Source organism: Trachurus japonicus, chromosome 19 (genome assembly GCF_045865225.1).
Source record: "Trachurus japonicus isolate A0001 chromosome 19, Traja_1.0".
Classification (NCBI taxonomy): Eukaryota; Metazoa; Chordata; class Actinopteri; order Carangiformes; family Carangidae; genus Trachurus; species Trachurus japonicus.
In genome coordinates this window covers 10,107,205-10,237,219 of record NC_140925.1, presented here as the reverse complement: position 1 = coordinate 10,237,219, position 130,015 = coordinate 10,107,205, and the positions used below count along the sequence as shown (strand labels likewise).

The 130,015-nt window shown below is 41.8% G+C and overlaps 6 protein-coding genes and 2 pseudogenes across 14 annotated transcripts; 3 read left to right on the top strand and 5 right to left on the bottom strand.

Moving 5' to 3' along the window:
• Positions 1 to 12,015: 12,015 nt before the first annotated feature.
• On the top strand, positions 12,016 to 51,395 carry LOC146967425 (leucine zipper putative tumor suppressor 2 homolog). 2 transcript variants are annotated; one of them, XM_085761509.1, is made up of 7 exons: positions 12,016 to 12,270; positions 29,110 to 29,240; positions 43,649 to 44,206; positions 45,013 to 45,639; positions 46,500 to 46,622; positions 47,834 to 47,980; positions 50,422 to 51,394. In XM_085761509.1, exons 3-7 carry the CDS (start codon positions 43,676 to 43,678, stop codon positions 51,145 to 51,147), a joined length of 2,154 nt encoding a protein of 717 aa, XP_085617635.1. In that variant the 5' UTR covers positions 12,016 to 12,270; positions 29,110 to 29,240; positions 43,649 to 43,675; the 3' UTR covers positions 51,148 to 51,394. The 2 variants fall into 2 exon arrangements, with proteins under 2 accessions (XP_085617635.1, XP_085617636.1); XM_085761510.1 differs by lacking the exons at positions 12,016 to 12,270; positions 29,110 to 29,240 and adding an exon at positions 32,846 to 33,098 and having other exon boundaries at positions 50,422 to 51,395.
• Positions 51,396 to 54,523: 3,128 nt separating this feature from the next.
• LOC146967424 (PDZ domain-containing protein 7-like) lies at positions 54,524 to 67,017 on the bottom strand. Its single transcript, XM_085761508.1, has 18 exons — positions 66,885 to 67,017; positions 66,336 to 66,428; positions 65,993 to 66,238; positions 65,162 to 65,299; positions 64,168 to 64,342; positions 63,874 to 64,050; positions 62,877 to 63,024; positions 61,503 to 61,563; positions 61,233 to 61,407; positions 60,182 to 60,396; positions 59,931 to 60,095; positions 59,341 to 59,456; positions 58,599 to 58,690; positions 58,223 to 58,314; positions 57,973 to 58,044; positions 56,590 to 57,228; positions 55,739 to 55,839; positions 54,524 to 54,714 (listed from the first exon to the last, which is right to left on the bottom strand). The coding sequence occupies exons 3-18, from the start codon at positions 66,153 to 66,155 to the stop codon at positions 54,571 to 54,573; spliced, it is 2,673 nt and encodes an 890-aa protein (XP_085617634.1). The 5' UTR covers positions 66,156 to 66,238; positions 66,336 to 66,428; positions 66,885 to 67,017; the 3' UTR covers positions 54,524 to 54,570.
• Positions 67,018 to 67,301: 284 nt separating this feature from the next.
• LOC146967423 (peroxiredoxin-like 2A) lies at positions 67,302 to 70,939 on the bottom strand (annotated as a pseudogene). Its single transcript, XR_015034365.1, has 6 exons — positions 70,864 to 70,939; positions 69,399 to 69,572; positions 68,925 to 69,016; positions 67,996 to 68,136; positions 67,703 to 67,873; positions 67,302 to 67,543 (listed from the first exon to the last, which is right to left on the bottom strand). The product of XR_015034365.1 is annotated as a peroxiredoxin-like 2A (transcript).
• Positions 70,940 to 71,421: 482 nt separating this feature from the next.
• Positions 71,422 to 73,957, bottom strand: LOC146967422 (peroxiredoxin-like 2A; annotated as a pseudogene). Its single transcript, XR_015034364.1, has 5 exons — positions 73,561 to 73,957; positions 73,390 to 73,481; positions 72,584 to 72,724; positions 72,208 to 72,372; positions 71,422 to 71,562 (listed from the first exon to the last, which is right to left on the bottom strand). The product of XR_015034364.1 is annotated as a peroxiredoxin-like 2A (transcript).
• A 564-nt stretch (positions 73,958 to 74,521) lies between these two features.
• Positions 74,522 to 80,925, bottom strand: dydc2 (DPY30 domain containing 2). 5 transcript variants are annotated; one of them, XM_085761512.1, is made up of 10 exons: positions 80,854 to 80,925; positions 80,580 to 80,745; positions 78,469 to 78,621; positions 77,164 to 77,265; positions 76,484 to 76,657; positions 75,846 to 76,271; positions 75,568 to 75,729; positions 75,134 to 75,277; positions 74,809 to 74,944; positions 74,523 to 74,676 (listed from the first exon to the last, which is right to left on the bottom strand). In XM_085761512.1, the coding sequence occupies exons 3-9, from the start codon at positions 78,613 to 78,615 to the stop codon at positions 74,855 to 74,857; spliced, it is 1,245 nt and encodes a 414-aa protein (XP_085617638.1). In that variant the 5' UTR covers positions 78,616 to 78,621; positions 80,580 to 80,745; positions 80,854 to 80,925; the 3' UTR covers positions 74,523 to 74,676; positions 74,809 to 74,854. The 5 variants fall into 5 exon arrangements, 4 of the variants coding, with proteins under 4 accessions (XP_085617640.1, XP_085617638.1, XP_085617637.1 ...); XM_085761514.1 differs by lacking the exons at positions 80,580 to 80,745; positions 80,854 to 80,925 and adding an exon at positions 78,941 to 79,226 and having other exon boundaries at positions 74,522 to 74,676; positions 74,817 to 74,944; XR_015034391.1 differs by lacking the exons at positions 80,580 to 80,745; positions 80,854 to 80,925 and adding an exon at positions 78,941 to 79,226 and having other exon boundaries at positions 74,800 to 74,944.
• On the top strand, positions 80,877 to 104,251 carry scn4aa (sodium channel, voltage-gated, type IV, alpha, a). 2 transcript variants are annotated; one of them, XM_085761507.1, is made up of 27 exons: positions 80,877 to 81,037; positions 88,039 to 88,342; positions 88,635 to 88,753; positions 88,882 to 88,971; positions 89,059 to 89,187; positions 89,485 to 89,576; positions 89,861 to 90,136; positions 90,222 to 90,285; positions 90,388 to 90,529; positions 90,660 to 90,857; positions 91,210 to 91,380; positions 91,471 to 91,600; positions 92,143 to 92,381; positions 92,486 to 92,659; positions 92,765 to 93,121; positions 95,703 to 96,203; positions 97,280 to 97,321; positions 97,471 to 97,603; positions 97,705 to 97,859; positions 97,975 to 98,148; positions 98,257 to 98,379; positions 98,648 to 98,929; positions 99,012 to 99,065; positions 99,933 to 100,070; positions 100,186 to 100,290; positions 100,587 to 100,857; positions 100,953 to 104,251. In XM_085761507.1, the coding sequence occupies exons 2-27, from the start codon at positions 88,088 to 88,090 to the stop codon at positions 102,254 to 102,256; spliced, it is 5,718 nt and encodes a 1,905-aa protein (XP_085617633.1). In that variant the 5' UTR covers positions 80,877 to 81,037; positions 88,039 to 88,087; the 3' UTR covers positions 102,257 to 104,251. The 2 variants fall into 2 exon arrangements, with proteins under 2 accessions (XP_085617633.1, XP_085617632.1); XM_085761506.1 differs by lacking the exons at positions 80,877 to 81,037; positions 88,039 to 88,342 and having other exon boundaries at positions 88,712 to 88,971.
• A 3,532-nt stretch (positions 104,252 to 107,783) lies between these two features.
• On the top strand, positions 107,784 to 111,394 carry cd79b (CD79b molecule, immunoglobulin-associated beta). The gene is made up of 5 exons (XM_085761333.1): positions 107,784 to 107,924; positions 109,327 to 109,635; positions 109,732 to 109,850; positions 110,610 to 110,663; positions 111,225 to 111,394. Exons 1-5 carry the CDS (start codon positions 107,873 to 107,875, stop codon positions 111,336 to 111,338), a joined length of 648 nt encoding a protein of 215 aa, XP_085617459.1. The 5' UTR covers positions 107,784 to 107,872; the 3' UTR covers positions 111,339 to 111,394.
• Positions 111,395 to 114,045: 2,651 nt separating this feature from the next.
• Positions 114,046 to 123,258, bottom strand: LOC146967418 (cerebellar degeneration-related protein 2-like). The gene is made up of 6 exons (XM_085761266.1): positions 122,930 to 123,258; positions 121,925 to 122,037; positions 120,154 to 120,302; positions 119,098 to 119,265; positions 115,914 to 116,121; positions 114,046 to 114,663 (listed from the first exon to the last, which is right to left on the bottom strand). The coding sequence occupies exons 1-6, from the start codon at positions 123,009 to 123,011 to the stop codon at positions 114,055 to 114,057; spliced, it is 1,329 nt and encodes a 442-aa protein (XP_085617392.1). The 5' UTR covers positions 123,012 to 123,258; the 3' UTR covers positions 114,046 to 114,054.
• Between the last annotated feature and the right edge of the window lie 6,757 nt (positions 123,259 to 130,015).

Here is a 130,015-nt window from a genome sequence, read left to right as displayed (position 1 = left end):
GTTATCCATCAATATGGTTGATGTGAAAGCCGTGTTCTTCCCATGGATGTATTATGGTCCTTCCTTGTTAGTAGTATATTGTTAGTTGTATCAGGCAGTATAATAAGACCGATAGAGGTTCTTCATATCGCACATGGTTCAAAGTTGGACAGAAATAAAACTCATTCCTGTATAATGTAGGTGACGTGAACACAACCTACGCTGCACGTCATTCCTCGTTTGCATAGTGGACAGTGTCTCCGCCTGTCACACAGAGTGAAGCCTCGAGTAATGAATCATTACTCTAAAAAGGTGTTGAAGCCTCAACAAAGCCTCCATTGTCCATCACTTGTCAGTGTGGCTGGGCATGTCCTGACTTGATCAGACGCATTTCTACCTGTGACCAGTAGATGGTGTTTCACCTGTAGGGCTTTCTCTCAGGTATCTTCCTAAGCTTTTATAAATGAAGGTGAAGTCAGGTCAACACCATTATTGTTACCTCTGTACGTCCACGGTACATGTTAGGTTACATACCATTATACTGTATGGAGCTGTAAGTGAAGTCAGTTTACTCATCATGTTAAAGGGATAGTTCAATATTTTGGCAAATTGGCCCATTGCCATAATCCCTATAGTCATAGCAGTAAATTCGTTACCTTTAATTGTCGATGTAAGCTATTTTTAGAATGGCGGAGCAGAGCCGTGAGCTGCTCAGAGCTACGCTATGGAGGCTAATGGGATTTCTTGGTTTCCCTCATCAAACTCATCAAATACACAATCCAACAACTCCAAAACACTTTGGTGGACAAGTTGTGACCTGCACATTCACCATGCTATGAGATAATAACACAACGTTACCAGACAGAGTTGTTTTAGAGGGAAATACAGAGACTAACTGTCCCTGAACATCAGCGGTTTTGCATGAATTTACCTCATAACGGTCCGTTATTATCTCATACGGTGAATGTGCAGGTCACAACTTGTCCACCAGAGCGTTTTGGAGTTGTTGGATCGTGTATTTGATGAGTTTGATGAGGGAAACCAAGAAATCCCATTAGCCTTATAGCATAGCTCTGAGCAGCTCGCCACTCTCTACCGTTCTAAAAATAGCTTACACCGACAAATAAAGGTAATGAACCTACAGTACTGCTATGAAGCGATTATGGCAATGGGCCAATTTGCCAAAATGTGGAACTATCCCTTTAAAAGACAGGTGATAGGTTCTATAGGTTTTAATGCACCTGCCTATTGCCTCAAGTGTCACGCTGCACAATCCATTATTTAGACTGAGCGACTTTTAGTTTATACAAAGTGTGTTTCAAAACATCCCCACATGAATATTTCATGGGTAAAATCAATTGCCCCGGGCTCACTGGTGTAGGGTTACATGTAGAATCAGCAGCTTTCAGGAGTGAGACAGTCTGTGCTGTAGTGTAGTGTCGACTAGTGCAGGATATATTGATGGTCCAAGTGTATTTGTTGTATTTCATCGCTGCAAAGTCATATAAATTTCAAATTTATGACATAACGGGAACAGTTCACTGTCAGGCCATAAAAGTGTCTGTGTGTTTTATAACTGGGGATCTGATGAGTTTGAACCTCGACATCCAAAGTGAGTAAATTTTGTTCAAATGTCCCACAGAGTCACTCTTATTTAAAAACAAAATTAAAGATATTTGCATTTTGGGAAGCTCATTAAACCACATTAAACTTTAACTAAAGATCGACTCTAATGTGCACATAATGTGATTGTATTATTAGATTATGAAATACAGCCTAATATTGTTCCACCGTAGTTCACACAGAGTCTGTCTGCCTCTGAGAGCTTCACTGGCTCCATCTCTGACAGACCTGGCGCCGGACTCACCCTGCAGCACCATGTGCAGGGTGAGTCCACCCCCAAGCTCCTTAGACGGCTGAAACTGTCAAATATAGTTGTAAGCTGTGGGAAAAGACTCTTTGGGTGTTTCATGAATTCAACATCGCTGCAGACGAGATGGATGGAACGAAAACAAATGTGACGATCTCTAGGTTTTTTGTTCCAAACTTCCCTTGTGTCTCCCTGTTAATGTTTCCCTTAATGTTTCCCTGTCAATGTTTTACTACCTCTTGATTCTCCATAATGACTCCAGGCTGTGTGCTGGATGGGTCTGGGTGTCCTCTGCGCTGTGTGGGTGTGGGATGTGGCTGCTGAGGCCTCTGAATGGGGCTCTTTGTCTTTTAAGGCAGTGCTACGCTCAGATGATAGCGGCCCTGTCGCCTGCCAGCTCCTCAAGAAGACGGGAGAAAAACTCCCGAACAACTGAATTTGACACAAATGCAGATGCATGCACAGTTTGCACAGAGCTTCATCCAAGAAAGCTTTAAAAGATAACAGTGCACGCTCTCTATTTCTTTTCAGAGTAAACAGCTGGTGAGTATTTATAGAAATGTGTGTGCAGGTCAGGGAACAGAACTGGACATCTGATTGTTCTCTTTTGTTTTGAGTGGCTTGTACTGATTACAGCTTTGCATGCCTATTCAAATAGTTGCCATCTGGAGAAAGTTGGGGGTTGTAGATGAAACAACTTGAGTTACGCAGCTCTTAATCATGAAGGAAACAAATTGTGCAGAGACCAAAAGAATTCCACTTCATCAAAACGCTATAGGATATTAGAGGATGTGGATCAAACGAGGCCAAGGAAAGATGTTTGAGCTGTAGATAAACTCTGTTCTCATGAAATATTTCAGATGTCAAAATAAAGTATTAGATCTGGAACCTCTCCATAAACTGAGTCAACAAACAAGACAAAAAAAAAAAAATCCAGGCACAATAACAATCTATGAAAATTGAACCCGAGGTTCCAGCTGCTCCCGGCTCTGCTGTTGCTGTTGCTTCTGCTGATGATGATGGGATGCAACTGATTCCTGACATGCATGCATAGCTCTCCGCCCCATTAGCCGCCCTTCATTAAACCAACTATTTGACCAAGTCAGGACGTAATTTCAAGACCTTCAATCAGAGTAAATCAGCCGGGGGCCCCAGCTCTACGAAGGCTCTTCACTCAACGTCCAAGATGGGATCATATTCCATTTGAGTTTCAGCTGACCTTGGTTATGATAGTGTGTTGTGTGGATAAGAGTTTAGGTCAGTCAGGGGGAAATCAGCCACAATGAGGCTGCCAGTGGAAAGCATCTTTATTTTTGCAGTTACTTATTTTGTTGCTGAGAGTGAGACAAGTAGATTGAGATAGGAGGACTTGCATGGTTGTGCATTAAATATGAAGATAAAACATGGATATAGCTGGCTTATCTCAGCATAAAGACCAGAAAGAGGTAGCCCATATGTTAGTTGTAGTGATTCAAGAGCGCAAAGAAACATCGTGCTGTAATTGTAAACACTGAAGACTTGATATAAAGTAACAGGCAAAATGTTATAATAAGAAGAAGTAGAAGAAGGGAAAAAATCAAAGCTTTGTTTTTTTCCAGATCCTGAGAAAAATGTGTGGCCGCTTTGGGCTTCCATAGTTGAGTGACAAAGGAAGTAAAGCTTTATTTATAGAGCACCTTTCAAAGCCAGGGTTAAAATGTGCTGTGTGAATCTATGGCCACTAAGGACTTCCATACTAATTGGGTGCTTGCTCTGGTTTCATATTTGAACAGGTGCAAGACTGCTAATTATCATTTCATATAAGCAAATAAAGAATATACTCAACCTAGGAATTGTGTTCTTTGAATCTTTGATGCAACAACAGAGTTTCTACTTTTTATTGCAGACTTGAGAGACATAATATACTGTATACACACTAAGGAAAACCTCTCCTTTATTAAGTAGTGAACTATTCATTCCTATGATTCTATTCTTGGGTCCAGTAACCTACATTCATAAATCAGTCTTGTCATGGTCAAATGCAGGTGAAATAATGGATTTCTGTTTGTCAGCCGCTGTCTCCAAAATCAAGAATGGACTGTCAAACTCAGGTTTCAAGCCAAGAGGAGGTTTAAAAGCATTTTCAGACTAATCTAAACATTCTGGTTCACATTATTTTTTGTTCTGCTTTTTAAACCCCAAATTTCACAGCCTAAAGACACAGTGAGAGTATGATTTGACCCAGACTGACATTAAAATAGAAAGTGTGACAGAACATGCTGAGTGTATGCAGGGACACACTGGGTATGTGGAGCAAGTTCAACAGTACAAACTGTGTCTGTCATGTCACAGTTTCTCTTTTTGAAGCAGGCACAGTAACTTTTCTTGTGCTTTTGAAAAAACCTGCTCAGTATTTCCATGCAGTTCTTGCAATGGATACAGTGAGTCAGAAATGTTCAAGTTATTTCTCTGTGCATCTGCAGCCTGAGCATGACGAGGACTCGTGACGCTCGCGGACACACCAGGGGCGGTTAGCTGATTCAAGATGCCCCCGCCATCGCCTCGGTGTCAGGGCATGAGGGAGTGGGAGGGGTGACAGAAAGAAAGAGATGGGGGCAGTTTACTCTGCCTCGCTTGCTCACGTGCACTTTGCACGTTTGACCCACATTACCCAACAGTATGCCCTCCACTGTGTATATTAATAGCTATGTGCACATTCTCCCCCTCTCTGCCAGACAAGGAGAAAACTCATGTTTGAGCTCATTATGTGAAAGTTAAGTCTGAGGTTATTCTGCATTGTTCTTACAGCCAACAAACGCCATGAAAAGATGAGGCTGCAGCTGAAAATAGCCCAAATAAAGCCTGAATAAAGCTGTATGTTACATTGTTTAGCGCTGATTAACAAAGATTAGCAAGCTCAAGCTTTGACCCCCCCCCCCTCCAATTATGACTTCATCCCCAATGAAAGAAGCACAACGAACAGATTAGGGTGGGGGCTTAAAAATCTTTCTTATCAGTATCATAATATACAGTGTTTTCCACATTCATGCCAGGAAGATGGTTGTCGTAAAATTACAGACACCCCTAAAGTGGACTATACTATTTCATTGTCTGGCCATCAGTAACGCTCCCTGATTTTCAACCAAGAAACTCTGAGCTAACCCTGATCTCACAATCCAAGATGGCCGCTTGGTGTGTCAACAAACAGTGATGTCTTGTTTCTGTTAAAGCAGAAGTAAGTGATATATTTGTGTTAATATAAGTCTTAAATAGTTATATCTTCCGACAGCAATCACTTACATGGAGTGTTTGGGCCGAAACACAACAAAACATTTATCGTATCCTACAGTTTTTATCCAATGAGGGGAGAGAACGGCATGCAGGGCTGTGTGTGCAGCCAAGGGACGCCGTGAATGTGGCGACGTAGGGACGAGGACTGTTATGGTGCGTTCAAGGAAACTCGTAACTCGTGTTTTTCCGACCTATGAAGTCATACCAGTTCAATCTGGTACGAGTTCACCGGTCGGAAGTTACGAGTGGCCGTTATAGTGACTTTCACAGGTAAAACAGGTCGGAAAAACACGAGTGGGTTGCCTGAAACGCTACAAAGTCGTAAGTTGTGACTTGAAGCTGTAATTTACGGTTTCAAAAGCCTGCCTGGAACGCAGCATTAGCCAAAACGACCGGATCGCTTACTTCTGCTTTAAGATGAGGAACAACGCACACCGTAATTGTAGAGGTGCTGGCGATGGATAAAGTTGAGAAAAAAGTTGACAAAGGCCGAACCGGCAGAAACGTTGTCAAATAAAACTCTCTGCAACTGGAGCTGAGTGTGCGGCATTCTTGTTTTACTTTTCTCATGTCTTGTTTCTGTGTCATTAACTTGTAACAACTACCTGTCGACATATTATTATATTGCTTTTCAGGCTAACAACAATAGATAACAAAACCGGTTGCTTTACCAACTCGTAACTGGAACATGTTCGACTCAGATGTCACATCATTCAGGGTTGAATCCAAATTTTACCTTTTTGCATGGCTGACAATGGTCTTAGCTGTTTTAGGCGAAGCGTTTAGTGAAACATCTTGAGGTGGACCAGCATGCATTGCTGCAGCCTATCTGCCTCAGATCAGTTCCAGCAAATTCTCCTCCTGCTTCTCCTCGCTCTTGCCAAGGATACGGTGTAGGCTCCTGTCTCAAATGCTGGACTGTCATGTGGCATTAGCGCCGGGCCTTTAGTCGACCATCCACCCGCCGATGACAGAGCTGCACTGTAAACACCTACCATCCCTGTGTGCTCGACTGGCCGTGTTTTGCCTTTTGAACATGACAGGGAAAGCTTTTTGAGAGACACCAGCGTGCCCGGGGCTTATGTAACGCTGCGATCTGGCCAAAGAGAATGCTCAGGGGCTTAATCTGCCCTGGCACCATGGGCGTGGAGGCTGTTCAAGAGCCCTGAAGGGACTGGGGAGGGCGAACTGTCTTACTTAGCAGTTCTGGCTTTTATTCATGCTCGAAAACTCTAAAAAGGTCAAATGAGGGGGCAGGTGGGGTGACAATGAGGGAATAATTACAGTGGTAAAAGATGAGAGTGTTGGGTTGTGGTTGGGAAAGTGGATTCTGAGGTGGAGGGAATAGATGACGAAACAGTTAAATGGGGTTTTAAGAGGCAGCCTTCTCTGTTTTTTAATGAGTGGAGGGGCCTCATTCCTTTGGAGCAAGTGGTCAGAATTAGCGTCCTACACCGAGGACAAGTGAGGCTCCTGGTGCTGCTCCAACACCTCACACCAGACTTTCATTCAATTCCCTCCGAGAGCGAGAAAGAAAGATAGAAAAAGAAAGAGAGTGAGATGGAGACGGCTTTGCCCACACAGCCAACCAGACATACTCCGCACAGCCGAGCCAAAGAAAATGCCCTTTCATTCTCAAATTAGCCGTTTGCATGGCCACCTTCAAAGGAGACCCCTCGCTGCCTAATCTGCTCTGACTGTGTGCACACACTGAGCGTCTGCCTCCAGAGCCAGTGGTCGCTCAACTGCAGCAGTTAATTGAAGCATCATCAGCGCAAGCATGGTCAGTTAAGCTGATTACCTCATAGTGCAATATCCTCCAACGAGATTTTGAAATAAGGCCAAACACATGTCACATATGAATCCTGAGTGTGATCGTTTTAGGAGCAGTAGCTGTGTTACCGTGTGCAGCATTTTCTTTCTTTCTTTCTTTTTGAATATCTCTAATGGTTGCACATTTTAATCAACCCCCTTAATTGCAAAAGGACAGCATTTAAAGTGAGTGCACCATTCAATAAGTGGCAGAAGAATTCCCTTGGCACGTACTTGACACTGAGATTAGGTGGTTGAGGGAGTCTCTGGCGCCTCGCAGCTCCGGCCAATCACGACAAAAGAAGCTGAATTCCTGCAGAAAACACACTTTGCCCGTCGCTCATGCAACAACATCTGCCTGTTGAAGATTAGTGCAGGGACATGTGCAGATGGTTGCTGATTGCTTTGTTATTACGACACATATGGAAATATGATTCATAATCGACTTTTCCTTGATTAGGAATAATAACACTGACTCTGCGTCTTCCATGGAAATACAGTTTCGACACCAGCTGCTGTCTGCTGCTTTCTACTGCTGTTTCAGGCATCCTCGCTCTCCTCCTACAATCGGCACAATCAAACCATTTTAAAGATAGAAATGTTATCTTTTGTGCCACATTTCAAAGCGTAAAATTGCATATTAGCCTTTGATGAATTCAAATGAAGCAAAATTTAGATGTCCACTTTGTGGTGATTTCAGATAGATTATGCACCTGCTTTCAGATATTCTGAGAACAGCTTTAGCATGAGGTGACAATAGAGAACCTGTCCCCGGTTTATTATAAATCAAATGACAGTAATTTTAATAAAGTCTGGAGAAACATGACTGTTGACAATCAGCCTCTTGTGAACAGTCTAGTGTTGTGACGTTCACGAACGAACCGATTCTATCGAACGGCTCGTTAACATGAACGATGGGAACCGAGTCACAGCTGGGAACCGTTCTTTTTTTTTTTAACATCTCTGTGTGTTCATAACAGTCAATTGAAGCTGCTCCATTGGCTACGTAAGTGGCGTGCAAACTCAGATATTAGTGGGATATCTAATTTTGTATTATTTTGTTCCAAATCTCACCCCATTATTTCCAAGATAAAATGAGTTACCATCAGGCTGGCTTCTTAAAACTTAATAAATATTTTTAAAAATCAGTCAAATGAGCCAGTTTTTTGAACGGCTCTTTGAAAGGAACGTCTCACCAAGATCCGGCTCCCCTCAAAGAGCCATAAATCCCATCTCTAGAACAGTCTCACATCCTCCACATTAAGGTGTTAACTCTTTGTTTTACATCATATTAGATTTGCTCCTTTGTTTTAGCATCAGAAGTGTGATCTGTTGCTGCCTTAACATTTTAGTTTCCAGCCTAATTAGCAACCAGTCACCCACGGCCTTCTTCTCTAATGGTATCATGATGTTTTGTGATTTCACCCATCTCCAATTATATAAATTCTGGTGAATTACAATCTACTCTTGTGTGTTTATTTATTTAATTTTTTAGACATTATTTACATGAAGACTCTCCTCCCAAGATAAACGCCAGCATAATTAGTTTTTCTCGCAGCCCTAAAGTGACCATGATTACTCCCAAACCAAGTGGTTTTTGTGCCTAAACCCAGTCAAACCTCAACAATGTAGCTTTGTAATGGTTGGAGGACTAATTTGGTGCACACACAATTTCCCCACACATTTAGGGATTATTATATTTCGGGTGACTTCTCTTTTACGTCTACAAAGACAGAGGTTTGGATGATCTGTCTCAACTATTTCATTTCATTTCTTTATTTATTGAATTGGGACAGTGCACATTCATCAACACTGACGCATTAAGTACCAGTGTAAATGTGCCGGACTTAGCACAACTGCTAAATTTCAGCCGCAGTCCCTATTGATAGGGTGATAAGAGACTGCACGACTATATTTTACTGTATCTATCTGAAAATGCGGGGGAAAAAACTGAAAAACAAGGACAAAAAGATTGTTGATTGAATGTGTGTTGTCTTCTTCCATCTTTTCTAACACCTGCGCACTTGTGATTATGATGTTGCCATGTCCCAGTGGCATGGCATGTTAATACACCAGGCTAAACCCTCAAAACAAAGACCCACAGTGTAATAATTCAGAATTATCCACGCCCACACTGTTAGCTGTTTTATAGACTAGCTACATACATATGTAATTTTTCTTCTGCTGCTCATATTAACAACCTTTTCCTGTTACTGCTGAGTCACAGAGCTCGGAGGCAGGTCAGCGAGCACAGAGCACATTACACATGGTGTTTTTTTTCCTCTCCTGAGCCTCCGACACCGGTGAGAGCTGCAGGTAAAACAGGCAATGTGTCTGGATGTCTGGATGTCTGGATGTCAGCAGGTCACCGATTCCCTGCCATTTGTGCAGTTTTACTTCTGCTAAACTCTTCTCCTTCTGTCTGAGCTTTGCTTTCAGGTAGATCTGTGCTATAGCATGTTTCTTTGCAGGGATATTGTTTTATTGCTCCCTTTTTTTTAAAACCATGAACTGAACATGACTCAAATATCTCAAGGGAAGAAACATGTGAGGTCCATGCTCAGACTCAGGCATTCAGTGAGCGCTCCACTGAAAATACTGTTCATCATGTAGATCGAATGCAAAGTGGGAATATTAAGCACGTACATGAATAACATTACGGTGCACCTGGGAAAACTTCAGAAATGTCTTTTCCTGGCTTCCTCTGCTGCACAAACTGTAGCTCTACGCCTCATGTATCACGATGGAAACGAGCTGCAGTTTCACCTTCAGGAAACCGACGCTCAGATAGTCGAGAACCGGGGGCCATTTCTGAGTGAAATGAGTTGCAGCGTCACTGACCAATTACTTTTCACCAATTATCTCCATCCGGCATGTTTTCTGTATAAAATGAGCTCACAGTGGATGAGGAGGGGGAGGTCATTATCCGCCAACACAACATAATTGCAGATGGGGCTGGCTGCTGTGGGCAATGATAGGCATCTTGGGCATGCACACCCAGGCCCAGCCAGGAGCAGGGAACAGTGGGAACACAATGTTCCTCCACAGTGGAGCGGCGGTGGCGGCGGCGGAGAGCAAACTCCGAGGTTTGGTTTGGGAAGTCGTTATCGGCAGACACGCCGCATTCAAGCCACACACAATTATCAATTACTGAAACAACTCTTCTCAAATTCTCTAGTGGGCAGATAAGTGCGGGACAATTTTCCTCCATTCCCATCGGGGCCCTATTGCCGGAGCCCCACCGGCTTCACAAAGCCGCCCAGTTCACTAAATCCAATTTCCCTGTAAGTGGAGCTCAGCTCTTTGAAAATGAAGGAAAACTTGTGTGCTCCATACACACAGAGTAAATAAGCCAGTCCCTTGCAAACACGCAGCAGTGTGTGGCTACGTGTGGGTGTGCGTTTGGGTCCAATGGAAATATGCAAAGTTCATGGCTGCTTTCCTTACATGAAGGGAGTAGGCTATAAATAGTTCACAGGTCAAATAGGGATTCATTTAAATGAAATTTGTGATTTATTTTTGTCCTCCAGGAAACCATGAAAGTCTCATCCTCAGGAGATCAAATCATATCATAATCATATTACGGTATAATACAGTAATAATTATTATTATTAAAGATCCTATGCAATTCATGCAGCTCAGCTCTCCATATCTTTATGTTTCATTGCTGTTTTATTGATGGTGTGTGAATGTCTGTATCTTACCCACTCTGAACCAGTCAGGTCTCTCCATGTGACTATGTATAGCCTTGTTTTACTCGTCTGGAGCGGAGGGATTTGTCTCAAACAGTGTCGGGGTTAGTCAGGTATGACCTTGTTCTACATATTTAGAATACAGAACAGAGAACTGGTTGTACTGGAACAAGCTGGGGAATCTAGGGTACATTATCGTTATCACAAACCATTGTACTGTAGTACTCTGTTTACGACTTAGCCACACCTTTATAGGCTGTTTATTCAGGCATTACTGGTTGCTCCTCAAATATTATGATGTGTCTGGCACATAGGCACAATGATGTGTTGCAATAGTTTTAATTTTGATGAGTATCCCTGTGCTATTTTTGTCTCAATATAAAATGACTATAAAAATATATAGTGAATAGTGAGGAGAACATTCACTTATTATATAGCTATAACTTGATTATTGACCTAGTTGTGTCCTGGCCTCAGGACAGATAGTGGCATGCATTGTCCCTCCCAAATAAACTAATAATAAGTGTGCTATTACTGCTATTAGTAAGGTAAAGTAGAGTAATGTGTGTGTGTGTGTGTGTGTGTGTGTGTGTGTGTGTGACGGGGGTCACTGTGGAAGTAGTGCAAGAGTGGAACCATACAAGTGGGAATTCAAAATAAAAGCATAAAATTTGGCACATTTTACATCCTTTCATACTCAGTTACCAGTTTATTATTAGGTACACCTGGCTAAAAAAAATGTTATTATACAGAGCCCTGATGATAAATTTCATTATATCCAAGATAAATCAGAATCACAAGGAAAAATATAAAAAAAAAATCTGTATTTGTCCCCATATTAGAACAACTCATGCTTCATTTGCAGCGTTAACTGCTTATTAAAGCCCTGCATATATAACACAATAATATTAATGACTAACACTTATACAATAGCATTGCAAGGATAAACAATGGGACTCACTGATTATGCAAATGTAAAAATATTTCACCTTACAGGGTTAATTGAGAAAATTTGTAATAATGAGAAAAGTTAAATAAATGTTTTGACTGGCATTGGTAGCCTATTTATTAGTTTTAAAATATACCTTTTTTTTTTTATTAACTACTGTTGTCATGGTGTATTTTATAATTTTGTATCCTGAATTTTTTGTTCCTATGAGCATTAATGATTCTGATTTTGAAAGTCATCATTACTATTATTACCCTTACTATTATGATAAATAAACATTATAAGATACTAAAAAGTCTCAGTTTTGACTCTCTTTTTTTTTGTTTTGTTTTGTTACCAAGACTAAATTTTATTTTCCTAAGCCTAGTGTGTCTTATTTTGAAAGTCCTCACCGGATGCAGCCGTTGCTTTCGCAGCCAGCTTTAACCTGAGCTCCGTAAAACACGAGCGGCGCCTGTCCGGGACCTCACACACATACACACACACAGCAACAAACAAAACGGCGCTTTCTAGGACATAGAGGTGGAGACGACAAGCGAGAAAAAGAAACAACAAGTTTTTACGAGCAAATACGTCGGTAAAGTTACGAGTTTGTGGATAAAGAGACGACATTTAAAAGGACGAAACATCCAGAGTTTATTTACAAGACAGCAGCAAGAAGCAGCTCTCTCCTTCGACGGTCCGCTCCACCGTACATGGTAGGTTTTCTACTGGGTTTTATTCACCGTAACCTCAATTTATCAAGTCCTAAGTGTGTAAATGTGTCTCATAAACGTTGTGGCAGTGGAAATACACGCGTGTCACTGTTGGTGCCTTTGTAACTTTTACGGAAATTAGTTTGAAAGTCTATAACGTCTGCTAATGAAGTTGCTCCTCAGCACAGGTGTGTCAGGTAAAAAAAAAAAAGAAAACACACTCACAATCTTGAAAATCTAGGAGGAAATGATGAAGTGCAGCACTTTGTTTTGATATTCCTACCAGGAAAACAAATTAACAATGTAAAATGCCGCCTAGAGGCCTCTGAAATCTCTGTTAAAAAAAACAAAAACACACCAAAAAAAAAACCCCAACAACTCCCCAGTTTTATCAACGTGTGCATCAGAGCTGACAGGTTGAGTGGGTTTAGACATAACAAAGTGCCTCTTACAGTAAATCTAGACCCATTTCCTGCTCAAACTTCAGCTTTAGTCCTTTTCATTTAAATCAACAATTTCCTTATCACGGACCCCCTCATGTTCCTCCATCTCCTCTAAACACAACTCTCACTGCTTTTTAATCTTATCTCGAATAGAAACTTGGATAATGAAAGCTCATGTGGTGCTCGAGGTTTGTGTTTGTGTGTGTATGTGTGTCAGACTCACTGCTCTCCATGTTAAATCTGCAGGACATTAGCTTTCAGAAGAAGTTGCAGGTCTCTATATTATACTGTAGGTCTCTTTATTGCCACTTGCAAGGGCTCACAAAAATAACAAGCAGCAGCCAGCAGCAGGAAAACATTGCACATTATCCCACTGTCTATTGGGACAGTTGTAGATTTTTACATCTGAATGACAACACAATGCATTTTCTGGCTTGCATTGAAAGAGGAAAAAGTGGTTCATGTTTCCAAGTATTGCTTGACCTGCCCCTGGGGTGCAGCAATAACATATGTGAATTCTTAAAATGAATAGCATTCCCCCCTCGGACACTGTCTGCAGCCACTGGCTCGACATAAAGGCTTTTTCTTTTCCTCCACTGTTTTATTGCTTTGCCAGACACAGACACTGTGGGATCAGAGCTCCACTGTTGTGAGTGTGTATTACTAGACAGAAACAGGAGTATAATTCAGTGTTTTGCACACGGGATATGTCTGTTTAGAGGCTCTGTTTTAGTGGATACGTGCACAGCAGTGGAGTATTTAAGTAATGAGGTTAAAAAAGCACCTTGTCTGCGTTTTATGCGTCTGCCTCGTGTGTAAACAGAGGGCAAATACTTGGAATAAGTTGGAAACACGACAAAGAAGAACAAACAGACTAGTAAAATAGTAAGCACTCATGCCTTCAACCCCCCTTTAACTCTGCAGGATGTTATATTCAAATTTCTCCAGCCTAAATAAACACACAGAGGTCAAGTGCCTGCCTCAGCAGCTCAGGGAGGGGTGGACTGTGCTGGAGCCTTGACAGTGAGGGATGGGGAGGGGGAGGTGGGGGTGGGGGGGCACACAGTTTATTTGCATTTGATAATTCCTCAAATGTTTTCAGAGGAACTGCTTTGTCAGCATATAAGAGCACGTCTTCATCTATGTAGCAAGACACCCCTCCCCCCATGAGTTGTCTGTGTTTACTGTTGAGGTTGGATGACATTTTATCATCTGAATCCCATTAGTTAGGCTAACAATATTTATTTTTTGTTGATGTATTCAGTGCTGCAGCTGAATAAATCTTGGTTGGTTTTCATTAGGGCTGGATTTAACTTGACACCTTTAGATAAGTCAATTATGATACCTGGTTGTTGGACCTTTTTAGTACTTTAAAGCAGAAGTAAGTGGTCCGGTCGTTTTCGCTAATGCTGCGTTCCAGGCAGGCTTTTGAAATCGTAAATTACAGCTTCAAGTCACAACTTACGACTTTGTAGCGTTTCAGGCAACCCACTCGTGTTTTTCCGACCTGTTTTACCAGTGAAAGTCACTATAACGGCCACTCGTAACTTCCGACCGGTGAACTCGTACCAGATTGAACTGGTACCACTTCACAGGTCGGGAAAACACGAGTTTCCTTGAACGCACCATAACAGTCCTCGTCCCTACGTCACCACATTCACGGCGTCCCTTGGCTGCACACACAGCCCTGCATGCCGTTCTCTCTCCTCATTGGATAAAAACTGTAGGATACGATAAATGTTTTCTCTTCGGCTCAGAGCAGAGCAGAGTGACTGAGAGACCTGTGTTTCAGTCCAAACACTCTATGTAAGTGATTGCTGTCGGAAGATATAACTATTTAAGACTTATATTAACACAAATATATCACTTACTTCTGCTTTAACTTTAATGTTACCCTTTTTGAATTTGGTTACACATTTGGTTACACAAGTTGATCGGCATACACTCTTTTATTGTTTACTAGGATGCCCACTAGCCGAACACTCATCGGAGCCACAAGTCCACCCATGAACCAGTGATAAATAAATGGCATTTTAAAAATAGATTAAACAGCTAAAATATAGTCTAATCTGAAATGTATTTAGAATAAAACAGTCAAATTCGACGATTGCCATCCCTATAGTCTTAGGGGTAGGTTCAACAACTCTAAAACGCTCTCGTGGACAAGTTATGACCTGCACATTCATCACGCTATGAAATAATAACGTAACATTACGAGACAGAGTTGTGTTCGAGGCGAATGCGTAGCTGAAACTACAACATGCAAGTAGTTCAGAGTATCTGCTTCATATACGTTATTATTTCATAGCATGGCGAATGACTCATAACTTTGGCGTTGTTGGATTGTGCATCTGATGAGTTTTGAGGGAAAGGCGTCTCTGCCCCGCCGATCTAAAACCAGCTTGCACTGACAATTAAAGGTAACGAACCTACTCCTAAAACTATAGGGATAAGGGCAATAGGTGAATCTGCCGAAATGTTGAAATATCCCTTTAACAGGACCACAACGGCTCTAGAGATTGACGTTCATTATGTTATCTATATGTGTACCTAATAATAAACTGGCGACAGCATTGTTTTGTGCTTTTGGAGTTTGTTTGTATCCGATGTTGCACCGTCAGACCTTATGTAAAACATGTGGCTTATATTTCATTGCTGCATGCTGCACATGCTTCTCTGGCACTTGACGTCAAAAAACAATTTGCCCTTTAGCAACGTTTGACCTTTTTCATGTTATAATTATGTTGTTGAAGTGAAACTTATGCAAGAGCAGGTCTGTGATGTATGGAGAGCCTTCAGGTAAAATATAGTTAATGTAGCTTTGAGCAGTTGGGGGGGAGAGAGAGAGTGGCACTGTGACAAAAGAAAAATAAACACGAGTGTGAGCACAGAGTCATGTTTGTTTATGTATCTCTCTGGAGCAGGTTTCTGGTCGGACTGGACGAATGGTGTATTTTCTGTAAGTGATACCTCTCCCGCCTGCTGCTGCTGTGAATTTTGCCCTTGAGCTGTTTTAAACTGAAGGTCAAGTCAACTCTCTCTCTTCTTCTTCTGAGTGTTAAGCCCGTGCAAACCGTCTCCTTGAAGCACAAATAAGAAGACGACGACGGGGAAACTTTAGAAGACAAGACAACAATGGGAACGCAGTGGGAGGTGTTTAGCTGTCAGGCAACATGAAGACTGTGTTGTGTTTGGTTTCTCCTTAGGGCCCGTCATGTCAGATGAAATGGCGATTTATAGTGTTTTGTGGCTTTCTTTTGTTTATGTAGCGTCCCATTATGTTAGATTTACTCTCCTGTCACCGGCTGATTACTGTACTTAGTAATTTTGCTCAGTTTCCCACACCACACAGTGTTTAAAAGTGCCTGAAATAATGTTTTTCTGACTCTCTGTGGTTTTTCTAACAATGCGCCATGAAGCTAAGTAGGCAGCAGTCTTATACAGTTTGGTATCGAGATGACAAAAATGTCTTGAAAGGAAGACTAGCTGTACATCAATATATCTGCATGGGGGAGGGTTGGAGGGGGGTCATGTTGTAGTTGGCAGGCTGCTGCTTCTTAAGGATCGACTGCAGTGTCAAAACACACCGTAGGAAACTCAGGCAACGTGCTGAATCCACAACACATGCAGCATGTTGACAAAACAAAAGTGAGCGCAGTCGTCGGCAGCAGCCAGCCAGCCCTCCCCTCTTCCTCCCTCGGAGCAACAACGCATTTTAATTTAGTTTCTGCTGGATACATGAAAGGAGGGCTTCGCTGTGACGGGGTCACTGCGATAAGATCTGATTAAGTCAGTCACACTAAAAACAAATCCCACCCTCCTGCAGTGATAAACCTCAGTGTTTCTGAGATTCGTGCAGCTCTCTGACCCGGGGCTGCTGCTGCGAACACGTGTCCGTTAATAAAACTGGGAGCAGTTCATCCTCATCTAAGCTTGCCAACACAAATTTGCAAATAAATGCATTTGTTTTAGGTAAAAATGCAAACTTAATAATAAATGTACACTGTTTGATTTCAAATCTCTTACGACTAATCTGTTTATTTTGTACACTGAGAAAGAAATATGATGAAAAGTTTTATACGTTTCTTCTCATCCTGAATTGATTTCAGAAACCTAGAGAAACACTTCGTGGTACCCTGGGAACCTTTTCTTGTACGCAAACATACTAATATTTACCTTCAGTGTTTCCCACCACAAGATGTAACAAACGCACACAGACGGTACACAACACCTTTTTTGGTCCTTATAAAAGTCAGTCCCATTGAATATTTTGAAACCTGCACAGTTTACGTGGTCATTGTTCAGCGTTATTCTTATTCTCTGACATCTGCTAGCGCACTACCACTTGGATTTTTGTTTTAACCCTTGATTAGTTAATTGTTGCATAAAATGTTTAATTAAAATTGAAAGCAGATAAAAGCAGCAAATCTTCGCATTGGAGAAGAAGAAAGCAGATATTTTACTCTCTTGACTTGATGTATTTTTAGCTTTACATGGAGCATCAACAAAACTTGGCTCCATGGCACCACTGGTGGTCAAACACTTCAAATGGTATCTATATTTTAATCTAGTTGCGTAATATTCCCAGACAGATCCCAGACATCTATTTAGTCTTGTATCATAATATGATATTGAAATATTTCCCAGCTGTAATCCAGATTTCCCACTGGGCTTATGACCTTACCTCCTCCCCAGGATTGGTTTGGTATTCTTAGCCAGCCTCAGAGTTACGCACGCAGCTGGACTGCACAGCTGGACGAGGGCACCGAGGTGCAGGGGCTGAGGTTTCATAGGCCTCGTAGAGCCGGGGCCGGAGCCTGGGAAAGGGTCAGGACTCGTTATTTCCTTCCCTCTCTGGTTAATCTGGGGCCGAGTGCCGGAGCAGGTTAACGCCTGTGATCATGAGTATTTGCATTTAGAGGATTTAGCGACAGATTTACGACACACACGGGCTTCTCACTTGGCTTTCTGTGGTGAAACCTCATGTAATTTCTGCTTTGTCCTGATTTTCCGTTGCAGACCACAGAGGTCATTAATCTGTAGACATCTTTTTCTTCCCAAATTGACGTATTTGTCACCTACTTTCTAGCGCTTTCACTAATAGCCCCATTTCAATGCAAATGGTCCATGCACCATTCATATTTTAAAACCAGTTTCCTAAATACTCGCCCACATTCTTGTGCTTTTTCCAAAACTTTTGCTTAAAGTTCTTTGAATTTTTTCACGCAATGGTAAAATACACAAAAGTACAGATGTAAATAATAAATTCACTGATGGATGAACTTTTATTTATTGTTTCTGGGACCTGACATTGGTGATGTTGACTTGCAACACTCTCTTTCCAAAATAATCGCAAATTCATGTTTCAAATTACTTTGCTCTTGCAGATAAAACATTTGGTGGTGCTGACTCTCATTAATAAACCATTATAGTTGAGGGTGGTGCTGCAGGATGATGTAATTAAAAGAGCTATAAAAGCTGTGAGAGCATGAGGGAATGTGATGAATTGGTTTGTTTCCACTTGTTTATCTTCAGTGTGGACTGATGTGCACGAAAACACTTGTAATTCATAAACAGTAACTGTTGATCTCTGCAGCAGCGTTACTTTTTGGTGCAGCCTGTCGCCACAGATATCTCACTGCATTTAGAAAGCTAATGGAGGTTTTTGTGTCTGAACATGACACAAAGTGATGATGATGCTGCCGGTGCTGTGCAGCGTTCAGCCCCTGAATACTGATGATGATGATGATGACTGTGAAATAACGAAGGCACTCTCGTCGTCCCTGCTGCCAATATGCTGTGTTGTGAAACAAGAGATCAGACCTCCGGCTGTGTCGTTCCTCTAGTCTAAATCACTGCTCCACCGCTGCTGTAACCACATTTATTCTCTTAATCTCTTCCAAATGTTTGCCCACTCAGACTTGACCCATGTCGCTGCGCCCCCCCCCCCCCCTCCCCGCTGCCACCACTTCATGAATGGATCCAGAGGAGCCGCCGCAGTGGTGATTAGATTTACAGTTCTGTAAACAGCCCTGATAAGATGCCAGGATTCACTTAGTGGCCGGGGAAATGGTGTCCTGGGTGGGGTGGTGTAGGATGGGGTGGGGCAGGGTGGGGGGGTGGGGGGGCTGTCATTGAATTACTCATAGTGCCTCGGCTCTCGAAGGGAATTCGTCTCAGCAGTGTCTGTGAATCAGTTGTCTGGTTCAGTCGGTCTACTAACTCTCCGACGGACTGACCTGATGTGACCTTTGTGATCCGGTGACTTTGTCACCATCAGGTCTTTTTTTTTTTTTTTTACTTGTACCAAACCTTAGTTTGTGAACAAATAAGTGCAGAGAGCTTCAGCTGTAGTTTGTTTAGTAGTATTTCCCGGTGTTATTGTGATAATATATGGAAAGGGTGAATTTTCCAAGTATGAAAATTACGTAGAAGATGTAATATCGTTGAAATTCCACATAGTTTTCTTAAAAAAATTCAGGTTGTTCTTAATGTTTTGTAAAAGGATAGCTGTATGGGCAAACTATATACAGGTGACAGTGGAGGGCTGTATCTTGGGTTAGGGACAAAACATCTGTTACATCTCTTAATTCAACCACAAGTAATGCACTTTATCATTTAGGCAAGTTGTGACATTAATGTTGCATAAAATGACAAAATCCAAACTTTGATCTGAAGTGTTTCAGATTAATAATTTCTTTATTTGCCCGCAGATGCCTTCTTTGTCCTTGCTTTAATTTCGATGACATATAGGTATGTGACAATGTACAGCCTTGCAATGATCTAGTTTTGGTTAATAATCAGCTACACAGATAACAATAGTATTTGCTCGAAGCTACTGGCATAAATATTTGTGTAGGAAACAAAGATGCTGAACATGGTTAATAATGTACCTGTTGGAATAGTTATTGTGACCTTAGCGTTGAGCTGCAGCCTCACAGAGCCACCAGCATGGCTGCAGCTGCAGCAGCTCCTGTTTATCTTTTAAATTAGTAAAATATCCTCCAGATTGGGAAGAGAAACACAGTGTAATTTTGTCGGATTACACAGACTCAGACGACGTCACAGTCACTTGGACGTGGACACAAATTTTGTTGCCTTGGCCCGGCTCCCATGAAGTGTTGAGTTTACACCGAAAATCGAGTCGTGTCAGGAGAATATTTTTTTACAGAGCATGTACTGTACATGCAGTGGGTTGCATCATCTGTTGTCACTTGTTAGATGATTGCTTGCTCTAAAAAAAGCATGAAAAACAACATACCCTGTTCCCATGAGCAGCTGTGATTGGCAGCGGTAGTTAGTGTGATCATGACATTCACAGCTGCTGCAGGGAGGCTCATATGTGCTGATGTACAGTGCAGGCCTGACTCCTACTTACTTCTCTCCTCCTTTTTGCCCCCACACATCCTCCATTACCTTGTTGCTCTCACGCTTTCTTTCTCCTCCACTCATTTTCCCACTCACTCGCTCTTCAGCTGTGTCACATAATTGCCAATAATGTGAAATTATAAACACCCAAGTTCTCCTCCACTCTTCAGTTGCAGCTTCTATTTTATTTGTTTCCTCATTTTTTGTTCACTTTCGCCCATCAAGGTCACTTTTTTTCCTTTTTTTTCCTTTGACAGGTGTTTCTAAATGGTGAAATACCAAACATGCCTTTTTTCATTTCATCTTGAAACCCATAACCCACGATAATATTTCAGCCTCTGTTCTTTCTGAAGTTTTACCGCTGGGATATCAATCGTGTTTTGTCAGTTTTGTCTACGTTGCCTGGAAAAGTAATATTGCTTCAGCTCCTCTGCGTCTCCAGCCCCCCCACCCCCCCGACCCCCCCTCTTCTTCATCTTGGTTTAGTTTTCTTGCAGTTGGAGGTACAGTATGTAGATGGACTTATGTAAGTGGGACGACCCCTCCCTGAGGTTTGGTTGTTTGGATATTTTTAAATAGATTTCTCCTCGCTCTCTGTGTGATTTCTGGCCTGATTATTCTCCTGCTGAGGGGCCACAGGATGGACGACACACAAACACACTCTCCATTAAACACGCATAGGCTACTGATTAAACGCATGACGTCTTAAACATGCAAGTAATAAACAATGAGTGTGCACAAGACTCATCTCTGCCACAGCCTCTTGCTGTGGGGAAGCTGGTGGGTATGGTTGAGAGGTGAAGAGGTGGTGGCGGGGAAGAAAGAGTGATCGAGCGAGCTACGTGGGTGGTGGGATGCACGGTCGGGCAGCAGCCGCGTCACAGCGTTGTTGCATAAGGGCTTACGCAGGCAGCGGGGAAGTGGATCTGAAGTAATGAGCGCGGAGAGCCGTCGGTCCAGGCTGCAAACTGACAGGACGAGGGATGTCAAGTGTTCAGAAAACAATGTGCGGCTCATTCATCCGTCCTCATAGAGCACAGGCCGGGCAGTTTTTCATCATGTACTCATTTATTAGTCATTATTTTAAGTGACGGATAAACATTTGAAAAATATATGCTATATTATAATTTACATAAACTTACACAACCTGGGGAACAAACCAGTTGTTTTTGTTTTCTACGATTTACAAATGTATGCACTGTCCCGTTTTTATAGCCACGCATATAATACATGATTTTCGCTGGACGTCTTCTTACTAAAGGGCCACTTACTCATGTTTTTTGACATTATTGATGTAGAAGATCAGCTAGTGTTTGTTTGTGTTATGAAAGACAAACATTTTTGGCTTTCTATCATTAATATATCTGTGTAACTAATATATAATGATTTACACTTTGAAAAATGTCCATGGATACTTAGCATGCATGTGTCTTTGTAGCAAATAGGAATCATACCGATCATTTGATATAACTTCATGTTATTGTTTGTCCCAATCAGAACCGAAAAACAACTAATCTCAAACTATTCCCTCCTTAACCTCAAAAATGGACTCATGTTTTGACATTTGAAGTTGTTGCCTTGGATTCAGTGAAACTGATGAGATGTGCAGTTTTCTGATTTTATGGACCACCAGGCATAAAATTAGCAAATTAGCAAATTATCAGCAGGTTAATTGGCAAATTGTAAAATACTGTTTAGGTGCATCCTTAGTCCAAGTGAATGATTCAGAGTACACTATTATTTTAAAAACAAAACAAATGTAAAACTTCCTCTACAACTGAAGCTTTTGTTTTAGAATTGATTAAGCATGTCAGTCAGTCTAATAGCCACACATCACTTACATTTCAGTTCATCATCACAGTCATAAAAACTGTGCTAGATAACCTCTTATTTTTGAATACTGCTCGTTCAGCCACCACCTCTTCACTTATATATTACAGCCGGTCCTTCTTCCCTCGTCTCCTCCTCATCCTCAGTCCTTCACCACCACCACTCAACTCGACACAGTGAGATTCCTCGGTAGGTTTCTGCAGCGTAGGAGGATGTTTGAGGTTTTGGCCTGGATGATCCTAAACGAGGATGTCTGAGAAAACACAGAGATTTTCTGCTGTTTGAGAAGGAATGTGATGCTTTCCATGTGGTCCGTCCTCCTGAACGAGGCAGACGTGCCAGTTCTCCCAGTGGATTCACTTCCCACTCTTGCTTGTTTTATCCCTCTTAAGTAAACATCTGTGTGTAAGTAAGCAGTTGTCAAATGAAAATGTTTGAGCATTGTCTCGCACACATCCACAGTACAGTAATGTCAACAACACCACGTCTGGTTGTATGTCCTCCCTCCTTCATGCTGCACCACTTCCTTATTCTTCTGAACGGTCTTTGTTCAGGGTGTGCGCCGGGTCCCAACGTCTCTCATTGACTTTATTAACTCGCCTGAAACCTTTCGGCACACGGCCGAACATTACAATAATAAACCTAAAGTGCTGTGGGGTGGTGGTGTTTGGATAGGGAAGAGGAGGGCCGCCACCCTGTTCCTTAATGTGTGTGTGTGAAAGCCTTGTAAATACAGAACCTCATTTATCCTCATTATTTCTCCTCTATTACACTGCCCTTCCCAATAGGTATCTAAATTTATTTCCTGCACTCCCTCCTATTTAATGTGAGCTCCCTAACTGCTGCACAGTTCGGCTGTAAACCTGCTGCTGCATGCCGCGGTGCTGTAACACGCACAACTGCACAGGCTAATATTGAATGTTTACAAAAGTAATGAGGCTGTAATTCATGATATCCTGGTCTCTTTCAGCCACAGTGTTCTTGCCTGGCATGGTTTTTTAAAATTCACTGCAGCTTGTGTTTTGATAAACTTTTAGTTAATATTTAAAGTGATTGTAAAGCAATGTTATTATCTCACTAGCTTCATTTCTCTTAGTCCATCTGTCCTTTGTTGGAGCATCTGAAATGTACATGGTGTGGCCTGTGGCACATTGAGTATGAGATCATGTAGTAAGACAGTTTACAGTGAACTTAAGAGCAGTGATTGATCAGCACTGGCTGATTATTATTCGCACAGTAGGTGTCCCTATCAGTGTTTCCCCCAGAAAATTTGTTAGTTAAGGTGGTGTCTGACCTGTCGACGGGGGGGAATCGATCGTCCGGGGGGGGGGGAACGCACCGCGCCGCGCCGTATTAAGTTTCGCTTTCAACACGCGCTGCTGTTATGCATGCACGCTTCTCTGTGGTGTGTATGTGTGTGAGACAGTGTTGGGCAAGCTACTTGGAAAATGTAGTGAGCTAAGCTACAAGTTACTCTACATGAAATTAAGCTTTACTACACTGAAGCTACCCACCAGAGAAATGTAGCAAGCTACGCTACAATAAAATGACAAAAGTAGCTTAGCTACATCAAAGCTATTTTTTTTAGAAGTTAAATAAAGTTTTTCATTTATATCGGCCCATTGTGAGTGCTGAAAGATCTATGCAAGTACATTCCAAAAAAACCCAAGTGTCTTTTCAAACAGTGGTTCCTAACCTTTCTTGGTCAGATTTTTTTTAAATTCATCAATTAGGCTACTAGACATTTCAAGCGACCTCATTTGAATCTCAGGCGACCCCACGTGGGGTCCCGACCCCAAGGTTGGGAAACACTGTTTTAAAAGACGTCGGCCACGGACGGAGTGGGCGACATGCTGGGACGAGGAGCTTTCGTTTTAACTGCTGCAGCCGTCTCTCCCTCTCGTACTCAGCATACTGTTCAGGGTGTTTGGTTTGATTCATTAAAAGGCGCGTTGCTACAGGAACGGTCCCCTCACTCAAGGGCCTTTCACACCGAACGCGGCAGGCGGCGGAAGGCGGCAGCAAACCCATTCATTGTGTACGTGCTACCGCGGCGCACCGGCGAACGGCTCTGCGCCGAGCTGAGCGGCACGCGAGGTGGGCGCATGCCGCGGCGGCGCGCTGCGCCCGAATTAAAAAATGTTTAATCTGGGCGCAGCGCGCTGTGACGACATCTCGGCGCGTCCAATAGGAGAGGATGTAGTGGAGTCTGAAAAAAAATCAGCCGCTCGCAGAGAGAAAACAAACGACCAGACGTTCAGTTAAAGTGACGGGATGCATGAAGTGAGTTGTCATCCTCCTGAGGATCAGACCAACTCTCTCTAACAGGCTGTCAAACTGCTCCCTGCTCAGCCTGACGCTAAAGTTCACCTGGAAGCGGTCGTTTTGTAGCTCCTGGCGAACATATCTTTGCATATACCCCCCCAAATCCTGTCTTGTTTGTTCGGTTGCTCAGCAACTCGCGCCATATGTGTACGCGCTGCCGCCCTGCTCTGCGCCTGTCTGCGCTGTACCTCGCGGTGGGCGCAGCGCATACCGCGTTCGGTGTGAAAGGCCCTTCAGCCTCTCAGTGACCGTGTCTCCGCTGCAGACAGGACGCACCGGGCTCTTGGAGCGACATGCAACGGTGCGCGCGGTCGCTGTGCAGCGATAAAGTTGTCCAGCTACGGCTCTGATTCACGAACTTGATTATCCCTCCTCCTCTGTCACCTGCTGTGTGCTGCGCTCCGCTGCAGCAGATGGGCATCAGCAGTACATTACGTCACATGGAAGCGGTGCGTTTAAGGTCTAGAAATGCCTGGGGAAATGTAGCTTCTGTGGACGCTACCGCGCTACTGATCAATTAAGTTACTAACGCCGCTACTTGTAGTAACGTCGCTACTGCCCAACACTGGTGTGAGAGGATGCGGCCATCGTCCGACGGGGGGCGGCGGCGGCGGCGAATATCGCTACATTTTTTTTTTTTTAAGACGTTAGTTTAGGCGGCAGCTCTTTGTTGTTAAGGCGGCCGCCTTAACAGGAAAGCGCTGCGGGAAACCCTGCCTATTCTAATTTGCCTTCACTTTATCCTTATCTGATCTTTAAAGTCTAATTTAACAGAAGAAAAGCAGGAAATGGGCATTGACATTGAGATCTTTGATGAGCATTAAAGGGGAACTATGCAAGTCCGGTCGCTTTTCCGCTGTTTTGCCAATCCTCCTCCCAGCCATGTCTATTTGTTTACAACAAAGAAGGTGAGAAATCAAGTTAATCATATACTATGTGTTACAAAGTGTATATTTGTGTAGTCTTATCCGGCCGAGACGCGAGCTGGGACACCGGGTCGGAGACTCTGATCTTACAACCTTGGTTTCAGCCAAGAGACGCTACGTGGAAGGCAGAGAGCCTCCATTCTCCCTGTAACAAGTTACAAGTTGTTTAATTAACAATCATAATTCCTCCGAAGCTGTTTAATTATGGAAAAAGTTCCTCTTTAAAGTCTAATTTAACTGAAACATCACTGCCATTTCATGCTTTCCTTCAGTTAAAGTCACGTTGAGATCTTTGATGAGCATTAAGTTGTAAAAACGGGCTGAGCAAACAGTCCGTTGGTGTCAGATGAAGGACGCCTCCACTCCCGGCCTTTAGGTGGTGAACAAACCTGTGGGGATAACGTATACTATTAAATGATTAGGCAGCATAACCGCACACGGAGCTTTTTAGTCTTGCTCTCAAATGTGATTTATGAATTGACTTTTCTCCAGCAGCCGCTAGAGACAGCTCAGTGGTCATGTGGTCACTGCCCCTGTTTTGTGAACGATGGATACAAGTGCAACGACCGACGTGCACAACTTGACCCAGCTCTGTCTGCAGGTTCCTATTAACACGCTTTGAATTGTGCTTTACACATTTATTATTTACTGAGCTGAGGCAGAAAACGAGTATTTTTCGTTTTAAAGGCTAAATACTTCCCTTCGGAGTTGGTGGGCGGCAAAACAGAGCTAAAAGAATGAGAAATATCGGATTTTAATTAATCAGGTCGACACAAACATAACTTCCAATAAAGTCTGTTTGCTAACAAGTTCATTATAATAACTTTTATATTGTTGCAATATGTCCGTGTTGTACTTTATAGATGGCTGCTGGAGAGATGAATGTGGAGATAACATGAGGCCTCCTGAACTAACTGCTATGTTCCTGTTTGATCGACTAGGAGATTGTTTGGTCTCCAGCAGATTAAACTTTAATCTGTACTCTCTATTTTTCATCTGTCATCTGTCCATCATCAGTGTCGTGTAGATGGAAGAAGATATAAACTGTCTGGGACATAGGGAAGGCAAATTGATTTGTATATCACGCAGAGGTCATTCCACGTGAGGTAAAAAATACATGAAAACTGAATAGATGGTGCAAAAACACAAGTTAAAATGGATAATATCTCGTTAAAGTTCAATATTAAAAGATTGTACTGAGTATTTTTAAAGCCAAAATTTGAGGACTTGAACAGACGCTATGATCTGTACACGTTCTCCTTCGAGCTGTCACAAGTTCTTAACTGATTTAGTTTTATTTGTTGGATCAGGAGAGAAAATTATTGTGATGTGCCACTGCGATGGATAAACGCTAATTATGATTATGGCGTCCACTCAAAGTGAGAGAAGGTGAAGGGAAGGTGGAGAAAGACGTTGTAAAGTAGCACTTAATATGACACTTTTGTCACCTGTCTATTTAATCAGCGGAGCCTCTGTCCACCGCTGCAGGTGTTTACATGCACGTTATCTGCTTTGAACTGTCATCAAAGCCGTTCACGTCTGCTTCAAAGTGAATTCAGGAGAAGGGTTAAGTTGTTTGAATCCACTTAAAAACCACTGCTGCTTTCTTCCAAATGAAGTGTCCTCACTCTCTGATGGAGGTGAACAAGTAAATCCTCGTCCTTCCCCACTCCCACTTCATTGACAGCTGATTGATTTGCGGGTCAGTTAACAGGTCACTCTGAGCTTTAGTGACATTGACGGCCGTCTTCTTTTGAAGGTGTCATTCAGTCCAGCGGATGAATAATAAAATGTAATGAAGTGGTAATCACAGAGCGCCGCCCTCTACTACTGATCAGTCAGTTTCTTTCTCCCTCGGTACTGTTTGGTCTTCTTTAATGAGGATTATCCCCGTCACTGTGTAGACGAGCAGGTGAGAGGAGCAGCCCTCTTAAGCAAACACCTGTTTTGCGATCTGTGGGTTAGGGTTGATTGTCGGCCTTTAAAAACAAACGGCTGTTAATTTATTTTTTTATTTTTTTACCTGACAGGGCTCATTGTGTGTACTGTACTGTACTCTCCGTCTTGGCGCCATCGCACCGCAACATTACGCAGCCGGCCATCTGGATCCATCTGCATCAACATATCCTCGGCACTTCATCCATCTGTCTGTAACATACTAACGCAGTATGTTGAGAAACAGATGGAGGAGCTGGAGGTGTGCTTAGCTTAGCTTTTAAGTAAAGCCTGTACAGTTGCAGTCGGTTCCCTGCAGGCGGTTGTCGGGGGGGACGTTAAATTTAGCAAACATCCCTGATCCTGCTGATAAAACAGGATGCACGTTAACCAGTTAGCTGCTACTGTAGCTCTGTCTGAGTTTCAGTTCCACCACAGCTCACAGCACAGTTTTTATAGGAATAATTTAAACACTATAGGAGCACCACCTTGAGCTTATGTGTCTACAACAACCAGTCTTAAACGGATAGTTAAACATTTTGGCAAATTGGCCCATTGCCATAATCCCTATAGTTTTAGGAGTAGGTTCGTTACCTTTAATTGTCGGTGCAAGCTGTTTTTAGAACAGCGGAGCAGAGCAGCGAGCTGCTCAGAGCTACGCTACGGAGGGCCGGAGGCTAATGGGATTTTTTGGTTTCCCTCATCAAACTCATCAAATACAACAACTCCAAAACGCTCTCATGGACAAGTTGTGACCTGCACATTCACCACACTATGACATAATAATGTAACATTACGAGCCGAAGTTGCTTTTGAGGAAAATACAGAGACTGCTTGCTGAAAAACTGCCCCCGATGGGAATGCACATCAGCGGTTTTGCATGAATTTACCTCAAAAACAACTCTGTCTCATAACGTTCTGTTATTATCTCATAGCGTGGTGAATGTGCAGGTCACAACTTGTCCATGAGAGCATTTTGGAGTTGTTGGATTGTGTATTTGATGAGTTTGATGAGGGAAACCAAGAAATCCGGTATCTCTCCATAGCGTAGCTCTGAGCAGCTCGCGGCTCTGCTCCGCCGTTCTAAAAATAACTTGCACCGACAACTAAAGGTAACGAACCTACTGCTAAAACTATAGGGATTATGGCAATGGGCCAATTTGCCAAAATGTTGAACTATCCCTTTAGCAGAGAAATATAGCTCAGAGAGAAGATACTGAGTTCTGCAGAATACAAGTTTGAGGAAGCAATACTCACCCAGCACCGTTGTTATTACTTCTTCTTCTGTCGGTGTCAGTTGCTCACCCCACCTGGCATGATGTTGTGCCAAATATAATATAATCAGAACGAAGCGCACTGTGTTTGCAGGTATAACGTTCAGTCTGCAGCAGCAGGACTGTCTGCTCATCTCACCTCTGGCACTTTTCATTGGGTTTTTTTTTTCTCATGCTCTTTTACGCCAAACTCAAGTGTTGCTTTACCACAAATGCACTGTTTTGCAATGAATTTTCTTCTTTCCAGACGGCGGCATTGTGTGTCTCAGCAGTGTTTTTATGTAGAGGTTGATCCAAAATCTGTCAGTTTTATCAGCTCACAAGAAACTTTTAACTTTCTCACGTAAAATGACTCATGTGACCTTTTGTAAATAACAAAAACGTGTTGGGAAAACCCACAGACTTTGTGGTTATTCACAAACACAAAGGGGTCAACAACAGTAATGTTTTTACATTTCCCATGATGTGGTGGGGTTGTTTTGTGAATGGAGGTGCTGCTGCTCGTTTTGGGTCCGGTCTTCTTCTCTCTTGTTGACATGGAAAATCCCCCCGGTCTCAACCTTCCCTTCGTGTGAAGCTTTTCAGCCGGCATGACTCAGATTTTCCTCTTTTTCGCTGACTTCCATAAACACACTTGTCACATTTCAGGTTTTCCAGCTCTCTACAGTGGTAGTAGTCTCTCTTTGCTTCCCCCTCTGCTGATTCAACAACATGCATTCTTTTGCTTTTCATCCCCTTCAGTCAGGGAGAAGAGGGAGACGAGGGGAGAATGAAGATCTGCTCAGCGGTGTGAGTCCCTGGGATGCTCGACGGGCCCGTACCCCATGCGTTTGTAAGGCCTCCAGAAGCTAAAGACAGGGCGTCATTGACAGGTAAGTGAAGCCTCGTGGATAAAATGTGGTTTGAATTTGATCAAGAGGGAGCTCTGAGTCTGAACCCTCCTGGCTGTTGTCTGATATATATGAAACAGAACCTACCATCTGTTCCTCTCTGACCTTGAAGCTTGATTTTACGCAAACGTTCTTGGATTACTGCAGGAATTTTCACACGAAACCTTGCTGCTTTGAGTTTGAGAGCAGATTTTTTTTTTTTCTTTCTCGAGAGCCATTCCTGGTTGAGACCTTCCTCATGTTTTGAAGTGACTGCTGCGTACTACATACAACAGTGCCACACACATAGCACACAGCAGCACACACTTTGCATCCCACTATGTGTGGATGTTAACACATCACCGCTGTGTGGGAGTTAGCAACAGATCTTAATCATGGATAGGGTTTTGCTGTAATTCCAGAGCTGGAGGCGTAACCCTAATCTCTTTGGCACATTATACAGAAAATCAGTGTAGCTAAGTCGGGTCCCTGCCAACTCGATACAGCCAGCCCATTTCTGTGGATTTATGATGGGACTTACAGTACTAGGAGTAGTTATTTCAATCCGCAGAGGTCTCTCTCTCTCTCTCTCTTCCTCCCTGCTCCTCATTTGTGTCTCAAACTAATGAGCCCTCCTCCTGCCGAGCACAAGGTTTTTTATTTCGGAGGTGTTCGCAGATTGCTTTGTGCCACGGTGGAATTTATTTTGGAAGTGAGCGGGTCCAAATGGCCGGCTGCTGGAGGCCAGTTTTAGCAGCAGCAAGCGTCCGGTGGGAGTGATGTCCCCACGCAAGAGACGGCACGGACACTGATGGATGGCCTAGCTTTCTGTCAGCTCCCCGGTCCCAGACGCGAACCGTTGTTATGAAAATATAGAGGGAATCGGGCTGACGGACCGTGGAGGGTCGGCAGCTCGGGCCTGTGATGGATGACCACCTGCTGGGCATCCGCTATAGATACAGATAAACTAGGAGTTGTGGCCTCTAAGGAGCCACTTTCAATGTTGACCAGAAATTGGCCCACACACACACACACACACACACACACACACACACACACACACACAGAGCTCTGCTAAATGTTTTGGTGCATTTCTGTAGGATAATAAACTTTATACGACTAGGGAGGATAAACTGGAAACCACCAGGCAGATGTACCCAACATTACTGCAAAGCCACACTGGAACTATTTGTTTAAACTGGTGTTTTACTTTAATTTCCTTCATGGTTTTTTCCTTGGCTCTTCTTGCAGACAGAAGAGGAAGCCACAGAATTTCAGTCAGTTCAGTTTCTGCAGAGTTCATCAATTAAATTTAACACTTCATAAGACTTATATGATACCGCAGAATGAAATGTAATCTGCTTTTTCCACAGTCATACTGATAAGAGAATAATGAAAATACAGTGGGGACAGGACAATAAAGTTTATCATTTTTATTATATATATGAAATTACTGACAGTTTTCTCAGCACTTCCCAGCTACTGTCTATAATTAGAGCTGCAAAATGAATTGTAATCGAAAGCATAATATAATGCATAGTATAAGTGTAATCTCCAAATTGCAAGAGCTGCAATTTTCTAGAGTTTTGTTGGTTTGGTACAAGACCCAGCAAATAATCACATTTTATGTTAATTTAGAGAAAATGAAAAGGCAAAAATGAACCATTCACACTGAAATTGCCTATTGGATATCGCACTTATTGCATATCGTGCAGTTTTAATCAGTCGGTAAATGTGACCTGAACCCAGTCTAGTGGCAAATGGATCTAAACCTTTTGTAAATGTCTTCAAAGGCTTTTTTTCTAACGCTTTTAAGGCTTTTTAAGAGCTGCACATGCCCTGATTTTACTTAACTTTACTCTCGCTTGGGTCTGTAAATCACTTCTCTCTAAAGGGGCTGACTCATGTTACCCCCTCCCCTACTGCCTATAAAGAGCTGGTGTTAATGGTGCCATTCACAGGGGTGATTTGCAGCCTGTCTCTTTATCCCAGCGCTGGTGGCCTCGGGCGAGCTGATGGATGGCATCGGTCGTCCACTCTTGGACACCCGGCTGGGGGTTTCCTGTTGCGTTGCTCCGGCTGCAGCGGGTCGGGCCGAGCCTTCACGCCACTTGTGGCACATTCAAGTGTTCTCCAGACCTCCCATGAGGACGCGACCGAGGAGGAGGATGACCTTGAACTCCCTCGCCGGCCTCGACTGAAGGACAAACTCGGTGCCTACCACTGTGGCCCAGTTATAGCAGAGCAGGGAGAGAGAGAGGCAGAGGGACAGATCTGTGTTTCTGTGTGTGTGTGTGTGTGTGTGTGTGTGGCGGCAGGGCATAGCCTACTTCTCGTACCCCACTTTACCCCTGTCTTCATCTGGGAGCTGAGCAGCTGAGCTCCGGCTGCTGCTGCTCCCTCCATCTCGTTCCTGTTGTTCCTTTATTTTTCTCTTTCACATGGGCCAGATGGTGGATTACAGTTACAGGTCAAGGCAGAGGATGAATGCAGCCGCTGTCACAGGAGGATACTCTAAACGTATGGAGACCGACTGGCTCCTTTTTTAAAAGCTGCACTAATCAATATTTTTTTTAATCAACAATAGATCAAGATTCCTGCATGAGATCCTACAGAGAGCTGTCTCTGTGTCTCTCAGCTCATTGTTTTTGTTTCTTTACTGTCTACAGTAGCTTTTAGCTTCTTCACTGAAAATCCTCTTATACCAAAAACAGAGCTAACAGGACAGTTAATATTGGACTTGCTGATCTTTTTGATAGGTTTAATCAGAGTGACACCTTGCTTTAATTAATCATTTGCTCCCTAATTAACTTGAACTCTTATTTTAAGCTTTGGTGTGTCTGTTATTAGGTCAGATTAACCGATGAGGAGCAGGACTAGATAATAAAGAGCTTGTTTTTATACTCCGTGTCTTATTATAGCATTTTACATGATGAAATTCTGGTGCAATTTCCCACTAGTTTCACAAAAGCAACTGATGAAAAGTCAGTGATAATGCACAAAATGTAACAAACTTTATGCTGAAACATTTACGAAGCGAAAATACTGAATATTCAGTTTTCCCCTTTTCAGATAAGAGGATTATGCTCTAGTCTTGTGTACATTACTGTAAATATCATTGCATTATAAATGGATAAATCAAACAGATTTAAGATTACTTTATTGAATCCTGATGTAATTTCCCATCAGTTTTACACTTTCCTACTTATTTCTTACACTTTTCACTCACTTTTTTTTAATCTTTTAAAAATTGAGGCTTCCTTCAAGCTTTTTAGAAACAAAGCGGATCTGTTGCAAGTGGAAATCCAGCCTTTTTTTTTTCTAAGTGAGGTGATATCCTCTTGCTGTTCCTGGGCACGGAGACTAAAACGGTCTTTAACTGACAGCTTTGCCTTTTCCCTGGCTTTCCGTTTCTTTCTCCCCTCTCTTTCTCTTTTCAGCCTGACAAAGGCAGCAGAGGACTTTGCAGAGTACTTTTCTTTGGTCAAAGGAAATGGAAGAGGAGGAGTGAAGCAGGGAGAGAGGAGGTGTATCTGTCAGAGAAAGGCTGGACTGAGAGGAGGAGGAGAGGGGGGAGGAAAAATGGAAAGGAGGGGGCACAAGAAAGAGGAGAGGGAAGGGAAGGGGAGGGGACTGTGCTCCCATTCACATTGGCGGCATTTGGCTTGAGAATGAGTTCCTTTTTTTTTTTTTTTTTTCTTGGGTTGGAGAAGTTTTCCTCTGGAGGGTTGGTCAGAGACAGAGCCAGGAGCTCAGGAGCAGAGTGAGAGCTGGAGTCGACTTAAAGAGTCTGAGAGGCTGGAGGAGCTGAGGCTGGATGAGAAAGGAGGAGCAGGGCAGCGATGCAGGGAACAAACTGGGGTAAGACGCTCGGAGGAAGGGAGGAAGGGAGAGGAGGGAGGGGGAGTAGGAACGTTGGAGAAAGGGGAAGTCGACTTTATTACTTCAATCAAGGTGACAGGGACGTTGGGTGATAGCAGCGTTTGACTTGTGAAAGAAACATTAGTGTTATAAAGAGGTGTAAGAAGTGATCCTGTGCTGCTTTGCTGCATGTTAATAAGAAATAAAAAATCACAAGAGATGGAATCTGCTTTAATTATTACAAGAGTATTAATGTATGTCTGAAATTGACAAGCTGAAGTCGATGTCCATTAATCACGCTCATGGTACTGCTCATTAACACAAAACAAAGACAAACTGAGGATGTTAATCTAAAAGTGTGTGTGTGTCAGTGTGTGTGTGGGCCTCTGCTCTCTGTCGGTGCTGTATAATCATTGACAGTGTTCAGTGCATCATGCAAATGAACCTGCAGCTCCTCATGAGAAATGAAGTTTAGTGAACTGATTTATTTGTGCACGTGCTGCTGCTTCTACAGCATCTCTCCTATGGGGGCTTCTACAGTATATAATGGACTTTATAAGGAATAAAGTGGTATTTTTTCAATTTATTCTGCCTGTTATTGAAATGGGAAAGCCATTGCAATGAGAAATGTCTGCCAAAAGGGAAGCAGTATCAATGAAATATGCAAAATATAGAACAAAATGGACATAATTTATGCTGAAACATATAAGTTTTACAAGTTTTTTTTTTTTTTTTAGGAGCAAAAATATGCAAATATTCTGTTCCAGCTTTTTCAAATGTGCGGATTAGGTGTGTTTTTCTGCTTCATGTCTGTGTACGTCAAATATCTTTGTGTTTTGGCGTGTTGTTTGGGCGAATCAAGAGGTTTTTTTCTCATGCACTTGCCTCTGTTTTGAGTCATTTAACAGTTAGGGGACAGTGACCATTAACATTTGACCTGGTAACTGTGGTCTAAGTATGTGTGTGTGTCAGGGCCGCGAGGTGTCTGCCTCTGGAAAGGTAGGTTGTCTACAAAACTAAAATAGCGTTGTCACACTTTCCCTCTATGTTCCAGTTTCTACAGAGAGAACGGGCGAAGAATAAGGAGATGGGAGGGAGTGAGGGAGGGAGGGGGGCGTTATAGAAAGAGAGTGGGATTCAGTTCAGTTTGGGCAGAGAGAGAGAGAGATGGAGAGTGGAGGAGGGGATCTCCACTCATTTGTTTGTTCCCTCATGCAGACGCTGCTTCCCTGCTGAAAACCGAGACGCTTCACTTTTATTCTGCCTCTTCTTCGCTTCTTCCTCCCGTCGTCGTTGCGGCGTTGCTCTCGGTCGAGGGGCCAGTGTAACACAGCTTCCTTTTTACTCTCTTTAACCCAGAGTCCACACTTCACCTGGTGTGTGTGTGGGGGGGTATTTTTAGGCTCTCACCTCCGAGGCTGTGGATGTGTGTTTATGGCGTGGTGGTGGTACTAACAAAGAAGGATTTAGTGCAGGCTCTCTCAGTCTGTCTCAAAGCAGATTTGTGTGACGTTGCAGTCCTGCAGGGCCGAGTTGGGCCAGTAAACTTTGTATACTGTATCTTTTGTAATATGGCCTCCCATAAAAAAAGCTTTTATACAGTTTGTTTCTTTAATTGCCAATCTGAGATGCAGCCAGAGGGAAAGGTTTGCCCCCGCATGCCAATGAATGCCATCGAAGTCTGTCTAGACTCCACCGCCGTATGTGGAATGAATACACCGCTGTGATTGGCCGTGACCCGACTGTCAGTTGTTTGAGGCCGGGACATCTGAGTGGGCTGATCCATCCATCCCCAGCCTCTGTTTCACATTTCATACCCCAGCGTCATCGAGCTCTGATGATCTGGTCGACTGCAATCTAAGCAAGAAGTTCTTTCTGAATGTATTGATTTGCGGGATATAGATTTCACATCGCTTTTACAGAGGAAATATGACCTCACAGACTAAAAGGAAGGTGGAGGTCTGATGGATGTGTCCATTTCAGGACTGGTTTAAATCAGTTAAAAGTATCAGGATGTGGAAATCGGAGCTGTGTGTTTATGTCAGACGCCTCAGCTACTACTTTTGTTACTTAATGGTTGAAAACTTGACCTAAATTGACTTTTAAAGAGGAACTATGCAGGATTTTTTGCTTAACTATGCTACATTTTTTTACCTTAACTAAACAGCTTTGGAGTAATTGTGATGGTTTAATAAATGACTTGTATCTTGTTCCGGGGAGAATGGAGGCTTTCTGCCTTCAACGTAGCGTCTCTCAGCTGAAAAACAACTTTGCAGCACCTCGACCTTGCAACACATATGCGTCCCGTAATCTCTTGTTTATGACAAGATTAAACTACACAAGGGTTACACGACGTAACATAGTATATGCTGCATAACGTTATCTACCGCTCTCTAGATTTCTCGCCGGCTTCGTTGTAAACAAATGCACATGGCCAAGAGGAGGGTTAGCAAAAGCGACCAGACTTGCATAGTTCCCCTTTAATGTTCGAAAACTTGACCTAAATTGACTTTCAAGTGGAGGACAGACAATATTATCATTAGGTAAAGTTTAAAAAATGACCACAAGTGTGTTTCTTGTAACTCATTTGGTTTGGATCCATAAAGCTGTCCCTGCAGGAAGCTTGGACATGGTGTGAGGAATATTACTATAAACTTCCTGCTTGGTGCTGCTGTGGTGTGTTTAAAGTTGAGACCTCGCTGAAGCCGGTGGCTGTAGCCGGGGCCCGTCGTCCACTCGGTGACCACCAGTGCTCATTGTGCTCATGTTTAGACTGGACTCCCATTAGCTGCACATTCCTCCAGCTGGAGGAGTGACCGAGTGTCTGAGGGGCAGAGACATGAAAACCCTCGAGGGCTTTCCCAGACAAAAACAGTCAGCTGACCCTGAAGGCATCATGAGGGAGAGTGGGCTGTGCGGTGGTGTGTTTTTGTCAATGTGCTGCTGTTGTTGCACTATTTCAGTGCTGAGGTGATGAGTTAATCGCTTAAAAGTAGAATACATGACTCTTTTCTGCGTTTAAAAAACCACTGGAGCTGTGTTATACATTACGTTGAGTTATTGTTTGCATCAACATTCAAACAGAGAGGAATCTGTGAATTTAATCAAGGTAATGCCCTGTTTAACTTAGGCCGCCTGTCAATAGCATCACATCCACTGTTCGTGCATTAGCGTCGTGGTTGCCAGGCAGAAAATGTCAAAACTTAACACTTTCTTTTCATTCATCCTCCATGTTTTTAATAGTGTGAACCTACACATCACTTCTTAAAACCCACTTTTAACCCTCCTGTCTTTTCTTATCTTTTCATATCTCATCTTATCTCTTTTTATCATCTATACCCCTCTTTTATTTATTTTATCCAATTAATTGCATCCTGCATTTTAAATAAGTCCTCCTGGTCTCAATTTGTTGTTGGATTCTCGCATTGCCTGCGTTGTTATATTGCTTTGGCAGTCCATCTCTTATGGTTTTATGGCATTCGTGACTTATCTCTTATGTTGTTTTGTGAAGCACCTTGTAAACTTGTGTTTTTTAAGTGGTAAAGTCATTATTGTTATTATTACACATGACCAAAACACGCAAGGAAATTAAAGATAGTTGGAAACATTTATGGGTCTTTGCACTGGGCGTTTTTCACCACTGATGGACTAAACAATCAAGCAAATGATCAACAGATGAATTAGTGATGGAAATCGCCACACTGCATTTTATTTACACCCCCTTTTCACGCCTCTGCATGGTTGTCATGGATCCACCCGTCAGTCATTAGCTGTTAATGTCCATTTATCTTCCATTAGGAGAGCTGGGAGCGCATGGTAGAGAGCTATAGAGCCACTGAAGGCTTTAAGTTGCTAAGGAGGGGTCCCGGCCTTCCTGTCGGCCCTATGACCCCCTCCTCTCTTTGTCCCTCCTTCCCTCTCCAAGTGTTTGAGGCCGTGGTCACTATGACAACAAAGGGGAAACTAGGACCGTATAGGAACATGATGGGGGGGGCTTTAGAAACAGTTCGAGACCCCCGTGCTTCCCTCAGCAGAGTTTCTGCATAGTTTCAGTCGTCTTGAGTCCAGAGGGATTAAAGCTTATTCACTTATCTGGAGAGAGTTGGTAACAGATGGACCCCCCCACTTAACCACCACCTCACCGCCACAAATACTGATCTGTGTTGAGAAATCCTTCACACAGGTGTAATCTGCAATTTGTGTAGACTAGTCAGTTAGGATGTTGGTTAGTTGCTACTTAACAAGTTGGTTTGATTGATGAACTTAAAGGGGAGCTATGGAAGTCCGGCCACTAACCCTCCTCCCGGCCATGTGCATTGGTTTACTACGAAGCCAGCGAGAAAGCAATCAATAGAGCGGTGCATAACGTTATTATCATAATCAATGTTAGGACATGTTATGTAGTATATTTGTGTAGCTTAATCTGTCATAAACGAGAGATTACGAGTTACGAGGTGCGTTTGTGTCGCGGTGCCGCAGAGACGAGAGCTGGGACACCAGCGCTGATCAGGAGACGCTAGGTGGAAGGCAGAGAGCCTCCACTTTTATTTATTTAACCATCACTATTACTCCAAAACTGTTAAATTAAGGTAAAAAATGTAGCATAGTTCAGCTAAAAATCCTGTGTAGTTCCTCTTTAATTTAATTGCAGTGACTTAAGAAAGTGAAAGAAGATGTTCAATCTGTTTCTCTGCATCAGCCAAGACGATAAAAACACTTCAATAAACCATGACGCACTGAGAAAGAGCTTGTTTTAAGTTAAGATCCTCTTGTGTAAATGTTAATCTTAATTTTTATTTATGGACGACTGTTTGGAAGATTAAATTAATATCCAACACAATTGTTTATGACCCATCTTTGCTGATATGAATTACACAAGAGGATGCTGTTCACTCTTGAATTATGTCAAAGGATGAAATAACTTAATCTGCACAGTGTTTCCTCCAGGATTTTTTTAAAGAGTGGCGGCGAGAGTGGTCTGATCAACGGGGGGGGGGGTGTGCACGCGCGCGGGACCAGATTTTCTGACGGGGGGGGGCTTTCGGCATCCAATCCTCCGCGGCATGCAGCGATCATTTCGGCGTTTGGTCTATTTTGTGCACGAGCCGCGAGCCACCGTGTCAATCTTGGCAGGAAGTCACACAAAGAAACACGAGAGAATCCGGTCAATTTTCAAAACAAAACACCGCGAATGACAAACACGTGAGGCCAATGTGTGTACGTTTGTAGCCTATTTAATAATCGAAACAGAGCGCGACAGATGAACACACACAGAGCTGAGATGAGAAGCGCTTGTCCCCCGGCCGCCACAGAGTCGTTAATTAATGGTATAACACTGGATGCGCTGGTTGATAAGTTTCGTTTTTAATGAGGAGGAAATAAAGAACTCAGCTGTGATTGAAAAGCATGAGTCGAAAGTTGTAACTGTGTAGTGGAAAGGGCTGCAAAGTAGCTACCTAATGGTAACTGGTTGTGGAAACCCTGCTTAACATTGTTTTAACATTAAAAAATTTAAATAAAAAAAAAATCATCATTCTGAAGGTGTGGCGGCTTTTATTTTGCCGTGGCGGTGCGCCACGATCAATTACATGTAGCGGAAACCCTGCTGCAACTGTTTTGATGACTGAACAATCATTTTATCATATTTTGAGAGGAAAGGTCAAATATTTGCCTTTTTCTGGGCTCAAAGATTTTTTTAATTAATTAATTTTTAATTATTTATTGTTTTATAACAGGGATAATGTAACACTAATCAACAGTATTTAAAAGAAACTGAAGAAATTGGAGGAATTGGTGTTTTTTCTTTTCTTTTCATCATACATGGTAGTGAACTGTGTGTTTTTGAGAGTTGTTAAGAAGATGGCATTTGATGAGGTTGCCTCAGTCCGTGGGAACTGAATAGTGAAGATACAGATGCTAAAACATCTGCTGAACATAACAACAGCAGGTGAGTTCACTTACCAATCAGAATCTGTTAAAGTTTGACCCGGTCTCTTTTTCTGACAGCTGCAGTTTGTAACAAACTCCAGATGTTGGCAGAGCCGGTGTCATTGCGTGCCATTCAGACAGGATTATGTGTAATAATAAATATGGTCATGGACTAATTAGCTTTTTTTTAATGCGTAGAGAAATCACATAAGAGTAATCCTCCTGGCTCTGGACCGTTAAGTCTCCCTCTCTCCCTCCCTCCCTCCCTCCCTCCACAACAACAACACATGTTGCTCCTGCTGCCATTAACTTCAGTTTTCCCCTTCAGTCCGACGCTGATGCAGAGACTGAAGTATGCAGCATGAATCTTTTATAGTCACACTGACACACATTTAAACTCCACTTAAAACTGCATTAACTGAGAAAATCAATGGAGCGTTCCCAGCCTCTCCCATGAGGAAGTGAGCAAATGGATTTTAGATGATCATTTTGTTTGACTCCCTGGTCCATGGTCACGTAATGCATCGATGTTGTTGAGCTCTTCTTAAAAGCTGCACCACCACCACCACCACCACCACCTCTGTCACAGAATAAAGCACCATGAGGAAAAAGTATACAGCTACTGGAAATCTGGTTTAGAGCTGGTGCAATAGAGAGATCACAGAGGAGGGGCGCTTGTTAATTACTTGGAAAGTTTCACAGCTTTTACGAATCATAACAACATATTGCAGTGCCAGATTTGTCTCGCTCAGAGTCTTAAGCAGCTAGGGCTCAGCCAGAGTTTGAGGGTGCTAATTAACGTGTGGTAATCACAGTTAAATCGCAGTAGTATCCTTGTACGCTCTCAGCAAACTTGGCAGGTTTGAAAATGACTTGGCATGGCCCTGTCCTGGCTGCCAAGGCTACAAATGTGTCTCTGGCCAGCCCTGCCTGCTGTCAGCCCTTCTTTCACCTTATTAGCCTTCATCTTCTTCTTTTTCTTCTTCTCGCTGCCAAACATGGACGATCTGATCTTCTCCACCTTTCTCCTCATGGTTTTCACATCTTCAGCGATCAATAAAAGGCTGAGACTGTTACAGAGCGAGCAGGTGAAGCGTGAGGGGAAAATTTGTAAATATTTGTAAAGTGCTGTTCAACAGAGCAAATCATTTTTAACACAGCTTTTCCAGACATCATAGTTTTATTTTGGATGCTTGCATTAATTTACTTTGCACACAGAGAGGGAATTATTTCACAAAAACCAAAAACTACCAGGGTCAGGAAGCCGTCAGATCTGGAGGAGCTTGAGAGATTTCGCAAAGAAGAATGGGCTGGGATTGGATTTCACAGGAGCCATGTCAGAGACTTGTTTACAACTAAAACAAAGAACTGGAGGCTGTTATCCAGCAAAAAGGATAAGGAACTGACAATTAGCATCAGGGGGGCTAATAATTTTGACCCTGTTAGTTTTTGGTTGTTTCAGTTCCTGTGTGCGAAGTAAATCAATGCAAGCATCCACAATAAAGCTGTGTAAAAATGATTTGCTCTCTTTAACACCACTTGGGAAATACAGTATGCAAAAAAGTGAAATTTGCATAGAGGAGCTAATAATTTTGTCCTCAACTATCAACTCTCAAATGACAATATGATTGATGAGACATGGGAAATCAACAATGATCTAAGCCAAGGCATGAAAAAGTTTGGGCACCCCTGATCAAACTTTTTGTTATGTGACGAGCTCAGCAAGTGGAAGGTGAGATGATCTCCAAAAGGCATAAAGTTACAGATGAAACATTCCCTTTACATTTTAAAGAATATAATTTTTCTGTTTTCATCTTTTACATTTTCATAATGGCAGAAAAGGAAAAGAGTCCTCAGCAAAGGTTTAGCCACATAGCCTGCATAGTTAGTACCTAGTAGCCCCCCCTTTGGAAACTATCACAGTGTGTAAATAGTAAATAACTTTGGTCAAAGTTATCTGAGAGCTCAAGTCTTTATGTTCATGTGAACAGTTAGTTCACATGAACATAAATTTTGACTAAGGGTGCCCAAACTTTTGCATTGTGCTGTATTTGTAATGTCTCATCATTATACAAACAGTGAAACTAGACCACACCCATCTTCAAACTAGGCCACACACCTGCAAAGTTTTATTACTGTGACTGTCATGGTTGTGCCAAGGTACCATGTGTACCTCAGTACCATGTTTTACCAGGACACACCTACACAAACCACAAACACAAGCACAAGCGACTCTCAAGGTGTGAACACTTTAACACAAGTTAAATTGGCTGAAAGGGAAATGAAAGGACAAATTTACCATCACACCGACAATAAAGATGCTTTGACAGTGACTCTAAGTAAAGTCAATGCCAGATTGTAATTGTATTGTTGTTTTGCACTCCTGATAATGCCAAGAAAAAAGTTTTGTCAGAAGTCAAAACACAAATAATCGGCTGAAACTTCTCTATTATTGATTCAGCTGCTTCCACTAATGTATTATTATAATTATCAGACAGAAAACAGACTTGTACTTGGCTCGGTTTCTCTAATGCACTCATTGATATTCTTCTTCTTCTTCATCCTGTATAAGACCTCTGCTGCATTTATAAGAGGAGTCAAGTTTGATAGATTAGTTTTTAAGCCTTAAGGGGTTGCGGCCCATACTTGGTTGTCTTGTTTTCCAACAAACTGCAAATATGTAAATGACGTAATGAGGAGCTGCAGTCTTCCCATACTTCACATCACTTTCATTCAGATCTTTCTCGACCTGCCAGACGAGCCTGAAACTCCAGAGGACACACCCGCCTGTTGGATGGATATCCTCATAACTGTGACTCAGCATGATGCCGTTTCCAGAGCACAACTGGCTCTGCTGTTGTTGGTGTTGGTGTGGTTGTCAGTCGGTGCACCATGACTTCATCATCATGCGTCCTCTGGGCCCATTGTTCTCACAACACAACACTTCACTGTTCACCGTCCACGGGACCTTGATCCTGATATCATAGATAGTTTGTACTTGCCAGTTATAGTGTCAATATTTACCATCTGTCTGGCAAAGAGTGCGTGAGTAAAAAAAAAAAGAAAAGTAAGTAGGTCACTTCTTGTGCCTCCTTCGTTGTTGATATTTTATTATATTATTAAGACAATTTTGTGAACTGTAAAGATTTACAATCCCCTTCAGCTAAAGTATCACAGCAAGTTCAACCTGTCTCCCCTTCTCTGTGTTTCCCCCGTTGAGGTATTGTCCACAGTTATGAACCATTAGTTGTTCCCGTGGCTGATAAGATGTGTGGCGACAGTAGCCTTTGTTGCTGTCAGGGAAAATACCAGCATGTTAGAAGCCATTTTACATCTCAAATGAAAAGAGACCCTTTTCTTCTGCTGTCTCATGCCTCGCGAGCCGAATGCCTCAAGCCCTGTTTGTGCTGCTTGAATGGGTTTAATGAATGGCCCGTTCTGGGTCTCTGTGTGTGGGCCACCACGGTCTTGAGGGATATTTGTATGCTTCAGTTTACTGTATATCATTTCAATTTAGTTTCTGTCATCATCACTGACTGTTAGTTTTTTTTTTTTGACAAATGAGGAAGTCCTTGAAGCCGTCCCTGCTGTGGAGATTTAAAAGCTGGGAACTGGATTTATTGGTGTCTTAAAGGCAAACATACAACCAGAAGTTTAGACTCACTGAGAGATTTGTCCTTAAGGCCCTCAGACTTGATTGTGGCCGATCTCAGATGAATTGTGGTTGTAAGACTTAGCGACTTGTTGCACTTATCTTCGAAGACTTGAGACTGCAAGTTTTTCAATTTGACTTGGACTTGTCTGGATTGACTTGGATGACAAGGCTGATACAAGATTTAAGACTGAACTTTAACAACTTGAGACTTGTTGCAAAAACTTGAAACTTTGCTGCCGCTGTTTTGATGACTTGTGACTTGACTTGACAAAAAATAAAAGACTTGAGATTCGACTTGGACGTTAAGGACTCAGGACTTGACTTGAGTGTTGTTCATTTCATGTTTTCTATATAAAATAATAAGCGCAGGCCGAGAACTGCGCTGTCATGATTGTATCACTATCCTGTCAATCAGTCGTGCAAATGTTTGATTCCATGTATTTTACTGAATATCAGTAATTACAATGCAAATCCAATTTTTAAACAGGTTGGATACATTGACCAATGATGTTAACTGACAGGTACTACTGTAATATCATGTCTCTTCATAATTGCAGTAATAATGTGACTTGACTTTGATTTGACCAAGAAAAAATGACTTGAGGCTTGCACATGTGTGACTTGGTCCCATCTCTGCTTAAAATGACTTGATACTTGACTTGTTATTGTGACACCTGACCCAGACTTGTTCTTAAGGGACTTGCTGTGATCATTTTTGATTCATAAGTTGGATCTTGCTGAATCTAGACTTCAGACTTTACTCTTCTTGTTATCACAAGACTTAAGAGTTGACTTGAACTTGGTCTTGAATTTGAGCCCTTATCAAAGCAAAACCTGGAGACACGACTCGATTTGTTTGTTTTCTGCCTTGAGACTTTAATTGTTAGTCCTAGAATTTGATTTAAGACGTGAAGTCGACTCACCCTGCATGTATTAACACGTTTTTGTTGTTATTTTTTTCTTTCAGAGCGAGTGACCCCCCTGAGCTGCCACCATGGCCCTGGTTCAGGCTCTGCCCATCTCTGCTGAGCCCCACAACCCCGGCCTCAGTGGAGCCCGTAGACGCCACGCATCCGGCCCTTCATCGTCTCCCATCAACCCGCCACCACATCCAACCTCCACTCTGGATCCTATGGGCTCCGTCAGCAGCCTCATCGCCAACCGCCCCGGCCCCTATCAGGACCATCGCTCCGGCGTTGAGCTGGGAGCGAGGATCCGAAGGCCCACACCGGGCGCTTCCTGCCTGGGCGGCAGCGAGTCGCCCCAGGACGCCTTGCTGCACAGCATCCCACCGCCGCTGAAGAAACAGAGCTCCACGAATTCCTGCAGGCCACACGAGAAGGAGAGCGGGAGCGGGAACTACACCTATCTGAACGAGGACTACGTAGGCGACTGGAACGAGAACCATGTTGCTCCGGGAAGTCCGACGAGTGACACGGACGAGATGAAAGACGGATCAGGGCTGAACGGGAACATGGGAGGACCTCCTCCAAAACTGATCCCAGTGTCGGGAAAACTTGAGAAGGTATTTTTACATAGGAAAATACACGTGCATCTCAATAAACATCGTGGAAACGTTTATTTATGTCGGTAATTCAACTCAAAAAGTGAAACTAATACATTATATAGATCCATTACACACAGAGTGAAACATGTCATGTCTTTATTCATTTAATTTCTTTTAATTGTAATAATTATGTGTCTATGTGTCTCACATTTAATGAAGTAAACAAAAAGAAGTCAAACTCTCATAGCCACGATGTCAAACTGGACTTTTTAATACAAAGGTTCAGACGCAACCGACGTTTCCTCAGGGTGGAAGACAATGCAAGTTGACGAGGTAGAAGAAGGCATAGGTGAGTAATTGCCAAAGTGGGTGTGTCCACATTCATTCATGTTTCTTTCTGGGAGGTCCATCAAACACTCCCCGAAACGTCCAGAAAACTCCAATTTGACATCGTGGCTATGAGTGTGCAACTTCTCTTTCTTTAAGTCAGTTTTGCTTCTGTCGTCAGCACCTCACCAACGCTGGTGTGCACTCCCTCCCTGTGTCTTACATTTAATGAAGTATCTCAAAAAAATTTGAATATCACAAAAGACCGATTTAGTATTAAGCATTTTAATATGGAAATGTTGGCCTTCTGAAAAGTCTGTCCATCCCTATGCTCTCTCTGCTTGGTTGGGGCTATTTGACTTTTCCATGCTATTCTAGTTTATTGAGATGCACCTGTATATTTCCTGTCAAAGCGTCTCTGACCTCTGTTTTTGGCCACATTACCTGTCGTACCGTCTTCTCATCCATGGTCCTTCCCCTCGTTTTCTTTCCTCTAGAACATGGAGAAAACGGTGCTGCGGCCCACTGCCTTCAAACCGGTCATACCGAAGAGCCGCACCTCCATGCAGTACCTCTCCCCTCGCCATTGTGCCAACGCACCCGAAAGCCAAAACAACCTGAACCTGCTCAGCCCCACGCACAGAGACGTGTCGCCCTCCTGCTCTGAGAAGCGCAGCTCGTACGGCGGCGCCCGCAACAGCAGTATCGGTGGCAGCAGCGGTGGCGGCGGCGGTGGCGGTAACAACCAGTCCTGCTCCCTGTCCGACTCTGGACGTAACTCCCTCTCCAGCCTGCCGCCGTACAGCGCAGCCAGCTACAGCTTGGCGTCGGGCGAGGCCTCGGTCGGCCACCTGGAGCCCCTGAAGAGCGCCGTGCCGGTCGCTGCACACGGACACTCCAACTCGGACAGCGGGCGCTCGTCCTCCAGTAAGAGCACGGGCTCCGGGTCGATCAGCGGCCGGGGGCAGCCTCTGTCCGACAGCGGGTCGAGCGGCCGCTCCCCCGGCCCCGTGGAGGGTTACGAAGGCGTGGTGAGGGACCTGGAGGACAAACTGAGGGAGAGAGACCTGGAGCTGCAGCAGCTCCGAGACAATCTGGACGAGAACGAAGCCGCAATCTGTCAGGTGGGAAGAGAAACGAAATACAACACACTGTTTACGTGAAATTTACAAACAAAGAACAAGAAGTTATCATGGGTGTTACAATTAAAATCACGACATATTTTCCCACATACATAATGGTATAACAGGGCTCCAGACTGCCCGGAAATGGAGGCATTTTGCCCCTAAAACTTGAGACAGTGCAAGTAAATTTTTCATCTACTTGCTCATGTGCAACCAGTAAATTTCCATGTTTTTCTATCAACACATGAACCCATGAAACGTGGAAGGGGCGACCCAAAGAATCTGTTATCGGTCATCACAGGTGGCAGGCCAATATGTGTGAGGACCATGAAAGAAAAAGAATGTAAATATTTGATTTGCAAGTTGATTTATGGTGTGCTCCCTTAAATCTTTTGCTTGCGCTCCTAAAATTTTAAGTTAGGGGCCACTAGTAAAAAAAAAAGTTAGTCCAGACTCTGGAGCCCTGAATGATGTCATACTACTCAAAGTGCATATACATACTGAAAGTTCAGTACATTTCTCCAACTCAAGTCTTAAAACAAAGATAAGTCTCTCCATATAATAGATTACTTTCACGATCCCGAGCTGCTGGTCCAGTGTTTTTCTTTTCTTTTTTCTTTCCTACTACTGGACAAAAGTATCTTCAATAAGTTTTAATCCTTGTGTAGGACTGTTTCTAGTATTTTACCAAGATATAAAGTAACAAAAGAGTAATCTAACTCTACACCCATTATTTTGTGTATCTCGGGAGCCACATTGGATTGGATTTTTGAACAGGCCCAAAAGACATGGAAATGATTATGGATGTTTGTTTTCTGTTGTAAATTCTCATCTCTGTCGCCTTCGTCTCGTCTTTGCAGGTTTATGAGGAGAAGCAGAAGCGCTTTGAGCTGGAGCTGGAGGAGCTGAGGCAGAGCTGCGCCACCAGGATGCAGGTGGCGTCTCAGAAGGCCCAGAGAGCCCAGCAGGTGCTTCAGCTGCAGGTGAGAAACTTCCTCCTCTCACACACAATCAGTAGATAATCAATCAGTTACTGACAAAACAGTCTCACCATAAAATCCACGAGCAGCTGGAAGGAAGTTCTGCAATCCTTAAAAAAACAAAGATAAATATTTGAACATCTGCATTCCCAAGAACGACTGGGCAAACTTGATGTGCTGTGTGATCCAAACAGCTGGTGATGTGGTGGTTGTTGTTTTACAGCTGAGAATCTTATCTTTATCCAAAGTTATCTGTAAAATTGTTTTGTTTTTAGTTTTTTTAACTTTATTTGTCAATCAATAGCAAAACCAACAGAAAAAAACAGGTACAAAGGAGGTAAACACTACTTTCTTACATAGATTCTTAAAACCTTCCTCCCTTTAATAAAGTATATAGTTAGGGATCTGAGAATGGCATCTTTTCTTAATGTCTTCTTAGAATTGATTTGTTTTAACTTGGTTTTAACGCAGGCTAACTTTTATGTGTATGATTGCTATTGTTTTATTGTTCATCACTTGTGTCTTATTACCTTTTGATCGTTTTTTGATTAATATTGTTTTTAATTGTCTGATGTTGTTTTGTTTAAAGCACCTTACAAAAAGTGCATCTTTTTGTATGAAATGCACTATATAAATAATATTATTATTATTATTATTATTATTATTATTATTATAAAGGTTGTCCATCTAACAGCATTTAGCTCTGCTTTAATCCATAGGCTGTAGGTCATTTGTGTAAAATAGGTTTTATTTTGCTGTGTAAACTTTAAACCAAGTAAAGAACAACTGGAAACAGGCTGACATACAGTATGTTTCTCCACATGCAATATTCCTGCCTGTACAATTTACTAATAATATTTGATAATATTTTGATTTTGATGCCACTTTGGCTTTTTTTTCTCAAATTGTGTGACTTTTATAAACTATATTTTAAAATTTTATGAAATTATGAGTTGATTCAATTTGACTAATCTGTGTTGACTTGACATTGAGAAGCTTCTGTTCATGTTATATCACAACCAACATAAAAATAGAAGCTAGCTGGTGGCTAAAATTAGAAATACATTGATTGTTCTCTCTCTTTATCTCTCTCTCTCTTTCTCTGTCTGGATACAAATTCAAATACGGTCTGATGCTGATCTGATATCGGCGCTCTGTCTGTCTTCCCAAATTTAAACTCCTCTGACCTTCCTGTTTGGCGACGACATCTGCAGGTGTATCAGCTGCAGCAGGAGAAGAAGAAGCTGCAGGAGGACTTTGCTCAGCTCCTGAAGGAGAGGGAGCAGCTGGAGGAGCGCTGCACCTCCTACGAGCACGAGAAGATCCAGCTGGGACCTCGGCTGGAGGAGACCAAGTGGGAGGTGAGCTGCTTTCCTCAAAACGTGACCCAGACAGAGGACGATGAGGAGGTTTGGGCTGTGAAGTTAAAGTTCAACACTGTTTTATGTTATCAATATTGATTTTGACTCTTTCTTGTTACTCTCTACTAAAGAACTACTGTTTCACTAGTATCAATCTAACTATGGTGGTCCATAATATAGAGTTTACAGAGTATACAGTATTTACACATAGAGGGTTGAAGATGATGAATGAATTAAATTTGGGGTTTACAAGACACAAAGAAAACAAACTGGGACCAGAGTACGCTGTCAGCACATCAATCAGATCATCTTTGGAGGAAGGAAAGAAGAGAAAACAACACCACGCTTCAAAGGAGTTGATCAAAGATTTATTAAACAAACTATCCTGTCTTCTTGTCCATGCATTGGAAATAAAATTAGCCGTCTTAAACACATTGTAATTAAACACCCATTTCAGTTTTTGCTCATCAGAGCATCAAAATGTTTCACTAGTATCAATCTAACTGTGGCAACTGGTCCATAATAGACAGTATTTATACACAGTATTCACAGATAGAGGGTTAAGGATGATTGATTGCTTTTGTGCACTTCATCTCATCTGTTCAGGATGTGACAAAATGCAGCTTTAATGAATCCTTTGACTGATGTTTTGAGACCCTTATCACAGTCTGACAGGAAACGTTCATTGAAATAATCATTTAATAATATCAGATGTGTTGCTTTTTTGTTTTTTTTAACAACTTTATTCATCATTTTTCGATATCAAAAACATTGACATCATTGGTTAAGTATTTAGTACAGAAGAAGTTGTGAACCCCACCCCCCAGCCAGGTGGCATCCCCACAACAAACACAGCCACACAGATACATGAACCAAACAGGCAACAGGAAACCAAAAGAAGAAAACAAATATAAACAAATACAAAAAAAGACGCAAACCAATTATGGTCATAACCTCTGGCATAAGAAAAACAAAAGAGTCCCAACAATTGACACTCTGGTCATGTAAGAAAGTTGTGTTGCTTTTTGAAAATAATCAAAGAATATTTTCGACTCGTCTGAAGATGTTTGGCTATCGATGATGGTTGTTATCCTTCTCGCTCAGGGAGGATGAGTCTCACCTCACAGCTTCTTTAATTATTCAGCTGTTGTTACAGACTCCTGCTGCTGCTGCCAAGAGAAACACGATCACTGTCTCTTTGTGCTAAACTCAAACGTTGCTCAGTTGAGGTTTGGTGGATCAGTGAGGTGACACACAGTATGCAGCAGGGGGAAAGGTCGAGGCAGGTTTGTGAAGCATCAACGCTGAATCTTAAATGTGGGGCCGGATACGTCAAGGTGCTCGTGGTTTAACCTGTTAATGTCCAACATGGATAGGATTTGTACATTTGAGAACTTTGTACCATTATACACTTGGTATCGATCTATAATCTGTTAATGAGTTAGTCACTGCTACGAGGGAGTATTAGGGCCACATTGAGAAAGAAAAAGGAATTCACAGACTTTGAGAATAATCTTTCTGCAGGATAGATGCATTGCATTTTCTTGCATATTCTTTTCAAAGCCCTGATACCGATGACAATGTGGTGCTGATAAGCCAAAAGATTGAGTATCTCCTTGTTTGTGAAACGTATACAAGTACGACTTCACAAAATGCTCCACGGCCTCAATTTGAACAACTCTAAAACAACAGGTTAAAGGGATAGTTCAACATTTTGGCAAATTGGCCCATTGCCATAATCCCTGTAGTCATAGCAGTAGGTTCGTTACCTTTAATTGTCAGTGTAAGCTATTTTTCGAACGGTGGAGCAGAGCCGTGAGCTGCTCAGAGCTACGCTACGGAGGCTAATGGGATTTCTTGGTTTCCCTCATCAAACTCATCAAATACACAATCCAACAACTCCACAACGCTCTGGTGGACAAGTTGTGACCTGCACATTCACCACGCTATGAGATAATAACACAACGTTACCAGACAGAGTTGTTTTAGAGGGAAATACAGAGACTGCTTGATGAAAAACTGCCCCCGACGGGAACGCACATCAGTGGTTTTGCATGAATTTGCCTCGAAAACAACTCTGTCTCATAACGTTCTGTTATTACTTCATAGCGTGGTGAATGTGCAGGTCACAACTTGTCTATGAGACCAAGAAATCCCATGAGCCTCCATAGTGTAGCTCTGAGCAGCTCGCGGCTCTGCTCGGCCGTTCTAAAAATAGCTTGCACCGGCAATGAAAGGTAACGAACCTACTCCTAAAACTATAGGGATTATGGCAATGGGCCAATTTGCCAAAATGTTGACCTATCCCTTTAATATTTTATGACTTTATTCCCGAAGTGTGGCCCTAATCATCCATTATACATTGCAGATCCACTGTGCTCTGTATTTTTTGTCTGTTTTTTCTGTTTTTCTGATCCGCTCCGTCTGTGTCTCGGCCTCAGGTCTGTCAGAAGTCGGGCGAGATCTCGTTGCTGAAGCAGCAGCTGAAGGAGGTGCAGGGCGAGCTGGCTCAGCGCGTGGGGGAGATCGTGTCGCTGCGCGGCCAGCTCAGAGAGGCCCGCGGCGAGCTGACCAACACCCAGGTGCTGCTGCAGGAGGCTCACGGCGCCACGCGCACCCGCACGCTGGAGCTGGAGGTCTGCGAGAACGAGCTGCAGCGCCGCAAGAGCGAAGCGGAGCTGCTGCGGGAGAAGGTGGGCCGGCTGGAGGCGGAGCTCGTCCACCTCAGAGACGCTCTGGCCAATCAGGGCCCGGGGAACAGACAGTGCCAGGTGTTCCAGGAAGCCGAGGAGCACCTGCTGGCGTACGAGAGCGACGAGGCGAAGGCGCAGCGGCAGAGCGGCGGCGGCGGCTGCGGCGGCGTCGAGGCGCTGCAGAGCATGAAGGCGCAGATGGACAGGATGAGGGCGGAGCTGGACTTCGAGCGCCAGCGGGCGGAGCAGCAGACCGGCGGCTTCGAGGAGGAGCGGCGGGTCTGGCAGGAGGAGAAGGACAAGGTGATCCGCTACCAGAAGCAGCTGCAGCAGAACTACGTGCAGATGTACCGCCGCAACCGCGAGCTGGAGACGATGCTGCAGGACATGAGCCACGAACTGGAGAGCAGGGAGGACGACGAGGGCAGCGGCAACGAGATCAACTTCGACGAGATCGCTGCGACAGAGATTTGACCCTTTTCTGTCCTCGTCTTCGTCCTCGTCTCTCCATCTTTTTTCTTTTTTTTTTTTTGATTTGCACTACTGTTGTCAGCTGAACCTTTTCTCTCGTCTTTGAGGAACGTGACGAACAAGAAGAAATGTGTAAAAACAAAGACAAAAACAAACAGCTTAGCTCTTCTGCCTCGTTGTTGGTCTATTCTTTTACAACCTGCGCCCTCCGTTATCAAGTCCACGTCAGTGTTTGTGGGAGAAAGTTGTTGTTGTGTATGAGTAACTCTCCAACCTTTCCCCCCCCTCCCCCTCCCTCTCCTGCTGGTTTCAGCGCCGCTCTCCCACTCTCGCGTTCACAGTCGACTCTAATTAGCACCGTTAATCTAGACGAAGCCCACACAGTTGTCGACTCACAGCGAACGTGGGACACCACCACAACTTCAGTGTGAATCAGATCCAGGCGCTGATGATGACGACGTGGAGGAGAGAGAATCATGTTGTTGATGCTGTTTTCTTTCAGAGCAACAAACAGCAGATGTTTCCAAAAACATGTCAAACCTCCAACGTGAATTAAAACAAAATTTAAAACAAAAACTAATTGTCCAGCCGCATATGGCACAGATTTGACTACTAATACAATAGGGAAATAAAGTTTTAAGTTGTTGCTTTTATATTCTGGTTAGATAAAAACAGCGCGGTGGAGATGACATCAGCACAGTGTGATGTCATTAAAGGGATATTTCACCCAAAATTCAAATTTCACTCATTATCTCCTCACCCTCATGTGGACTAAGGCCTGGGAGAAGTTTCAGAGTCCTCCGTGCCTTCTCTGAGTTACGGGGGGGGGGGGGGTCCGTGCAGCAATGCATTGCCATATGACGGTTGCGAACGGGGCTCACTTTTCTTCGTCCAAAAAGACGACATGAGGGTGAGGAGATAATGAGTGAAATTTGAATTTTTGGTGAACTATCCCTTTAAACACAACAACACCTCACATCCAGTGCGTTTCTCTTCTTCTTTTTTTTTCTTCAACTCCTGAGAAATAACCTGTAGGAAGCTACAGGACAGTGTGTGTCAGTTTTTTACCTGTTTATCATGAGATGATAAATGTCACAGAGAATAAACAGACCTTTTCCACAGCAGGTATTTTGACATGGAGGGGAAAAAAACAAAAAGCACCAGTGATAGTAATTACATTAACGAGGGCTTCGTCCTGTGACGGTGAGTCAGTGTGAACAGACCACGACTGAAAACTGTTTACTCACCGCGCTGCGTTCACACATCAGAGACGTAATGGGAAAAAACGAGGGAAAACACCCTTTAATCTGATTTTGTTTAGTTAATACACAACTCCAACGATGTTAAATTAGCTGCTTTCATTGTTGTGTTATGTAATTGTAGCATCAGATATAAACATCTCCAATAAAATCAACGTGTTTCCACTTTTAATGCACAAATTAGTGGACTCGCATCACAGGCGGTGACATTTATCTGCATCTGTGCTTTTCCTGCTGTGGAAAAGGTTGTTTTAGGTATTTTTTTCGGCTGTGAACAATTTAAATGTGTAGAAAAATAAAAGAGATAGCCTACTTCATTACATCAATGTGAAAATTCCAGTTAAATCAGTCCAGGAGCCTCTGAGCTTCAGATGTGTTTTCAATGACACGATAAAGTAAAAATCATTCATTTAAACAGTGGGAGAAAATAATCTGTGACACTTTTCTTCTGTCTCGTCTTAAACAGTTCATCACCATATCGCCCACTGCTAATGTTTAAAAGTCAGTCTTGGTTATGCTGCTCACATTAGAGCAAAATTAGATTAAAATTCATCTATTTTCACAGTAAAAAAAAACAAAATCTACCCACACAGGCTCCTGTATGTGATAATTAGAGGAAAACACTTAAGTACTACTGTGTAAAGGTGGCAGGAGATTGATAAGTGTGTGTGTGGGTGGTGTGTGTGTGTGTGTGTGTGTGTTATTGACACAGATGAATCAGCACTGGATGTCGGGTGTTTTGGTGTAAAAAAAAAATGAATCGACTCCAACCTTGACATCGCTTGTTTTTTTCCCACCGACCTTCTCGTGCACGCTCACTTCCTGCCTCTCTGCTGATCCAATCATAATCCTGTGTAAATAAAAACTCGACCCAATCACGACGTGTACAGTTTTCCTCTTCTCCCCCCCCGGAAAGAGAAATAATACAAAACATAGCCACTGTGAATAGACCAAAGCAATGTCGCACACGTTATTACTTTGCTCCTACAGCGCAGATACAGTTGCCTGTACATTAACTGTTTGTTTGTGTGTGTTTCTGTTCCTCAGTGTAATTTTATAATCCACAATATTTGTATGAAGACATTAAATGTATATTTTCATGCTGTACATTTCTTGAACAAACCTATGTTTTTAATTAAAAAACACTAAATTTAAACCCATCTTGTGGAGATTTGTTCATGTTGACATCAACTTATTCTGCAGCATCATGTGATATTGAGTTTTTACAGAATTCAGAGGTTTATTTATTTTTCACTTGTACATTTTAGTCCCAGTCTAGTTTTCACCCAACAAATAATAGTTTTCTAATTCTCAACGATTGGCAACCTGGATATTAATACTTGACATTTTTTAAGGTCTGAGCTCTGGTGTGATTTTTACAGTGCTGCTCGCCACCTGTCGCCCCCTGCAGGTCAAACGTCTGACCTCCACACAACTCGTCCCACAGGGATTTTAACAGCACCAGGTTAAAGTGTCGTCCTGCCTGTTTAAATATTCAGGAGCACACACACAGTCACCGCTGATCCAGTTATCTATCAGATTTATACAATAATGGATTTCAAATGAAACTACGGTGGCCCCAAAGGCTTAACACACTGAAACTTAAGAAAACACAAAAGTGCGTTGGTGTTATAATAAACCAAACTACCAGGTCCGTCATGTTTTCAGATTTACTTCCATTGGGTCTTTGCGTACATTTTCTTGAGTTGCAGTGCATTGTATATTGTATTTTGGTAATAATATTTTTTATTTATCTATGTATATCTCACTTTGTGTTGATTTCTCTTACTATTCAGGAGTTTCTAACAAAAGAAAAACTTTCCTTCCAGGGATCAATAAAGTAATTCGGAATCTGAATCTAAATTGAGCCTTCAGAGCCACCGTAGAAAACCACATTCCTTGACAGACAACTGATTGTGATGAAGTGACATTAAGGCATCAGGAGCATCATTTAGTTTAAAATTTGTGTTAACTTGTAATTTATTTTGTGACAAATCTTCCTTGCACATATTCATGGTCTTTAATTTCCTGAAGTCCCATGACCTGCAGCCATCTTTGTTTTCCACCGTCACCAGAGTCCACGGCGTCAATTTGAACTTTTAACAAGAATGGCAAAAAATGTGTGTTCAAGTTTTCCTTTTTATCTACAGTCAATGTCGAGCGTCTCTTAAATGTTCTTGGGGACTTTGACCACGAACGCCATGGGGTCTTTGGCCTTGTTGCTGAAGGCTTTGCGGATGATGTCCACGGCGTGCTGATGCGTGACGCCGTGCAGGGAGACGCCGTCCACAGACACCAACTCAAACCCAGCCTGGAGACACAGAAGGGACGGTTCAAGTACAAATACAGAAAATTAAATATCAAATAGGTACAAACACAGAGAGAGAGAGAAACGGACACAGATCATCAGCAGAGATTAAAAAGAAGTGACATTTCATCTTTAAAAAGTCTTCATTCATTTAGTCTATCATTTATTCTCACAAATGTGGTTGCTGTTGAAGCACTTTGAGATTTTTTGGTAAATATAAAGTGCGTTACAAATAAAATGTATTATTATTATTATTGTTATTATTATTAATTCATTCTTAATAAATACTTCAAAACAACTGATTGTGGACTTTTTCTAGTGAACTAAAGCTGAGAGTGTGGATTTGGTGTGAGTGTGGAGACCAAACGCCTAATGTTTTATGGAAGTTAATTGCTGCCGTGTCAGAAAGAGCGAAAACATGATCATGCCATAATGTTAAATTTATTGTTCTAATCACATATTATAAAAATATAATGATTTATGTTGTAATAACAGGAAATTTTAATGTGATAATAATTTAGTTTAATGTGAAACAATTCACATTTTTACATTTTAAATCATTATGTAACTTAAATTGTAATGTGAAACATCTGACATTAAATGGTTAAATTACATAAATTAATTCTAATAATATCTTTTTCCCGTTATGTGAAACATTATAAATCCAACTATAAATAATTATTTATCTATTTGTCTGAAAAATCAAATTGCTAATTAATAATCATATTTTTTAAACTTTGGACAGTGATGATGAAAAATGTATTCATTGAGTTGTAGTTTGAAATGTGACAATGCTGATTCAAACCCTGCTCTTCTCCAGCAGGGGGCGCTCCTGCTTTGAACAGGTAATAGACTATAATAATACAAGTAATACACTACTACTACTGTTTGTTTTGCTCACTTTAAAGCAACCTTGGTTTTTTTTTTTTTTTTTTTTTTAGTTATTAGTCATTCCTGTGTCATAAAAAGATCTAAAAATGTAACTTCCTGGACCTGACAGAAACCCCGCTCAGTGACGTTGTGTTACCTTGAGCACTTCACAGGTGGAGGCGGCTCCTCCAGGAAAAATCTTCTCAATCTTCACCACCGGCTGAATCTTAGACTCCATCCCTCCAGATATACTGATGCCTGCAGAGACACACAGTGATGTGTTCGATATCTGACAACAATAATATGGTTTACATACTGATTTATAGGCTGATTCAAATACACACAGCCCCCATAAATGTAATTAATATTGTAAAAATGTAGAAAATTGATATAATTTATATTGTAAAAATGCTGTAAATCACTATGATTTTCAACATTTTCACAATAAACATTAATATAAATTTAAAATTACACAAAGTGCTGCAAATCATATGGATTTATAGATATTGTAAATCATGATGCACAACATTTTCACAATATAAATCAATTTTTACAACATAAATGTGACATTTTCTTTTACAATATAAATTATATTGTTATAATGTCACAAGTTTGTATTTGGTAAAAATGTGAAAAACCAATTATCAGACCAATAAACTTCATGTTTTTCTGGTGCAGCAGTAATAACGTCCTGTAGTTGTCGTCACACAGGTAAAGAGAAATGTTGTGCAGCCTGTATGTTGCAGTATAACAAACACATTTATGTTTATATGGAGTTATAAGAGTGACGATGTTTTAAAAATAAAGCGCTGAAATGTTGATGCTGCTGAGGTTTTGTTATCAACTCTGGTTTCTTCTTTAGGTCGTGTACAGAGTTGATGTTGGTGATAGTTTGACCATACATTTCTGATGGAGGTCGTTGTTTATATTGATCTTTATTTGGATATTTTTTTAATGTAATTGACCTTTAAATTACAACAATTCACATAAAACCTGACATTTATTTACCCAGCGACTGTTTGGTCTTGGAGATGGTGACGGTTTTGAGCTCGTACTCCTGCGGATGCTCGGAGCGGTTGAGTCCGTTCTCAGAGGTCGACGTCCGGTGACCGTTCACCTGTCCGCTCCCGACTCGTTCACCGGGACTCGGACCGAACACCTGTGACAACGCCGGCCGACTCCTGCGGGCGGCGGCGCTCTGCAGCGTGAACACGGCGGCGTCTTTACTCCGCTCTCCGCTCTTCTCCCTACGACTTTTGGAGACGCCGTTCCTGCTGGACGACGCGGACCGTCCCCTGTCCGAGTCCGGCCGGTCCGAGGCCGAGTGCAGAGACACCTCGTCGAAGTGGACTGAGCGGATGGTGCCGATGTCCGTGCGGAGCGGAGGGTGGGCGCCAGCGTCCCCGCGGGACAGCAGCCAGTTGGGGAGCATGGGCCTGGAGGAGGAGGAGGAGGAGGAGCCGAGGAGTCCGGCCTCCGAGTCGTACCCGTCCACTGGGATGTCGAGCAGCGGGGTGAAGGCCCGGGAGGCGGAGGTGGAGGCGTGGGGCTTCTCCCGGGACACGCTGAGCTTCTCCAGCTCCTCCAGCAGGTGGCTCTCCTTCTCCACCTCCTCGGCGCTGTGCAGCTCGAAGCCTCCTCTGGAGTCTGGAGGAAACACACAGGAGGTTCAGCATCACGTTACTCATCTTACATCATGTTATATGTATTTTATTTGTTCTATTATGATTATTATTATTATTGATATATTTTTATTAACCACAATGGAAAACAAGCAATTTTCTCCTTCTGTTCATTTCTGTATTCAGATAGATAGATAGATAGATAGATAGATAGATAGATAGATAGATAGATAGATAGATAGATAGATAGATAGATAGATAGATAGATAGATAGATAGATAGATAGATAGATAGATAGATAGATAGATCTACTCATCTTAGTATGCTAATATAGAAATGAACAGGAGAAAATGGCTTGTTTTCCATTGTGATTAAAAAATATATAATATTAATAATAATAACAACAGAAAAAATAAAATAAAAAAACAGATGAAAAGTTAGATACAATTAAAAATAATAACAAAAAGTGGACACAAAATCTTAAATTATGATTAAAAAAAACTCAACATTTCAACTTTAGTATCTGAAAATCAGTAGACCAAAGAAATAGAAATCACCTGAAAAAGTTGGTTGCTAATTTCATAATTTGAGCAGTTTTTGGTTTTTACAGTGCATTAAACTCTTTCTCCTTTATATCTACCTCAGAACACGTCATCAATTGATAATAATCAACTCTAAGAAAAGAAGTGTTGCATATTATTCCCAGTTCAATAATCAGTCGACCTTATAAAACTATAATAATGCTGCTGTGGAGGTGAGAGGCACCGACCTGGGACGGGGGTGATGAGGCGTCGTTTGGGGGCTCGACCAGACATTGGAGAGCGAAGAGGAGGAGTCCGAACTGAAAAAGACAAAGTCGAGAGGACGTCTGATTTACAAATACAACACATACATGAAGATGAGGAAGGAAAGAACGATATTTTAGTGAAAATGTCCCAGTGCATCAATACAATATCAAAATATCAAACAGTAAAGTTGCACACGTTTAAAAAATAAAGAAAAAAAACACTCAAACGCACTTGAACGGTACTTGAGGATGTCGTAGGCCTCGGCTTCGATGGGCGTCACCGTGTTGTTGAACACCCTCAGGTCGGAGGGAGAGAGGAGCATTCTGGAAAACAAAACAATAATGAAAAAAACAAATAAACAAACAAATCCATCCACAGTGTTTCTGTGTTAAAACTGTTGGATTTGAGATGATTATCCTGAAAAATCCGTATTAATCCTGGTCTGGTGGATGGATTTATAACAGCACTGTTCTCCAGCTGGATTCACACATCAGATAATTAACTTGTGAAAAAAACACTTTATCGCACAAAGGAAATAAAAAGAGAAATTTATATTTATAAGGCATTTCATATCATACAGTAGTTCATCTCAGTGGGTCGGTCCTACCTGACCTCCCTGAGCAGCAGCAGCTTCTCGGGCCGGTCCAGTACGGTCAGCAGGTGGCGCACCAGGCTCTCCACCGACCGCTCTGCTATGTACTGAAACAGTCAGAGCAGTCGACTTATTAATGAAACTTGATGCTGAACCTGATGCTTATTCATTTATCCTGACTATTTTAAGGTTATTTTGAATGTCTTTAAAAGGGATACTTCACCCAAAATTGATAATTCACCAAATTTCTACTCACCGTCATGCCAAAGAAGGGTTTGGAGGACTTTCTGAGTTATCAAAGAGAGTTCCAGGGGGGGTCCGGCTGGCAACGGATTTTCATATAATGGCGGCGGATAGAGTTCACTTTTGAATCGTCCAAAACACACACTATGAAACATCCAAATACCTCCATGCTGCTCGTCTGTACTGACCCAAGTGTCCTGAAGCCGCCACATGTCAAAGTTGTTCGGAAAAAAATAATTTGATCTCTGTTTTTAGCTATGTTATGTTTCATAGTGTGTGTTTTGGACGATTCAAAAGTGAACTCTATCCGCCGCCATTATATGAAAATCCGTTGCCAGCCGGACCCCCAACTGGAACTCCTAAAGCTTTTTGATAACTTCGAAAGTTCTCCAAACCCTTCCTTGGCATGACGGTGAGTAGAAAATTGGTGAATTATTGATTTCCCCCAAAAAAAGTCCAAACTGTCCAATTATGACTTTGAAAAACCCAAATACGACAGTCCGTTGTTTCTCACCCGTCGACACGTCTTCATCACCACAGACACCTCCTCCTCCGTCAGCAGCCTGCGCGCCATGTCCTCCACCACCCCCAGCATCTCTGGGTTTGGCGTCGCAGCGTGTTGTCGTCCCTCTGGAAACAAGAGTGGCACCGGTGACAATTAGGTCATGTGAAACTCGTCCACTGGACTCTGAACATTAAACACGTCCTTACTGAAAAACTACAGGGAAGAACGACGGCAGCGTGCATGTTCACAACAGCTCAGTACTCCCTGACTATAAAATGTGCAACACCTGATATCTGCTGCCTTTTATTTACCACTGCTCTTTGGTTTTCCTCATAACTTATTAATTGACTGTTTTATCGAGTATGATGCTGCTCCATCTGGTTTTTGTCTGGTGCTGGTTCTTTTTTTGTGTGCGTTTGTTTGTTTTTTTTATCTTGTGACTCGCTTCATTGCATTGGATACACAACAATACAACAAAATACAACAATGAACTTCCTTTTGTGACATTTTGTGGTGTATTTTTTACCTCTCTTTTGCCTTTGTGATGGGGTTAGAGCAGGAGCAGGTTTAGTTTTTGAGGACATTTGAATCTCATCTACCTTTTCTGCCTCTGTCCGTGGACGGGGACTTGGAGCGCCCCCTGGAGGTGTCCCTCTTGCGTCCGCCCCTGAACAGCAGGTTGACGAAGGTCTTCGAGCGCTGCAGGGTGCTCTTCTCCTCCGGGTCTTTCCCCTCCTGCTTCTTCTCCTTCTTCTGTTTGATCTCTGACGACAGAGACGCCACAGTCATTGATCATCTTCACCTGCTCAGTCTTGTTGTGATATGAACCGTCTTGTCCTCATAATCTCACCTGCCACGGTGACCTGGCTCTGCGACCGGGTGATCAGTCGGCTCGGCCGGCTCAGGGCCAGCAACATGGCCGTCTTCGGCGACTCCCCCCTCCACTCGCTCTCCTCCCCTCCAATCACGGTGTCTCTGAGCAGCGTGGTGCGGCCGAGGCTGCGGGTGGTGTCTGCAGACAGGAGGTCGGTCTGGATGGCCGTCTCCGTGCGCTCAGACTCAGACCTGGACAGAAAAAAAAACCACCCATCAGGTCGATTTCAGGTTTTGTCAGGTCTAAAATCTCCTGGTGCTTCAGTGTGATGAACCAAAATGTGCAGAAACATAGAGCTGTCAACTGATTTACATATCTAATGCATGAGTTTTCACAACTAATCTTAATTAATCACAGGTTTTTATCTATTCAAAATGTACCTTAAAGGAATATTTCTACAGCTCTAACTTGCATTTTGTTCATTTATTTACCCAGATGCGAGCTGCTCAGAGCTACGCTACAGAGGCTCATGGGATTTCTTGGTTTCCCTCATCAAACTCATTAAATACACAATCCAACAACTCCAAAATGCTCTGGTGGACAAGTTGTGACCTGCACATTCACCACGCTATGAGATAATAACATCACATTATGAGACAGAGTTGTTTTAGAGGTAAATTCATGCAAAACCACTGATGCGCGTTGCCGATGGAGACAGTTTTTCATCAAGCAGTCTCTTCAAAAACAACTCTGTCTCGTAATGTTCTGTTATTATCTCATAGCGTGGTGAATGTGCAGGTCACAACTTGTCCACCAGAGCGTTGTGGAGTTGTTGGATTGTGTATTTGATGAGTCTGATGAGGGAAACCAAGAAATCCCATTAGCCTCTGTAGCGTAGCTCTGAGCAGCTCGCGGCTCTGCTCCACCGTTCTAAAAACAGCTTGCACCGACAATTAAAGGCAACAAACCTACTCCTAAAACTATAGGGATAGGGATGCCAAAAAGTTGAACTATCCCTTTAACATGTTAACTTTGCCCCAGAGGGAATAGAGAAAAAAAAAAAAAAAAAAAACGGGATCAGTCCGACCTCTGGTCCTCGGTGGAGATGCAGACGTCCACCATGTCGGAGCCAAACGACAGGCTGGGGGGGAACATGACCTGAGAGAGGCCGCTCAGAGAGCTGACCGGGGTCCCGGACGACAGGGAGGAGGCCGAGGAGTTGGACTCTGAGCCCTGGGAGGACGACTTCTGACCGTTGGCCACTGGGGACGGAAAACAATAAAAGACGATTTAACTCTGGACCGAAGCGGGCTGAAGGTTTCCAGAGAATAAAACACTGGTGTTGACAGATACGTACGCTGATTGAGCCACCTGTACTCTGCCACCATCTCTTTGTACGCCGGGTATCGTCCGGCCTCCTGTGGAGATATGGAGCAGATATGCAAATGAGACACAGTAGAGACGCTGAAACTTTTATGGGATCACTATATTTGATAAAGAGAAACCTTAGAACCACAGAGAGAGAGAGAGACACAGAGACTAAAACACACTCTTCATCCTTCGCCACATTTCTCTGCTCGACTCTCTAGTAACCTCTGACGCCTGCGATGCTTTCTAACTCCGCTTCAGTTTCAGTTTCCACGCGGTGAAGCGACGGCGGGGGGATCCCGAGACGAAACCCACACAAAAGTATAACGCACACACATGCTCGGGCTGTGATCAGCACCTGATCCGCGGGCGCCTGGTGAATAATGCACACGGCTCTGGCTGTTTGTCACAGCGCGAAACCCAAGCTCCAGCAGCAAGTAAAGTGAGCGAGGAATATTACGACTGCATGCCAGCTGTCAGCCCTGCACACACACACACACACACACACACACACACACACACACTGTTGTTACATCCACTGTGTAGCGACGGGACTCGTGTGAGAGACAATTAAAGATGAAAGAGACGATCGGGTCAGAGAGTTGATGGAAGCAGCGACGACATGTTTGTGATATCAGAGTCGTTCAGGTGATACAGACAAGACGACTTCACCGTCCGCGTCACACACACACACACACACACGTCTCATCCAGGGGGTTTTCGCTCATTTCCCCATAAGAGCTGGAAAACTGTGATTATTATTAATGATTGGAAATTGATTACTGTTTTTTTAGACATTTTCTTTCTGAGTTTAACCATAATCTAAAAGTATAAAGCTTGTCTGATTTCTCTGCACAGTCATTGTAACAGTAACATCAGTCTGTTTCAGCCACTGAAAAGCCGTTTTCTCATGAGGCTTAAAAACAAAAACAAAAAACAATTTCCTACAAAAACATCAATGACAAAAATAGGAAGAATTTTAATTCGCAAAAATATGACTATGTCCTCGGACTTTAGATCATTTTTTTCATCCTTTCTGTAAAAAGGAAACAAGTGGAGACACCTCAGTGGCTATGATGCTGCATCAGGGGAAAAAAACAAGCTGGAAAAGAGGGAAATAAAATAGAAACATAAAACTGATGGAAAGAAACATGTCTGGACTTTAGGACAGATGTGGCTTCTTTTGGTTTTTATACCTGCAGTGAAAGATCTGATCAAACTTTTCATACTTTTCAGTTTCATTTAGCAACAAGGATATATTTATTACGACACCTGTGTCTTTAAAACTTTGGAAAATTTACAGTTTTTTTCAATAACAAACGAAAAAACCTTATCTCACAGGATCATCACTTTTCTTTCTCACCTTGATGGTCAACATGATGTGTGTGTGGCTCTTCAGCACCTCCACTGCGCTGCTGTGGCTGATGTCCTCGAAGTTCACGCCATTGGCCGCCAGGATCTGGTCTCCCATCTTTATCCCGTTCTGCTCAGCCAGACCACCAGGGTCCAGCCTGGATCCATGGGACAGGAGGGTGGGAAATAAAGAGGTAAACCGAGAAATTACAAAGAAATTGCTCAATAGATGTTAAAAATTATAATAAAAATTAAAAAAAAAAAAAAAAAAAAAAAAAAAAGATATATCCTTCTTTTCTTTTTTAATCTATTTTACTTTCTTTATATGCTAATGTATGATGATGAGATTTGATATGTATAAAAAATATAGAGCAACACGTATCAGCTGTTTTTTCTTAAAATACAAAGTTTAATAACAAAGAAACACTGATAAAAAAAAAAACGATGATGCAACACTGTTCTCAGTCAGAGTTATACATGTATGCAGCAAACTATCTTTATTTCATCTATAATTACTATTATTTGTGTTGTTAAACTTGCCATCGCAGTTATTATCACACCACTACAAGATACTGCTTGCAGGAGAAGTTATGAATAAAGAAATGTGCATATGAGTCAGACAAATATATTAATTTTACAGCTGTTATTGTTTTTATGTTGTTATTTTATTTACCTATTTTATTTATTCTATTTTTATTTTTATTGTTATCATTATCATTAGTTATTTTTTGGATCCTTAGTTTCCTACAACCTGTATAGCAGTACTGTGATGGGAGAGAGTGTGGGTGCTTTCCTTCTTTCTTTTTAAATGAATTTATTTATTTTTCTAACTATATATCTATTTTTCTTTCATTATCTACTTGAAAGATACGACTCAATGGCATGTATACAAACTTATGAGCAACATGTACAGTATAACTTGTGTTTCTTCAAATAAAAAGTTTAATAACAAAAAAAAACGATGATGCAGCGTTGATCTTGTTGAGGAGCTACCTACTGGTACCTACTTGGAGACGTAGATGCCCAGACCGAACTCCTTCCCGCCCCGGATGTTGAAGCCGAGGCAGTAGTCGTCGGAGGTGGTGTAGAGGTGGACGATCCTCCGCAGGGCGCTGCCTGAACTGGCCTCCGACGGCGTCCGGCCGCTCTCCTCCACCACCATCCGCCGGTGGATCAGATCCACCCTGAGGAGGAAAAGGAAACAAAAAACAAAACACAGACACGACAGCGACCGTCAGGACAGAGCGTTCAGGTTCGACACCGAGCCGACGGCCGACAGGAACCTAAAGCTGCTTCGTCACCAGGTCGTCTTCTCCTTGGAGTAGCGGATGCCGGGGACTTTGCCGACGCGCCGCACCACCATCCTCAGCCGGTTGTTTCCCGTCAGGACTTTCACGGCGCTGCTCATGGTGATGCTCTCCAGGCTGATGCCGTTCACCTCCACCAGTTTGTCTCCGACGAGCAGCCCGGCCTCCTCTGAGCACACACACACACACATTTTGAATTTGAATTTTTATTTTTGCACAAAGTTAAAATAATACAACATAAAACATGGTAGGTAACAATAGGACAGTGCAGGGAGAGGCAAAAAGCCACAAGGGGCTTATTTTTAAGCCTCCACCTTATTTTACAGTTTAATGTGAAAAAACACAAAATAACATGAAAAAATTAATTTAACAAATAGAATAATAATGACTGACAACAATAATAAATTTTAAAAAAAAAACAGAAAATATATGTGTGTGTGTGTGTGTGGACGTGTGTACATGTGTCCATTAGTAACAGGCTTAATCTCTTGGGCTAGGCCTGGTTATTCTCTCAGGCCTCTGCACTTAAATGCACTTGGGTATTAAGTGTTTTTTATCTTTTTTTTTTTTTATTCTTATTTCCAATTCTTGCAGCACTATGCACTTTAATGCATTGTGTAGACTGTTTGCATTCTTACTTGCGCAGAGCATTATGTATTATGTATTGTTATTATTATTATTATTATTATTATTATTATTATCGACAGTAATTTATTAGTAGTATGTTTCTATTACTCGTACTGTTTTTAATGTATTACTGCACTATGGTGTGCTTGGTGACATGTTGATGTCTTGGATGCTGTTTTTTTGTCTTGTGTCTGTAATGCTTGCTGCAAATCCAATTTCCCTCGGGATAAGAATAAAACTGAACTGAACTGAACTGAACTCATGAGCAACAACAACAATGACATGACATACACAGAATCACACACTGGATCATAAACACACTCAGTTTTTGAATCACGCCTCCTCGTCTCCGTCCTCTCACCTGCGGAGCTGTTGTCCTCCACCTTACTGACGAAGATGCTGAGGCCGTGTTCGGAGCCTCCGCGAACGCTGAAGCCGAGTTTCCCGTCCACGCTCTTATCCACCGTGATCGTGTGGAGGTCCTCGCTGTCATCTCCTCCTGAAAATAACAAAAACACACACACACACACGGTTAACGATCACCTTGTTAGAGAACAGCATGTTACAGTATGTTATAAGTACTGAAACATTAAACAGCTGGACATGTGCATTTAAAGGGGAAGGGAAGGTTGGGGCGGTGCGTGGCGCAGTGGTTAAAGCGGCCGCCCCATGTAGAGGCTACAGTCCTCAACGCAGGCGTTCGAATCCCGCGTCGGGCAGACATTTCCTGCATGTCATTCCCCCTCTCTCTGCCTCCCCCTTTCCTCTCTAATCTCACTATGTGCTATCCAATAAAGGCAAAAAGGCAAAAAAATATAGGCTACTTAAAAAAATAAATAAATAAAAGTTTAGGGAAGGTCAAATTAAGTTTATATGTAAGAATATTGTGCATTATAGGTGCATTTTGAAATTTCCACCTATCTCTCTGTCACTTTTGGTGACACGTGGAGTTGATGGAGTTGAGGTGTGTACTGTAAAAACTCTAATGTGACAACTTGTGACCATTATGTATTTAACCATTTAAAACACGAGGAGTTAAAATCTAAACATCACAAGTTTGGACACAATAATAAAGTTATTTAATCAACTAATGAAACAGAGAGACAGGTTATCAGACCGAGACTGAACCGGTGTTGTGTGTGTGTGTGTGTGTGTGTGTGAACATCGGCCGGCAGCAGCAGCTGCTCCTCACCGTCCACGGGGGAGTTGATGAGGATGACTCGGCCCATGGGCGAAGAGGATCGGATTCCACGCCGGCGCTGCTCCTTCTTCCGTAAGAGGTTGCGTGTAGCCGTGTGTGACCTTTGGGTCCCGGAGGTCGGCTCCCTGCGGGACGGGTCTGATGAATGAGCCATGGAGGCGGCTGCTGCTGCTGCTGCTGGGGTCTCCTTTCACACAGGAGCTCCTCCACCAGGGGCTCAGCTCCGGGTGGAGGCGTCTGCAGCAGCAGAGGGAGGAGGAGGAAGCTTCATGTTTTAAATTATTGTTATTTAATGTGAGTTAATGCAGGTTAAAGGTGAGGACGACCTACTCACTGGTGCAGGCTGCTTTGTGACATGACGGCCGACTCTTCCTGGAGTCACTCTCTGGTCCATTCCTGCCCATGGTGCATCGCTCTCACCTGTCACCTGAGGAAAACACACACACACACACACACACACACACACACACATGATCAACACAAAAAAGGTTCAGTAGCATCCACACAAAGCTGCAGGTGAAGTCAGAAAAAGGATTTAATCGTTTTATTTAGCTCACACCTGACCCACTTACAGCACAGTCAGGACGTCACATGGTGTTTCACCATGGTTACATGTCACTCAACTCAACTTAACCCGGGACAACAAGTGTGTCCTCATGGCCTCACCTTGGGGTCCCCCTCCCAGTACCCAGGAGCGTCAAAAATACACATCTTAAAAGGCAAATGTCAAATTAAATATTTAAAAATATATACATTAAATTAGGTTTATTTCAACTTAAATGTGCTACGTTCACTTTAAAATTTATCCAGCGACAGTTTCTCCTACCTGCGACAACAAAGGGTCAACTTTAGTGTAAAATAACGCCACAGATGCAACACTTACCGCTCATTTTTACGCTTCAAAGCCGAAAACACCGCAAACAGACGCTCATTTAAAGATGATTAACTCCTCTGACAGACGACAGAGCGCCTCCGTGTCCCTTACATCCATCCTACAGACCGTAAATAAACGCCCTTTGTCCCACCTGTGTCCATGTTGAGCGAAACGACTGGACTCACCTGTTCGGGACATTTCTCTGGGTGACTAAGCCCCGCCCCCAAGGCCGCTGCCGATTGGCTGGACTGGAGTCGATTGTGAGTATCTGATTGGACGGTTCACATGTCAATCATTGTTAATGTTTTCTGGACTTCTTAGGTGTATAATGCAACTGGAAATGTATTGATAGAGCAGTGAGTATTAAATTAAATATAAAACATATATTAAATGAGAGAAGACGGTTTTTTTAGAGCATTAATTTTATTTTATTTTTTTATTGTGAGTGTTTTATTGGTTTGCAGCATCAGGTCTGTCTCCGCCAGTGGTTTAGACACAGACCGTCATACAAAAACACACTTTATTTGACAAATTCTCACTTCTTAAAAAACATGTAAAAAAAAAAAAAAAAATTATTGGCTTTTATTGATTTTCCTTGCAGCCTCCAGGACAGAAGAAAGATCAGCTTTGTGTCCGAACTCTTTCTCCCTGTGCTCCAGCAGGATACCCTGAGTGAGGAAGGGAGAGATGGATAAATGATAATAGATAAGATAAGATAAGATAAGATAAGATAAGATAAGATAAGATAGAAGTCAGGAATAAATAGGTACTGACCTAAATAAAAGTACAACAATAAAAAAAAGTATTAGTTAATCATTATTAATTACCTGTTTTTCTTGTCCAATGACAAATAAGCCACCAAGAACGAATCCTTCTCCCTTCTTGTTGCCTTGGTAACCCTTCCCTCTCCCAACGTGGACCAGGTTTCGTAAAACACCCAGACGAACGAGACCCAGGCCCAGACCCATGCTCCTCGGTTTGGGACCATAGAAAACTCTCTATAACGATATAGTATAAATAGAGATAAAGAAAACTAGGACAAAACGAAGCAAAACCATAAAATAATGAAAACGTGTGAATAAAAGGATGAGATGAAGAAACTGAGGTCGGACACTGGGACCTTCTGATCCACAAAGATCTCGCCCTTGAAGTAGAGTCTGAAGTCCTGGAGCTCGTTGTCGACGTCCTCCTTCACTACGGCGAACAGAGGGACGCCGAGCTCGTCCAGCTGGGGCTTCAGAGAGGACAGCTCTGCAGCCTCCTGCAGGGGACAGGGGAAATCACTGATCAATAACCAAATCAATTATAGATTAAGACAAACTGAGACAATAAATAACCTCCAGCCAACACAGTGGACATTGTGAGAGTATAGTTTAGTTATGGGGGCCTCATGTGGGGTCACGATGATGAATCTGAGGGGTCCATAAGAAAAGTTTTTCATACACAATTATACTCAGAATTTAACCTTTTCACTTCTTTAGTGTCAGATATAATCATTAAAATGGATTGAAACCATGTTAAAAGCAACCAAGGAGGGACTGCTTCACTTTAACAGGATGTGGATGTTATGTTAACATCAAATTCACAATTAAACCTTTTATTTTATATCACTTTAGATAATTAAAAACAGTCTGTGATGACAGCAGGGGCGGAGGTGTGGTTCCTCATGCTGCTGATAAAACAGCTGTGATTGGCCTCCTGTCAAAAACACACAACACACAGGCCACACGCACACACACACACACAGGTCACACACACACACACACACACACACACACACATCCTCACGGCAAGCTGCCCGCTGTCGAGTGACAATCTGTTGGTGGGAAAATGTCTGCAGTTTTAGCCAGATGATGAGTTACATGCCACAGAAGTTTCCTGTTTTGAACTTCATGCTCTGACCTCCACAGCTGGAAATAAATCCATTATGTTAGGTTTTTGCCTCATTTCACTCCCACAGGTCAACCATGAACAAATCTGAGACTTTTAAATATAAAATAATGTAATATAATATAAGCATCATCACTTATTCACTGATCCTAACTGTACCTCTCTGCACAAGGCTCATCCAGGACGCCTCACGACCTGGATCACTGCTCCGTTCCTCGCCCACAAAGTTTGACCTTTTACTGTTGACACATCTGCAGAGTCACACCCATCACATTAAGCCACTTGAAAAGACAAGGTTTGATTTAACCTAAAATCAGCTCTAATCACAGTTTAATGAAACTATACTCATGCAGAAATTTAAATGTCTCATATCACATAAACATCCTCTGGACATATGAAGATATAATGCACAAAAAACAGTAGTAAAATGCACGTAGGCCTATATATTGAGAATATCTAAATTATGACATTTATGATGGTATAAGACCTTGCAATCATATTTATAAACAATATATGTGAATATATGTTTATGTATGCAAGGCTACTGATTTCCAGCTTCATTTTTACACAGAAACTTGATCATCTATTAAACCATCTGATGGATCATTGATTGTTTATTTCCATTTCGTTCACCTCCTGTTGTCGTCTGCAGGTCGGCGGCTCCCAGTTCTTCCAAAGAAGCTGCGGTTGATTTAGTCAGGATTAAGTCAGAGTTGGCCAAGACCATTGCCACCATCAGTGTGGCCACCACTGCCAGAGCCACATACCAGATGTCAAACAGCGCCCCCTGCAGGATGGAGGACAGCACTGCAGAGAACAGAGAGAGCATTCATCTTTACCAGATGCATCAATCTATACTGTAAGCATATATAAACTCACTTATACAGACTTTTATTTATCTTATTGTATTCCTTATTCTAATTATGTCACTCCCCTTGCTTTTAGGTCATTTCATTGTTTTATTGGCTTTTGTTTATTCTCACCTTTATTTTATTCTTTACTGCCCTGCACCTTTACAAATGCTCTCATGTGTTTCTACTGTATTTATTTCGCATTTTCGCCTTTATTTTATTGCAGTGTTTTATTATCACGGCTGTTATATGTGTCTCACACCTCTTCATGTCTCTACTTGACTTAATTATCCTTTATCTACAGCTGGTATTTTGGTTTTTCCTGCCATTTTCTTCTTCTTTCTTTCCTTTCCCCTTAATGTCAAAATACTTTTTAAGATAAAAGGTCACAGGATATTCAGTGAGTCATGGTAAATTTCCAACAACACCCTGCGATGTAAAGTTAAATGCTGATATAGATCTGTGTAAACCCAACACCAACCTCCATAGATCTACTTTGTCTTCTGTTTTATACTGTAAAAAAAATGTTTTAGGGAAGAAAGAAGAAAAAAAAAATATCTCAGCAAAAACAATCAGAAAGATCAGTTACTTTAGACAGATTCAAGTGCAATGACTCAGCTCCTTTGTCAGAGACAAATTACTTTTGATAAGGAACCGTAGGCAACACATTTATACGATAATGGAAACTGCTAAAACAAAAGTGCAGTGAAAGTGAAGCACTAGGGCAGAACAGTGTGTTGTTTCTCATTAGCCACCATACTGTAAATACCAGACCATGTAAGGGAGCAGCTGCAAAACCCTCAGTGTAGCAATGAAAACGTGCGTTAAATTAAAACTTCTGAGCTCAACATTTCAGTTTAAACACTCTGAATCAGTTGCGTCTTACTGTAAAAAGTTATATAGTTTCACTTTTAACACTCTTGTGAGAAAAGTTAACACATGTTTATTTTTTTTTCATTCAAACTAACTTGGATCTTAGATGAGAAAGAATCCCTGAAGGCAACACCCTTCATCTGACAAACATAATCTAATCAAGCTGTTGCTCTACTGTAACAGCTGTTCTCCATTGTTAATACAGATAAACATCTCATAGTGAACTGGATTCAAGCTTTAGATACTACATAGATATGCAAAAAAAAAAAAATAAATAAATAAAAAAAGCTGATAGTTGAAATGTTTTTGTCTTTGTCTATCAAAGGAAAAGCTATTCACAGTTAATGTTTGAAAACAAGGTAAAGAAAACCAACCTGTTTCCATGGTCGTTTCAAAAAGTTGTCGAGTAAGAGCTGCAGTTAATTCATGCTGAACACTGAACTACTGGAGAGTGAGACCTGCAGGAAAACAGACGCAGACGAGCAAACAACTCCTCCCTCAAACCACTGGATATTTTTTTTTCCCTGAGCAGTTTCCTTCACATGGTGAACAAACGACAAAAACATAAATTGTTGAACATCACAGCGTTGTTTTTATTAGTCACAGGTTGCAAGTCTCCGAGCTCCACAGATAACACTGCAGCGTCACAGTCATTAAGAAGGAAACCCAGTGTTGGACGTCAGGTCCGCTTCCTCTGTCGACTTTAAAGACAGACCATCATTAACACACTCGGCCTCTTAATAAAAGTTACACCGCAAAAATGCATCGATGTTTACCCGAGACCAGTCCTCCAACAAACTCACAAGCCTGATGTGCTTTGAATTTACAGAACAATGAACCTTTAATCTGCCTCAAAGCCATTTAAGCATTTTTACCCCCCAGTGTTTACTTGATTATTTGTTTAACTGTGTGTCAGTTCTGTAGCTCTGAACTTGGTCCATGGTGAGAAAAACAAAGAGTTATTTTTTCTCCAAAGCCTGAAGTTCCCGTGGGATTCTTCTGACGGCTTGGATGACGTCCTCAATGTTGACTTTATCCCCAAATTCGATCTCTCTGTGCTCCAGAAGTATTCCCTGCACAACAAACACAGCTTTTATAGTCCAGTATAAAGCTCCAAACGCTTGTTGTAAGTAAAGTAAGTAATCTTTATTTCTATAGCACTTTACGCTACGGAGGCTAATGGGATTTCTTGGTTTCCCTCATCAAAATCATCAAATACACAATCCAACAACTCCAAAATGCTCTCATGGACAAGTTGTGACCTGCACATTCACCACGCTATGAGATAATAACGAAACGTTACGAGACAGAGTTGTTTTCGAGGTAACTGCAGAGACTGCTTGCCGAGAAACTGCACCCGACGAGAACGCGCATCAGCGGTTTTGCATGAATTTACCTCTAAAACAACTCTCGTAACGTTCTGTTATTATCTCATAGCGTGGTGAACGTGCAGGTCACAACTTGTCCACCAGAGCGTTTTGAGTTGTTGGATTGTGTATTTGATGAGGGAAACCAAGAAATTCCATTAGCCTCTGTAGCAGCTCGCTGTAGCAGCTCGCGGCTCTGCTCCACCGTTCTAAAAATAGCTTGCACCGACAATTAGGGATAACAAACCTACTGCTATGACTATAGGGATTATGGCAAATTTGCCAAAATATTGAACTATCCCATTAAAGCTTGTCTAAACAATAGTGTCCTGACAGTAAAAAGGGTTTTACCTGCTGTCCTCGTCCAATGACAAAGACCCCGCCGAGGACAAAGCCCTCCCCCGAAACGTTTCCCATGAAGCCCTTCTTAAAGGCCCTGAGGCCGTTCATCCACACCCCAACGCGAAGGAACGCCAGGAGACCCATCTTCCTCTCACGGGGTCCATAAAAACGCCTCTGCAACACAACCAAAACAAACCAGAACCCTCAGGATGTTCATGTAGAACTAAACCAATTTCTCACAGATCCTGAAAGACCTCAGTGTCTTTACAGGAACTGATGACGTCACATCAGACTGAACGAGTCTGTGTTAAAAAGGCAAACGGACAATGTACTGATTCATTTAAATAAAAATAAAAAATAAAAAAAGAGAGAGAGAAAAATCCACCTTCTCATCCAAGAAGATCTCGCCCTTGAAGTACGGTCTGAAGTTCTGGACCTCGGTGCCGACGTCCTCCTTCACCACGGCGTACAGAGGGACCCCGAGCTCCTCCAGCTCGGGTTTCAGAGAGGACAGCTCTGCAGCCTCCTGCAGCCAGAGGAGGAATACAAGTGTAAACACATACTACATTAGATTAAAAATAACCAAAGTGAACATTTCAATCAGTGATTTGAGATACAGCTGCTGATTTCTAGGGCTGCGATTCAACTGGCTTAAAGTGGCATTTCGTATTGCTGCACATTCAATGGATCTTGTTATGATTTGCCTTTTATCAGAGTAATTGTATTTTGGATGGTGGTTGTGGACTCCTCAGTGACACCAAGGTCTTTGACTATAACGCCATCAGTGAGTTTTCAAACATCATTTGTCTGCGTGATTTATCCAAGAAGTTGTGCCACTTCATTTGTCAGTGTGTATGAGACTAAGCTAGAATAATAAAGTATTTGAATCATTTAAAATAAAATACAAACAAACAAAAGTCAAAGACTAAAAACTTATTTACAGGCCCTAACGCTGAGCAGCTGAACATTGTTCAAAACCTTCATCTTAATAATTTAAGTGGAAAATCTCCCACAGATGCCAAATATGTCAGGGTTTGTTTTCATTGTGATTAACAGGACAGGAGGAACATGTCCTGTTGATGGAGTGGGGGGTTAAGAGGAGAAACAAGTATTGGATGAGAAGTGATATCCAGGAGACACAGACTCACTTTCATGAAGCCTTTTTAGTCATAATTAAGACTCAGATATTACCTCTCTGCACAAAAATCATCCAGGCCTCCGTACTGCCATGATGACAGCTCCTGACTTCTCCCACAGAGACTTGGCCTTCAGGGTTTTTATCTCTGAGGGAGGAAGAATAACAAGGTTAAGAACTTGTGATAGTTGACGGTAGATCCCCAGTCAGTAAAACTGCTGACTCACCTCCTTTCATAGTTTTGAGCTCTGTTTCCTCCAGATGTTGCAGCGTGGCCCTCAGCGGCGGCGTCAGCAACATGTCGGTGAGGAAATTCATAACAGCGGTGATGAGGCCGCCGACGGTGGCCACGGTGCTGGCGACCAGACTCGCCATGTCTCCTCTCTGTCCCGCTGCCATCCTGTCTCCTCCTCTGTGCGGGTTTGCATTCACTGCATCTCCTCCTTCTCTCTGCTCTGCTCTGCTCCGTGTGTGACCTGCAGATCCTCCAGAAGCGCATTTAAATTCCAGCGGATCTCAATCCCTTCGACCCCGCCTCCCTCCCCCCGGAACCGAGACCCCGATCAGCGACGATTCAATACAGCTGCGTTTGATCAGCGACGCCGCCCTCTTGTCTGCAGACAGACAGACAGCGTCGGTATAATATAAATCTAATACAAAACAGTCATAATGCACCAGCCTCCTCCTCCTCCTGTAGGTCAAAGGTCACCGCAGAAGCTGCAACGTCATTGCGGCCAAAAATGTCTGAAAGATGTTGCACAACAAACATTTCCTAAGTAGTGAGCTCATGGTTCACACTGTGGCACTGTGTGTGTGTGTGTGTGTGTGTGTGTGTGTGTGTGTGTGTCAGTCATAATCACAACCACAAAAATCCAGTGCACTCTGACCGAAACAAATCAAATCCAACTCCACTGAAAATGAGTTTTCTTGTTTGTTGTTTTTTTGCCAGTTTGCCTCTGGAAAGCTTTTCTCACATTCATTTACATTCAGTGAGAAAGTTTCCCCGCTCACCTTGATTTTCACCTTGAGCTTCAGACAATAAACAAGATTTAAACGGGTGTGATGTGTCTTTAAAAACAGATTTGAAATAATAACAGTAAGTTGAACATGTATATCCTGTGTTTTTAGTGAGATGCTATTGTAAGAAACTAAGAAACAAAACAAATGACTACAACATTATTAACAACAAATGTTTATTTTTTGTTCTTATTTGCATAAACTGTGGCCTATAAGGTCATGAACTAAACAGACAGTGTAACTGTAAACTCATTTAAAAGGCAGATCAGCAGATAATGGATCATCAGACTCATCTCGATCATGTTTGGTCGTCTTTGTTTCTCTTCCTGAAAAAACAAACAGCCTTTAGTAACAAATTATTCACTGCTAAAAACTGTTAAAAATAACTGACCACATGTGTTCACGTTGAATTTTGAAACAGATCATGAATCACTTTTTGAGATCTGCACAGTCATTACCTCCTGACCTGACTCCGACTTGTCAGGTTCCTGTTGTTCCTGTTGGTCATTGGTTCATCTCCGCTGTTACGTCACTGTTACCCTGAGCAGGAGTCGAGCTATCAGTGATATCACTGCTGCATCGCCCGTCTGCCTCCTGAGATGAGGTGGTCAGAACAGTTTTATTTAAGCATTAAACCACAGTGTTTCCACCTCTAGATCCTCAACAACACTGCTGCCTCCTCTGAACCTACCTTTCTTACTCAATACACCAGAAAAGAGAAATAAGATGCTCTGTTTTACACATGTGGCTTTACAGTTTTAATGTTAAGTCGGCAGATTGAACCTTTTCCTGGTCGTGGAGAGGAGGAGAACTTGGTTTGTCGTGCGTCTCCTGATCAGTAGAAACCGTCTCCTCTGGTTTGATTTCTTCACTCTGCGGCTCCGCTGGGACGGAGTCCACAGGTTGATCAGGTTGATCTTCGTCAACCTTGTGTTGAAATGGTTCGATGGAGAAAACGAGTGGATTTGATTATTACGAAAAACAGTCAGCAGTCAGAAACAATCCTGTCATGATGCCTCTCCTCAGCCTGAAACCTCGTCTGCATCTTCTTCCCCTGCGGCCTCTCTCTTCCTCTCTCCTTGCTTGACCTGCTCACAGTCCTCAGCTCACTTTGCTTCAAGTCTGTATCTTCTTCCCTTACTCTTTCTCCTCGCTCCTCTTGCTTCCTAAACTTTATTCTTATGCTGGATGCGTAGTAAAAATCAACATCACGTGACCTGTGTTTCAGCAGCCATCACCTTCTCTGGGTCTCGAAGACTTTGATTGTCTCGTGTCTCCTCTGTCGTGTCTGTTTTTAAGTCGTCAGCCTCTCGGTGTCTGTCGGGAGTCGAGTGTGGTTCAGTCTGCTCAGGCTCAGTGTTGTCGGCTTCATCAACCACCTGCAGGGCAGTTGTTACACACACAGATGTAAATGAACTACTAGATGTCAGTGCAACGATAGAAACCATCCTTCTATAAAAATATGGGACTAAAATAAAACTGATTTAACCATCACCTTGTCCTCATCTTGGTCTTTCTCTGCTTGATTGACACTTCCCTCCTCTTCAGTTTTCTCCTCTTCTTGATTTTCACTTTTCTCCCCCTCAATTTTCTCCTCTACTTGACTGACACTTGCTTCCTCAGTTTCCTCCTCTACTTGTTTAACACTTCCTTCCTCTGTTTTCTCTTCTATTTGTTCAACACTTCCCTCCTCTGCTTTCTCCTCTACTTGACTGACACTTCCCTCCTCCTCAATTTTCTCCTGTACTTGATTGTCACGTGGCTCCTCTTCTCTTTTCTCTCCTGCTTCGTCGCTCCCTGGCTCCACTTCGTTTTTTTCTACAGGCTTTTCAGCGCTGAGAGGCTCAGACGTGGCCTCCTCCTCCTCAGGGTTTCTCCTGGGGGACTGGACTGGACTGGTTATATCATCTGCAACCTTCACCTGGCAGACACACCAACGCCTTAAAGCATTTGAAGTCAGTCATTTGATAGCTAATGCACACTTGCACAGTATTAACCGAGCACCCTGCACCATCACCGCAAACAGATCACCAATTAAAAGGCAAAGGTCACAGAAGAGGAGGCGCAAACGATCAGGAAGGAAGGAACCACCACCACCAGAGACACACAGATTTGAGATCTATGTTTTATCACCTCCTGCTCAGTCTCATTTTCCTGAGCTTCAGCTTGGGCCTCGTCTGTTCCCTGCTGCTGCTCAGGAGGAGGAGAGTTTGGTTTCTCTTCTGCCACAGGTTTGTTGTCCTCAGCAGCTCCTGTGGCTGTGGCTGATGGAGACGCATCAGATCCCGTAGGCGCCGTCTCAGAGATCTGTTAATGTGGCCATATGTTCTTGGATTTTGCTCAAAATGTTAAATCACCTGCACTTCGATGGATGCAAACGTAACTGGAGCACATCATGGTGCTTTACTGACCTTACTTCCTTCATCTGCTGTTCCTCTGATTTCTTGGTATTTGCTTCAGTCACTATTGAATATTAATTTCTAAAGCTGAAGTCTGTATTATACAATTTTTGTGACTAGACATTAAACATTGTCCTGAGAAACCCTTTCATTTTATGATCACAGCAAGCACTAACTTGTTCATTGTACATGTAAGTCGTGTTTTATGGAGTGGATGGAGTTGAGAACCATTCATAAAAAACGGACTGGGACAAAATTAGGAAATAAAAAAAACAAGATAGCACAAACTTTGCACCAATAACTCCTGCAAGTTGAGGGGACTTCTTTGTAAGAAGGCCTCAGTCAATTAATGGAGAAAAATGAAAAATAAAAACACACACACACTGAAAACATGACAAAGATTTTGTCACATACTGTTTCAGCCTCTTCCAAGGCCTCACTGATCTTTCGCTCCTCCCACAGCTTCTCCTGATGCAACGCCTGCTCCTGCTCCAGAAGAGCCAAATTGGCTTTTCTCTGCAAATTATAAAACAAGGCTCATGTGATGGAGGGAAAAGGATTAACTGCACTTTTTAAACAAGTTAAAAGGCTTGAGACTCTGGTCTGTTTACTTCTTATGAGCAGCCATAAGAGCTCCAGGCATACAGGACTCTGATAGAAAGCATTCAGGTTAAAGGTAAAAGGTGAGTGGGGTTTTACTGCTGCTGTCTCTATAGGCTTAATACCTTTATAGCGCTCAGCCTGAGGAGATTAGACTGTCTAAGTCTGTGTCATCCTCCACTGTGGCTCTCAACCTGTCTGAGGATCACGGCTCTAGTAGAAGTGGTTGAGTAGAGTAGTGGCATACAAGCCAGTGTAATTCCTCTTTTGGTGAGTGGGGGCATGTTCTCCAGTATTATTATTATTTCTGTGACAATGCAGCAGAATCACTTCTGAATATTTATCTGTCCTGTTACCATTGGGGCATGAAAAACCCTTTCCTTTAATGAAAGTCAAATTATTATAAATATCCCTTTACAGATACAGTCTTGCATTCAAACTTGGATTGTTATTAACAAAATGTGGTTAAACCTGGATTAACACTTTTTTTGTCCACTTGGGGGCAGTGGAAACAAGCTGTAAACAACAACACTGACCTTTATGGTATTTGATATTGTACACTTGTCAAATAATCCATCAAAATCTAAAGTTCACACTCCTTTACAATCTTGTATTTGTTTATGCCAGTTTTTGGAGGCATCTTTGTGTGTAAATATATTCAATGTTGTTGAATACCAGATTGTTCAGTGTATACAATGCCAGAAAATTGTGGCTATCATTATCCCTGCAGCTCAAGCTAACATATCTAGATTGTTTTTGTTCATCTTATACCAATATGTATAGGGGGGGGGGGGGGGGGGGGGGGTTAATATTTAGATTTTCAGATTTAGATTTAAAAGGTGGCAGCAGCTCATTTTTGAATTTGATCTAAAAATAAAATTAAAAAATTAAAAAAGTTCAGCTATAAGACAAGATAAGTGAAATAATGATATTGATAAATGATGAGAAGGAGGGGTCTGCTCTTTAAACACAGTATGTTGTGTAATGCCCTGCATATCTGACACATTTTAAAACATAAAAAGTTAAATTCAAGTTTCTTACAATAGCATCTCACTAAAAACCCAGGTTGTGTTGTGTAATGCCTCCCCCCACTGAGAAGAAAGCTGAACAGCAGCTTACCTCTGCTTCATACTCGACGTTGGTGTTGTATTTATAAAGCCAGTGTGCCAGGTACAGGATGGGGTCCACGGGCCGCTGCTCGGCCACTTCAGCCAGTCCGTCTGTCAGACACCGTCCGAGATGCTTCTTTACGTACTCAGAGTCCATGTTTTTCTGCGTGAAACAGATAGAAAACAGCGTGTGTTAGTCTACTTTTTGTAACCTGTAAACATGTTACTTAGCTACCACTAGAGTGCCTATAGAGAGATAGGCACTATAGGCACTCTAGCTACCACTGAAAAGTGAACCGACTTTAGCTCGACAAACGGTTAAAAAACAAACAAACAAACAAACAAACAAAAAACACAAACAAAACGTTAATGTTAAGTCACACTCCCGTTGCAATAATGGATATAAAAAAAAAACTACCGTCAACTAAATGCAACAACGTACTAAACGTATTAAAACTAATAAAAGAAGAGGAAACACAAACCGTTTTCACGCAGCGTCCGGATGTAGCAACTGCGTCTCCATGGTAACGGTGTCACGTCTTTAATTCTTCCCTCAATCCTTTTCCAATAGTTCCTACTTGCCACAAATTACTACAATTAGTACTACAACTTCTACCACTGCTACCCCTAATACTAATACTACTAATAATAATAATAATTTAAGGAGCAGAGTTTTATTATTATCACTTTGATCATTATTACTTTTATATTCTGTTATTATATCAGGGGTATGGAAAACAGATTAAGGCACATATGGTGCAAAGGTTAAATCCCAGAGCAAAATAAAAAACAAACAAAAGCAAATCTTATGACCATTTATTCTTGTATCTAAAGAAAATCAGATCTGACACTAAAAGAAATAGGCAGAACGGCTGAATCAAATATTAACGATTCATTTTACAAAGGTGGTTTCCATAGTGTGATGAATTAAAAAAAACCACAGAACAAGCTACTGAGCAGCTTCTATTTATATCTCTTTGATGTCACTGATAGTGAGAAAACTTGGCCACATTTCTTCAACATTTAGTATAATTTCATGTGTCTTGTGTCTTGAAACTGGGACAGTTTGCTCCCATGGGAAAGGAGAAGGTGGGGAAAATTGCAGCAGGCTCCGTTTCCAAGAAACAGATGACACCCAGTTAACATTTGTAATCACAGATATCATTTTTCCTTGTATAATCATACTACACACCTTTCAGCCAAATATAGCCTTCACATTGACAGGGGGACTCACCCAATCAGACTGTATGAAGTGTAATGACGCAGCCTCATCCCTCTCACTGCATATGGAGAGGTCATTTGCTAAAAATGTAATTAAAAATCTGATCATTTTTCCTTCAGAATTATTTATATGTCTCATGTCATGTGACCTTTAACAGCTTTACTCACATTACAATATTTTAAGTGGATGTTAGATATTGGGCCTTAAGCACATTGCCTACAGGTCCACATATGGGCCCTGTCAACAAGTCTAAAAACAGGTGTCAGTCCCCATCTGTTCATTGTTTCTTAGACGATCTGTGAGTGTTTTCATTCTAATATTGTTTCCACACATTTCTGAATGTTTGTAGTTTTGTTTTGTGGTATCAGGGCGCAGTATAAACCTAAATCAAAGAACCTCCAGTGAGATAGAAATCCATCATGCTGCCCTCTTGTGGTTACAGCACCAAGCAATTCTTATAAATCTTATAGGGTATTATTTCCTTGTATTGTGCTTTCATGTCATGTTTCTAGCTATTGTGAAAAGAACATAAGAACAACAGATATTTAAACATCCTTAGAATGAGATAAAATCACCCCTTTCACTTTTACCTCATGTTCATCAACTATTTTCTGAAACATAGTGAAAGAAGAAAACACCCAGATTCACCAATGAAACTTCTACTGTAGGATGCAAAGTTCTGTAGGATCTGCCTACTGCTTTCTGAGTGTGTGCACAATGATAAAATGTTCAACTGTAGCTACTGTAAAATAGCCTTCAGCTGCACACATGCACAAGCACCAATCACTCTGTTATCATAAATGCATGACTCAGCAAGAAATATTGAATGAGCATTAGTGACTAATGTCATAAAACTGATGTTTCATTGTTAAAGATTTTTCACTATACTAAGATAATACCTAAATTTTGCAGCCAAATCTGAAGAGAGGAGATTCTAACGCAGATCTTGCAGACGGGTCAGATGAATAAAAGCCCGAGGTGAGGGTTTGATCCGGGCTGCAGAGATCCTGCAGCGGGACCCTGCGATGCTGCTGCTGCTGCTGCTGCTTCAGACGCCCGCTTTTACTTTGCGACGAGAAAAAAAAAAGTTTCAAAGCACCGGGAGCGACCAGCTGTGTGGGAACGAGGAAGCGGCTCCGTTGCCAAAGTGTCAAAGGTCTGATCTGATCCTACCTGGAGCGACTCCTCCGGTTTCACTGCAGGACACCACACTGCGTCAGCAACAGCTGTCCTGCAGCCCCGCGCTGGCTGCCACAAGGGGAGAGTTACGTCCTCGGTGTAAGGCTTCACGGAAGACTTGATTTTTTCCCCCCCAAGTTTCTTGGATTCTGTGGATATATTTGCTTTACCGTGCAAGGTAACACGCCTCCTGCCTTCTGTTGTCTTCCATGAGTAGGTTGAGGAGAGAGATGACTCCTGCATGAAACCTAGGAAAGTTTCACGTCAGCCTGCAGGTTGAAGAGTTGTTCTTTGCAAACTCGGATTATTACTGACATTTGTGGCCATTTCATGTCTCCACCAGTCGTGAGTTTGATCCTTATTTTCCCATTTTTTGGTGTATGAAATTCAAATTTTGCAATAATCTGTGTTGAGTTGAGAGAATTATAGTTTGGCTACTTCTCATTTGGACTGTTAGGATATTTATACAGTTTTCAATAACAGTTTTCATTAATAGTATAAATAGAAGGGGGGGGGGGGTTGTTACTCAAACTAATCAGCTGTACTACCAAAGAAATTAGAAGCAAAGTTAATTTGAGCGCCTTTATTCTAATAATAAACCTGGAGCTGTAATTAAGCTTAGGTCAAATTTGGAATTGGTAGATTTATGACTTCTTGAATGTGCTTTTTAAAGGGTACGTTTGTGCAGTGTTGTGCACACAGAGCATGTGTTTTCCTGGAGTATTAAAGTGTGCATGAGCATCATAACAGGCCCCTGTCTTCATCTGCCAGGTGAATATCCCCCTCCATGCACATGGCTGTAATGTCCAGTGTGGACAGTTTGCAACCTTCTCAATCCCCACTATGCCTCCACCCACAGGGGGCAAAGTTTTATTTTTAGCCCATGTCTTCATGGCAAATGGGCAAGATACTGTGATGCTGTGGATGCTCATGCCCCTCCATTTCTCCACCGTTAATCCCTGTTGCCCCCAATCAGAAGTGTGGGACTACGGAGACAGCCTGGCCCCATGCAGGCACAGCAGATCTCTGGACACAGGGGAGGACGTGGAGACTGGTGTTCACATTAGATTCCTGTCAACAGTGCACCTGCAGCCCTTATGTAACAGGCCGAGCTCCTACAGTGAAGCTCCAGCGGTAGAACCAATGCAGATTTCAACATGGACGGGTTTCGTCAGGTGGTGTTTTAAAGTTCTTAGAGTAAGTTTTATTTGCATATTGCATCATTTTTCTTAGATATTTTAAATTCATAATTTAAGCTAAATCTCCTCATTCAAAGCGGATATGTTTACCCTTGTCAGCCCATGTTTGGTACATTGCATAAAATACATATTTATGTGGCTTCAAACACACATAATATGTAAATATGTATCTGTGTCTTCCTCTGCCTTTAAGTGTGTTTGTGTCTCGCATCACATGTTCTTGGACGCACAAGGTGTCGGTTTTGAGTTTCTTTCACCAACTGAGCCCATGTGACTGCTTGGCTGGGCCTCTGTATTTCCAGAGTATTCAAAAGGTGAAGTAAGGTTAAAGAAGTGCATCTTTTTTCCTCAAAATTTATTACCGTATTTGATCAGTTCAATCAGCGACGTACTGTTGTGTTGCTTCCCCAAGGGACTGTATGTGACAGAAACTGCATGTGTTTTTTTAACGATTTGTTTTAGATAGATGTTTCAAACATCAGCAGCTCCTTCGTGGATGTCTGTGTGTTTTTTATGGACTTGATTGGTGTTATGGGTATGATAATAGCTCCCCCTGGTCTCACACAAGCTGGATGGAATATTCTCTATATCACTTTCACATGTAATCTACTCAAATTTCTGTGCAGCGAGTGCAAAGGCCAAATGGGTCAGTTTGAGACCGCACCGATCTAGAAAGCAGCTAGAAAGTTGTTTGAGGATGACATTACTCCTGGAGATGTAAAAAAAAAAGTTAATCTTACGTTTATGGTTTGTTCCAAAACAGCTTAAGTTACTTTATTAGTCATCTACTAGTTTAGATAGGACTCTCTGTTAGTATACTCTTAATATCATGTTGTTGTTATAGAGGAGACCAAGATGGATGTGATGAAACATTTCCTGGGCTTAGATAAGTCAGAGACACATTGTTTAAAGTTTGGATTTATAAACCAGTAGGCCTACTGTGTATGTATCTCTTAACCATCTGACCACCCGCCTGCACCAGGGAGATTACGCTTGGTCTTCACAGCTCCTCGGTATGCAGCGACAGAAGCATACCGTGAATGACAGCAGCTGTCCTCTTAGCAGCAACATAATGCATGTAGAGATATAGTGCAACTAAGTCTCCTGGTCGCACATCTGAGAAAGACATCAAAATAAGAGTCAAAGACACCAGGGGCTTGACCCTGAGTAGTTACCGAGGCCCTGAACATGCTGATCATTTTCCGTCCAGTTTGTTGAAGTGCAAAATGTGCCTAGTGGCAACATACAATGACACGGTAGGAGGCAGCAACAGGTGGAGAGGTCTGTTTTTAATGTGGCTCCCTATAGGGTTTGAAATACAAGGTTAACTGGTGGGTGACAGGGTGTTGAAGCAAGCTGGGAGACAGCAAACCACAGTGTTGCGATTTGACCCCGTGAGAAAACAGGGGGAACAGGAGCACGGCAGATGTCAAAGGACGTGTGGATAAAAGCCCCTTGTTTGCTCTGTAGATCTGTCGTTTACAACTTAACCACATACCAGGGGCAGTAAGGGCTGTAATAATGAGGGGACTCAGGCATTTGCCGTGTGGCCACAGGACTTGTCTTTTTAACTGCCTGGCATCTCCAGGGCACCGGAGTTAAGACAACATGTCATTAAAACTGATTAAAATACTGGGTACTTCTCCGCTGTAGCACAGGAAACATGGGCATTGCCTCAACAACTGAGTAAAGTTTCTACTCGTCTATGTTTACCAAGGAATGGATCAATACTTGTGACACTGGTATGTTTGGTTTGGACTTCAACAGGGAGAACAAAGCTCTGCCTGGCAATATGCTTCATGGATCACATTAGGAAATTTGACCCTGAAGTCTAGTGAATTAATCTTCTTCACTGTTTATGAGGTGAAAACTGTGTCAACTTGGGCTGCCCTTGTGACAAAACCAAAAAAACTAGTTTGGTTGGTTTCCGGAGGTGAATATTGGCATTCACATTCCACGGCCGGCTAGTGTGACGAAGAGGTGTCTACATTACCCAGTCTATATCCTTGGCCAGAATGTCACAGGTCACATGGCCCTCACTGACATGCAAGGTGATATATATATTACTCTCGGGGAAGGCCTCTGAAATCTAACATTCCCACCCTCTTCCTCAGTTTGCCACCTGTCCACAGCCACTGAGCAAGCATGGACATGTAATGAGCTGATTGTCTGCGGCAAGACTCTTGAAGTGGTTTAACTCAACAACTGTGCTCAATTTATTTTTTTAGGTAGGCTACATGGGTATATCCATTTTTATATTACTCAAAAGGAAGACATGCAATTGGACTAACAAATAATTAAATCTGTACCCAGAAATGTTTTGTAAAACTGACCTGGGCTGCACCTCGCACCTCGCAACCATCATGTTTTTAGGCCGGTACAGTGGCTGCATTTAGCTTTATCTTTGGAGGTTTACGCTCAGGTGAAACATAAACTCAGAGATGCCCACTCATTCTATCTGCACAAGACCAGTGTACATAACGAAACAGTCAGCCATGGGGAAGAGAACTGTAAAACTTCTAAAAGCGTCACATTGGGAAATACAGATTTTAGACCTCAGTTTAATTTTAGCGGGACTTATTGTACATGTTTCTGTACTACACAGTATTTGACAGGAAGTCACTTCGATGATGATTTTGCATAAGAAAACACATATTAAGATTCAAAATGCATTAAAATGATCAAACCAGTGGTTACCAAACCTGTAACATCTTGTCAAACAGAAGAGTGTTGACCAGGTTGAAGCCCTTTTTCCACATTTCAAATGTCATTGAGTTCATTCACATACACACACGTACTCTCTCCTCTCTCTCTCACACACACACACCCCTCAGATTTCTTTCGCAAGGCCTGACCCCAAGGTTGAGAACCACTTGACAAAACTACCTTATTAAAATACATAACGTAGCTTTCCTTTGAGTAGTGACAATGACTAAATGCTGCTTACACACACTGACGTATCAGAATTAAGAGACAAAATAATGATAAATATAATAATGAGTAAAGTGATTTTACTTTACAACACTTCGTATTGTACTGCATTTCACATTTCTGGATCTAGCACTTCTTCCATCACTCTTCACATACTTACCAGTTCTTTTTGGTCTTGATCTTAGAAACTGAGACAGGATCATATTTTCTAGACACGTTTAATGATGAGTTTAAGTGTGCTATACATAATCTATTTTGACTGACACTAAATATCCCAGTCTTGGCTGTGCACTCTTGGCTCTTTCATGTAGAGACACTGATAAATGTAGCTACAAAACTTAACATGCTGCCAAAGCGTATTATTTACCTACGTGACGCCGGTGATAAGGCAACAACCTCAGCAAGAGGCCTTTTTTTAAAGATTGGCAGGCTTTCAACAGAGGGACCCAGCTTCTTTTAAAAAAAGAACATTTGATGGCTTTAGCAGTAGCTGTGTGATGTAATGCAATCAGGAAATGTTCCCCATAAGCCACAGAGAAACACATCCATTCTCAGGATGTGTATTTTAAGGTTGGCTCACGGTCGAGGGCAGCGGGGCCCACGTCTCCCAGAATGGGGGGTTTTGAAATGGGATGATGAGGGGTTGAAACTAGGGCCTGAAGGGGAGTGTGGAGGGAGAAGGTGGTAGGTGTAGCATTGTGCTGGTCGTCTTGTGACTGGATGACACTGATAAACACTGTGAATACCTGTGTAAGATAAAGTGCCCGTGTTTTACTTTTAATTGAAGGGGGCCGTCGGTATCTGGTGTGTTTGAGTGATCGGGGATGGCAGCTTTGATGAGTGATAGAGGCGAGATGGCATGATTGAAGTCCTGTTGTATGAAGAGGGATTTAGAGCCTCAAGTGTCATATAGCAGGATGGTGGAGGTGGGGGTGGTGGCAGGGGGGTTGTAAAGTGCTGTTAAGGGTGCAGAGGCGGAAGCTTAGTGTGTTTGGGGCCCCATGTGAAATAGAAGGTAGTAGGGGAGAGGAGTCAGCTCGGTAAGATAAGTTGGCATGCTGTCCTGTTTATCGGAGGGATGTGAGGCGCAGAGCAAAGGCTCAGCCAGGATGGAATGAGCAGAGTCATCGGGCTTCTGTAACACGACGCTCCGTCTTGATTGCCTGTAGCAGCTGGGCAGCCACCGTATCTGTGTGAACGTGTGCGTCCCCTCCCGTGTGTGTGAATGCATCGTTTCTGCTCAAGCGAGGCGGTTTGAGTGGGCATTATACCCCCCGAATTGATATGTGCAATCGGTGGCTATCGCTGTCACTCTTGCAGTCCATCCCAGCGTGCTCACGGCTCAGTTGGCCTCTGTGCGTGAACTCAACAGCTATTCAATCTGTTGCCAGCTCGTTTGTGTGTTTTGGCAATTAATGTTGTATCTGTGGTCCATAACATTAAGTGAAGTTGCAAGTGGATGTTACAAGGCAACAGGCAGCTTTTGATTGTTCTGTGTTTGTGAAGGGCTCGGCTTTGTTTTCTGGATTCAGTTGCTAACTTTTGTTGCCCTGGAGTCAAATTTTGACCCATAGTAAAATCTTTTTATATCAGAAATATGTTTTTCTTTAACATGATTAAATTTTGACTCAAAATTAAGTATACATTTATGTAAATTTGGACCGTTGACCATAAAATTGCTAAATAAAGTGAAAAGTTGATTAAAAGTTATAGTGCATTAATCAGGTGGAACAGGTCGGGTCAGTTTTGATCGACCAGGATGACAAAAGTTGTGTGATCAATGGGTTGACAACACAAAGCTTAAAACTTAGAAAGTTACATCTGCACAATGCATATTAATATAGTTGCTGTTTGGGAAATACATGTTTCCTATGAACCTATTTATGTCGAGATTTGTACCCGTACGTATACATCTTGTTAGATAAAATACCAGTGTCAGGATTATAGTCTTACTAGCACCTATGGAAAAGCAGTGCCAACTCATATTTTTAGTATCCCCAAATGTTTTTTATTAAAATCTACACATGTCTGACAGTTAACTACATTATTGTGTCCCTGACAGCTTAACCTTAGTTGCACCAGAAGAAACCAAGTGATCTTGAGTGGTTGCTAAACACATCAAAGGACGTAAGCAAATGCCACTTGGACCCAGCATGGAGCGTCTGCTAAGCTAATAAGTAATCTGATGTACACAAGTAATGTCATGGTCTCTTTAGAAGGGTGGGAAAGTCCAAGCTCTTGCCCTGAGTGCGTCTAGTCATTTTGTTACTTGTCTTGACACTTTTAGGTGCTCATGGTGTGGCAAGGTGTGTCGGATCAGAGATGTAGGGCGCAGGGCAGAGGGCAGGAGTGATCGAGGGTGATGGGTTTGGACACAGATCAAAGAAACTGAGACCCACAATCGTTACCAACACTTTGGACACCTGTGGAGACATGGCTTGCGACCCTTCAAACCAAAGCTGTGTCTACATGTGGTCCCTTACCATGGGTTTCAAATATCTGCTTTGACTGGGTCCAGTTTTAAAGCGGCTGCCACCGAAAGAGGGAGGGAAAGAAAAAGAAACTCATAAATACTCATACTCATAAATGCTAAAAGATCATCTATTATTCTTTTGATTCTTTTCAATTAATTGTTTGTTCTAAGACCACTAAAGGTGTTTACAATCACACAAAAAAGAGAAGAAGACACACACATCCACACATTACAGGATCCCTGGACTCTTGCAGACATTGACTGTTAATCCTATTTTATATGTATGGGTTTTTAATGTATGACTTGTGCTGACTGGAAATGGGAGGAGAGGTTTTAACATATGAATTGTGTTGAGTGGAAATGTGAGGATTGTTCAGCTGCTGTGCAGCACAAATTTCCGTAAGGACAATAAAGGTCTTTTTAAGTTAAAGTTTAAATCAAAATTTTCGTGTTGAGCTGAAAATGGTTAAGGTTTTGGGGTCATGGCTCGATGCTTTACGCATTCAATGCCCATCTCAGAGCTGTGGTTGGCAACGCATGGTGTTTCCTGTATTCACTGATATGTTCTGCCTCCAGCTTCTTCTAGGGAAACCCTGGTGAGGCGGTATCCCTTCGCGATGCGAAGATGGCAAACCTGCTCCCTCCCCCAGTCAGCTATGCGTTGCGCCCCTTCACCGAGAAGTCACTGGCGGAGATCGAGAGGCTCGCGGAGGAAAGTAAAAAGGCCGGAGAAGTAGAGGGTCAAGAGGAGCAAGAGCGAGCAGTCCCAAACGCTGACTTGGAGGCGGGAAAGAGTCTGCCCATGATTTATGGCGACGCTCCATCAGAGCTGCTCAACACACCTCTGGAGGACCTGGACCCCTTCTACAAAGCACAAAAAGTCTGTCTCACATGGCCATTAATGTCTGCTGAAGCACACAACAAGTGTGCACAACCACTATTTAATGAGCTTGACGCTGTCCTTCTGTAACCTCACGTTACGACAGGATGTATTACTTGACATAAATTTGTTATTACAACTGCATACACTATCCCTTTACGAAACATATACAGTTTCATGGTATGCATATGTTAGTTAGTTTATTATTTCAGGATTGTCATCACTAGGTATTTATTGAAATGTTATTTTTGGACTCACTTGTATTCATACAAATAATTCTTGTGTTTTTCAGACATTCATTGTGATCAGCAAAGGAAACACGATCTTCAGGTTCAACGCTGAACCAGCTTGCTACATTCTGAGCCCCTTTAGTTTGGTTAGGAGAGGAGCCATCAAAATTCTCATACATTCATATCCTTTGGACTATTGTTGCCATAACTTTTGAATTAATTTGTGAATTTAGGTTTAAATGTTGGGTCAAGTGCTGGGACATCTGCTTACACTGTACCTGTAATGTACTTTCCTTAACTCTGGATTAAATTATTTAGCATGTTCATCATGATTACGATTCTGTCGAATTGTGTATTCATGACAATGAGCAACCCACCAGCATGGAGTAAAACCGTTGAGTGAGTACTACACCACTTTCTCTGGTATCAATAATTCCTGTGTTATATTTTGGTAATACTTATTCATGGCGCATTGTTTCTGTCAAGGTATGTTTTTACCGGTATTTATACCTTTGAGGCAACAGTCAAAGTGTTGTCGAGAGGTTTCTGTGTTGGATCTTTTACATTCCTTCGAGATCCATGGAATTGGCTGGATTTCATGGTGATCAGCATGGCGTAAGTATCTGAGCACACGTTTATCCAACTGTGAAATCACATTAAAATCAGAGACATTTTTCAAATGACCTTATTGTGACATTAATCAGCATTTATAGTGCATAAATTAAAGGTAACACAGATCCAAAACTAGATATTTTTGAAACAAATGATCTTTATGTTCATATGAAACCTGATATGTTGCAGATTTGTTTTTGTGCTGTGTATGTGGATAGTTCTCATACATGCGTGTATTGATACTATGTTGTGTCTAATCTTGCTGGCGACTTTTTTTTATTATATTATGTCCTTCCACAGATACGTCACTGAGTTTGTTGACCTTGGCAACGTGTCAGCCCTCAGGACATTTCGTGTGCTTCGAGCCCTCAAAACAATTACTGTGATTCCTGGTATTTTTAATATTTAATACACTGATTTGTGTGTGTGTGTCCAAATATGTTATTGTGTGTTTGTGCAGTTTGCTAAAGCAGAACATTTACAACTAATTTACAATTAGCGTTGATGTTTTATTTGATATGTTGGTGATATTATTTTTTGTGATTATAGGTAAATAGTATGATGATACACAGTATTTCATGAATAATTTGTGATACTATTGAAATCATTTGTTGTTGCAGTGCTGTATGATGTTCAGATATATAATTGTCAATAACACATATGTCTGTTTGCTCAGGTCTTAAAACCATTGTGGCCGCTTTGATCCAGTCAGTGAAGAAGATGGTGGATGTCATGATTCTGACCGTCTTTGCTCTTGCTGTGTTTGCCCTTGTTGGCCTTCAGCTTTTCATGGGAAATCTACGTCAAAAATGTGTGCGGTGGCCCATTTTAAATGAAACTGATTTTTTTAATGCCACAATGGCATTCAACGACACTGTGTCCATCAACAGTACCAACTATACATCATATTACAACAGTACCTTTAATTTTAAGGAATATATAGAAAACACAGGTATGTTTACTATGGATTGTGTCTCTTAATTAAGCTTTACATTTTTGGGGTGGATGTCAGCATTTCTGTTCTTGTTTGATTATAGAAAATCACTATTATGTGGAGGGCAGCCTAGATGCTTTGCTTTGTGGGAACAGCTCTGATGCTGGGTATGTATTAGCCACCCTAACTATCTCATTTACATATGTCACAACAGTATGGGGTAAGGGGAGAGCAATTGTAGCATGCTGACTCTTCTTCCCTGTTGATAGAAAGTGCCCCGAAGGGTTCACATGCATGAGGGCTGGGAGGAACCCCAACTATGGCTACACCAGCTTCGACTCTTTTGGCTGGTCCTTCCTGGCCCTCTTCAGACTCATGACCCAGGACTACTGGGAGAACCTTTTCCAGCTGGTTGGCACTTCTTTCATTTGTTGCAACAAACAGACTCATGACCTCTAACCAAACTTTTCATTTTAGAATTTAAGCTATTCTATGAAATTTGTCCTTAGTTCTCGTAGCTTCTTTTTTGGTCCAAACACAGATCCTGCGGGCGGCTGGTAAGACATACATGCTGTTCTTCATCGTGATCATTTTCCTGGGCTCCTTCTACCTCATCAATCTCATCCTGGCTGTGGTAGCCATGGCTTATGAAGAGCAGAATCAGGCAACTCAACAAGAGGCCATAGAGAAAGAGGAGGAGTTCCAGCGGCTACTAGAGCAACTCAAGAATCAAGAACAGGTAAAGGATACAACAAGCTAGAGATGCACCGATCCAATAGACTGAATCATTACCAATACTGATGTTAATGACCAGATCAGGTATCAACTATGTCATGGTGATCTACAGTGACCACAGATACAATATTCATGCAGCTTCTAGAAGAAGAGAGCACTGGTATCTGGCCAATATTTGCTGTTGCTATGAGGTTAAGGTTATATGTATTGGAACCACACATAGCTATTTGGTTCCAATACCTACATACCCACTACTACATATACCTGCTCACAACATCCACAAGTTAGAGTGATTATTACAAGTTAAAACAAGCGTTTGCGGTTAGTAGTGTTTAAATAAATCAGAAACTCCACAGGCTCAACTTCTTGGGAGCCGAGCCACTCTGACCAGTAAGAAATCGCTCAGTCATCATACATCATCCGAGTTGGCAGACGATGAAAGGAGTCTTGAACATGACGAATTCATCAAGGATTGTAACGGGAGAATCATTCCTCATCTACTCATTAGATCACCAACTTTGAAGGAGGTTAGTAATAGTCGATTTACTGAGATTTCTTCATGAGCTTCATGAGACAAATCTGTGTGTGTGCTCAAAGTTTCTCAACATATTTTACAGTCTGCTGTAGATTACGAACTCGGAGAGAAGTCACTGGGCTCTGTGCACAGCATGCTTCAGGTGGAAGGATCGGGCCTGAAACAGAGATCCTCTAGTGCCATGACTGTCCTCACTACAGCTGCTATGGGAGGTACAATGCCAATAAAGACAGAAACCTCATGCTGATAATACAGCAAACATCACACAGAATTAGAAATATTTTCTAGCTTGGATTACATTTAAACAAACAAATGATACAACACCATGAGGCTTAAGCAGCAGGGTGCTTGCAAGTATCTAGTAGTGAGTGTCAAGTGCCGTCAGGGAATGAAGAAATACACAAGGCTTAGTTGCAGGTTCATAGAGCCTAAGCTCTAATGTGAGTTCTAATTGCTTAGATTATCAAGCAGTTGTAAACATTATACACTCATTTCTCCCATGCTAATACAGTAGCATTGTTCAGTGCTTGCCATGATCAGGCTAATCACATTGTGTGCAGGAGGAATCCCCATCAGCTTTCAGAGTTGCACCCTCACGGTGTTAAGCTTGGGCTATTTCAGCTCAGCTATGAAGTGGCCTGGCAGGATTCTGCGAGTTGCTTCCTTATTATCACTTACAGATAACACAGATACTTTCAGAAAATTGATGGTAGACTATCTGATTGTTTTTCCTTTTTTGTATGTCTTTATCTAGAGTTGGAGGATGCACAGAGGCCATGCCCACCTGGCTGGTATAAGTTTGCTGACATGTTCCTTAAGTGGAACTGCTGCAAGTCCTGGGTGACCTTTAAAGAATGGGTGCTCTTTGTGGTGATGGACCCCTTTGTTGACTTGGCTATCACCATCTGCATCGTGCTCAACACGCTCTTCATGGCCATGGAGCACTACCCCATGACACCCGAGTTCGACAACATGCTCTCAGTGGGGAATCTGGTGAATATGCACCTCGTTGGATTTTGAATTTCAATGCAGCAATGATAGAGCAGAAGTCTTCATTCTTGCCAATTCTTGTAAAAAGAAAATCTTTACTACTTTAGGTTTTCACTGGGATCTTCACAGCTGAAATGTTCTTCAAGCTCATCGCCATGGACCCCTACTATTATTTTCAAGTTGGCTGGAACATTTTCGATAGCATCATTGTCACTCTCAGTCTTGTGGAGCTTGGGCTGGCCAATGTCCAGGGGCTTTCCGTCCTCAGGTCTTTCCGTCTGGTGAGAAACATTGATTGAATTTATATCTGTCCATTCACCACAGTGACTTTTCCTCATTTTATTCACGTTGTCTTTGTTTGTGTGTATGTCCCATGTTGGAGATAGCTTCGTGTCTTCAAGCTTGCCAAATCCTGGCCCACACTCAACATGCTAATCAAGATCATTGGCAACTCTGTTGGAGCTTTAGGAAACTTGACGTTGGTGCTGGCCATCATTGTCTTCATCTTCGCTGTGGTGGGCATGCAGCTCTTTGGCAAGAATTACAAGGATTGTGTGTGCAAAATCTCCTCAGAGTGTGAGCTGCCACGCTGGCACATGAACGATTTCTTCCACTCGTTCCTCATCGTGTTTCGCATCCTGTGCGGGGAGTGGATAGAGACCATGTGGGACTGCATGGAGGTGGCCGGAACCGGGATGTGTCTGGTTGTTTTCATGATGGTCATGGTCATTGGAAATCTAGTGGTAAGTGTGAATTCTGGTGAATGGTAAATGTTTGTGTCCATCTGTGTCACTGAATGTGGATGTAGTGTTTTTGCTTTAAATCTATACTAAGATATTTGAGCACACAAGTTGTGCATCAAATTTTCCAGTTGTTGTTTCTCAGTGTTTCTGTTTTTATCTCTCAATTAAACTATGCCTTAATGCTCACTCCTGAGAAGCTCACAGATGCTTCAGCTCAACCTCACAGGCAATATCCAAACTGAGCAACTGTCCCTGCTGTGAAGCTGTAAAGCTGACAACCTGTTTTGTAAAATCTTTCTAAATCTAACAGTTATCTTATTATAATGCCGGGAGATTTTGTGGTCTGCATATCTCAGCAATCTATTGTTGATCCTTCAGCTGAGCAAGGCCGAGGACAGACAGACACAGCTGGGGGGAGAAATGTTTCCATCAGGGGGCATTGCAGCATATTACAGCATGGGCAAAAACCTAAACACACAAGCTGTTTGTTTGTGCTGTTAAACTGATCTGTACTAACCTATTGTCAGTGTCTGGGTGAATTTGTGTGAATTTGTTTAGTTAAGAATCCTGAGTGTCTGGAGCATGACAATACTGTGACCCTGACATTTTATCTTGGCCTCACAGAAGAAGGCTATACAGATGATCACTCGCAGACATCATTTCGGCATCATATTTAATGATGAGTGCCAAAACCATTTCCTGTAAGGTTATTCATAGAATTGAAAAGGAAATGGCTCATCGTCAAGTGCTGACAAAAGTACTGCGCTGACCACACTGTGCCAATATTATCATGCCTTTTTTGTGTCTCACACTCTGTGCCCCCCTCCCTACTAAACCCTCCATCCATACACCACCGTACATTCATCTGATGCATGAATGCTCACTATCTGTGCTGACATAAAGGCAAATAGTGCACTTAAACACTTCATGGGAAGGGAGGGGTTGAGGATATTCTATTTAAATCAAATGACTTGTGCCACCAAACAGTGGTTTTGACCTTGGGTATGTGCTAAGATCCGGCTCAAGTAAGCACGCTGCCACTGAGGGAACAAACACAGACAGCTGAGAGAGCAGAGCTCAGGTGGCAGCGGGACTGGGTGTTAAGGAAAAGTCATTTGATAGGAGATTGAACCATAATTGATGAAGAGGTAATCATACTGGGCTATCAGCACGACAGCATGGAGCAGAGTTGTATGTTTAGGGACATGCTGATCATTTTGTGCTGATTATCTTTGCTCTTGAGCCCATTCATATTCAAAAATGCTGCTGACATCTCAGATCGCATTGGATTCTTTATTGACTTTCAGCATCCTCTGCGCTTGCATTATGTAGCACAAATTCAAGAGCTTTGTGTTGTTTTTCATAATAAAGAAAACTCAAAGCTAGATTTATTTAAAATTGTTGTAAACTTGTTTGCTTTTTTCCCCAAAGTTGGGAAAAAGAAGACTGATACCACATCAGTCCATCAGATGTGAAGCTACCACTAGCAGCCACTTAGCTTGGCATTAGAAGCGAAGGCAGAGGGAACCAGCAGACCTGGCCCTGTCGAAAGTTAACCGTGTCTAAAGCTCACTATTTAAAATGCAGCTCATTGCCTGGGAACTTCATGGTGATGACAAGATACCAGACAAAAAATAGTATTTACACCTTGTTTTAAAGAAACATTATCTTGCACGTTAATTATTTATTTATTTATTTATTTTTGGACAATTTATTTTGTTTCCATAAACTAAGTAAAGATAAGATAAACTAAGGTTATTGGCTGCTGCCTGTACTTTCAGATTTAACTGAAATTTGTGAGTTTTATTGGCTATTCTCGTTATACTCTCAGAAAAATCACCAGGAAATTTTTATCAAAATGTGAAACTATCCCACAAAATAAGGAACATCTCACATCACCAGCATTAGTAGGGAAGTAAACAGGGGAATTACCTAAGTAATATTTTTGAGAATTTACCTCATGCGTCTAGTACCTATACTGGGTACTATACAACTCAATACTGGGATTGAGTTGTGAGCAGCTCATCCTGTCTCTTCAACCCTCTTTTACTGATTCACAGCTCCTGCACTGGCATGAGATAGATCAGCCTGCCACTGGCCCTTGTAACCATGATCTCCCGCTAAACCTGGGAAACAAGAACCGAGAAATTGACTAACAGGTTTAAGAAACTAAAGATAGCAACGTCTGCAACAGGAGGCAGACGACATAATATTTACTGATGCATCATCGCAGGCCCAATTTGATATGTGATGTGTATTTGAGATAGTCCAGAGCGTCTTTAGTTCAGGCAATGTCGGCACTCTTTGACCTGGCAATCAGTCACCATAAGCTTGGGGATTCATATGGGACTATAAAGTATTCTCTGACTCTTGAAACAGGAATGAATGTTAATGTTGATCATTTAATTCTCATTGCTGAATCAAATGTATAAGTATCTGCAGATTGTGTGCATCTTCTGCCATGTATATTTTTTGTTTTTCACATCAGGATACAAGGTGTTGAAATTGTATTCATTTTATACTTCAAATATCAGATTGTGTTTTTATTACCTTCATGAGTCCTTCATGTATCCTTCTTCAGGTGCTCAACCTCTTCTTGGCCTTACTGCTCAGCTCGTTCAGCGGAGACAACCTCTCGGCAGGAGACGACGACGGAGAGATGAACAACCTCCAGATTGCTATCGGCAGGATCACGCGGGGCATCGACTGGTTCAAAGCTTTTGTCGTTCGAACGGTCCTGCAGATTCTTGACAGAAAACCCAAGGAGCCCGAGGGAAGTCCAGAGGATGACGGGGACCCTAAAATGGAGGGAATTGAAATGAACCATTTGGATGCCGGTCTGAGTTTTAAAACAGCTGATGGGATACCTAACTGTTTGGTCGAAGGCAGGCCCTCTGGATTTACTGTCGACGGAGAGCTCAACCTCAGTGTGCCTATCGCCCAGGGAGAGTCAGACTTTGAAATCCTGGGCGAGGAGGATGAGGATGAGGATGAGGATGAGGAGGAGGAGGCGAATAATTCTGACTATGATAATGACTTTTCATCTGAGATTTTAGATGAAGAAAATAACCAAGAAGATGCAGTAAGAAAACTATCTGTCTGTCTGTCTGTCTGTCTGTCTGTCTGTCTCTAACTGGTTTTCTCGCCTTGATGCTGTGTCAATCATCTCATCATATTAGCAGGCTTTTTCACACATACAGTATGCTTAACCAATCAGGATAAAATTACAGTGTGGTAGAAGAGACAGCATTTCACCTTATTTCATGACACTGGCCAAAGCACAACACTATCCAACGTCAGACAAGCTGAAAACCTGACCATGATCCATCAAGCACAAATTATGCATTTACTACACACCTTGATACCCTAACCCTAAATAATGAGGCAGGGGATTAGTGAATGCTTTGATTATATGTATGCTGTAGGGGAAACAATGAGCTAGTTTTGCAGACTCAAAGACAAAGCACATTTTTTGTTGACACACTCTGCTTGACTGATATTTTCATCATTCTCAACAACTTGTATCTCTTCTTTGTAATTCTTAATGGTAAATAAGTTTGACAACCTTAATTAATCCCTGTGCTGAAGTTCCAGGTTTAACGAAACACCTGTGGAAATTAGGAGTGGAAGGGCTACTGTTTTGCTAATTGCTACATAGCTAATTTTGCTAAATGCTACATCGCTAGCATCAGCTCAGCATCAAGCTTAATTCCTTTCCTCGCCAAGAAGAGCCGTAACCAGCGGTGGAAAGCAAAACCCGCGTTGACTCGTGTCTCTTTTGCGTTTCTTTACTATTACTGAAATTCGCTTTTATGCTTACGAAATTAGCTTTTCTTTAGCATGCTAACCAGCTAGCCCCCGGCGGCTCGTCACCTAGCAACACCCTTCGAATCCGGAAGAAGTAGGCAGCGCCGCTTCTATTTTCGTTTTGTAAACAAACCACATGAAGCTCCTGTACATCACAGAAACCACGTTTAGATTAAGAAGACTTCAGGCTCAATCCGGTCACACATAATGTAGCCAAACTTAAAGTTAGCAGTGTGGGGTTGATGTGGATGTGGATGTGGTGGGAAACTTTTTTGGAGGGAAAAATTAACTTCAGAGCTGGATATCTTTGTCTGACTGCTCAGTGCTTATACAGACTTTTCTTTATTACAGGAAAACTCAGTTCATGAAAGCTTTAAGACAAGAAACATCAAAGTGAGTAACTGCAAACATAATTTATTTGCATCCAAATTTATGAAAAAAAAAAGCATCCCTTGTAATTAATTGTGCATTTATTTTTATTTCATTTTTATTTATTTATTTTTTTGCATGGTAACTCATCTGCTTGTGTGATTCTCAACCAGCTGATGGGTGCTTTGAGTGATGGGGATTCTTCGGTCTGCAGCACAGTGGACTATAAACCACCTGAGCCTGAACCAGAAGAAGTGGAAGAAGAAGAGCCAGAGCCAGTGGAGCCAGAGGCCTGCTTCACTGACGGTACAGCCAACCTGTAAAACAGAGTCAAAATAACCGTGACATATTTACCAGTGTTCATTTTGCTGAAATCTATAATGCTAATCCCTTTCCTCTCTGTCCAGACTGTGTGAGGCGCTGGCCATGTCTGACTGTGGACATCACCCAAGGTCGCGGCAAGAAATGGTGGAACCTGCGTAGGACTTGCTTCACCATTGTGGAGCATGACTATTTTGAAACCTTCATAATCTTTATGATCTTGCTCAGCAGCGGAGCTCTGGTAAGTGCTGTCGCCAGTGCTACAGATTTAGAAATGTTGACTGTTTTATGATAGTATTAAGACGCTCTAATACCATTTGGACATGTATCTGAGTATCAAATGTCTTTTTTGGCAGGCCTTTGAGGACATAAACATAGAAAGACGCCGAACCATCAAAATTATTCTGGAGTATGCTGACAAAGTTTTCACCTACATCTTTGTCATCGAGATGCTCCTAAAATGGGTGGCCTACGGCTTTAAGACCTACTTCACCAACGCCTGGTGTTGGTTAGACTTTTTCATCGTAGATGTAAGTTTTGATGTCTCGTTTCAAAACAGTACATGCATACAAACATGCTTTATGTCAGATAAAGTCTGTGGTAACACTTGAATAGGAAATGTTCTGATTCTGCCCCAGGTCTCCCTGATTAGTTTAGTTGCCAACTGGCTCGGCTACTCTGACCTTGGACCAATCAAATCCCTCAGAACGCTCAGGGCACTAAGGCCTCTCCGTGCATTGTCAAGATTTGAAGGGATGAGGGTAAGTTTGTGGTCCAGCATATGAGCACAGTGCATGGCTAACATTGATTTTGAATGTTTAATGCATTCTTGTACTAATATGATCAGCTTTTCTTTATTGTGTTTGCTGTATGCATGATCACACCATGGCTGCTTTAACAGAAGTGACTGAGGTAAGAGTATCAGCAATGCCTGAGCATTGCATTGTCTAAACCATGTTTGTTCTGGCTTACAACCAAAATACATAAATAAGATCTATACATTCCTAACAAGTCCCCTTTGTTGTGCAGGTGGTGGTGAATGCTCTTGTTGGGGCGATCCCTTCCATCTTCAACGTGCTCCTGGTGTGTTTGATCTTCTGGCTCATCTTCAGTATCATGGGAGTTAACCTGTTCGCCGGAAAGTTTTACCGCTGCATCAACACCACCTCAGAGGAGCTTTTCCCCATGTCAGAGGTCAACAACAGGAGTGACTGCATGGCCTTGAAGGAGGCCACACAGGAAGCACGCTGGGTCAATGTCAAGGTCAATTATGACAATGTTGGCAAAGGATACCTGTCCCTGCTTCAAGTGGTGAGGACTGCTGCTGAAGAAAGAGGCTTTAGCAGATTAATACAGTGAAAAACGTTTGAGACAATTTCCTTTGTGTTTACAGGCCACTTTTAAAGGTTGGATGGACATAATGTATGCTGCTGTTGATTCCAGAGAGGTATGTATTTACGATCTAGTAGTCCATTTATACAAAATAGTAGTTTATGTATGTACACTTTCTTTTTGTAGTGTTATAGTATGACTTGATATTCAGAAAAGCATCTTGCACTTATTTCCAATTTGATGTACAGTATATTTTATGTCTTTATAGCCTATGTTATGTTACCAATATTTGAAAATGTATTTCATGTAACAGTTGCATTTTTGGTTGTTTTTATGCATTTAGAACAATTTCAAATCCGTATTATACTACTGACAGATTTTTAAAATTACTGGCGGATACCAATTAAATAAGATTTATTTATGTATTTATTTTTTTGTTCAAATCAAACCTATCATTAGCTTTTCTCTCAGCACATGGGTCAAGGAATGTAAATTATTTTCTAAACTTGTTTGGATTTCCATAATAACCAATAAAAAGAAGTAAAAAGCAAGCATGATATCCTATAGGGAAGAAGAATGGAGAAATAAAACTTTTTATTTTGCTTAACTAATTCACTATTTTAATAAGGACAGGATATATAGGCATAATGAGCAACATTAGAAAATCCAGTTGTTATGCTCTCAGCTCACGCGGCATATTTTTCCACTCCCTTACTAACACCTTCCTGCACTTTAAGTTAATTGAATATACTCTATATGTAATATATATGTGCCAGATGGCGATGGTAAAGTGAGTCCCCTGTCTCTGGATCAACAAGTGTCTCCAGACTTGTATCAAATTCCAGTTTAACCTTTTATCCTGTCTCGTCTCGGCCCTGTCTCACAAACATCTCTCCTAATATATTCAAAAATGTCATAACAGAGAAATGAATTGCATTCTCTTATTTTTCCATTATTGATTTGAATGTTTTGTTCCTTTTAGGTAGAAGAACAACCCTCTTATGAGATCAACCTCTACATGTACATATACTTTGTCACCTTCATCATCTTTGGCTCTTTCTTCACACTCAACCTCTTTATTGGTGTCATTATTGACAATTTCAACCAACAAAAGAAAAAGATAAGTATTATATTTGTCATATGAAGGAGTCTGAAATACACCAAGTGAAGTCTAAGAAATGCTGTTATGTAATTTAAATACCTTTAATAATCATTGTATTATGTTGTGTCTGCACTTTGGAGATAAGGACATATTCATGACTGAGGAACAAAAGAAATACTACGATGCCATGAAGAAACTCGGCTCGAAAAAGCCACAAAAGCCAATCCCACGTCCAGCAGTATGTCATTAATTTATGTGTTCATTATTTCTGTGTGTGATAGTGTGATAATATTTGGAACAGATTCAGTAGTAATCATAATCCACACAGTTTGCTGTTGTTAAGTATGAACATGGTAAACCACAGTTATTACACATCAGCTCGGCATGTGTGGTATGCACGGCGATGTCGTCAGTGACCTCTGTGTTGACCTTCTCTGCACACTGCTGGTGTGAACAGGCCAAATGACCCTATTGGATTTGTATTTCTCAACCCCCTCCCCCCTCTTTCTCCCTCTTTCTACCTTTGACCTGCAGAACCTAATCCAGGGCATGGTGTTTGACTTCATCAGTCAGCAGTTCTTTGACATCTTCATCATGGTGCTCATCTGCCTCAACATGGTGACCATGATGGTGGAGACGGACGATCAGAGCGCCGAGAAGGAGGACTTCCTCTTTAAAGTCAATGTGGCTTTCATCATTGTCTTCACCGGAGAGTGCACGTTGAAGCTCATTGCTCTGCGACAGTACTTCTTCACCAATGGATGGAACATTTTTGATTTTGTCGTTGTTATCTTATCAATAGCAGGTGGGTACCTGATATTTCACAGACATGCAAAGGGGCAGTATTGTAGATGTTCATGCATTGTCTCTGACTGCTGTTTTTTTCTCATTTCCTTTCAGGGACAATGCTCTCAGACATCATTGAGAAGTACTTTGTATCACCAACTCTGTTCAGAGTGATCAGACTGGCCAGAATAGGCAGGATTCTCCGTCTTATCAAAGGAGCGAAGGGCATTCGGACACTTCTCTTTGCTCTGATGATGTCACTTCCTGCCCTATTCAATATCGGCCTTCTGCTTTTCCTCATCATGTTCATCTTTTCTATATTTGCCATGTCAAACTTTGCCTATGTCAAAAAGGGGGCGGGAATCGATGACATTTTTAACTTTGAGACATTTGGTGGCAGCATCATCTGTTTGTTTCAGATCACAACGTCGGCAGGTTGGGACGGGCTTTTACTTCCGATACTGAACAGGGATCCTCCAGACTGCGATCCGAACTTTGAGAACCCAGGCACGGATGTAAAGGGTGACTGTGGCAACCCGGGTATGGGCATGATGTTCTTCTGCAGCTACATCATCGTCTCGTTCTTAGTGGTGGTCAACATGTACATTGCCATCATCTTGGAGAACTTCAATGTGGCGCAGGAGGAGAGTGGCGATGCGCTCTGTGAGGACGACTTTGAGATGTTCAACGAGACTTGGGAGAAGTTTGACCTTGATGGAACTCAGTTCATAGAGTACAGTCGCCTCTCAGACTTTTGCGACACCCTGCAGGAGCCGCTGCGGGTGGCAAAGCCTAACCGGATTCGCCTGATCGAGATGGATCTGCCGCTGGTCATTGGGGACAGGATCCACTGCTTGGATGTCTTGTTGGCCGTCACACAGATGGTCTTGGGCGACACAGTGGAGATGGCGGCAATGCGGGAGAGCATCGAGGCCAAGTTCATCCTGAGCAACCCCACCTCGGACTCCTTTGCGCCAATCACCACGACCGTACGCCACAAGGAAGAGCAGACCGCTGCTGTGGTAATCCAAAGGGCGTACCGCAAGCACCTGCTGAAACGCTGCATACGCCATGCCGCCTTCATGCACCGTGCCAAGAGGATCGGGAGGAACGACGAAGGTGAAGAGCCGCCGGAAAAAGAGGGGCTGCTCGCGCGAAGGCTGGGAGTGCTCTATGGGAGCAATGCGGACCTGGCAGCGGAGATGGAGCAGGCCGCGTTAGAGGCTCTAGCCAGCCAAGAGCCTCCTAATCCCGAGACATTGTCACATTATCCAGGGTCCCAGTGTGGTCCAGAACCACCAGTAGAGCCAAACGTCATCGTTGTGCCCGTAGAAATTACTAATGAGGTTTTATTACATTCTGCCCCCCACCAACACCTCTTGACCCTACAAGCAAACCTGAGAGAGTCGATTGTATAACAAACGGCAGTAATTTATCATATCTTCCCCGTTTTTTTTTTGTTTTGTTTCTTTTACCAGCCAAGGGAGTAGTGTAAGTTGAATCTCACTAATGATGCAGAACTTTCCACATTAGATGAATAGGTTACACAGTGCGAATGAATGTTTTTACCTGCATTTTTTTATAAAACCATTTTTTAAAATAAAAATTACATTTTTTTTTTCCATTTCAACGTGCTTTTTGGGGTAAAATGGGAGTGGAGAGCATGCTCAAATTATAGCACAATTTTAATAATAACACCTGAAACCAATATTTACGTACAGTGGTTACCAGAAAACCAAAACATGCTCTCCAGCTTCCGACCAAAGAGCAACTTGAACATCACCTGGATTACTCATCAGTAAGATTTTATCCTGTATTAATTTCAATTATTTCAGTTATTTTACTGTGACGTGAATGTGGCACTATTATCCACCTCCACACAGCAATATCTGGATGTTTAATTAGTGTCCAAACAGCAGTTAAAAATTACGACAACCACACCAACATTGTACCTTTTTATGGCTAAAATAGTTAACCGTCTATCACCTTGTGTATTCTCACCTTTTATTACCAATTGTTCCTGCTCACTTAAAGTCACTTTTATGTGGAATCTCATCACTGTGAGTTCTCTACATGCTAATTCTTTCAATTAGACACTCAACGACTTCCTGTGGTGGAATTCGCATTGTATGTAAATATGTAAATTATGGAGTAAAAACTAAAGTGTATCTGGATCAGATTTGTCCCAGCATACCAGTGAAACCCTGATGAGTCATTATTAGTTAACAATAACATGGGCTACCTAATGCAGTTAACATCTGTCCCTGACTGGCTCGTTGCGACGTCCCAGTTTATATTGCACTATTTATATCCCTTCCAGGTCGAGTTAGAGCTGTCGACTGTGTAAGACTCAGAGACTTCCCTGTTTTCTAAGATGGTTTCATCACTGGTAAACAATATGCATGTCATACTGTATCAATGTTTTGTCTTATTTTTTCTATGTTTTTTTTCCCCCCTGTCTTGATATCAGGTGATCTCTAAACTCAAAGCAACAATCAATAATAACATGTTCCCATCTCCAGTGTCCGGGTTTAAACGTCACATGTGGCCACAAAACTTAAGATGTGGTGTTTACATTAATGTGGTTGCACAACAGAGCGACAATTCTCTTAAATAACAATAACTATAGAGCAAGGAAAGACTAAATTAAGATTTGCTTCTGGTTGAAACAGGGTTGACTTTTGACATAAATGGTTGAGTTAAATACATAAATGCAATGCCAGATTTAAAAAAAAAGTACCCATGTTTTCTATGTAGATCATGTATTTATATTTAAAAAAAGCACAGTGGATCTATTCAAGTCCTAACCTCACATAGAAAGGTTGCTTCACTTGCTGTTGTGTAAGTCTTAACTGATTTTAAAATGTCTTACTCTGATTATATAACTACATGAATAACATAAGCACTTTTACAGTTTTCTAGTTTGTTTTTGTTTTCTTTCTTCTTCTTTTTTTTTTTTACAGTAGACTATAGAAGATTGTCTCTTCTCTTGTTCATGTGTGTTGTAACATCAACCCTGGAGGAAAAAGGGAAATCATGGACGTTTCCTCTACGAGGGGTCTCTTTGTCTTATCCTGCTGCCACAGCATGGCAGTTATTCCTGTCAGAAGTCTGTAATGTGACCTGCAGCAATCCTATTTCAGATTGACGTGCTGCTGCGCTGCTTAGCCGTAGTCGCCCCCCTCCCATCCAGCCCCCACCCCCCCACCGATGGTACCATCTTATTCACAAGACAGCGTCCTCCTTTTGTTTACATTTCTAACGGAGGGAAACCCTTACCAGGAGCTTTACTGGTGCACCCACAGTCAGTGTTGCCTGTATATACATTTTTTTCTGTATTGTATATTTATATCATTTTGTTATTGTACAAAAACTGTAACTATATTGTTAGAATAAAGTTCTTGTAGGTAAAAGTATAGGCTGTGAGCTTATGTCGCCCAGCGCTGTTTTTGACATCTTGTACTGAAACTGTTACTTCTTACTTCTGTATTTGCTTAACATAACTTTTTCCTTGTGCGTCTGATAATTTTCTCCTTTTTTAAAATCATTTTACAGCAACAACTCCAAGGCAGACACAACAACAGTCTTGCACAGTGTTAGTTCTGGCAGTTCAGAACATAGATATAGAAACAATACAATAGTGTTTCTATATCTATGGTTCAGAAGGCACAGTGTGTCTATTTTTATAATTTAAAATCCGTTTATTTTGATAAATGATAAATAACGATATGTTACTGGTGTATTCTGCTGCACCAGAAAAGAAACACTATTGTATTGTCTACTCTAAACTCTAATCGGCTGCCCATGTCATCTACTATGCCATGGGCACCCACCCACTTAAAAGAAATGCATTGAATTTTTTTCACACTGACAAAAGTCAGTCAAAAGTAAGGATCTTGTCTTTTTGAAATGTAACCCTGGTGCCTCGAATTTCTGATGATCCTCTTTTAGATGTTTCAACACCTTGATCCAAGTCCACCTCAGGTTAATGTGATTTGAAAAGCCTCACATCTGTCTGTATGAGCTCTCACAGCCAACAATACAACTCAACGGAGATCAGAAAGGGATTGAAGTTCCCCACAGTGACCACAGTGGCCTCCATATATATTATACAGAAGAAGTCTGGGGCCAACGAGTCCTAGATGGCCCGAACACCCAGATAAACTGACAGCTCCAGAGATCATGTGTGGAGGAGGGAGAAACTTCCAGAAGGACAGATGTGCGTCTGTACTGCAGGCAAGGAGTAGCAACATCTCAAAGGGTCTGGACACTGATGTGTCATTGTGATAGTTCAACTTTTCCTGTCCTTGGTACACCAAGGCCCCCTGGTGGTTGTATGGTGAACTCCAAACAGTCAAGGCTTCATCAACAGTGTATGTTGGTGTCAAATGATGAACAATGTTGAAGGGGAAAGCTGGTGATAAGTGTGTAGCTACATCGTGAAAACACCAGAGCCAATACATCTCAACCCTGTGTCCTTTGTCCAAACCTGTTCACTCCTATTGACAGAAGCTATGGTGTCTATTTTATAAAAAGCTGTCTTAAATGATGATGTTGGTTACATATAAAGCTTAATTTTATTTTCATATCAGTTTAACTTCCAGTAAAACGTTGTACTGGACTGTTGACGCTGTATTGTCTTAAAGCACGACTGACGTTGCATTTTCTGGGTCTTTTTGCAGCTGCAGATTAACACAGTTCACTCACTTATCCAGTATGAGTGTCAGTAAATTAAGTAAGCACAAATAAAGAAGTGGGGCATCTGATTAATTTCCATATTTTTGTGGTTGCACGCTACTGTACAACTCGCCCTTTACCAACCGTTGGTTACTCAAAGTGACCTGGGCTCAGTTGCTCTTTGAATGTGAATATGTGCTCTGACACACTAACACACAGTCAATTCCCACCAGAAGCAGATATATGTACTGTATATGGTCACAAGTTAACAATTGTTTTACAATATCAACTGATCTGCTGATTAATCTCTTCGTCTGTTTTTCTATACAAGATTAGAAAATGGTCAAAATGTCCAAGATCACTTCAAATGCCTTCTTATTTGCCATCCCATTTTTGAAAAAACGAATTATTTATTTTTGCAATGTGCAACCAGGGAAAGTAGCTTCTTCATATTCGAGAGACTGAAACCTTATGTTGTCTTATCTCATGTCCTGTGGCCACTGCTCACAAGCAAATGAGACTTTCTTAGTCACCTCTCATTACAGTAGCATTCATTTTTGTGAAGGTCACAGCGTTTCCTGTCAGTGAGACATGATCGTTGCTGAAGTTGGTTTATCTCCTGCTCACACACTGTGAAACCTGACCAAACTCAGCCCAGTAGATTAAAAAACTGTGCGGCTGCTGCGTGTGTTTGCTTTGACAATTAGGGAAATGTGATCTGCTTGACTGAGCTGAAAACTTCACTCTTGACTGCAGACGAGTGTTGCATAATGTGGGTAAGAGCCCTTCGCCGTGGTAGCAGCTCTGGCTGCAGGGCAGTAGCTACGACAGTGTCACCGTGCTGTTGGTTTGAAGGTATAATCAGGAGATGAGATTAATGGGAACGCCACTGGTCGCCAAGTGAAAAATATGGGTGCAAAGTTAATGTTCATCATGTAACATCCAGTAACTTCTGAGACATTTCACTTAAACTCATGTGAAACTCTTGGTGACACATGGAGGATGGTACGACAAGGTGGCACAGGAAGGTTCATCCTCTGGGGACCACAAATGCCAGCGACATATCTAATCGGGATCCATCCAATAGTTGTTGAGATATTTCTGTCTGCACCAAACGTTATCAGAAATCAGAAATAGACCAGCTACAACAACCAGTGACCAGGAGGCTTAATCCTGAAGTAACATGGCCATCATTTCAGTTTTTTTCATCTCATTGGACCCAATACATTTTTCCTTTTTTCCCACAAACAAATATCGACATGACGACAGGCCTTAACTGCTTAAACACACACTGATATTGCCAAAACGCATCTTTTTTACACTCAAACATACAAAATCTAGTAAGAGATACAACAATTATCCATATTCTGCTTGTGCATTTTTTTTGCATTTTACCTGACTATGCCATATCTGTTTAATCTATTGACTTTGGAGTCATAATAACCAGAAGACAGGCTCCCCTCGACACAGTGAATATCAAAAATCATCAATAAAACATGGTAATTAGCCTTCTATCCGTGTTCATAATTTGAAAATGAAATTCTTTAAAAAATCAGTCAATGTTTTCTAACCAAGAAAAAACCTTCTAAACTCATTTAAACAGACTTTATACTTTAATTTCATTTATAAAAAAGGGTTAATCAAATCATGAACAACACTACATTATATTTTCCAATGCCATACTGACAAAGAAACTGGTCTCACAATTCAAAGAGCAAAAGTTATAAGAAAGAAAAATAAAGAAATTTTAAACTATTGTCAAGTTGTAAAGTCTGGTCAGGTTTGTAATCTTGATTCATTCTTTCATCAGCTACTTCCTGTCTTTACCCAGCCTGTGCATACTTTTTTACTTAGAATTGATAACTCTTTTACAGCTGGTACAGTTCAGACAACTCATGCTTTGTAGAAAAATAGGAAATCTAAAAGTGGAAGTTGTTGGTGTCGATACCAAAACTAAGATATTATAGTAAAAACAGTCACTAAACAGCACCAAAGCCTCAACCTGGTTATAATCTGACATCACACAAATATTGTTATTTTATATAATCCCTTACAGAATTATCATTCAAAGCTTCTTCATGCTCCGGTTTCCCCACATTGTTTCATTTGTCCCTATAATTGGCACCTGAGTGTGAAATCAGACGGGTTATGATGGTAAAAGTGTGGGTTGTTCTCAGTTATTTTGGCTCTTCCCCTCATTTGCCTGCCATTAAAGCCTGTATGTGTGAGACAGCACACCCACCGGCTGCTGCAGACTCTCACAGCGTTTTCATGACTGCGCAGACGTCCGGACAGGCGTTAGCCATCAGAAATATTTAATTGAATTATAAATAAACTTTTCACTCTTGCATGTCACCATGCACTGGTTGCTGGCTGGATGCTATGGACTCGCCTTGATCAGCCTCTCAGGTAAAAGTCAATTTCTTGAAATATAATCAGTTTAATTAGCACCAAGATGCAAACTACAGTTTAAAGCCTTGGTGCTAAATAATAATAATTTTAAAAAATGATATGATAGCAGTAAGTTACCCACAATGTGCTTTACACAGACATTTTAATTGTACTTTTTATGCGTCTGTTTTACCGGAGCTACACTGCATTCATGTGTTTTGCATGTTTTTCTTGAGCTCACAATACCATTACTTCCTGGCCATCTGGGGGGAAAGAGGAAGTTTTCTTCTGAGACACAGGCTGCATAATACTATTGTCATGTTGATGAACTGGTGTCACCGTGCAATCAATTTGCTTTTATTCTACTTTATTGTTAATCTTTGAGAGAATTAATAGAAATAACAGAAGTTTGCATGTGCTGTCACTGCATTATTTTATATTATATTCTCCACCTTGTACATCCCACAGTCCCACAGTTAATAATCCTTTTCATCACTTTTTTCTTTCTGTTTTTTTTTTTTAACATTGGTCTCCATCTTTATTTTGTAAAATGTCATTAACCAATTCATCTATGGACACTTTTCATACCATCAACTGACCAACGGCCTCTAACACAAAAGAGGAAGTTTGTTTGTTTGATGTTATTGTCATTTTGATGAACTGTCTTCTTAATCATTTTGACAAAGCATGTACAATGTGCAGTCAATTACTGTAGTTAATAAAGAACAGCCAAACATCATATTCATGAAGCCATAACCAAATTAAAATGATAGATTATTAAACCATAGAATTGGTAAAGAAAAAAAAAGGGTGTAGCCTAATTTCTACTGATCCACTGATAATTTCGGTTTATTTGTCAATTACAGACAGTGAAAATCACTAATGATTATTCATTTATTTGTCATTTATCACGCAGAAACATCCAGAAGAGACATTTTCTAGTTTCAGCTTTCCTCTCTTTTTTTTGTCATTGTAAAGTTAAGATGTTCGTACTTTGTTGGAGCGTGAACACGTCACCCTAAGCTCTATCTTTTCTTATAGACTAATTGATAATCAAGTGATGCAAAAAAAAAAAAGAATCAATAAGGAAAATAATAATTAGTTGCAGCCCATGGGAATACTATAAACAGATCATCATCATTTGAATTGGCGCAACAAGCATGTATCCGTTGGTGTAAAAAACCAATATCAGTACTCCATCAAATTTGATCCGTTAATCTGTAAAACTATAGTTTAGATAGACCTCACTATTTTAGTTTGACCTCACTATTTCAGACGACTGAAAACTGTGATTATACTGTAGGCCTATGTTCCCTCCACCTCCATTAAATAAGCCACATCTCCTATCACAGTTTGAGATCAGACCTGCATTTGCTTCATCTGAGGACAGATACAGTAACTGTAACTTCTCCACCCCCAGCGGCCCTGCAGGTCATCCAGAGGCCTCGGTTCTACGGTATAAAAACCGGCCGAACCGTGGCGGTTTCCTGCTCCCTATCGACGGGGAGACCAAAATCTGTGCGGTGGTACCGGGTGGACGCCTATAGTACTAAGATGGACGAAAAAAAGCGAACGGAGGTACAAGGAACAAGGTTTTATAGTAAACATAATGAAAAAACCGCCATTGGCTATCTCCACATCGAAGACACAAAAACAGAGGACAGCGGCGTCTACTACTGCTATATCAACAATCAGACATGGGGACCAGGAAGTGAACTCAGAGTCGTCAGTAAGTGGCTGAGGTTGTTTCATGGTCAATAAATAGTCTGTTTTTGGGTTTTTTTAAGGCCACTTTTGAAAAAATGTCCATATGTTCTTGTCACAGGACCCATCAACCTGACCAAGGCCCTGCACCACAGCAGGATGAAGGACGGGCTCATCGTCTTTCAGGGCCTCCTGCTGGCTGTGACCATCGCTGCTATGCTGTTCCGCAAACGAACTCTGGTGAGGAACAACATGAACAAATACCAAGAAGAACAATAAAATATGAAACATAATTTTTTTTTTTAAAAATGACAGATTTTCAATGAAAAAGCATCAGGAAAACATATATAAAAGAGAATTACTAAAAGATTTACATAGCAAGTATGCCAAAAGTGTGGACAAAAAGTGCAACCATGGAAAAATAAAGAAGGCTGCAAATAATAGATACTTTTATCAACATGTCAATAACTTGTCATTTTCTTGATAAGACCTCTGTCATTATTTGACGGTTAAGTAAACAGACCTGAAGATATTTAGCCTATATTTATAATATTTTTCACAATTTTTATGGGCAAAGTAAATTGGGCCAACTGGTTAGGGTTCAGGTAAAATTCAAGTCAGGTCTTTTCTTTCCTTATTAATTTCTTAATAGTTTTTTTTTTTTTTTTTTTTACCTTTAAGCCTTCGGTATCACAGTCACAGGTGTTTTCATGGCCTAAAGTTACACACATTTTAAGTTAAGTTAAGTTTAAATTAATGATGAAAACTGCCATTTTCCCGTGAAACTCCACTAATGCAGTAGCTCTTATCAAGTGTTTTTTACAGTATTTAAGGCTTAATTTATTTCTCCTTTCCTGTAACATGCCCACTTGGTAGCCTACACTGTAAAAAAGAAAGTGTTGCCAATAAAAATAACACATTTTAGCATCATTTATTTATTATTTGACTGTGTTTATCAATAGCTTTTCTCTGTTTCATTTTTCCCCTCTTGTTTTCCAGTGGGAAAACGACGATAGCTGTTACGAGGACCCTGAAACCGATCACATCTATGAGGTTTGTCTCTGTTTGACTTCTTTCACATTCACCAAAGATGAGGAAGCATCTTTCTTTTTGTTTTGTTTTTTCTAAGCGGGCCTTGACTCTTGAAGACACATCACAGCTGCACGCTTTTAGATACAAAAGTGTGAGCAAGAAACAAACAAACAGGACACAGTCTCCTCGCACCACTGAGATTCTAACCACGATTGTATCTTGGTATTTTGTGTATGCAGATCTCTGTTTTTTGTTCATGTCTGAACGCAGCCTGTCCTGTTGGCCGAACTTTCATCCGTGTCATTTATAATAATAATATTTATAACAACAATGACATGATAACTTTGGAAAGTGGCATTTGTGAGTCAAAAAAATTCAGTTGCACAACTTTATCTTTGAGTCATGTCTGAATCAGATGCAAATGAAAGCTGCAGTGCAGAGAACTTTGCAGTTTTACGTCTCATTATTCTATATATAAATAAAACCTACGTACAGTATATTGAGATCAGGACTCCTCGGACCCACATGGGACTCCAACGTACGCATGCTACGCCCTAACTGTGGCTGGTTTCCCTCTCTTAGGGCTTGGCCATTGAGACCTGTGGTGGAGGTCTGTATGAGGAACTGTCGGTCTACGCCCAGGCGGAGGGAACTGAGGGAGCCGAGGCCCCATGGGAGAAAGACCGACCTCAGTGAACCTCTTTTCACTTTTTCACCACCTCAGTTATTTCACAATACGGACTGACTGACTGACTGACAACGTGCTCTTAATTGTAAGATGTAAATTGACAATAACACACTCAGATGTGGAGATGTGCTACGGTGTGTGGGTTTTTTATTTTTATTTTTTTTGGTTTTGTTTGTTTGTTCTCATGCTTGTTGCATGTGCTTTAATGGATGGTTGACATTTTTGGTGCTTTAAGAGTTTGTTCTTTATATATGTGTGTGTACTGTATATAATACTGAAGTGTTGTGTATGATTTCAGGGTTACTCCCCTAACACCGTTTGTTTTTTCTTTATCTTAGTAAGCGTATGTAAGAACGAGCTCATGACAGATTCTTGGGAGAGAAGATTTGGTCCCTACGAGGCTCAATTTGTTTCTGTTGTTAGATTGTATTAAAATCAGTATTTGTATTAAAGGAATAATAACAATAAACACATGTCCATTTGGAGAAAGTCGTATTTTTCGTTTTCTTCTTGGTAGCAAACTTGTGTTTTTAAAGGGATAGTTCAACATTTTGGCAAATTGGCCCATTGCCATAATCCTTTACAGTTTTAGGAGTAGGTTCGTTATTTTAATTGTCGGTGCAAGCTATTTTTAGAACGGCGGAGCAGAGCCGCAAGCTGCTCAGGGCTACGCTACGGAGGCTCATGGGATTTCTTGGTTTCCCTCATCAAACTCATCAAATACAAACGTAGCGTCTCCTCCGCTGTTATAAAAATAGCTTGCACCGACAATTAAACTAACAAACCTACTGCTAAAACTATATAGGGATTATGGCAATGGGCCAATTTGCTAAAATGTTGAACTATCCCTTTAAGCCAAATGAACTTGATTGAATGAAGATGTATGCCCGAGTTTGATAGGTGCATTTCAACCGCTGAGGGCTCAGTTTACATACAGGTGTTTAATAATGAATCTACAGTATCTAGGATGTTTGTAGTGTTTATCACCTACTTTACTGTCAAAGTCCAACACACACACACAGGTTGAAAGAGCTAATGTCAGTGTTCAGAGAGAGAGAGATGATGATGATGTGTCTGTTGGAATAGCTCTGGCTGTACAATGTGTGACTAAGGTCATGGGTTTCACTCCCATGTTACAGAGATCACGCCGCAGCAGCGCCCCCACATGGCGCTCTCAAAATCTCTGTAGTTTTGAATAGTCATTGACTCTGGTCAGCGTTATATTTAAGCCTGATTTGCTGCGGTTTGTTTGAAGTCCAGCAGGACGTGTGGCGGCTCCACATTACAGTCATTTATTACATTAGATGACAAAATAACTCTTTCATCATATTCAAAGTGAAACGTCAAAACGTCCATGTTTGACTGTGACACCAAATCTATACTCGAGCTGTTACAATAGATGACTCAGAGAAAAAAACACACACACACACAGCTGCTGTGTCACTTTGCTTCACGGTTTATGGCTCAGAGCAAAAACATAAACTATGAGGTCCAGTCATAAACAGGTAAAACACATCGTACTTACATACAGTAGTACATACAGACTATTATTCAGATTTGGAATATGATTGAAACAGTAGCACATCACACTTGCATTAACTTCACGAGACAGAAATATAAAGTGTCGGAGGAGCATTAATAATGCCTGTGCAATTCTAAAGTGCATCTCAATGAGATTTAACAGGACGTCTACAAACATGTGCACAATCTTTAAGCTTGAACAAGGACACGTCGTCAGGCAGCGAAAAGCAACAGCTTCTAATCATACGCGGCTTCCTGAGGCTAATATAATCAGGAGGCCGTTACATTATCAAGTACATGGAGTTATTATCATTTTGGTAAACCTCCCTACTTCCCTTTAATATTAACATTCACTCACGGTCGTCTAACCTAACACACAGTAATCAATCAAGTATAGATTCTCAGAGAAATGCATGTTACAATTACAAAAGTCCAAATATATTTTAGCACCTTGAATCATCGGCTTTTACTTCACCTCCTTCACCAATATAAACACCACTTTGCTACATCGGTTACTTTTCCATTGGTCGTTCTTATAGGCGCAGGCAGAACTATCACCAAGAAAGCTACTTTTTTCCCCCCCATACAGTAGTTGCAAAGAAGAAAAATAAAAAAAATGCAAAATTTCACATTAGATCTTAAGAGATCAGTAAACAAAGAGCAGATACAACAGAAACACTTTTCTTTTTAACACACCACATCTGTAATTTCCTTAAATTGTCCTGCAAAGGTGTAATTTGTGACTTGATGCACAGGTTTGCATGCCAAGTCTTTTGATTTCTCTCTAGGAAACTACAGAACATGTAAAAAAAAAAAGTGTTTCCGACTCAGCATATGAAAAGAGGACAGATTATTCCCCAGAAATGATTTCCACAGGAGCTCGTTTAAAAACAGGGCTGTGCAAAGTGAGGTAGAGTGATCGGACAGTAGAGACGGCGGCGTTAGGCACTGGTGTATTTGTGCAAAATGAGCCACATCACATCGGAGACGTGAGCTGGTGTTGGTGTCTGGCCTTGGTGTTTCTGCATCACTCTGGTGTCTCGACTCCTTTGCCGGGCATTTCTGGGTAAATAACGTACAGTAAAGAGTAGACGACTTCTTTAGCTTCATGTGCTGCCGTAAAACGAGTCGTTTTTTTGAAACTGGAAGATGGCGATTAAATTAGAGCAGGTTTTTTTTCTTTCTTTCTCTATCTGGAAGCAGCTAATGCATAAGAGGCAGCAGGCCACCAGCTGAAGGTCTCCCCCTGTTTTCCATCAGATCCTCTTTGGTTTTCTGAATGCGGGAGAATATTTCCCTAAACAGTTCCTTGTACTCCGGCTGGTGGAAGTCGTCTTCAAAGTCCTGCATGTCCGTCAGAGCTGGGCAAGCGGCGGCGGACGGCGTCTGGACCGACTTGTGGCTCGGGCCGTCCTGCTCGTCCTCCTGCGGCCCCAGGTGGCAGCGGCGCAGCAGCTCTTCGTACTTCACCTGCAAGGCACTGTACTGGGCGTCGACCTCGTTGAGCAGCGAGATGCCGCGGTACTTCACCACCTCGGCCCGCCGCACGCAGGAGCACTCGTGGTCGTAGATCCGGTCCGAGGCGTCGGACGTCTGCAGCGTCTTCATCAGCCGCTCGCTGTCCCAGCGCTTCAGCGCCCTGGGGCTCCGGGCCGCGTCCCCGTCCCCGTCGTGCTCGTCCTCCGGGTTGAGGAACAGCGAGTCCGGCAGCAGGTTGTGGATGACGTCCGGCCTGGATTGTCGCGTCGAGGACCCGGATTTCCAGAGCTGACGAAGCTCTTCGGCCTCACGCTCCAGCTCCGACACTCGGGCCTGAAGAAGACGGAAGATGTGAGAATGAATAAGTGACTCCCTTTAATCTGACTTTATTAAAGGGATAGTTCACCCTAGAATGATATTTCGCTCATTATCTACTCACCCTCATGTTGACTAAGGGCTGGAAGAAGTTTCAGATTCCTCCGTCCCTTCTCTGAGTTACAGGGGGTCTTGGCGTAGCAGTGCATGTCCATATAACGGTTGCAAAGGGACACCAGAGCTCTTCGTAAAAAAAACACACACAAAAAAACATCCAAATACCTCCATGATGCTCGTATGTAATGTCCGTCTTGTGCTGAAGCCCCAAATTGCGTAATTGTCCCGAAAAAAATTAAATAAGTCTATATTTTAAGCATGTTTGTAGCGGAAGCTTCTCGAAGCTCCTCTTCCTGGTCCGTCCAAATCTCGCGTGATTTGCGCCGGCGTCAGTGCGGTTACTGCGAATCACGCGAGATTTGGACGGACCAGGAAGAGGAGCTTCGAGAAGCTTCCGCTACAAACAAGCTTAAAATATAGACTTATTTAATTTTTTTCGGGACAATTACGCAATTTGGGGCTTCAGCACAAGACGGACATTACATACGAGCATCATGGAGGTATTTGGATGTTTTTTTGTGTGTGTTTTTTTACGAAGAGCTCTGGTGTCCCTTTGCAACCGTTATATGGACATGCACTGCTACGCCAAGACCCCCTGTAACTCAGAGAAGGGACGGAGGACTCTGAAACTTCTTCCAGCCCTTAGTCAACATGAGGGTGAGTAGATAATGAGCGAAATATCATTCTAGGGTGAACTATCCCTTTAACTGGAGTCTATGTTTTAACATGTTTGATTTACATGAACCTAACTTTGTGGTCATGTAGAGACAAGCTGTGAAACCTTGTACCGTGTGCCCCTGTGTTATTTTATTTCTGACAGTTTTACAAACTGAACAAGAGGAAAATGAGCAGAAAAAAGTTCATATTTGTATGTAATTGTAAACCGATTCAAATTAACACATGTAGACAGACAAAATTAGACCCCCTAACCCATTGGCATCTGACACATGATCGTCATTCAGCTGGTGCAAGTTGCTTTACATAGGAATAATAATAATAATAATAATAATAATAATAATAGGCTAAAATAAAATAAAATACAATAAAAGTTACCTATAATTACACTTAACTAATCTGATTAAAAAATAAAAATAAGAACCGAAGTGCAAAGTGTAATGTGTGCGTTTTCCAAATGTATCTCTCAGATGTACCTGACATCCCTCCATCCTCACTAGCCGTTGCTCCAGAGCGGCGTTCTCGCCTGCGAGCAGCTCGGCCTCTCGTTCCGCCTCCTCCCTCCTCGCTCGCTCGCCGGCGAACTGCGTCTGGAGGGCGCGGAGGGACTGTCGCAGCGACGCCTGCTCCTCCTCGCGCCACGACTCCAGGTCGTCTGCGGGTTCGTCGGGATCACAGTCGTACCTGGACAGAAAAACAGACGACGGTAGGTTTTACTTCGCTCCACAGTTCATCCTCTTCACTGTAACCACACTTCCTGTTTCTTCAAGTCACTTGTCACTAAGTTAACCAATCACAGGCGAGGAGGGCTCAGGTAATTATAGGCAGAACTAGAGAGATTGATTCAAGAGGTTACTCTAACTGGAGGAGGACCATCTAATCAGAATCTCAGTGAGAGGACATTGAGTAAAGATTGTTGAACAGCTCTTCTTAATCAATTATGACTTTTATTATTAATCACACGCAAGTTGACACTTTGTCCCCTCTTTCATAACTGTTCCTCAGCGTTTTATCTTCATCACCCATCTGATTTATTATAAAGCAAAACGACACAGTGAAGAGAAACGGTGACAGTTTGTGCCAAAGGTCACAAACCAGGTTCAGTCTCATTACGCTGAGGAGACATACAGTACACGTGGCATCTACACTGGCGGAAAATATCTATTTTTAAGCCAACAGTGGGGATTTAAATGCCTTTTAAAATTATAATTTTTTTTATCTATGCTTATAAATATGAATACAAATATCTTGTATCCTTGGTGTGACATATTTAACTGGGTCTCAAAGCAATTTAAAATGAAAATATTTGGCTCCTCTGAAAGGACATCAGCCCTCCTTTCACTCTCCCTCCCTTTTTTGGATTTTTCGTGTACTGACCAAGGTTTTGATCCTCCTTTTATGGTTTTCTTTCTTTCTTTTCCTTTTTGTGTGTGTGTTTGTTTTGTTTACGGTATCATGAGACAGGAAGCACTAGACTACTTTGGTTATTGTGTAGATCCTCATATAGCCTCCGTCTTTCTTTTCATCCTTCAATTATTTCATTTACCAATGTCAGGTGCTGTATTGCCATTTCGTATAGGTTTTTTTCTATTTTTTGTAAAAAGGTAAAAAAAAAAAAAAGACAAGAAAAGAAATCTTGTATCTTGTACATCTAGGTCTGATTTGGAAACCTGTGTAATTGTGTGTATTTTTTGGAAAAAAGGAAAACACAAAAGCAGGTGACGTGAGATAAGAAACAGCAGACGGGCAGAGAAACGCACACTAAGCAAGAAATTGGGAACTTAGTTATCAGTAGAACCAAGGTGATTAGAAATCAGCTGAAGAATCGATTGCAGCTTGAGAAACATATTGAGACATGTTCGTTCCCTCCGGCTTCAGACTTTGAACTCTTTCCTTCCAACCTCATCTTCACTGCTACGAGTCCAGACCTGCCTCCTCGTATCTCCCTCTCCCTGCCGCGTTTATCACAGACTTTCCAACTATCTGACCTGGATGTTTTGATGCAGCAGCCCCTAACGGGATTACACAGACTAAACTCAGCAAGTGAAATGAACTTGTCTTGGTCCAAGCTCAAGAGGAAGTGACCACAGCGTGAGACATTCAGAGTGCTGTGAGGTAAACACGGCCGCCTGCCAGCGAGTGGGATTGGCACACGTACAGAGAGGAGAGAGCTATTCACCGTTTCCCTTCTTGAAGCTCACAAAGAGCTCCTGGATCAGTGAGAATGCAATTAACATATCTTGTCTTAAAGGGTTTAATGGATTTCGTGACCCTGAACTCCTCCAGTTCAAATGCAGCGACAACAAGCACTTGCAGATCCTCAAATTTCTAAATTAAAAAATTAATTGCTTGCCAAATGTTGACTCATCATTTCAGCGCCCCTGGTCAAAATTTATTTTAATGTGAACAGTGAAAGCAAGTGGAAGATGAAACGATCTCCAAACAGGCATAAAGTTAAACATGAAACACTCTTTTGGAATATTTTAAGCAATATCAGTGTATTATTTTTGTTTTAGAGGGACAAATAATATAACTCTGACTAAGGTATCAGATAAGCTATTTACTATTTACACACTGTGATAGTTTCCAACGGGGGGGCTACTAGGTACGAACTATGCAGGGTGGCCAAACCTTTGCTGCAGGCCCTTTTCCTTTTCTGTCATTATGAAAATGTAAAACATGAAAATTAAAAAATACACAGTGGGGAAAATAAGTATTAAACGCGTCAACAGACATGCATGGTGAGCATGCATAGAGGCCATGGCGGCTGAGTGCATTAATCATGTTTTTCTTTTAAACAACTGTACCTGCTGATTCCAGGTCTCTCTAAATCTCTGTCAGTGCTCTTTTGCCTTTGGACAACTCTTCTTAGTTTTCTTTTGACTGTCAGAAATCTTGTGAGGAGCACCTGGTCATGGCCAGACTCCAGCTGCTTTCTTGGCTTTCCAAACCTTTTTGCACCTCCTCCTATTCTTCATGTGTTCAATACTTATTCCCCGTGTCATTTCACTTTATTACACATTACTTAAAGCAGAAGTAAGCGGAATATTTGTGTTAATATAAGTCTTAAATAGTTCTATCTTCCGACGGCAATCACTTAATAGAGTGTTTGGTCTGAAACACGGGTCTGTCAGTCACTCTGCTCTGCTGTAAGCCGAGGAGAAAACTTTCCTTGTATCCTACAACCTTTATCCAATGAGGAGAGAGAACGGCATAAAGGGGCGGTCCTCTCTGTGTGTGCAGCCAAGGGATGCGCGTGAATGTGGTGACGTAGGGACGAGGGCGGGGACTGCTAACTCCATCGGCTGACAGGAAGTTAGCCAAAACGACGGGATCGCTTACTTCTGCTTTAAATTATGGGCATAAATGTTTGGATTTCTTTGTATGTGTGCATCACTTGGGTTGTTGTCGACATCTGGTGAAAATGTCATGTCAATTGCTCTATTATAATATATGTAATATATTTCTAATAGATATAATATACGCGTTCAATACTTTTTTACAGTATATTGTTTAAAATGTAAAGGGAATGTGTCACCTGTAACTTTATGCCTTTTGGAGATCATTTCATCTTCCACCTTCTTAACTGTTCACATCAACAGAAATCTTGACCAAACTTTTGCATGACACATTGTTTACACTTTGTTGGAGCATCCTCACCTCAGCGTGTTCTGCAGCTCTTTCAGACAGGAAACACTCTGGCTGCCGCGCGGCGACCTCCTCTCTCCGTGTGGAGACCTCTGAGGCTGAGGACTCAGCTTCATCTCCTCCACCTGATGCTGCAGCTCCTCCACCTGCGTCTGCAGCAGCTCCACCGTCTCCATCAGCCTGCACAGGAAAAAACAAAACACAGCTCGGTCATATCTCTGATTGCCACAGATTTGACCACAGCAGTGCAATATCTTATAGTATGAATGTACATCTCCCTGTATAAATGAGTGGTGTGAAACAATTGTGTGCATGTTTGCTTTATGTAGGTTGTTTTTTCTTTAAGGCAATTTTGTTGCACTTTTGTGCAATGACAATTAAAGGGATAGTTCAACATTTTGGCAAATTGGCCCATTGCCATAATCCTTATAGTCTTAGGAGTAGGTTCGTTACCTTTAATTGTCGGTGCAAGCTATTTTTAAAATGTCAGAGCTGCTCAGAGATACGCTACGGAGGCTAATGGGATTTCTTGGTTTCCCCCATCAAACTCATCAAATACACAATCCAACAACTCCAAAACGCTCTTGTGGACAAGTTGTGACCTGCACTTTCACCACGCTATGAAATAATAACGAAACATTATGAGACAGAGTTGTTTTCGAGGTAATGCAGAGACTGCTTGCTGAAAAACTGCCCCCAACGGGAACGCGCATCAGCGGTTTTGCATGAATTTACCTTGAAAACAACTCTGTCTCGTAATGTTCCGTTATTATCTCATAGTGTGGTGAATGTGCAGGTCACAACTTGTTCACGACAGCATTTTGGAGTTGTTGGATTGTGTATTTGATGAGTGAAACCAAGAAATCCCATTAGCCTCCGTTGTGCAGCTCTGAGCAGCTCACGGCTCTGCTCCGCCATTCTAGCACCGACAATTAAAGGTAACGAACCTACTGCTAAGACTATAGGGATTATGGCAATGGGCCAAAATGTTGAGCTATCCCTTTAAGTTCTGAATTATGATCAGGGGATATTTTAGACTGTAAACAACCTCTACATCTTCTGCCTTACCCCTGGATCTTCTGCTGGGCCGACCTGTTGTCCTGGACCAGTTTGTGGTTGCTGTGCTCCAGCTCTCGGGACGACACGTCCAGCTGCTCGTACACTTTAGCATGTTGATCGTTGACCTGTCGGAGGAGGTCGACCTGCTTCGTCAGGTACTGCGGAGACGGACACAGGTGGACGGAGATAAAGAAGACATGAGAGGAAGGACCGTTTACCATTTACAGTAATGACACATCCAGTCTACTGTTGTAGTTAGACTGAATCCGAACATCACACTAGAACAAAATGTGCACATAAAGAGACAGATCTAAGACAGGGAGACATTAAAAACACTTTATAAGTATAATAAATAAAAGAAAAAAATGATCAGTTGTGAGTAAAATTGGCAATTTATACTCTAAAAGAGGGAAAAGTTGTTAGAGATGTTGGACTTCTAACTTGATCCATATTCTAGCCTCAACACAACAAAGTGAATTCATATTAATAATAATAATTAGCAGTAGTTTAACTATCAGCAGACCCTGGAGCTTTAAACAGTTTAAATGCTGCTCCTGAAGGAACCAAACCCTTATTTTTTTTATGATCATTATCAATAATTAGCTGCTTTAACTGCAAATATTAACAGCCAAACCTTTTTTTATTTCCCATGAGCACCTGAACACCTCCTAATCTCCCCTCAGTGGAACAATTTCTTAAAGAACAAGGTTTTATCTTATCAGCTGCTGCAGCCAGGACACTTTGAACCTTTCATTACATAAACTGCTGAGAACCGACTTCACACTGACAACAGACCGCCGCCGTCGGCTCTGCAGTTCAATGCCAAACTAAACAAACAGACGGGACGTAAACAGAGTCAGACATTATTGCCAATGTTTAGGGCAGGTTATTGGGTTAGGGTCTATTTTTAAAAGATTCAGTTAAAGAGTGACAGTAAAGGCAAACGGGGGGGGACAGGTAATCAATTGCAACACACAGGTCATGAGCTTAAATCAGAGCCGTGACGTCACAGGTGTCCAGCCCAGGTCTTAAGAGATTAAATCTGCATGTCAGCAGCGACATGTAGAGAGGGATTTACCCGTAGACAACAACGCGGGCTAACCCCACTCAAGGAAATTAAAACCACGCTTCAAAAGTCAGGAATATCCCCTCAAGCAGGATACAGCAAATAGAAGAGGGTCATAACAAAACAAGCACATACAAATAACACAATTAGTTAGTTAACTCTTAATCCATATAAATATACATCCTGGTTGCAAAATAACAATAATCCTCCATAATTTTAATCATAGTAATCTGATACTTCTTGATAAATACTCTCTCATATGAAGAATACATTTCAAACCTCAGTAAATAATGTTTCATTTCTATCTTTACTGTAGATATCAACATTTTACTGTATTCGACTGACTATCCATTCCAGCATTTTCAGGAGAATTATCTCTGCTTGGTTATTAAAACCAATTTATTTTAACCATCTGCAGTCTTCCTGGCTCTAGTAGGGTTCCTCTAGTAGGGTTCAATCAACAGCAGAAATGTTGCCTGACAAGCAAAATTTGGTTCGCAAATTCCTCTCCAAAGCATGTGAAGCTTAAATGTTGTGTTATTTAAAAAAAAAGGCCATCGTGTTCAGGCTGAACTGAGGCTTTTCTAACTCAATATACTAAATCTCAGGTTGTCCAGTCTAATAACACATGAAAGAAGGAATTAGTGCCTCATGAATGAAGCAGGGACGTCATATCTTATCATTTAAAAATCCTGATCCATCACACTCCTTTACCTCGATCTCCTGCAGCTGCTCGTGGTTGGTGGAGTACATCTGCTGCAGCCCCTGCTCCAGCTCCCTGTTCCTCTCCAGGAGCGTCTTCCCCAGCTCGGCCGCCAGCTGCAGGTCTGTGGACGGGACGAGAGACAAGAGACAAGAGACAAACGGAGAGTGAAGAGGCAGCAGCAGCAGCAGCGTTTCACAGCTCATGGGTTAGTTAGTTAGTCTGAAACACTGAGTGAGATGGACGTTCCTGTACCAAGCAGCTTTGGGAGGTTTTCTAGCTGCTGGCGTTGGTCCAGTAACCCACTTTTCAAATATTTGTGCCAAAGGGTTTATCCACCTTCACTACTAACTAAGACAGACATCGGTGCAAAATGTATCTTGAAGGTGCTTTAATGGTTATTCATTATGCACATGTTTAAATTTCTCCCTATCATTTGACCTTTATTCTTATTTACTGTATCTTCCCTCTAAAATCTAGAATAAATAATAAAAATTAAACAACAAGTGATGAAAACATGAAGCAGAATCACAGACAAACCTGTAATATTCAGTGTAAACACATGCATTAACGACAAAAGGGGACACATGAAGAGACAAGTCTTCATTTCTGACAGACCTTTTCTATTTTTTTTTTTCACTTTGCCGCATATCTGAGTGCCCTGCTGACTTCTGTCTTTTTCCTGCAGCCCGGCAAATGTGCTTCACTTCCTCTACCACAGTCCTTCACACTCATTTAACATCCTAATTCAAGATTATAAACATTTAGTACTGTCTCAGATTATCATTCTTACAAATGTGTCCTTGTACCGTGCGTGCACCTGCAGAGATCAATTACGAGTTTTTAACCTGATACACATATTAAACGGTACTAAATATGATGTATTATGCACATTTATTAAAGATGTGTTGTGTTTATTTCTTCTCTCCGGTTCTGAGGTGCAGCATCAGTGTGGTTGGTTTTATTTTAAGGCTCAAAGACAAAAGACTGAAACAGGGAAACTGTAGACTACCTACCATGTTCAAGGTCTTGCTTGTCGTACCACGGTTCTTCCTCCTTGATCTCAAATTCCTCCTCCACGATCGTGTCCGTCAGCATCTTCACCGCCGAAAATCACCCACTTTTACGGTCTATTTTTCCGGTCCCTGAACATGACAAGGTCTCACGGGTGTTAACAAACCACGGTCCGGTCCGGTCCGGGGCCGCCGCGTCCTCCTCACCGCCGCCGAGCTGCTGCTGTTTCTCCCGCTGCTGCCGGCGCCGGTGCGTGTGAGCTCATCACCGGACAGACAGACACAGCGACAAACGGACCCACAGGTTTGAACCGTTGCTGCCGTGGCAACAGACTTCCGGGTTTTAACTTCAGATTAAAAGCAGCGCATGTTTTTTTTGGGAGAGAAATATTATTTTACTGAATGCATCATGAAGTGAACTGTTCACACTGTTAATTAGCTGTCAAATTTTATTTAATAGTCTTCTGAAACAATCTTATGAAACCTACACCACTCTTTTATAATCCTTAGTAACACTTAGCCTACTGCATTGACTTCTTTTTTTTTTTCTTTTTTTCTTTTTTACTTTGGTCTGAATCAGTTATGACCTACAGTCTATGGTTATGACATGCATGGATGGATGAACCTGGTTCAGAGGGAACATACTGTATATGGAAAGCCAAACATGTCAAAATTTGTCTCCTTCACACAGCATTATAAACACTGTAAAAACAATTTGGGATAACAATTTTTTTCTTCATCAATATCTAAATCACTATTATTTAACACAAGTTCTCATTTCAAACAACAAGCTCTCTGTCCATGCGATTATTCCCACTTTATACAATGCAAATTAAAGAGATAAGAGTGTAGATAGGACTAGTATATAAAAAAAAATACTGTTATCACAATTCTTTTTACTATTTTGAATGAATAATAATCAGAGATCAATTATGATTTCAAAATAACCCAAGGAGTCAAGGACTTTTTTTTTTTTTTTTTTCCCTGAGGGGCTTTTTATTTTGAAGAGCAGCAATAGATGCTTCCGGTATTGACCTGCCTCTCTTGGGGTTTCACCATCAGATCACCACACCTGTTCCTCCTCCGTGTGTAGTAGCACACAGGCTCAGTGACCACACGGTGGCGCTGCCGCAACAAAACTGAACACGCTCACATTATATCTATCATATAAATGTTGTTTATTTGTAATATTACATTTATCTCTTCATTTTGTGAATCTAGATTAAGTTTGTACATGTGAGTGACAAGTCTATGGTGTCGATTTAAAGTAGTATGACTGCCATAATAGTCATATCAAACATAAACATAGAGTTTAGTGAGAAATATGTTTCGTATTATAGGCTATAGCCTAATTATATTATATTATATTATATTATATTATATTATATATTAGTCTATATTATATTAGCCTATTATATTATATTATATTATATTATATTATATTATATTATATTATATTATATTATATTATATTATATTATATTATATTATATTATATAGCCTGTAGTCTGATCAGAAAAACAGCCAAACAACTAGGCTACAAATGAACACAAAGATGCACAAAATGATAGTAAATTATTTCCAATTCAGTCTGAATTGAAAGAGCAATCATCCACTGCTATAATGTGTGTTGCAGGTCTTATTTTGCGCCAGATGGTGGCAGTGTAATCTCACATTTTCTTCCTCTCATTTCCTGGTTCAGCACAATGCAACACAAAAGTCTTCATTGAAACTAAACAAAGAAGACATGTTTAACAAACATACACCGACAACATGCAGTAAATTATTCATTCAAACACATTCAGAGAAATAACATGACATGAACATGACTTTTCTGTAATGTTCATTAAAAGAAATTAACATAATTAAATAGCCTAGATTAACCCAACGCAGTACACATAACCTAAAGCCTCTGCTTGGTTATTTTTCCGCTTCATTATCAGGCGAAGACAGATGAAAACATCCTCCATGGTGGATGTTTGCTGTGAGAAACATCCTGCCAGCTGATGATAAATGATCTGCAGCTCTGCACCCAGAGGATCATCATGATGAGTGCAGCTCCAGCCCCTTCACCTCCTCTTTCGTCATCCATCCCTTTTCCTGCTCCTTTTTTTTGTGTGAAATTATGCGAAACGTGTCTCAGATGCTGAACAGGAGTGTATCCTGGTGTGTGTTTAAATATCCCCAAAAAGGAAAATAATCCTATTAAACCTTTTTACTTGAAACAGTCTAGACTGAGTTTAGCTATGTGCTTACTATATAAACAGCCACAGCCAAGATAGCAACATAACATCCTCTCCTATCCTACAATTGTGTGATATGGTGGTTCCCAAGGGATCACTGAATGGTTTCATTGGTATGGACTGGAAAAATGTGATCTGTGAGTGTGAGTATTGATTTGCTACTTTTAAAGGGGACAAGTTGATCCAAACCGGGAGGATGCCTGACCTCCCACACTCTGAGGGTCAAACATTCAGGCCTGTGCATCAGACAATCTAAAAAAACAAAAAAAACAATACAGGAGTTTGTAGTTTGTAGATTTTCTCCAGTTAGTAAATGAAAATGAAATGAAATGGCACCAAGATCACAGGAAACACATTCTGGGGAAAAACTCAGCAAAAGACCCTCAGCAGCCGGAGGCAAAGTACCAGCTCTTCACATGAGGACCTTTACCCCCGCTGATTGATTTTAATTGATTTTAAGGACTTAACAGTGTTCTTGATTAATAGCAATTACTCAGCAGGAGCTTTACATTTCTGGCCTCCATGTAATTGCAATTAAAACCACACACTTACATAACTAAATCCCTGCAAAACTATTCACCTGCTTTCGATTAGAATGGTAAGGGGAACTATATGCAAAGGGAAACTATCCGGTTGCTTTCCCACTGTTTTGCTAAGCCTCCTCCCGGCCATGTGCATTTGTTTACAACGAAACCGGTGAGAAAATCAATCAATAGAGTGGTGGATAACGTTACATATCGTATACAATGTTACAACGTGTATATTTGTGCAGTCTTATCTGTCATAAACAAGAGATTACGGGTTACAGGGTGCGTTTGAGAGCTGGGACACCGGGTCAGAGGCTCTGATGACTGGTTTTTGGCTGAGAGACGCTATGTGGAAGGCAGAGAGCCTCTATTCTCCCTGGAACAAGTTATTTGTCATTTATCTAACCACCACAATTACTCCAAAGCTGTTTAATTAAGGTAAAAAAGAAGTGCAGTTAAGCAGAAAATCCTGCATAGTTCCTCTTTAAACCTGCTAAACATCAGCACATTATTGTCAATCTAAGGTCAAATTGATCTGAAAGCACAGCTAATAAGAAGTGTCGTCTTGGTAACAGTTTATTAGTGGAAGTGAGATTTTGAGTCGCTTTTACTTGGAAGCATTAAAAACCCTCAAGAGAATAAAGATTTAAAAAAAAACTGGAACACTGGAAAGCCTCCAGTATCAGAGTCGACTGTTCGCCAACTCATCTCTTCCATTAAAGTCTTTTTATTTACATCCGTTCGGTGCTGGTGGTGGTGAAATTAATTCATCAATCATCAGCGTAGCCTACCACCTATGACTCGCCGTCGTCTCTGCCCTGATTACTAAGTGTCACTTAAACCAGGAAGTTGAATCAGAGCAGCAGATTTTCACAAACAGATTGTGCGAGTGAGTGTGGTCGTATAGTGAGTCTGGAGCATGAGGAGTCACACTGTCACATCTCTGCAGCTCTCGCTTCACCCCGGGGCTCAGCAATCCAGCCAGGTTGAGGATTAGATGCTGTAAACATCACAGGCTTTTTTTTTTTTTTTTTTTCTCCTTGAAGGCCTCTTAGCACCAGCGTCTTTCATGTCCTGTTTGCGCTCTTGCTCGCTCTCTCTCCCTCCTCTTTTGGTGCTCCACCCCAAAGTGTGTTCCCTCTCTTCCCATCTGTCCTCCACCACCATCCTCCTGATTTCTTCTTGCACCTCTGTTTTGTGGCTTGTCAGCGAGATGAGAGAAGAGGCAGAGCAGGAAGCAATGAGCTCTCTGTGGGGGATTCAGCCTCTCAGAGTGATAAAATAGCTGTGATCTTTTTTTTTTCCCCTGCAGAATCTACACTCTCTGTCTGTGTTTCTGCTATCTACACTTACATAGTAGCTTTTTTTTTTTTTTTTTTGCTTTTATTGATGCTGCTCTGCCTTTTCATTTTGGATTTCATGGGGTGTGAAATGCCAGACCGACAGAATGGGACCCCATGCTCTCCTGTATAGCCCTCCTGTTATTTTATCTCCCTGTCAGAAAGGGATTAGAGGCGTATTACAAATGCAAAAAAAACAAGGTTTCCAATCATGCTTTCTCTGTGGTGGTGGCGGAGGAATCTTCAAGTAGCACAATAATGGGTTTGCAAATGAAAGGAAGTTAGATAAACGGAGGGAGGAAATTGAAATATTACAAACGAGAGCGTGAGAAAACAGGATCATTACCACTGTGCTCACCAGCCGACTGACACATTCCTCCTCATCCCTGCAGCGTTCAGGGTCAGTAATACTGTTTCTTGCTGCCATGGCGAGGAAACAGTGACATTAATGGGCAGCAGCAACCCCAGTAATGAGTTGTTAAAAGAGAAATTTGAAGCTTTACTGATCTGTTTCCATACCAACTGTCTTAGCTGTGGGGACTGGAGCCTCTCGATATTTTTGGGGGGAGAAGCTGTGGAGGGGGTTTAATGGGATTTGAGGAAGTACTTCTGGGTAGAACTTCAACACACACACATGCACATAATGCATATGACAATGCGTGTGAGTGCTTGTTTTAAGTTAATCTTCAAAGCTCTTCCTTTTTTGCAGAAATCCACCATGACAGGCGGAGAGCAGTGAGCCTGCAGTGATTTAAATTTGTTGTGATTTTTATTTTATTTTTTGACTGACTACCATCTTCCTTCCTTCCACGTTTTTATTTATTCCCCCCCTTCATTTGCTGTTTTCCCTGTTGTCTCTTCTTTTGTTCTGGACATGCACACAAACCAAGCCAAGGATGGGAATGATATACTTGCATTGAGACGAGCCGCCGCCGTGTTGCCATAACAACCAAGCGTTTGCAAAAGAAAAAAGAAAAAAATCAGTATGATGCCAACTCTCATCCAGTATCACATATGGGCATCCGTTTGTGGCATTGGAAAGACAAAAACACTGGCAGACAGACACACATGCACATACAGTAGTGTGTGCACATGCATGTGTGTGTCGCACATGTTATGTTGCACCAGTCCATCCATGTTGTTTGACCGTCTGACTGTCATACGTGCAGATAGGAAAAGACACATAACAGAACAATCATAATGATGATGATGATGGTGGTGGTGGTGGTGAGAAATTGGATTTGGGTTAAAGATAACCAAGTGTTATCACTGAAAAGCAACATCAAAGGCACCGTTGGCAGTGGAAAATATGAAGGTTTAAAAAAAAAAAAAAAAAAAAAGTTTAATTTTATAAGTAATCTCCGCACCCTGGGGCTCATGGGTAAAACAAAAACTCTGTGAAGTAGATGAATTTAGCTAATCTCTCCCGCACAGCTTCAGGGGATCACAGAGACACAGGAAAAGAAAATCACCCCTGTGCCTGCGTTGGTGTTGAAATTTTATGAAACAGAAACATCTCATACTGCAGGAATACTGAGCATGAATGAGTTTAAACTCAAGAAGGAGAACGTGCTTTTAACCATGGATCCAAGAGGAAAATCGGTCTGCGTTTTTTAGTGTTTACAGATTTAAAAGAAGAATAAACGCAGCCCTGTCCTGCCCAGATGTTTTCCAACTTGTGTGTGTGTTTGTGTGCATGAGAGGAGACGTGGCTGATGGTTGCACCGAAACACACTGCTGATACAGCAGACAGGAGGGATGATGGATGACGGGGGAAAGGAGGTGCCAAACTCCATTTTTATGAAGGCGATCCATTTCAGAGCTGCAATGATTAGTGCATGAATTGATTTTTCATTCATGATCCCCAGAGGACTGATCTCCTGACTTTTGAGTCCAACACCGCTCTGATGAAAGTGAAGAAAATATTATGCATATGCAACTGCACCATACAAGGTCTGTGTGAGTCCACAGAGTACAAGTCAGATGGTATTTGTTGTTATGCAAGGAACTACACTGAAGTGTCAAGCCCCCATGCAGAGCTGAAAATGCTGCATATTAGATGTAATAACCACAGGTTTTCTTAATTACAAGACAAGAGGTTTGTTTTTCTATATTAGATACAGTTGTATTAACAGGAGTGCCCAAACTGCAATTGTTAGGAAAGTAATTATGTACTTGTCCACTCAAGGTTTCACAGGCAGCTGCCATTTATTTTAGTTCACAGACTTATATTAGTTCATTAAATATTGTTTTGGTGACTTATTAGGTGAGTTAAATGCAGCTTTACAGCATTAGGCTACTATGTTAATAATGTTTATTTTTATTTGTATTACTGAAATTTTAAAATACTGCACATTTTATTACAAATAAAGGCTTTTTCAACAGTTAATTTAACTTTTTAACTCCCAGAAGTTACAAGGTAGGGCTTCGTGGTAAGTCCTGATTTGACCAATCAGCTTGCTTCCTGTCATTTGCGTGTTTTGCGTCACTTACGTCAGTTTTTCTGGCGACGATTCGGTTCGATTCGGTTAGCTTTAGCAGCAAAAATATTTCGCAAACTCAAGCCGATACAGGAAAAAGCGGAAGCCAGAAGAGAAAAGACAGATGATAGAGGAGAACCGGAGGAATTTAGTGGTGAACTAGAGATATTAGACCATTAGACATTATTTTTTACTCACCGTAGCCTCGTCAAGTTCGTCGGATGCTAGCCTGATGCTAGCCGGCTAGCCGTGCAGCCGGAAGCTGCCAGAAGCCAACGTGACCGTGACGCTGGCAACGTAGAGCATGACGTCAGAGCGTGACGTAGAACAGCGGAGGAGGTCCAGCAGGTGAACCTAACAGGTGAGTAGGCTACTGGTTTATCTGTTTCTGGAGCAGGATCAGAGACTCCGATCTGTAGCAACTGAATCGTTAGCTACCTCTTTTAGCTACTGAAATCTGTGTGATAACATGTGGCCCATGACATGTCTTGTTGATGAA

Excerpts from the sequence above, each read along its gene's own strand:
- LOC146967425 (XM_085761510.1), top strand. The coding sequence starts at position 43,676 with ATGGCCCTGGTTCAGGCTCTGCCCATCTCTGCTGAGCCCCACAACCCC. Across the intron at positions 45,640-46,499 it reads ACGAAGCCGCAATCTGTCAG|GTTTATGAGGAGAAGCAGAA; the intron begins GTGGGAAGAGAA and ends TCGTCTTTGCAG. Across the intron at positions 47,981-50,421 it reads TGGAGGAGACCAAGTGGGAG|GTCTGTCAGAAGTCGGGCGA; the intron begins GTGAGCTGCTTT and ends TCTCGGCCTCAG.
- cd79b (XM_085761333.1), top strand. The coding sequence starts at position 107,873 with ATGCACTGGTTGCTGGCTGGATGCTATGGACTCGCCTTGATCAGCCTC. Across the intron at positions 109,851-110,609 it reads TGTTCCGCAAACGAACTCTG|TGGGAAAACGACGATAGCTG; the intron begins GTGAGGAACAAC and ends CTTGTTTTCCAG. Across the intron at positions 110,664-111,224 it reads AAACCGATCACATCTATGAG|GGCTTGGCCATTGAGACCTG; the intron begins GTTTGTCTCTGT and ends TCCCTCTCTTAG.
- scn4aa (XM_085761507.1), top strand. The coding sequence starts at position 88,088 with ATGGCAAACCTGCTCCCTCCCCCAGTCAGCTATGCGTTGCGCCCCTTC. Across the intron at positions 88,754-88,881 it reads ATCAAAATTCTCATACATTC|ATTATTTAGCATGTTCATCA; the intron begins ATATCCTTTGGA and ends ACTCTGGATTAA. Across the intron at positions 90,137-90,221 it reads GGAATATATAGAAAACACAG|AAAATCACTATTATGTGGAG; the intron begins GTATGTTTACTA and ends GTTTGATTATAG.
- LOC146967424 (XM_085761508.1), bottom strand. The coding sequence starts at position 66,155 with ATGGCTCATTCATCAGACCCGTCCCGCAGGGAGCCGACCTCCGGGACC. Across the intron at positions 65,300-65,992 it reads CATCAACTCCCCCGTGGACG|GAGGAGATGACAGCGAGGAC; the intron begins GTGAGGAGCAGC and ends TGTTATTTTCAG. Across the intron at positions 60,096-60,181 it reads GAGCCAGGTCACCGTGGCAG|AGATCAAACAGAAGAAGGAG; the intron begins GTGAGATTATGA and ends CTCTGTCGTCAG.
- dydc2 (XM_085761512.1), bottom strand. The coding sequence starts at position 78,615 with ATGGACTCTGAGTACGTAAAGAAGCATCTCGGACGGTGTCTGACAGAC. Across the intron at positions 76,658-77,163 it reads CCTTGGAAGAGGCTGAAACA|ATCTCTGAGACGGCGCCTAC; the intron begins GTATGTGACAAA and ends CCACATTAACAG. Across the intron at positions 75,278-75,567 it reads TGATGGCTGCTGAAACACAG|GTTGACGAAGATCAACCTGA; the intron begins GTCACGTGATGT and ends TTTCAACACAAG.
- LOC146967418 (XM_085761266.1), bottom strand. The coding sequence starts at position 123,011 with ATGCTGACGGACACGATCGTGGAGGAGGAATTTGAGATCAAGGAGGAA. Across the intron at positions 122,038-122,929 it reads CAAGCAAGACCTTGAACATG|ACCTGCAGCTGGCGGCCGAG; the intron begins GTAGGTAGTCTA and ends TCCCGTCCACAG. Across the intron at positions 116,122-119,097 it reads GAGCTGCAGAACACGCTGAG|GTACGACTGTGATCCCGACG; the intron begins GTGAGGATGCTC and ends TTTTCTGTCCAG.